This window comes from Pongo pygmaeus, chromosome 21, assembly GCF_028885625.2.
Source record: "Pongo pygmaeus isolate AG05252 chromosome 21, NHGRI_mPonPyg2-v2.0_pri, whole genome shotgun sequence".
Taxonomy (NCBI): Eukaryota; Metazoa; Chordata; class Mammalia; order Primates; family Hominidae; genus Pongo; species Pongo pygmaeus.
This window is the reverse complement of record NC_072394.2, coordinates 66558705-66680600: the sequence shown is the minus strand read 5'-3', so window position 1 is coordinate 66680600 and position 121896 is coordinate 66558705. Positions and strand designations below refer to the sequence as shown.

Sequence of the window (121896 nt, the reverse complement as noted above, 5' to 3'; positions counted from 1 at the left end):
CCACCACGCTCAGCCTCTTTGCTCCAGTCTTGGGATTTAGAAAGTGGAGGTGAAAACACAATCAAGAGGAGGGGACATTTATCCACATTTGGACCAGGCAGGAGGGAAGCAAGGTTCCAGCCACAAGGGGTGCGGGGGGCTAAGATCAGCTGCTGCTCTCCAAAACCAGGGATCTGCGGGACCAGTGAATAAGACATACGTGGGGTCTGCAGTGAAAACATTTATTTTACAACAGTAATCTTTATTTTATGTCAACATTCAGACATACAAGACGGAGATCACCATGCGGAACCAGTCTGGCCCTTAGATGTGTGTGCTCGAGCCAGGATCAGCTGGAGTCTGACAGCGCCTGCACCCCAACACGGTCGGATTCCAGGACGCCAGTGACAAAACCAGTGCATGGACAAGCAGCTTCCATGCGTGTGCATTTGATTTTTAAAAACAATACATACTTCAGTGTTAACTTCCCGCCTCACCTGGCTTGAAACATTTTCCCCATTTTCCAGGGAAACAAACTCTACCAAAAGTTGCCGCCTGCAGGACTCCGGGCCCAGCCCCTTCTGGAGGCGGTGCTGTGTGGACTCCTCTGGGGCGGACCCGGGGCCAGCACAGGGCCCCCTTCCCAGGCTGCCCTTCAGATGCAGCTTTGCCACTGACCGTATCTGCTGCTCAGAAAATCAGCTTTCATACTTCAAGGGAGGGAAGGGCTTCCAGTCACCTCCTCGATTTCACACTGGGACACACACCTGGGTCAGGTGAGCGTGACACACAGCCCCCAGGATGGGCACCCCACCCTGCAGAGCAGAGGCCAATGCCGGTGGGGGCCGTGGCAGTGCCCTGGGCACACACCCTCTGCACACAGTGGGCTCAGCGCTTCCTTCTGTGCACCCGCCAGGAAAGCCTCCTGCAGGTCCCTGCCCGACTCCCAAGAAACCAGAGGCCGTTTCAGAGCCACCTTTAATTGTACTTGTCACTTCACCATGGGACAGCAGCATGAATGATACGCCTGCTGCGTGATATATACATATACACATATGTACACACACGGACACACAGCCCACACTCACAGCATGTGACGACACGAACCGTTGCTGGTAAGGACAGTAAAAATGTAGCTTTTGCCAATTCCACAGGAGAATGATTTACAACCAAAATAACAGACACAGGCCAGTCCTGCGCCACAGGGGTTCACAGCTCTGAATACTGGGAAAGGGTGAGATCAGTCATTTCGTGTCCCCTCACGAGATGTCCCCACAGTAGGATGCACTGAGCCAGAGCTAAGGGAGGGTGGACAAGCGCTGAACTCTGCCCGCAGCACCCGGACCCTCCAGTGGCAGCCTCCACGCTGGTGCCCTTGCAGCACAAGCCTCACCCGGAACAGAACGCCTGAGAGCGGCCTCAACGGTGTGAGGCTCCAGGGCCTCTTCTGGACGGCAGCAGCCGATGTGCAGATGAAGCTTTTCCTGCTGGGCACGTGTGCATGCCAGTTCCTTTTTCTAATAGGTCCCCACTGGGTGCTGGCTGCGCTAACTGAACATAGAGAACTAGGAAAGTTCACAAACACTGAGCAGTAATATCTAAAGCAGTTTAAAAATAAAGCCAAAAGGAAGACAAAAAAATTCCACCTCACTGAGTGGAGACAAATCTACACAGCAGCAGCTGCCGTGAAAGGGCCCGCGGGGCTGCTCCTATGCCTCCTGCAGGTCGGAAGCTGTCAGTGCTGCCTGGACCCCCTCGTGAACCAGACAGGCCTCAAAGCACGACCCCAGAGGGCCCCTAGCAGCCCCCAGCAGCGGTGTCCAAAGGGACATTTTGTGCCCACAGCCACACTCGCTCACAGCATTGTCTGCAGCCCGAGAGTGAGGAGTCGGGGTCCCGTCACTGCCACCAGCAGGCAGGGGTGCTGGGGGCGTCCTGATCTGTTAGCATGTGGACAGGGAGGCGCGGAAGCTGCCCCAGGACTCACCACCTCTTTTAATTATAGGGAAACAGTCCACTCAAGAAAGAGAGAAATAAAACCCGGGAGGATCTTTTTCCTTAAATTAAGACAAAGCCTTAAAGCCAACAGGGCAGGGCGCCGAAAACAGTCAGGCAGGGGGAGGAACTCCAGGCCCCAAGTGTCTGGGCTTCCTGGGGGTCTTATAATCACAATCACCACCGTGAGAATGGCCATAGCCATGATTTATTAGGGTTTACAAATTCTGCAGGGGACTGGGTTCCACAAACCTCCAGACCTGCTCCTCTTTCCCACCCTACCCCACCTTCTGCAGGGAGCTGCATGGTTCAAAATGGTCCACTGGACTCTGTAACTGAAAAGCCACCTGGCAAGGGGCCCACTCTGATGGGTACCAAAGGGCCTTGGAGTGTTCTAGCCACAGAGCTGTGTGCAGGCCCAACAGAGGGCCTGGTGGGGCTGAGCCATGGCCCCCGATGGGCAGCTTTCTACCTTAGGTCCAAGCTTAGAACCTGGCTCTTGGCCAGTCTGGGGAAAAATAACTCACGTCCTAAGCTACATCTACAAAAATCGCAAAGGCTGAGTACAGCTGGCATCTCAGGCTGAACTTGCTGCTGCGCCGAGCGGCACGGAGGCACCCCACTGTCTCGCTGCCTCACGTTTCAGGACGCACCAAACAATGAATTTCTTATTCTTTTAGGAGAGATCTGATTTTGACAAATTATTTCTAATTTAATATCACAGTGCATCTCTCTCCTCTTGTCAAAAGTCTTCATGATCATTTTAGTGAGAAGAAACAAGAAAAGTGGGACAAACAAAGCTGCCAGGACCTGGTGCTGGCAGCCGGCCATGGTCCACATGCGGATCTGCAGTAGGGGTCAGCTGGGGGCCCTCAACCAGCACCTTGTTCCTAAGCACGTCCAGATGTGTCCTCACATCCATGTCCCTCTTGGCAGCTTCCTGGTCAACCTGAACCTACCCATCTGCACAGCCTCGGGTGGCCGCTGAGGGCAATGAGTGAGCTGGGGTCATGGGTCAGCAGGCAGGCGGGGAAAGGGGGCTTCAGGAGGCTCATCTGGTTGGTCCCAGCCAGAGCCACCACACACAGCCTCCTCCTCAGCTTTATCTCTACAGGGACCTCTGCAACTCTGCAGTGGCCACCATGGACATTCTGCAGAAACCAGGCCCACTGGAGTCTGCAGCATGGGGCCAAAGGCAGGCACAGGCACATGAGACCCGTTTCCCCTGCTCCCCTACCCAGGGCGCCACCCAGAAGGTCTAGGACACACAAGAGACTGACTTCCCATGGTCCACACATGGATTCCATAGTCTGGCTGCTGGCCTCCCACGGACCCACAATGGTCCACATGTGGATTCCGTGGCCTGGCTGCCGGCCTCCCAGGTACCCAACCCTCCTGAGCCAGAGGGTCCCTCTGTTCCAGTCAGTCCTTCCTACAGGGACCTAACGAATCTGGCTCTGCCTGAATCATCGATGACGGGGCAAAGGCGAGTGGGGCAGATGGGAGCTCTGGCAAACACAGGAGGAGGGGTCTTGGGAGAGCCCCCATCCCCAGTAGCTGGGTGCTCACACATGCACAGTCTACTCTCTGACTGTGGCTGGTCCTACCATCTGTGGTTCTAAAGGTCCAAAAAGGGCTACGGAAAGGACAGGTGGGCTGGAAGGAATGTGGAGAATGACCCCAAGATGGGAGGGGGAATCCAGCTCAGAGCCCGGGAAAAGTGCAGGAACACAGACAAATAACCCCAACACGGGCAAAGAACACACCTCCGAGAACCAGAACCGCAGCGTCCACATGACAAGACCAGGCTAGAAACACTGTGCGGAGGACACGGTGTCAACCTCGGAAGGGGCCTCCTATGCTTTCCACACCAAATTCTCCCACGGGAGAAACCCTCCCACAAGGCCCAGGAAACCACAGACCCCAAGCCAACTGTGCCCAGCACAGACACCAAGGAATGACAGTGACGCCGGTGATGCCAGGAAGACGCGGCGCCACCCCTCTTCTGGCAGGTGAGATCAGAGTCCTACTGCAGCCTCAAGGCTGGGAGCACAGAGTGTGGACCAGACCCCGAGGCCAAGACGGTAACACAGCTCTGCCAGGCAGCACCTGCCTCCGGCCCCTCGAGCACAGGTAGGAAAGGGGCAGCCCCCCTTCTCCTCGCCCACCTGACCGGCTGAAGTCACCCCTCACTGGACCGACCTGACCGACAGCCCTGAGGCAGCTCCACCGTGCGGTTAACGCGGTCGTGCCGCGGAATGTCCACAACACAGACATGGAACATAACCCCGTACATGCTATTAAAAAAGGAAAAAAAACAGAAGACCGTAGCGACACTGCTTTAAATACTGCATGCTACGCACTTCGTGGGTCAAGGGTCGACGCTGGGTGGGCGTGGAGGCAGGAGGGGCCCCGGCGAGGCCAGGGCAGGCAGGAGGCTGCCTTCCCATCTCTGTGACTACAGTTCGTGATTCTAAGGTTGGCGTGGCCAGGCGCTGGCTCCTCCTCTGACCACAGCTCCTCCCGGATTTAGTTGAACCCGTCGGTGTGGTAGCTGGGGTGGGAGTCGGCTGTGAGCTGGGTGGTCTCGGTGGCGGATGCCGGCTGTATGACGATCGGCGTGTCTGTGGCCTCTGAAAAGCAAGCACACAGGGCACTGCACGAGGGCCACAGCCTGGCGCACACCCACCAACGCTGGTCCTGTGGAGCGACTTTCGGGCACCTGGACAAACTCTCCACGGGGAGAGGCTACTTGCTGACCTCCACCCCACACGGCTTTCCTCCGTCGCCTTGGGTCACCGCCAGCCCTCGGCCCTCAGCCCCGCCCCAACTGCCTGCCGCCCTGCCCCGCCTCACAGTCCCTGGGATCTACGGCTACCGCAGGTCACGGTGGGGACAGCTCTATGCGCCTGCTTTACCTCAGGGTCCACGTTCACACCTCAACAGTCCCAGCTGCCACCACAAACACTCGCGGCACAGTGTCAGTGCCCTCCTGTTTGACAAGACAGGTTGACACCATTCAGGGCCCGTTCTGGCTCTGCCCCACACACACACACGGGCCCTGGGGCAGGCACTCACCCCTCTCGTCGGACTGCAGCTGTGCCTCCAGATCCTCGGGGGACACGTAGAACTCCGTCTCCTCGCCCTCAGGCGCCTTGGGCTTACACTTCCCGCAGCAGCAGTTGAAGCAGCAGCACAGACAGCAGCAGCAGTAGCAGCACGTGAGGAGGCCGCAGAAGACAAACAGGGCCTGGAGGGAGAAGAAGGTGGCGTTGCATGGCCTCCAAGGCCCCTGGAGAGGGAGGGGCGGGACTCCCAAATGCCCTCAGCAGAAGGCAGGGGGTGCGTTCCAGGTGGGGACACTGCCTTCCAGACAGGAAGCAGAAGGAAAGAACTGAAGACGGGAGGAGGAGAGACAGAAAAACCTGCGGCTTAAAGAAAAGCAGCCTCCAAGACGGGCGCGGTGGCCCACACCTGTCATCCCAGCACTCCAGGAGGCCGAGGTAGGCGGATCACGAGGTCAGGAGATCGAGACCATCCTGGCTAACACGGTGAAACCCCATCTCTACTAAATATACAAAAAATTAGCTGGACGTGGTGGCGGGCACCTGTAGTCCCAGCCATTCGGGAGGCTGAGGCAGGAGAATTGCGTGAACCCGGGAGGTGGAGCTTGCAGTGAGCCAAGGTCGCGCCACTGCACTCCAGCCTGGGATACAGAGCGAGACTCCGTCTCAAAAAAAACAAAGCAGCCTCCAGGCTTGGCACGATGGTTGGTGGTTCACGCCTCAATTCCTGCAGTTCTGGAGCTGAAGTGGGAGGATCACTTGAACCCAGGAGTTTGAAGTTAAAGTGAGCCAGGATCTCACCACAGCACTCCAGTCAGGGCAACAGAGGGAGACTCTGTCTAACATTAACTAAATAAAAAGTACTTTATAAGGGTTCTAATGAGGAGGCCGACTAGTCAAAGCCAAATACAGGCTTCTTACAAACAAAGGCCACGCGGTGATTCAAACCCTCTGGCCTCATATATGACATTTGGAACAAAACAAGGAAACGAAGAAATGCGGATGTAACATCGAGGCTCATTTCCTCCTGTCTCGCGAAGGACTGGGAGCCATTTACAGAAGAAAACCTGGCGGCTCCGCACGGCTCTTCCCTGGGACAATCTGGACGCTATGGCTTGTTCCAGGCAGGACACCAAGCCAGTGACAGAGCTTCGCCCATCACACAGGTGAGGAGAAAGGCTCCATATGCCCAGAAGCCTTTTCTCAGGAGTGCAGAGTTGCTGGTATCAACGCACGGGCTCTGCAATGAGGGGAACCCTGCAGGCATGGAGTGACCCGGGTGCCCGCACGGCAGGAGAGACCCAGGTGCCCGCACGGCAGGAGAGACCCGGGTGCCCGCACGGCAGGAGAGACCCGGGTGCCCGCACGGCAGGAGTGACCCGGGTGCCCGCACGGCAGGAGTGACCCGGGTGCCCGCACGGCAGGAGAGACCCGGGTGCCCGCACGGCAGGAGAGACCCGGGTGCCCGCACGGCAGGAGTGACCCGGGTGCCCGCACGGCAGGAGTGACCCGGGTGCCCGCACGGCAGGAGAGACCCGGGTGCCCGCACGGCAGGAGTGACCCGGGTGCCCGCACGGCAGGAGACACTCGGGTGCCCGCACGGCAGGAGTGACCCGGGTGCCCGCACGGCAGGAGTGACTCGGGTGCCCGCACGGCAGGAGTGACTCGGGTGCCCGCACGGCAGGAGTGACCCGGGTGCCGGCACGGCAAGAGTGACTCGGGTGCCCGCACGGCAGGAGCTCGCCCTCACCTTAGCCCACCAGCTGGACAGCACAAAGTAGGTGTTCACGTTCTCTTCCCCAAACTGCTCGGCCACGTAGAGACCCAGCGAGCCGTACTTGTCGTAGATGTTCCTTTTTGTGGCGTCCGTCAGGATGGCGTGCGCGTTGTTGATCTCCTTAAACTTGTCCGCGGCCTCCGGGTTGTCGGGGTTCTTGTCGGGGTGATATTTCAAGGCAAGCTTTCTGCAAACCAAAACCATGTCCTGGCCTCTCTACCCTGGACTTTGTTCCACCTGCACCCGCTGCCGCGTCTGTCCCACCCGCACGCACTGCCAGGTGCAGTGGAAGGCAGGTCCACCCAGGCCACCTCACTGTCCGACTCTCCAGGGTTGCAGGGGCCAGGGACAAAAGCAAGCTCCACGGTTGTTTCAGGTAAACCTCCTCACCCTGACCCAGCCTTAGAGGAGGGAGCCCCAAGGGCTGTGAGTGCCAGGGCACATCTAAGTTCAGCAGCACCAAGGCCAGCCCTGGTGTCCCAGCCGCTAACTGCACATCTGCCAAGTGAACGGTAAGCATGGCGGGGCATAATGAGGGCATTTTAAGGTGTGTTTTATGAACTACACGACGCTAGCACACGAGAGGAGGACTATCTGAATTGTCTGGATTAGTGATGGTGTCTCTTACAGGTTACTCAATGAAACTGTACCTAAGAGTGCAGTTATTCAAGTTCAATCAGAAGGCCACAACAGAGTAAGGGGTCTCTGTCATCACTGTGCTAAAACAAGGAGACCACAGGACCATGCCAACGCTCTGCGGCTCCTGTGAGGCCTCTAACAGGTTTAGACCCTGATTCCCTATGGAACTGTGGACAGTGTGTAAGTTTCTACTAAGTGCTATTTTTTGTTGGCAAGAGAACATGAATACAATAACTTTAAGCTAGAAGGAGCACATTACACATACAAAGGTGTTACGGAGCTGTGACCAGTTCAACGCTGAGTCGGCCAGGATAAAGTATGTGCAATGGTTCTTGGTAAAATGCAGACTAAACCACACAGGGCATGTGTGTCTTCCTGGGGGGATGTGGGGGCCACACTTGTCCACTTACCGATAGGACTTTTTAATATCATCTGAGGTTGCGTTCTTGTCCAACCCAAGGACGTGGTACAATGACTCCCCAGAGGTAGACAGTGAGCGCTGTCTCTGGTCTGCCATGTTAGGCTATTCTAGAAGAAAAAATGAAAAGAAAGTATCACAAAGTATAGATGAAAGTACCAAGGGCAGAGTTGGACTTTGTTCCATAAGACCGTTCAAAGCAGAAGAATCCAACCCTGCCTTGTGGAGTTTGCCACGTGCACAGACAGACGCCACGGCATGGAGAAGTGTGAGACAGCAGTCCCCAGTGCGGACATGGTTTCTACGCTGCATGCGAAGTGCCGCAATACGGCCACCCCAAGAGATCCTGAAGAATTGGAGCTGTATACTGTGGGCCGGCACGGGGGCTCACACCTGTAGTCCCAGCATTTTGGGAGGCTGAGGCGGGAGGACCACTTGAGCCCAGGAGTTTGAGGCTGCAGTGAGCTATGATCACACCACTGCACTCCAGCCCGGGAGACACAGACCCTGTTCCTCAAAAACAAATATATAAATAAAATAAATAAATTAATTAAAATAAACATGCAAATTGTAATCTTTACAGCAACCTCTGCATAAAAAATGCAAAGAGGTATAAGCTAAAAAGTTAAAAGAAAAATGAAAAAGTAACTAAACACAGGAAACAAATAGAAAATTACCTGGAAGATCTAAATCCAAACATATCAACAATTATATTCAATGTTAGTGGACAAAAAACTCCAATTAAAGGAAGGGACTGCCAGAATGGATAAAAATGCAAGACCCAACTCTAATTTTAATACTTTCTCAGAAATTGACAGAACAGACCAAAAATCAGGAAAAACATCGATGTTCTGAACAACACCATCAACCACCATGACTTGATCTTCACAGAGCACCCAACATCTAGAGAACACACAGTTTCTTTCTTTTTTTTTTGAGACAGTTTTGCTCTTGTTGCCCAGGCTGGAGTGCAATGGCGCGATCTCGGCTCACCACAACCTCCGCCTCCCCGGTTCAAGCAACGCTCCTGCCTCAGCCTCACGAGTAGCTGGGATTACAGGCGTGCACCACCACGCTCAGCTAATTTTGGTATTTTTAGTAGAGATGGGGTTTCTCCATGTTGACCAGGCTAGTCTTGAACTCCCGACCTCAGGTTGAACTCCCAACCTCAGGTGATCCACCCGCCTCAGCCTCCCACACTGCTGGGGTTATAGGCGTGAGCCACAGCGCCTGGTGAATACACATTGTTTCTAACTAATCAACCACCATGACGTGACAGTCACAGAACACCCAACATCTAGAGAACACACATTGTTTTTAACTGAATGCTGTATACTAAGACAAGCCACATGTTAGGGCTTCAAACTGGTTTCAATAAATGTAAATGGAATGAGGTCACACACAGCACAATCCCTGACTTAGCTACAAACTGGAAACCCAGGAGGAAGATACATCATAAAACCTCAAGCACTCTTGATATTCAACAACACACCTCCAGCTAACATGTAGCTCAAAGAAGAACTCACAGGGGAAATGAGAAAATGTTTTGGATTGAATAATAAATACAGTGTATGTGACGGCGAATTTCATGTCTCCTTCGCTGCATTGTGGGGTACCCAGATTAAACAAGACTTCAGAGTGTGTCTGGGAGGGTGTTTCTGGGTAACAGCAGCACCTGAGCTGGGGGCTCCATGACCAACTGGGCTGCCCTGTGCAGGTGGGTGTCGTCCCAGTCCATGGGGGTCCTGAATAGAAAGGGGTGGGAGGAGAAGTTGGCCTGGGTTTTCCTTCTCGCCTGCCAGCCTGAGCGGGGCCACGTGTCTCCTGTCCTTGGACTGTCCTATTCCACTGCTTTCCTCAATCTTCAGCAAATGGCAGAGCATGAGATTCTGTCTCCATAACTCTGTGGGCCAATTCCTCGTAACAAATCTCCTTTAGAAAGAAGACACAGATAACAGCAACGTTCCTCTGCAGAAAGCCGACTAGTACAACACGTTAATCAAGGCCTAAGGCTCCGCCTCAGGAAGCTACAAAGTAACAGGATAAACCCAACATGAATGCAAGGAAGGAAATCATAAGGAACAGAAATCAATGAAAACAAACAGATAACTTTAACAAGGACAAAGTGTTGCTTCTTTCAGCAACACGAGGAAAGACATCACTACAGACCCTAGAGGCACCAAAAGGATAAAATACGAACAAGTTCATGCCAAGAAATTAGAAAAATTTTATGAAATGGACAAATACCTTGAAAATTACAATTTACCAAGACTGACATGAAATAGAAAATCTGAATAGGCCTGCATCTGTTTAAATAAAGTTATATTTGTAATAAAAAATCCCCTGAGGGCCAGGCGCCATGGCTCACGCCTGTAATCCCAGCACTTTGGGAGGCCGAGGTGGGCAGATCACGAGGTCAGGAGATCGAGACCATCCTAACACAGTGAAACCCCATCTCTAATAAAAATACAAAAAAATTAGCCGGGCGTGGTGGCGGGCACCTGTAGTCCCAGCTACTCGGGAGGCTGAGGCAGGAGAATGACGTGAACCCAGGAGGCGGAACTTGCAGTGAGCAGTGATCGCGCCACTGCACTCCAGCCTGGGCAACAGAGCGAGACTCTGTCTCAAAAAAAAAAAAAAAAAAAAAAAAAACCCAGAGAAAATTCCAGGCCCAGATTTTTTTTTAAACCAAATATTTAGGAAATGACATCAATGTGGGATTTTTTTTAGACAGTCTCACAGTCTCGCTTTGTTGCCCAGGCTGGAGTGTGGTGACGCGATCTCGGTGATACTGGCAGGAGGCAGCTGAATGCCAGGCAGATGGGGCGGGTCCTCGGTGAAACCCACCTCCAAGCCAAAGACAGTTTAAAGCCTGACAGCTGAGCTACAAGTTAAATCCTCGGACTAGATGAAGAACTTGCCTTCCTGTTTGCCACACTTTCCTCTGATTGATCCCCATTCTTCACCTATTTTACACATACCTACCCTTTCCTAATTTTTATTTAGGTGGAGTCTCGCTCTGCTGCCCAGGCTGGAGTGCAGTGGTGTGACCTCAGCTCACTGCAATCTCTGCCTCCCGGGTTCAAGCGATTCTGCCGCCTCAGCCTCCCAAGTCACTGGGACTACAGGCACGCGAACCACGCCAATTTTTGTATTTTTAGTAGAGATGGGGTTTCACCACATTGACCATGATGGTCTTGAACTCCTGACCTTGTGATCCGTCTGCCTCAGCCTCCTAAAGTGCCGGGATTACAGGCGTGAGCCACCGCGCCCGACCTCTTATAATTGGTTTTCTACACTGTCATGCCCACTTTAACCTTTTCTGCATACTCACAAACCCATCAGCAAGCTCTGCAAGCACTCCGCATCCTGAGTCCATAAAAGGCCCCAGACCCAGCCACACAGGCGGATCTTCCTGCCTTCAGGTAGGGGAACCACCCCTGCATCCCCCTGGTCCGCTGAAAGCCGTTTCACTGCTCAATGAAGTTCTTCTCCACCCTCCTCACCCTTCATTGTCCAGTGTATCCTTGATCTTGAGTGCGGTACATGAGCTCAGGAACTGCCGAACACAGTGCAAGCTATAACACAGGTGAGTTGGGGCACGCCAGCGTGGCCAAGCAGGGCCCAGGTGGGGCATCACTGGCCAGGGGTCCCCGGCTTGCAAAGTGACTGAGAAGAAAAATCCTAAGTCATCAACTCACTGCAACCTCTGCCTCCCAGGCTCAACCCATTCCCATGCCGCAGGCACGGGACTACAGGCACACACCACTGCACCCAGCTAATTTTTGTATTTTTAAAGACAGGGTTTTGCCATGTTGCCCAGGCTGGTCACAGACTCCTGGCCTCAGTTGATCCCCCCACTCGGCCTCCCAAAGTGCTGGAATTACAGGCATGAGCCACCGTGCCCGGTTTCTTTTTGTTTTTGTTTTTAAGTTAAATAGGCATGGTGGCTCATGTCTGTGGTCCTAGTGACTCAGGAGGTTGAGATAGGAGGATGACTGAGCCCAGGAGCTCGAGGCTGCAGTGAGCCGTGATCGTGCCACTGCACTGCAGCCTGGGTGACACAGTGAGACCTTATTTCAAAAAAATAAAAAGAAATAACAAGACCTATGAAATCTGTAAGTTGAAAACCACACATTGCTAAGATATTAAAGATAAGAAAAAGATTCCTCATGTTCATGGATTAGAAGCCTCAATATAAAGAAGTCACTTCTCCCCAAACTGATCTACAGACTTGACACAAGCCTAACCCTAATCCAAGAGGATTTTTTTTTGCAGAAACTGATAAACTAATTTTTTTTAAATGTATAAGGAAATGTAGCAGACAGATTAGCCACAGGAACATTAATAAAAAGAAAAAAAGTTAGAGAATTTACCCTATTGATTTCAAGACATATACTATATATCTACAGTAATCAAGACCATTTGGTACTGAGGAAAAGACAGACACACAACAGCAGAATTGAGTTCAGACAGATTCATACTGAAAGGCACAGAAGGGGAGAAAATATTTACATTACGTACATATAAAAAACAATTCACAAGTGGAATAAAGAACTCTTACACAACTCAATTACTAAGGCAAAAAACTCCATTTTTAAAAATGGCCAGGTCATTCTGGCTGAAGACTGCAGAATGACTTGGAGGCGGTGAGAGTGTAGGAAGGGATGGACTTGGCAGATTTTCTTCTCATTCTTACCATTTCGGGATAGAATCTAAAATTACTCAACACATAAACCTGAGAAAATGTTAACTCATTCTTTCTTTTCCCCGCCTGACTTTATTGCCCGGGCTGGAGTGCAGTGGCCACATTTCGGCTCAGTGCAACCTTGGCCTCCTGGGCTCAGGTGATCCCCCCACCTCAGCCTCCTGAGTAGCTGGGACTACAGGTGTGCAATACCACGCCCAGCTATTTTTTAAAATTTTTATACAGTCAGGATCTTGTTGGTCTCAAACTCCTAGACTCAAGCAATCTGCCTGCTACAGCCTCCCAAACTGCTGGGATCACAGGTGTGAGCCACCCCACCCAACCTAATTTTTTTTTTTAGAAACAAGGTTTTTCCCTGTTGCCCAGGCTGGAGTGCAGTGGTGCGATCTTGGCTCACTGCAGCCTTGAAATCCTGGACTCAATAGAGCCTCCCTTCTCAGCATCCCAAGCAGCTAAGACTACAGGAATGTGCCACCATGCCCAGCTAACTTTAAAATTTTCTATAGAGACACGGTCTGCCTTTGTTGCCCAGGCTGGTCTCAAGTGATCCTCCTGCCTCAGCCTCCCAAAGTGCTGGGATTATAGGTGCAAGCCACTGCTCCTCACCAAAATGTGACTTATTCTTTTTTTTTCTTTTTTGAGACAGAGTCTCACTCTGTTGCCCAGGCTGGAGTGCAGTGGTGTAATCTCGGCTCACTGCAACCTCCACCTTCAAGGCTCAAGCGATTCTCCTGCCATAGCCTCCTGAGTAGCTGGGACTACAGGCGTGCGCCATCACTCCTGGCTAATTTTGTATTTTTAGTAGAGACAGGGTTTCACCATCTTGGCCAGGCTCATCTCGAATTCCTGGGTTCAAGTGATCTGCCTGCCTTGGCCTCCCAAAATGCTGGGATTATAGGTGTGAGCCACTGTGCCTGGTAAAATATACACAATGTTTTCTTTTTTTGTTTTTTTGAGATGGAGTTTCCCTCTTGTTGCCCAGGCTCGAGTGCAATGGTGCAATCTCAGCTCACCACAACCTCCGCCTCCCAGGTTCAAGTGATTCTCCTGCCTCAGCCTCCCGAGTAGCTGGGATTATAGGCATGTGCCACCCTGCCCAGCTAATTTTGTATTTTTAGTAGAGACAGGGTTTCCCCATGTTGGTCAGGCTGGTCTTGAACTCCCGACTGCAGGTGATCCGCCCATCTCAGCCTCCCAAAGGGCTGGGATTACAGGCGTGAGCCACTGCGCCTGGCCTATATACAATATAATTTATTTAATAAGATAAAAAAATAAACAATTCTATTCCTGGCAAAAACATTCTATAGAAATAAAGGTGAAATGAAGACTTTTTCAGATAAAAAGAAGCTAGAAGAACCCATCACAAAGACCTAAAATACAAGCAACGTCAAAGTTATTTGAGCCGAAGGGAAATGGTACCAGATTAAAACCTAGTTTTTTGTTTTTTGGTGTTTTTTTTTTGAGACAGAGTCTCACTCTGTCACCCAGGCTAGAGTGCAGTGGCATGATCTTGGCTCACTGCAACCTCCACCTCCTGGGTTCAAGTGACTCTCCTGCCTCAGCCTCCTGAATAGCTGGGACTACAGGCACGTACCACCACGCCTGGCTAATTTTTGTATTTTTAGTAGAGATGGGGTTTTGCCATGTTGGCTAGGCTGGTCTTGAACTCCTGACCTCAGGTGATCCACCCACCTCAGCCTCCCAAAGTGCTGAGGATAACAGGCGTGAGCCACCGTGTCCGGCTAAAACCTAGATTTTTAGAAAGGAATGAAGACCACTGGAAATGGTAAATACCTGGGTAAAAGACCATTTTTTGCTTTTTTGTTTGTTTGGAGACAGGGTCTTGCTCTGTCACCCAGGCTGGAATGCAGTGGTGTGATAAGGGATCATGGCAGCCTCAACCTCTCAGACTCAAGTGATCCTCCCAACACAGCCTCCTGAAGAGGTGGGACTACAGGCGTGAGCCACCATGCCAGCTAAGTTTTTAGAAATTTTTTGCAGAGACAGGGTCTCACTATGTTGCTCAGGCTGATCTTGAATTCCTTGGCTGAAGCGATCCTCCTGCCTTGGGTCACGGTCACCACAGTGCCGAGGTCACAGGAGCCAATCCTTTCTGATGTCTTTTGAGACAGAGTCTCACTCTGTCACCCAAACTGGATGGAGTGCAATGGTGCAATCTTGGCTCCATGCACCCTCCACCACCCAGGTTCAAGCGATTCTCCTGCCTCAGCCTGCCAAGTGGCTGGGATTACAGGCGCGCGCCACCACACCCAGCTAACTTTTTGTATTTTTAGTACAGATGGGCTTCACCATGTTGGCCAGGATAGTCTTCAACTCCTGACCTCAGGTGACCCGCCCACCTCGGCCTCTCGAAGTGCTGGGATTATAGGCGTGAGCCACCAACCTGGACTGCCTATTTCCTTGGGGTAATGAGTCCGGGAGTTTACCACCCGATGTTTGAAGTAGCACCTCACAACTTCATTCTTCCTGAACTTGGTTTAAATTTCAAGGGGGCTGGGAGTGGTGGCTCACGCCTGTAATTCCAGCACTTTGGGAGGCTGAGGTGGTTGAATCACCTGAGATCAGGAGTTCGAGACCAGCCTGACCAACATGGTGAAACCTCATCTCTACTAAAAATACAAAAATTAGCCGGGTGTGGTGGTGTGCATCTGTAATCCCAGCTAGTCAGGAGGCTGAGGCAAGAGGATGGCTTGAACCCGGCAGGAGGAGGTTGCAGTGAGCTGAAATTGTACCACTGGACGTCAGCCTGGGTGACAGAGCGAGACTCTGTCTCCAAAAAAAAAAAATTTCAAGGGGATCCCATGTCAACAGAAAGGTTATAACACAGTTAAAGGAGAGGCCTGGTGTGTGCAGCTGCAGCTACACAAGCAGCACCTGCTGCAAGTGATGAGCTGCCATCAGCGTTATTCGCAGTCTTCGTTTCTGGAGGGCTAAGTTTCAACCTTCAGTCAGAACTCTTTTTTTTTTTTTTTTTTTTTTTTTGAGACGGAGTCTCGCTCTGTCTCCCAGGCTGGAGTGCAGTGGCACTATCTCGGCTCACTGCAAGCTCTACCTCCCAGGTTCACACCATTCTTCTGCCTCAGCCTGCTGAGTAGCTGGGACTTCAGGTGCCCGCCACCACGGCCGGCTAATTTTTTGCAGTTTTAGTAGAGACGGGGTTTCACCGTGTTAGCCAGGATGGTCTCGATCACCACACCTCGTGATCCACCAGCCTTGGCCTCCCAAAGTGCTGGGATTACAGGCATGAGCCACCACGCCCGGCCCCAGTCGGAACTCTTTTAGTGACATCATTATCTTTAAAAAGCAAACAAGGTGGCCGGGCACAGTGGCTCACGCTTGTAATCCCAAAACTTTGGGAGGCCGAGGAGGGCGTATCATCTGAGGTCAGGAGTTTGAGGTCAGCCTGACCAACATGGAGAAACCCCATCTCTACTAAAAATGCAAAATTAGCCGGCCGTGGTGGCACATGCCTGTAATCCCACCTACTCGGGAGGCTGAGGTAGAAGAATCACTTGAACCCGGGAGGTGGAGGTTGCAGCGAGCTGAGACCGTGCCGTTGCACTCTAGTCTGCGCAACAAGAGCGAAACTCCGTCTCAAAACAAAACAAAACAAAACAAAAAAAAGCAACAAGGCTTTGGGAGGCTGAGGCAGGTGGACTGCTTCTTGAGGCCACGAGTTAAAGACCAGCCTGACCAACATGGAGAAACCCCGTCTCTACTAAAAATACAAAATTAACTGGGTGTGGTGGCACGCACCTGTAATCCCAGCTACTCAGGAGGCTGAGGCAGGAGAATTGCTTGAACCCTAGAGGGGAAGGTTGCAGTGAGCCGAGATCTCACCACTGCACTCCAGCCTAGGTGACAGAGTAAGACTCAGTCTCAAAAATAAATAAATAAATAAAAATTAAAAATGAAAAGCAAACAAAAAGGGTCACATTTTACAAATCCAGCGTATCCCAGTCCGTTCTGCTGGCAGCAGCTCCGGTGCCTGCACACATGCCTAAGCAGACAAGACCGCACACATGCAGGGATGCTGAGCTTCTGAAATGGCGGGGACTTGTGTCCTCCCTCCCTACGCCAGGGCAGCCACTCAATGACCTCGGCTCCTTCACAGCCCTGGCTGTAGCCTGAGGCCCCCGCATGGTGGGCAGCCCCACCAGACATTGGTGGATGAGAGTCCTGCTGACGCCAGCCCCTTCCCCCACCACACCCACCGCACTTCCCAGTCCAACGCAGGACTACTTGTTCCCGGACAGACAGAGTGCCAAGTCCCATGTCAGCCCCTGACGCACCTGCCGTCTCTTCAACACCCTACCCTGCTCCCTGCTAGCTGGAGAGCTCTCGCTCAGACCCCAGAACCCTGAACCTGCCCTTGGGAACCTCTCCTGCCATACAGCAGGGTGTGTCCTCTTCCGTGGCGCTGTCCTGGGCCCTGGGCACATGTCCACACAGCCGGGTGCGTCCTCTCCCCGGACGCACGTCGGTGCCGTCATAGATCAGCATTCATTTGTTCAACAGTTACGAAGCATCAATCACATGCCTCACTTTGTTCTCTGGGGACTCAGTGGTAACAAATAAACCAAACAGGCAAAAATCTCCGCCTGCAGCAGCTTGCAATCTAGCAGGTCCCTGCTCCTCAGAAGACTTAAAGATCTTCAGGGGTAAGAAAATAAAATAAAGTACATGTTTTCTTATTTCTGTACTTCCAGGTGCAATCTCAGTGTGTGCAGCAAACGTTTTATAAAAGAGCTGCTGCTGAACTCAAACTACTGTTGGGGAAAAACTGTGGCCAACTTTGTAAGAACAGATATGAAAACATCTTAAAAGGAAGTCTATTTTTGTTCTGTTTTAAATATTTTACTATGTATTATGTGAAATACAGAAAGAAATACATGGAACATATCCGCCTGGGTGCGGCGGCTCACGCCTGTAATCCCAGCACTTTGGGAGGCCGAGGCGGGCGGGTCACAAGGTCAGGAGATCAAGACCATCCTGGCTAACACAGTGAAACCCTGTCTCTACAAAAATACAAAAACATTAGCCGGGCATGGTGGTGGGCGCCTGTAGTCCCAGCTACTCGGGAGGCTGAGGCGGAGAATGGCGTAAACCTGAGAGGTGGAGCCTGCCGTGAGCCGAGATCGCGCCACTGCACTCCAGCCTGGGTGACAGAGCGAGACTCCGTCTCAAAAAAACAAACAAAAAAAAGAAATATATGGAACATACAAATTATGATGCATAAACACCATGATCCCATCTCTAATTTAAAAACTGGAAAATTATCAATAACTTGGAAGTTTCATTTTCCCCATATATACCTTAAATTCAATGCTATTCTCTTGCTTCTAAAAAATTACCTCATGTTTATCCCTAAACGCTATTTAGTTTTAATTTTTTGAGCTTAAAAATACGGCCTAGCACTGGATTTACTTTTCTGTAATCTGCTTTTTTTTTCCCTTTGAGACAGGGTCTTGCTATGTTGCCCAGGCTGGCCTCAAACTCCCAGGCTGAAGTGATCTCCCACCTTCAGGCTCTGAGTAGCTGGGACTATAGGCACACAGCATCGTGCCTGGCTTGATCTGCTTCTGAAACGCCTATGTTCCTAAGATTCGTCTACACTGCAGGTTGTAGCTACAATTCATTCATCTCCAGTGTGGTCACATTCTATTCTGTGAATAGACCACAACTGATCCATCCACTCTTGCACCGAAGGACATCTGGGCTGTTCTCAGCTTCTGTTATCACCAAGTTGCTCGGAACGTTCCTGAGCAGCAGGCACGGTGGGTGGCGAAGGGCCGACAGCGTGAGGCTGATGCAGCTACCGTGAGCAGCACAGACACTGGCAGCAAGAGTGGGCGACCGTCACAGCAACAAGTAACTGAGGCGTCAGAAGACAGGCAGCGCCCCCACTCCCTGGGAAATGCAAATTAAACCAGAGCGCTACTATGCACACACCTATCAAAACTGCTTAAAAAGTAGTCCCAGAACTTTGGGAGGCCAAAGTGGGCGGATGGCTTGAGGTCAGGAGTTCAAGACCAGCCTGGTCAACATGGTGAAACCCTGTCTCTGCCAAAAAATACAAAAATTACCTCGGTGTGATGGCGCATGCCTGTAGTCCCAGCTACTCAGGAGGCTGAGGCAGGAAAACCGCTTGAATCCGGGAGGCAGAGGTTGCAGTGAGCCGAGATCGCGCCACTGTACTCCAGCCTGGGCGACAGAGCGAGACCTCGTCTCAAAAAAAAAATAAGGCTGGGCCGAGCGTGGTGGCTCACGTCTGTAATCCCAGCACTTTGGGAGGCCGAGGCGGGCAGATCACGAGGTCAGGAGATCGAGACCATCCTGGCTAACACGGTGAAACCGCATCTCTACTAAAAATACAAAAAATTAGCCGGGCGTGGTGGTGCGCACCTGTAGTCCCAGCTACTCAGGAGGCTGAGGCAGGAGAATGGTGTAAACCCGGGAGGCGGAGATTGCAGTGAGCCAAGATGGCGCCACTGCACTCCAGCCTGGGGGACAGAGCGAGACTCTGTCTCAAAATAATAAATAAATAAATAAGGCTGGATGCAGAGGCTCATGCCTATAATCCCAGAACTTTGAGAGGCCAAGGTGGGCATATCATTTGAGCTCAGGAGTTTGAGACCAGCCTGGACAACACAGCGAAACCCCATCTCTACAGAAAATACAAAAGTTCTGCATTTTTTGTATTGCCCCTGCAGTCCCAGCTACTTGGGAGGCTGAGGCAAGAGAATCGCTGGAACCCAGGAGGCGGCAGTTGCAGTGAGCCGAGATCGCGCCACTGTACTCCAGCCTGGGCGACAGAGCGAGACTTCATCTCAAAAAAAAGAAAAAAGTTAATTAAATTTTTTAAAAGTAATAGAAGCCTGGTGTTGCAGGAAGTCAGGGACCCTGAACAGAGGGGACCGGCTGGAGCCGTAGCAGAGGAACATAAATTGTGAAGATTTCATGGACATTTACCAGTTCCCAAATAATACTTTCATAATTTCTTACGCCTGTCTTACTTTAATCTCTTAATCCTGTTATCTTCATAAACTGAGGATGTACATCACCTCAGGGCCACTATAATTGTGTTAACTGTACAAACTGATTGTAAAACGTGTTTGAACAATATAAAATCAGCACACCTTGAAAAAGAACAGAATAACCGCAATTTTCAGGGAACAAGGGAAGACAACCATAAGGTCTGACTGCCTGTGTGGTCGGGCAAAATAGAGCCATATTTTTCTTCTTGCAGAGAGCCTATAAACGGACGTGCAAGTAGGGAAGATATCACTAAATTCTTTTCCTAGCAAGGATTAATACTCCAGGAAAGGAATGCATTCCTGGGGGGAGGTCTACAGAAGGCCGCTCTGGGAATGTCTGTCTTATGTGGTTGAGATAAGGACTGAAATACGCCCTGGTCTCCTGCAGTACCCTCAGGTTTACTAGGATTGGGAAACCCCACCCTGGTAAATTTTTGGTCAGACTGGTTCTCTGCTCTCGAACCCTGTTTTCTGTTGTTTCACATGTTTATCAAGACAATACGTGCACCGCTGAACACAGACCCTTATCAGGAGTTCCGCTTTTGCCCTTTGCCTTGTGATCTTTGTTCTCCTTTTTGCCTTTGAAGCCTGTGATCTTGTGACCTACTCCCTGTTCTTGCACCCCTTCCCCTTTTGAAATCCTTAATAAAACTTGCTTGTTTTGTGGCTCAGGTGGGTATCACGGTCCTACCGATACATGATGTCACCCGGGAGGCCCAGCTGTAAAATTCCTCTCTTTGTACTCTTTCTCTTTATTTCTCAGCCGGCCGACACTTATGGAAAATAGAAAGAACCTATGTTGAAATATTGGGGGCAGGTTCCCCCGATAACCAGGCGTGATGGCTCATGCCCATAATCCTAGCACTTTTGGAGGCTGAGGAATGCAGATCGCTTGAGGCCAGGAGTTTGCGACCAGCCTGATCAACACGGCAAAACCCCATCTCTACTAAAAATACAAAAATTAGCCAGGCGTAATTAAGCCAGGCACGGTGGCGCATGCCTGTAATCCCAGCTACTTGGAAGGCTGCGGCAGGAAAATCGCTTGAACCCAGGAGGCAGAGGTTGCAATGAGCCAAGGTCACGCCACTGCACTCCAGCCTGGGTGACAGAGCAAGACTCTGTCTCAAAAAAAACAAAAATTAGCCGGGTGTGGCAGCGAGTGCCTATGGTCCCAGCTACTCAGGAGGCTGAGACAAGAGGATCACTTGAGCCCAGGAGGTCGAGGCTGCAGTGTGCCGAGATCGCACCATTGCCCTCCAGTCTGAGTGACAAAGCGAGACTCTGCCTCAAAATATTAATAATAATGACATGGGTTTGTATTTTATGTTCTGTGATTTCCTTTACTAGCTAGTCACTTTTGTTGTAGTTTACAAAAATATCATCAGTCTGTGACATTGGAAATTTTAAAAACTTAAATCTGGTCCTTCAGCACAAACAGTCTAGGAAGAATTCTTCTGGTGTGTATCTAAGAGTGGAACTTTTGGATGCCCAAGAACGGGCAGGCTCAGCCTGACAAGGTGTGCCAACTGCTCTCCAAGGACTGCACCAGTGGCCACTGGAGCTTAGGGCTCCCTGCCATTCCTGCAGCCTCAACAATGATTGGTATGGCCAGGCTCCTCAATGCTTGCCTGGCCTGATGAGGGTGGGCGTCTCCAGCCTGTTTCAAGGCCATTCTGTCTGCGGTGCCCAGTGGACATATCCAGGACACCGACCCTTCACTGGTTAAAAATGTTACAAGTATCTTCCAGTTCACAGTTCTTTTTTTACTTATTATGGTGTGTTTTGATGAGCACAAGCTTTTTTTTTTTTTTTTTTTACCAATTGTAGTAAAAAACATATAACATCGAATTCAGCATCTGAACCATTTAAATGCCCCAGTGCTCACTACATGCCCATTGCTGAACGACAGCCTCCTCCAAGTCACCTCTGAGGTCACGGAATATATCACAGCTTTCTGAATCTCTCAATCTGTTTTCCCCCTTTTTTGTTCAAGAAATCCTTCCTGACCCTAAGGTCCTATTCTATCTTCTGACACTTGTCACCCACAGGAATCTGCTGCATCAGGAGTTGGCCTGGGCGTGGCAGGAGATTCGGACCAGCTCCTATCTGCCTGAGGCCTGCCCAGTGCCCCAGGTCCCAGGAGCATCCATGGAGCAGCCCATCTCTCCCTGGGACCCACAGGTGCCTCTGGCTTACTGCAAACCTCCATGTGGGAGGCCTATACAGGGGCTCTCCATTTTGCTCCATTTTGAGCGTCCTTTATTTAAAAATCTCTGAAATTATCTGAGGTCATTTCCAAAACTTTTACAAAAGCTACACATTTTGGCCGGGCGTGGTGGCTCACACCTGTAATCCCAACATTTTGGGAGGCCGAGGAGGGCAGATCACCTGAGGTCAGGAGTTTGAGACCAGCCTGGGCAACACAGTGAGACCCCATCTCTGCTAAAAATACAGAAATTAGCAGGGTGTGGTGGCAGGTGCCTGTAATCCCAGCTACTCAGCAGGCTGAAGCAGAAGAATTGTTTGAACTCGGGAGGTGGAAGCTGCAGTGAGCCAAGATCATGCCACCACACTCCAGACTGGGCGACAGAGCAAGACTCCATCTCAAAAAAAAAAAAAAAAAAAAAAAAAGGCTGGGCACGGTGGCTCACGCCTGTAATCCCAGCACTTTGGGAGGCCGAGGCGGGTGGATCATGAGGTCAGGAGATCAAGACCATCCTGGGTAACATCGTGAAACCCCGTCTCTACAAAAAATATAAAAAAAAAATTAGCCAGGTATGGTGGAAGGTGCCTGTAGTCCGAGCTACTCAGGAGACTGAGGCGGGAGAATCTCGTGAACCCAGGAGGGGGAGCTTGCAGTGAGCGGAGATCGCGCCACTGCACTCCAGCCTGGGCAACAGAGCAAGACTCCGTCTCAAAAAAAAAAAAAAAAAAAAAGGTAAAAATTCTTTGGCATTTCTAACCACATCATAGATAATAGTACTTAAAATAATATTTCAACATAAGCATTCCATTATGAAGCCCAGAAGGGTTTTAACAGCAATTACAAGGTAAACCCTGTGAGTCACAGCACCTCCACGGTTCCGAACAGCAATCACGAGGTAAACCCTGTGGGTCACAGCACCTCCACGGTTCTGAGTTCTGGGCTGTAAGGACTGAAGTCTGGGTGCCGCTTTCACCAAGAGACAGAAGCAGGCGTCAGGGCTGCTCTAAGGTGCTCAGCCAACGGTGAGCGTCCCAGCTTCTCACTACTGCCTCACTCTTCTCCCCAGCCTCCTGTGGTCACCCCAAGACAGTGGCTGGGCAGGTGGGCTCAAGAGACACTGCCTGAGGGGTGGGAGGATGGAGAGTGCTCAGAGAGAGCCGTTCCAGGCCACAAAATCACACATCCTGCAATGGACGGTCTGAATACACAGATGCTAAGAAGGTGGCTGTTAGGGCCGGGCGCGGTGGCTCACGCCTGCAATCCCAGCACTTTGGGAGATCAAGGTGGGCGGATCAACCTGAGGTCAGGAGTTTGAGACCAGGTGGTCAACATGGTGAAACCCTATCTGTGCTAAAAATGCAAAATTAGCCGGGCGTGGTGGTAGGTGCCTGCAATCCCTACTGTAAGCTACTTGGGAGGCTGAGGCAGGAGAATCACTTGAACCCGGGAGGTGGAGGTTGCAGTGAGCCAAGATGGCGCCACTGCACTCCAGCTTGGGCAACAAAGAGACCCTGTCTCAAAAATAAATAAAAAATAAATAAAAATACAAAAATCAGCCAGGTATGGTAGTGCACACCTATAGTCCCAGGTACTCGGGAGACTGAGGCAGGAGAATCACTTGAACCCAGGAGGCAGAGGCTGCAGTGAGCTGAGACCGCACCACCGCACTCCAGCCTGGGCAACACAGCGAGACTCTGTCTCACCCAAAAAAAAAAAAAAAAGAAAGAAAGAAAAAAAGAAGGCTGTTAGGAACCTTGGGGCAAGGGGAACAACGCTAGAAAGGACCGATGACGTCTGAGGAGAAGGGGGAGGAGAGGGAAGGAGACAACAGGTGCTGCAGACTGCTGGGGAGTGAGACAAAGACAAGTCACCTAAGGATACAAAGGAAACACGGAGGAACTACCAAGAGCGACAGTCACCCTGGGATGGGGAAGACACAGGAGGGACTGTCAGCAAACGGGCATGACACAACACAGGCAACTGCAAAGGAGGCAAGAGCAAACACCTCTGGGAGAGATGGTGCAGACGGGGAGATGGAGCAGGGGAAGCAGTGCAGACAGGGAGATGGAGACGGGGCAGGGAACTACCTCTTTGCTCTAGATGCCCTTGGCTCATTCTATGCAAAAAAAAAAAAAATTGCTAAAAATACAAATACGAAAAATAAAATACAACTGGCATTTCTTTTATCCTGCTGGGGAATCTTAATTTAAAATCTGTGATGAACCATGTAAAAACTGACTGCCGGCTGGGCGTGGTGGCCAAACCTGTCATCCCAGCACTTTGGGAGGCCAAGGTGGCCGGATCACGAGGTCAGGAGATCAAGACCATCCTGTCCAACATGGTGAAACCCCGTCTCAACTAAAAAATACAAAAATTAGCTGGGTGTGGTGGCAGGCGCCTGTAGTCCCAGCTACTCGGGAGGCTGAGGCACAAGAATCGCTTGAACCCGGGAAGTTGCAGTGAGCTGAGATCACGCCACTGTACTCCAGCCTGCAGCCTGGGCAACAGAGCGAGACTCCGTCTCAAAAACAAACAAACAAAAACCTGACTGCCAAAGGATACTCAGACAGGTAGGTCAGGCAAGGGAAGGGCTGACAATCAGAGCATGCTAGGGACAGGGACTTGGAACACAGTTAAAAGGGTAAAAGCCCCACAGTTTGAATGTGTACTTCTGGATTTTTATTTGGAATAGATCTATTCCAAAAAAACCCGATTAACTCTGTAAATACATTTGAAGAAATTATAAGCAAGAGTCAACAAAGCAAGCTACAGAAAAAACGCTGTGTGTCACATCACAGGTGTCCCTCGCCTTTACTCTTTTTTTTTTTGGAGACCAATTCCCGCTCTGTCGCCCAGGCTGGAGTGCAGTAGTGCACTTTCAGCTCACTGCAACCTCCGCCTCCCGGGTTCAAGCAATTCTCCTGCCTCAGCTTCCCGAGTAGCTGGTATCACAGGCATCTGCCGCCATGCCCAGATAATTTTTGTATTGTTAGCAGAGATGAGGTTTTGCTATATTGGCCAGGTTGGTCTCAAACTCCTGGCCTCAAGTGATCCGCCCACCTCAGCCTCCCAAAGTGATGGGATTACAGATATATAAGCCAGTGTGCTCGGCCTTTCCTCCTAACTTAAAATGAATTTCAAATGTAAAGACTTTCTAGCCAGCCATGGCAGTTCATGCCTGTAATCCCAACACTTTGGAAGGCTGAGGTGGGGAGACTGCCTGAGCCTAGAAGTTTGATAATTCTGGGCAACATGGTGAAACCCCATCTCTATAAAAAAAAAAAAAACAAAAATTCGCCAGATGTGATGGTGCACACCTGTGGTCCCAGTTACTCAGGTGGTTGGAATGGGAGGATCACTTGAGCCCAGGAGGTCAAGGCTGCAGGGAGCCGAGATCGCGCCACTGCACTCCAGCCTGATTGACAGAGCAAGACCCTGTCTCAAAAAAAAAAAAAAAGAATTCCTAAAGTCCCTGGAAACACAGAAATCCCCAAAAGATTTCAGCTTTCCTCCTTAATTCTAAGAATAAAAAGCAACAGTGATGCTGAGCTTAACGCAACACGAGAACAGCAAGAGAAAATAAAACTGCTTCCACGACCATCACCAAGCATCCAAGTACGAGAGGAAGTGAATCTGAGCTGGAGCCATGGCGGCGGCCCGGCCGAGCCAGGGAGGAGCAGACAGGCAAGGCAACCAGCCCTTTTCACACAGTAACAAGCCCTGTGCTTGCTCACACACAGAGTGCCACAGAAAACGAACGCCTGCCCTCGTGAGTCACAAAGTTAATGTCAAGAAGCAACAAGACCAGCGGCCACACCTGAGGAAGGATCCAACTGCCTCAACCCATAGCTGCTACCCTGCCCAGAACCACGGTTTCCTGAAACTATAAAACCATTCCAAAGGTATGACTAGCTACAGAGAAACAAAACCAAACCCCACATGCTGAAGCCCTTTTAATTCACAGACTCATCTACTGCCCCAGGTCCTAACATAGCATTCAGTGAATGTTTGCTGCATTAATTTTATCGGTATTGACTTGGGTCTGGAAACCTAATAAAGATTTTTTTTCTTGTAAACTGATGCTTAGAATACACTAATTCAAAAGGAAAAGCAGATCAGAAGTTGAACAAAATAACTCTAGATATACATTTAAATACAAAGAATCGAACAGGCCGGGCGCGGTGGCTCAGGCCTGTAATCCCAGTACTTTGGGAGGCCAAGGCAGGCGGATCACGAGGTCAGGAGATCGAGACCAGCCTGGCCAACATGGTGAACCCCCGTCTCTACTAAAAATACAAAAATTAGCTGGGTGTGGTGGCAGGCGCCTGTAGTCCCAGCTACTTGGGAGGCTGAGACAGGAGAATCGCTTGAACCCGGGAGGCAGAGGTTGCACTGAGCCGAGATCATACCATTGCACTCCAGCCTGGGCGACAGAGTGAGACTCTGTCTCAATTAAAAAAACAAAAAAAATCAAACATTCTCAAAACCCTATTACTTGGAGAGCAGGTTATCCAACACTGCTCCTCCTGGGCACCGGGCACCCAAGTACCTCGGGCCTCGCCCTCCCAGTCCCAAGCGCACATCACTTTTTTTTTTTCGAGAGGGAGTCTCGCTCTGTTGCCCAGGCTGGAGTGCAGTGGCGCGATCTCCACTCACTGCAAGCTCCGCCTCCCAGGTTCACACCATTCTCCTGCCTCAGCCTCCCGAGTAGCTGGGACTACAGACACCCGCAACCATGCCCAGCTAATTTTTGTATTTTTAGCAGAGATGGGGTTTCACCATGTTAGCCAGGATAGTCTCCATCTCCTGACCTCGTGATCCGCCTGCCCCCGCCTCCCAAAGTGTGGGGACCACAGGCATGAACCACCACACCCGGCCAGCGCACATCACTTTTGATGGTGCAAACAGCAGACAAAAAGTCCAGGTGACACCAATGAGGCCACAGGTTATGACACCTGGGCAGCGACTATTCAATCAAGGTTTGAACCTCTCCATACAAAGGGGGCCTAGAACAAGCAAGCACCCCCAGGAACAGAACGAGTCTGAAGACACGAGTGATCTTCCGTTATCGCAGCGCTGCTGTTCAAATCAATCACGTCTGTACAATGCTAAAGAAGAAAGGTCCTAGAGCAGAATCGTTACTATGACCAAAAATATTCCAGAAAATCTTAACACAGTCCCAAATATGAAAGACAAGTATTCTTCATAACATTAGTAACCACGAGGGCATGCCGGTTGCTGGTCTGGTTGCTGGTGTTCTACCCTCACAACACTAAATCCACAGGATTCTGGTCTGGTGCGCGCCCCGGCCCAGGCAGGCCTCTGCTGCCCCCCGCAGGCTCTGCTGAGGATCCCCAGCCAGATGAGTCTGGACATACTTCCTATCATGGGAGAAAAGGCATAAAACCAGCAATCGATTCAGTAGAAACCTACTCTCATGGGGAAGAATCTTTTCTTTCCTTTTCTTTTTTCTTTCTTTGAGACGGAGTCTTGCTCTGTCGCCCAGGCTGGAGTGCAGGGGCGCAATCTCAGCTCACTGCAGCCTCTGCCTCCCAGGCTCGAGTGATTCTCCTGCCTCAGCCTCCAGAGTAGCTGGGACTACAGCACGTGTCACCACTCCTGGCTAATTTTTTGTTGTTGTTGTTGTTTTTGAGACAGAGTCTCGCTCTGTCGCCCAGGCTGCAGTGCAGTGGCGCGATCTCGGCTCACTGCAAGCTCCGCCTCCGGGGTTCACGCCATTCTCCTGCCTCAACCTCCCGAGTAGCTGGGACGACAGGCGCCCGGCCACCATGCCCCGCTAATTTTTTTTTTTTTTTTTTTTTTTTTTTTTGTTAGTAGAGACGGGGTTTCACTGTGTTAGCCAGGATGGTCTCGATCTCCTGACCTCGTGATCTGCCCGCCTCGGCCTCCCAATTTTTGTATTTTTAGTAAAGATGGGGCTTCACCATGTTGGCCAGGCTGGTCTCAAACTCCTGACTTCAGGTGATCCACCCACCTCGGCCTCCCAAAGTGCTGGGATGACAGGCGTGAGCCACCACGCCCGACTGATTTTTGTATTTTTATTTTTTTTTGCGGGGGGGACAGTGCGAACACAGTCCCTCCACTACCACAAATTATGCAGTCGAGTTTCCCACATTTGGGGAAATTGCAGGGGTCAGCACATCCGGAGTGCAATGGCTAAGCCTTGCCCTGGGAAAACCACCTTCACAATCACAGTATCTCCCCTGCCAGGTAAGTATGATTTTTGTATTTTTAATAGAGATGAGCGGGTTTCACCATGTTGGCCAGGCTGGTCTCGAACTCCTGACTTCAAGTGATCCGCCTGCCTCAGCCTCTCAAAGTGCTTGAATTACAGGTGTAAGCCACTGTGCCCAGCCTCTTTTCTTTAATTTTTGAGATGGGGTCTCACTCTGTCACCCAGGCTGGGGTGCAATGGTGGGACCACAGCTCCCTATAGCCTGGAAATCCTGAGCTCAAGCTCTCCTCCCAATTCAAGCAGCTGGGACCACAGGCACGTGCCCGCACTGTGCCAGACTAGAACTTTATCTGGATACAATAATCACAAAATTCAAATCCTCAACTTCACATAACACATAAATTCATAAAAATACCTATGACCACAATCCTACTTGCACTATCATATTTACTTAGCGACCTTTGTCCTGTTCGTTCCATGACCCATCAAACGGCACACCCACCCTGGCTGCGGCTCCGCCCCGCTGTCCAGTGGACTGACAGGACGCCTCCACCGAGCAGACTGCAGAGCAGAAGCCGCCCCTCTGTCCAGTGGACTGACAGGACGCCTCCACCGAGCAGACTGCAGAGCAGAAGCCGCCCCGCTGTCCAGTGGACTGACAGGACGCCTCCACCGAGCAGACTGCAGAGCAGAAGCCGCCCCGCTGTCCAGTGGACTGACAGGACGCCTCCACCGAGCAGACTGCAGAGCAGAAGCTCAAGACACAGACAGTGGATCCGCCACAGTTCATAAGATGCTACAGATGGCATCCGGATATTTCCAGCACTTCCAGTGGGAGCCCGCTCTGAAACGTAACTGATGGAAACGGCCCTGACTTTCCCACTCACCCCCTGGCCTAGGGCTGCTCTTAGAGAAATTCACCCTGGGGTGACGGCTGGCCACCACCTCCCATGCGTGGGGCTGTCCCTGGTGAAGCACACACATAGGGTTTCAGAGTGCCTCTGCAACTGTGACGAAAGTCAAATGATGCCAGTGAGTCTAGTATGCAATCAAGTATAAGGTGCACCAATTCAACCCTGACAAGCCGACCGTAAAACACGTGAAATTTCAGGGCCAGGCGCAGTGGCTCACGCCTGTCATCCCAGCACTTTGGGAGGCCAAGGTGGGGGGATCACGAGCTCAGGAGTTCGAGACTAGCCTCACCAACCTGGTGAAAACCCGACTCTACTAAAAATACAAAAATTAGCCAGGCATGATGGTGCACATGCCTGTAGTCCCAGCTACTGGGGAAGCTGAGACAGGAGAATCACTTGAAGCCGGGAGGCGGAGGATGCAGTGAGCCGAGATCACGCCACTGCACTCCAGCCTGTCGACAGAACGAGACTCCGTCTCAAAACGAACAAACAAAAAAACCCCTAAATTTCAGAGGTAGTTAAGTGGTAAAACACATGCATGCACCTCAAAATTGAGACAGTATGATCTGACAAAACTTGTGATATCTGCTGTGAGTTTTACCTACACAGCAGCTGCAGCTTAGGAAACACTCACCACGTGCCTGCCATCTACTGAACAGAGCCCTTCCTAAGAGGCCTGTGAGACAGGCCTGGTCAGGGGGTGGGAGGGTAGCTCTGGGGTCACCTGTCTGAGCTGCCATTGACAGGGACTCAGTGGCCAGGCAAGTTACTCAGCACCTCCCCATGTCAATCTCCTCTTTGTCGAATGGGCATTAAACAGTCCAGCAAGGTATGTCTGGGAGCTGGCTTGAATAAAGCGGTCAGACCCTACGCCAGGCACACAGTTAATTTTAGCTATTATAATGATGATCTGTACTTTTCGGCTAAGAAGACTGAGACTCAGGAAGGTGGAGTAACCTATTTGCAGTCACTGTGCTAAGGATCAGCAGGACTGTAACTGAAATCAAAGTCAGCTTCCCAAGCACTGTACATCGTGACTGATTCTCAGCATCCATTTCACAAAAGGCAGTAATTCTTCTCTGTCCTGATCACAAATAACTTATTTTCTTGTACATCAAGCCTTTTCTGAATAAGGTACTATATGGACCACTGTCATTTATTTTATTTTAGAAACAGAGTCTCACTGTATCACCCAGGCAGGAGTGCAGTAGCTCAATCCCAACTCACGGAAGCCTTGACCTCCTGGACTCCTGCAATCCTCCCACCTCAGCCACCGAAGTAGTTGGGACTACAGGTGTGCAACCACCACACCTGGATAATTTTTTATTTTTTGTAGAGGCAGGGTCTCCCTAAGTTGCCCCAGGCTAGGCAAACTCCTGAGCTCAAGTGATCCTCCCACCTTAGACTCCCAATGTGCTGGGATTACAGGTGTGAGCAACGGCACCCAGGCCACTGTCATATTTTTATTAATTAATTAATTTTTTTTTTTTTTGAGATGGAGTCTCAATCACTTGCCCAGGCTGGAGTGCAGTGGCGCGATCTCAGCTCGCTGCAAGCTCCGCCTCCCGGGTTCACGCCATTCTCCTGCCTCAGCCTCCCGAGTAGCTGGGACGACAGGTGCCCACCATCACACCCGGCTTTTTTTGTATTTTTAGTAGAGACGGGGTTTCATCGTGTTAGCCAGGATGGTCTCGATCTCCTGACCTCGTGATCTGCCCGTCTCGGCCTCCCAAAGTGCTGGGATTACAGGTGTGAGCCACTGCACCCGGCTATTAACTTATTTATTAAGACGGAGACTCTTTTTTTTTTTTTTTTGAGACGGAGTCTCGCTCTGCCACCCAGGCTGGAGTGCTGGAGTGCAGGGGCGCGATCTCAGCTCACTGCAAGCTCCGCCTCCCGGGTTCACGCCATTCTCCTGCCTCAGCCTCTCCAAGTAGCTGGGATTACATGCGCCCACCACCACGCCCGGCTAATTTTTTTTATTTTTAGTAGAGATGGGGTTTCACCATGGTCTCGATCTCCTGACCTCGGGATCCGCCCGCCTCGGCCTCCCAAAGTGCTGGGATTACAAGCGTGAGCCACCGCGCCCAGCCAAGACGGAGTCTTTCTATTGCCCAGGCTGGAGTGCACTGGAGCAATCTCAGCTCACTGCAACCTCCGCCTCCTGGGTTCAAGCAATTGTCCTACCTCAGCCTCCTGAGTAGCTGGAATTACAGGTGCCTGCACCACACCTGGCTAATTTTCATATTTTTAGTAGAGATGGACAGGGTTTTGCCATGTTGGCCAGGCTAGTCTCAAACTCCTGACCTCAAGTGATCCACCCGTCTTGGCCTCCCGAAGTGCTGGGATTACAGGTGTGAGCCACCGTGCCTGGCCCCATATTTTTAAATAAAAGTAAAATAAGTACATATATAGACAAAGTTTACAAAGCTTAATACATGTTTTGTTGGCTATATTTTAATTAATTCTCAACTTGAAGACACATTAATTATTGTTGCACAGAATTTTAGATATAAAACGTATTTTCCTTAATTAAAAAAAAAAATCCTGGGCCGGGCATAGTGGCTTACGTCTGTAATCCCAGCACTCTGGCAGGCTGAAGCGGATCACCTGAGGTCAGGGAGTTCAAGACCAGCCTGGCCAACATGGTGAAACTCCGTCTCTACTAAAAATATAAAAATTAGCCAGGTGAGGTGGCACGTGCCTGTAATCCCAGCTACTCGGGAGGCTGAGACAGGAGAATCGCTCGAACCCAGGAGGCGGAGGTTGCAGTGAGCCGAGATCGCGCCATTGCACTCCAGTCTGGGTGACAGAGCAAGACTTCGTCTCAAGAAAAAAAAAAAATTAGCTGGGCGCAGTGGCACACCCCTATAATCCCAGCTACTAAGGAGGCTGAGGCAGAATTGCTTGAACCCAGGAGGTGGAGGTTGCAGAGAGAGCTGAGATCACGTCATTGCACTCTAGCCTGGGCGACAGGAGCCAGACTCCGTGGAAAAAAAAAAAAAAAAAAATCTGCCATGTGTGGTCATGTGTGGTGGCTCACACCTATAATCTGAGGTGGGAGGATCACTTGAGCCCAGAGTTGAAGGCTGCAGTGACTGCACCACTGTAAACTAGCCTGGGCAAGAGTGTGAGACCCTGTCTCTTAAAACAAAAAAATCCAGCCCCAGGTGTGGTGGCTCACACCCGTAATCCCAGTACTTTGGGAGGCTGAGGCGGGTGAATCACTTGAGGTCAGGAGGTCGAGATCGGCCTGGCCAACATGGTGAAACCCCATCTCTACTAAAAATACAAAAATTAGCTGGACATGGTGGTACACACCTGTAGTTCCAGCTACTCAGGAGGCTGAGGCAGGAGAGTCACTTGAATCCAGGAAGCAGAGGTTGCACTGAGCCGAGATTGTGCCATGGCACTCCAGCCTGGACAACAAGAGAGAGACCCCATCACATACACAAAAAAAGACAAGAAAAAAAAAAAAAGGCCAGGCACGGTGGCTCACCCTATAATCCTGACACTTTGGGAGGCCGAGGCGGGCGGATCACCTGAGGTCAGGAGTTCGAGACCAGCCTGGCCAACATGGTGAAACCCCGTCTCTACTAAAAATACAAAAATTAGCCAGGCGTGGTGGCAGGCACCTGTAATCCCAGCTACTCTGGAGGCTGAGGCAGGAGAATCGCTTGAACCCGAGAGGCGGAGGTTGCAGTGAGCCAAGATCACGCCATTGCACTCCAGCCTGAGGGACAACAGCGAGACTTCGTCTCAAGAAAAAAAAAAAAAAACCCATAGTTTATTAATCTGCCTTATTGTCCTCTACCTTTTAAAAATATAAGAGAAGCCTGTTTAAGGCTTTAGGGGGAGGTAGCTGTCAGTCAGCCAGCCAGCCAGCTGTTCTGGAGTTAGTTCAGGGCAAAGACCAGTGTAGGAACAGCATTAGTACAATTTTGCCTATTCATCCTCAACTAGAGCAGGTTTACAAGGATACCTATACCATGAACACCTGCATGCATCTCAATCCGCCCACCTGGAGGTCAGACACACTAAGAGGCAGCTGGACCAGCTCCCTATTCAAGACCACTTCAGATTCTATGTGAGTTACAGTGCCCTTGTCTTAAGTATTTTCATAAATGTGAATTAAGCAGTGCTCACACCAGGGAGAAGGATGCTGTGAGTCTGTCTGTTGGTCTGTTGGTGACAATCGGTTAGGGTTACCCAACCTGGCGGGATGATGCAAGAGAAAACAGCACCAACAGAAACCACATCGTAAGAGGTAATTTTGGGGAAAAAAGAGTAATTTTGTAAATCCTGTGTTGTCACTCTAACATGTATGATGACATTATTTGTGCTTATTCTTCAATATTATACCTTTATACTCGAGAATCTAAAAATCTGTTTAAGACCCACCGTGCATGGCTGTCCTGGGGATTACGGCTAATGCATATTCGGCAACCTTGTCCCAGAACACCTGTTCAACCACGGTTTGCCTCATTTCAGAGTGTTTTGCTATTTGGACATGGGGTATTCTTTTTCATCCCCCACTGCAATCTCCGCTTGCCAGGCTCCAGGGATCCTCTCACCTCAGCCCCTCAGCCTCTCGAGTAGCTGGGACCACAGGCATGCACCAACACGCCCAGCTAACTTTTGTATTTTCTGCAGAGATGGGGTTTCCTCATGTTACCCAGGCTGGTCTCAAATTCCTGAACTCAAGAGATCTATCCGCCTCAGCCTCCCAAAGTGTTGGGATTACAGGTGTCAGCCACTGCACCTGCCCAAATTTTTGTATTTTTAGTAGAGACAGGGTTTCGCCATGTTAGCCAGGCTAGTCTCGAACTCCTGGCCTCATGTAATCTGCTTGCCCTGGCCTCCCACAGCACTGGGATTATAGGCTTAAGCCACTAAGCCTGGCCAAAAATGCTTTTAATTTTTAAAAAATTTCTATGTGAAGAGCCTTATTAAAAGTTTGAGATAGGCCGGGCGCAGTGGCTCATGCCTGTAATCCCAGCACTGTGGGAGGCCAAGGTGCACAGACCACGAGGTCAGGAGATCGAGACTATCCCGGCCAACATGGTGTAAACCCCGTCTCTACTAAAAATACAAAAATCAGCCGGGCGTAGTGGCGCAGGCCTGTAGTCCCAGCTGCTACGGAGGCTGAGGCAGGAGAATCGCTTGAACCCAGGAGGTGGAGGTTGCAGCGTGCCAAGATCGTGCCACTGCTCTCCAGTCTGGCGACAGAGACTCCAACTCAAAAAAGAGAGTTTGAGGTGAGTCAGTGAGGTGGTGCGTGCCTACAATCTCAGTTACTGAGGATTAGGGTGATTCTAATCTACTGAGACTGTAGGCATGCACCACCTTGGGAGCCTGAGGCAGGAGGATTGAGCCCAGGAAGGCCAACCCGGGCAACATGTTGAGGCCCCATCTCCACAAAAATTAAAACATTAGTCAACTGTGGTAACACATACCTAAAGTCCCAGCTACTTGGGAGGCTGAGATAGGAGGATTGCTTGGGCCTGGGAGAATGCAGTGAGCTAAGACTGCGTCACTCCTCTCTAACCTGGGTGAGAGACAGAGTGAGACCCTGTTGTAAAAAAAACAAGATGTGGCTGGGCGCGGTGGCTCACGCCTGTAATCCCAGCACTTTGGGAGGCCGAGGCAGGCGGATCACGAGGTCAGGAGATCAAGACCATCCTGGCTAACACGGTGAAATCCTGTCTCTACTAAAAATACAAAAAAAAATTAGCTGGGCGTGGCAGCGGGCGCCTGTAGTCCCAGCTACTTGGGAGGCTGAGGCAGGAGAATGGCGTGAACCCGGGAGGCGGAGGTTGCAGTGAGCCAAGATCGCACCACTGCACTCCAGCCTGGGCAACCGCACAAGACTCTGTCCCCCACCCAAAAAGAAAAGAATTATTATTTTAAAGAACACATCAAGAAAGAACTAACAAAATTTATTGCAATTGGCAAAAATTTAAAATCTCAGATTTTCACAGCAAGCCCTATTGCAGTAGCTAAAAGAACACCAATATACTGTGTTAAAATGCCCTGCAAGCAAAGGGGAAAGACAGACAGACACTACCTGAGGGCTATGAACTTGGCAAGAGATGACAGAAATTACAGTCTGTACTCTTGGACCCAGAATTCCTTCGTTACTTGTCTCAGGGAAATCTTCTTACAATAAAACACAATCCTATTTAATAAAGAAAAATCCGATGGGACTGCCCAGCAAAAATCCAAACATTTGTTCTGCTGCTAATCCCTCCCAATAACAGGAATAGCAAAATAAAAGCCAGGCAGGGCCGCACACTCCACACACTCCCTCTGCTGAGCTGCAGTCACTCCTCCTGCCAGGCACCTGCAGCCTCGTCCGAGGTAGAGGCCTCTGGCCTGGGCTCGCCTCCACTCTGAGACTGATGTGGAGCATGCGGACGTGGCCTCTAGCACCTGAATTCAGCTCCTGCTTCTTCAAGGGTCAAGAGTAAGACGGGATATTTTCGTTCTGCGGTTTCACTAGAACACACTTCCACTCTACCTGGTGAAAAAGTAGAGGCACAGGGCAGGGAGAGCTCTCCTGGAAGTCAGCCGCACTCTAGAGACAGCAAGGAGGGCAGGGCACAGCCGATGGGGCTGGGAAGTCGATTCCATCTTCCGACCTGCCAGCATCATGATTTCGTAACAGGCACAGAATGCCTCAGAACGCAGACTGAGCACAGCGGCTCACGCCTGTAAACCCAGCACCTTGGGAGGCCAAGGTGGGCTGATTACTTGAGTTCAGGAGTTTGAGACCAGCCTGGGCAACATGGTGAAACCACATCTCTACTGAAAATACAAAAATTAGCTGGGCAAGGTGGCACACTCCTGTAATTCCAGTTACTCAGGAGGCTGAGGCAGAAGAATCACTTGAATCCAGGAGGTGGAAGCTGCAGTGAGCCACGATCGTGCCACTGCACTCCAGCCTGGATGACAGAGCGAGACTCCGTCTCAAACAAAGAATCCCTGGACACAGAAATGCAGACACTACATAGCTCTGGACACTTCACCTCGTAAATGATCATTTCTGCTGGTGATACATGTTCAATGTAGAATAAACCCATGAAAAATAAGGTTCATTCATATCCATATTCAAGGAATCTTCACTAAGCACTCACAACACATCACAAAAATTTAAAAATATCACTCAGGTTTAATATGTCAAGAATAAATGACAAAGTTCTCTGCCATAGAAGTAAGTTTTTTGAAACCATTCATGTAAAATGTAGAATGATGTTGCAACAAAGTTAAATTCTGGCATATGCAGGTCTGTCCTGAGGAGGAAATTATTGATCAAGACACAACTTCCTTTTTTTTTTTTGAGACAGTGTCTTGCTCTGTCACCCAGACTGGAGTGCAGTGGTGCAATCATGGCTTGCTGCAGCCTCAACCTCCCAGGCTCAGGTGATCTTACCACCTCAGCCTCCGAGTAGCTGGGACTACAGCTGCACGTCACCATGCCCGGCTAATTGTTTCTATTTTTAGTACTGATGGGGTTTTGCCATGTTGCCCAGGCTGGTCTTCACTTCTGGACTCTAGCAATCCACCTGCCTCGGCCTCTCTAAGTGCTGGGATTACAGGCATGAGCCACTGCACCAGCCCAGAATTTTCAGAGACATGTCCCAAACCTGGTCTAAGTACTTCTTTCTTTAGAAAATGAGATGCTGGTTGGACGATCACTTGAGTCCAGGAGCTCAAGACCAACTTGGGGCCGGGCGGAGTGGCTCATGCCTGTAATCCCAGCACTTTGGGAGGCCAAAGTGGGTGGATCACCTGAGGTCAGGAGTTCAAGACCAGCCTGGCCAACATGGCAAAACCCCATCTCTACTAAAAATACAAAAATTAGCCAGGCGTCATGGCAGGCGCCTGTAATCCCAGCTATCCAGGAGGCTGAGGCAGGAGAATCACTTGAACCTAGGAGGCAGAGATTGCCATGAGTGGAAACCGTACCGTTGTACTCAAGCCTGGGCAACAGAGTGAGACTCCGTCCCCCCACCAAAAAAAAAAAAAAAGGCCGGGCGCAGTGGCTCACACCTGCAATCCCAGCACTTTGGGAGGCCAAGGTGGGCGGATCACGAGGTCAGGAGATCAAGACCATCCTGGCTAACAAGGTAAAACCCCGTCTCTACTAAAAATACAAAAAATTAGCCGGGTGTGGCGGTGAGTGCCTGTAGTCCCAGCTACTCGGGAGGCTGACACAGAAGAATCACTTGAACACGGGAGGCAGAGGTTGCAGTGAGCCAAGGTCACGTCACTGCACTCCAGCCTGTGTGACAGAACGAGACTCCGTCTCAAAAAACAAAAGAAAATGAGATGCTGTCCTAATTTCTGCAATTTCAATGTGAAATATCAATGCTTGCAAAACTCAAGTTAAAACAATTTTTATTTCTAATGACCTGTATCTATTAAATGTCTGTTATGTACCAAGAATAAAGCAGAACACACTTCCTCATTAACACACATGCACCCAAAGTTAATGCAAAGGGTGATGAGAGACAAAATCTACACTCAAGGTTGTTGGGTAATCTAATCCTTAAATCTTCTGGGTTGAACTGCCTGTGACTGATAACAGACTAGCTGCTAATCCTCTTCAGGGATGTCATTATCTGCGGGGTCCTGGCATGGCAGTCCCAGCTCCTAGATTAGGGGTAGCATTTTCATAAAACAAGACTATTACTGGTTTTCAGCCTCTTTGTCACTTCTATTTAGGAAGCAGGTGATGAGACACCTTTCATTTACTGCCTCCTTTTTTCTCCCAGCAGGACGCAGGGAAACACCACTACCCTCATTTGACAGAACGCAGAGGCTCAGAGTCACAGCAGCCCCAGTCACATGAGCCCTGGTCTTGTCCTCTTTCACGAAGGAAGGCCCAGCACAGACTCTGCTGCCACAGTGCGAAGGCCTATGGCGGGGCAGAAGGTGTGTCTGACAGAAGATGGTGTTCCCTGGACACATCTCAGGACTTTGTGGCATGAGAATGTTCTAATCAGAACATCACAATGAGTCTCATTTTAGAAGCACTACAGTTTGTTTGTTGTGAGAGGGAGTCTCGCTCTGTCGGCCAGGCTGGGGTGCAGTGGTGCTATCTCAGCTCACTGCAACCTCTGCCTCCCGGGTTCAAGCAATTCTCCTGCCTCAGCCTCCCAAGTAGCTGGGATTACAGGCGCCCGCCACCACATCCAGCTACTTTTTGTATTTTTAGTAGAGACAGGGGTTTCACCATGTTAGCCAGGATGGTCTCAATCTCTCGATCTCAAGATCTGCCTGCCTCGGCCTCCCAAAGTGCTGGGATTACTGGTGTGAGCCACCGCGCCCGGCCTAGAAGCACTCATTTTAACTGCCCACTTGGAGATAATTGGAGTGTTAAGGGTCTCTTCTCTACCTCTTGTGCAGGACTAGTCATCATGTTCCATTTCTCTACAAATGGCTTCTTCTAATCCAGCCCGAGGACCCAGGGGTCTGTTTCCTTACTGGAGAAAAACTGCTTTCATTTGCTGATAATAGTTTACCTGCGGCATGACATACTCCTAACTGGGTATCACATTCACCTTACTGCCTGATTTCAGGAGCAAACTCCACCCTGGATAAAATGCTACCTTATCATGACTCCCCACCCCGCTGCATTTTAGTCACTCATTCAACAAACACCACACTGCTAACCCCAGGCTGCATTTTAGTCACTCATTCAACAAACACCACACTGCTAACCCCAGGCTGCATTTTAGTCACTCATTCAACAAACACCACACTGCTAACCCCAGGCTGCATTTTAGTCATTCATTCAACAAACACCACACTGCTAACCCCAGGCTGCATTTTAGTCATTCATTCAACAAACACCACACTGCTAACCCCAGGCATACACGTGAGCACCTCACATCTGGGCTCTAAGGATAAAACAACCAGCACCTTGTACAGGGCTCTTCCTGGTGACGCCAAATACTTAGAAGAAACCTGGTCTAGAGAAGACTTGAGTTCAAGTTCCAGCTCTGACGATTATTAACGGGGAGACCTTGGGCAAAGGTGCTGGTCACAGAGGCAGCTGTACAACCAGGCTCAGTGGTATCCACCCTCCAAGCAAGGGGAACTGAGGAAAAATGCCTGAGAAACGTGCATCTGTTCAATCTCTGAACCACGATAACACAACCATCTTCGGGGATGCAGGAAAGCCCTGAAGCCCACTCGCTCTGAGTTAATGTAGGCATGAGGTGGAGGCTGTGGAGAGGACTCCAGAGTCTGCAAGTCACCAAGCAGCCTCTGTGGCTCTGTCACAGCACCACAGCTGAAGGGCCTCGTGCTGAGGGGATCAGCTACAGTCCCTCTCAGGCAGTTCTCCTGAATTAAGAGCCAGGGAGGTCATTCCACCTCACTCTACTTAATTACCAAATGTCACCACAGACTATAAGGACTAGCATGCAGGGTTTTTCCTAGTAATCAAAGACAAAATTTCTAAAAGCATTATTACCACGGGCAGATCTGACTTTTTATTTATATTTATTTATTTGAGACTGAGTCTTGCTCTACCACCCAGGCTGGAGTGCAGTGTGGCGTGACCTTGGCTCACTGCAACCTCCACCTCCCAGGTTCAAGGGATTCTCCTGCCTCAGCCTCCTGAGTAGCTGGGATTATGGACGCCCACCACCACAACCAGCTAATTTTTTTTTTTTTTTTTAAGATGGAGTTTTGCTCTTTTTGCCCAGGCTGGAGTGCAGTGGCGCGATCTCGGCTCACTGCAACCTCCGCCTCCTGGGTTCAAGTGATTCTCCTGCCTCAGCCTCCCAAGTAGCTGGGATTACAGGCACACGCCACCACACCCAGCTAATTTTGTATTTTTAGTAGAGATGGGGTTTCACCATGTTGGCCAGGCTAGTCTCGAACTCCTGACTCCAAGTGATCCGTCTGCCTCAGCCTCCTAAAGTGCTGAGATTACAGGCATGAGCCACTGCGCCCCAACAGATCTGACTTTTTAGAAACGTTTTAACTTCAAAATAATTATAGATTCAAAGTTGCGAAAAGATTTACAAGGGTCCCATGCACGCTTCCAAGCCACCCCTTACCTGGCTGTCTTTCCCCAGTGGGCAGGTGAGAGCTGGTGGCTCTCTGTCCTGAGGGCCAACACTCCAGGAATCCTTACCTCTACGTGCTCAGTCCTCACCCACAAGGACTTCCGGGTGACAAGGCCAGCACCACGCACAGCTGCTGCTAAGCTCCTCACGTTCATTCACTGAACAAATATTTACTGGGCCCAGATCATGTGCCAGCAACTGTTTTTTTCACAAAACATTCTCTCCATGGACCTTACTAACTCACAGTAAAATATTAAGTATGATAAATGCATTAAGCAGGACACTAGAAGGATTCAGCGCTGTGGGAAAATTAAGCGAGGAAGGGAATTGGGTGGCAAGGCAGGCAGGCAGTCGCCAGGCTAGGGGGTTAAGGAACCAAGAATTCCAGGAAGATCCAAGGACAGAGCATGTGGGTCTGTTCAGAACTAGCAAGGAGGCTGGTATGGCAGGTGCAGAATGAGTCAGGGGCCAGTCTGAGGGTGGGTGGACTCAGATGCTGCAGGCTCATTAACACCCTCGCCAGGGGTGTCCATCACAGTCCACACAGCCAGCAAACAGAGCGGGCCCCTACAGTTCTCTGCTGGGCCAGACGCCAGCTGGAGCCACCCCGAGTCCTACAGCACCGACACAAGTGAAAGGGGAACCATGAACTCAACCGAAACTTCCCAGAGCCCTTAGATTCAGGCTTCTAATTTCATCTCGTTTGACAGTTTACTCATTCCTGAAACTCAGCTGACATTTTTTAAAAAGAGAAGCAAATAAACGAACATAAAATCTCAGAAGCTTTGAGTAAACTTTTGCCTTCAGGTAACCATGACAATAGATGGAGCAATATAACTGTTTTTGTCATGAGAATAGGTTTTTCTAAACAGGCAAATAAGGGCAGAAGTGTCTAACCACCATCAAATCTTCCCAACCAAACCTAAGCCGGAAAACAAAAATAAAGCTGAAATTTTTGCTTCCTTTTCCTGTATGACACAACTGAATGAATTTGAGAAATCATGGCTTCGGCACACGAAAAAGAAAGTCTTTAATCCAGACACTTAACACCAACAAGTTAGAACCTGAACGGATGAGTTCCTAATACTCTCCTTAAGAGTTCAATATAAAGCATGGCTTCAAATGTTTTTATAAAGCGGATAAAACAGGTTTTTTCTAACAAACCAAATGCTTTTTGGAATTTACAACGTCGGAAAGATTAATTTACGATGCGTTAAAGAACAATTTTCAATTCCTCGAGCTATAAACACAACGACCCAGGGACTAAATTATCTGCCTCCCTAAAACCAGCGATGGCCCAGCTTCTCCAGTCCTCCCCCAGGAGAGGAGACCCCGGGGGGTTGGGGGCGGCCGCGGGGACCTGGGAGAGCGGAGGGTGCGTCCGGGCCCGGAGAGACCCGCGGAGAGCGCCGCCCCAGCCCCCACCGCGGTGCTCAGACCCCCGGCCCGGCCCGGCCCGGCCCGGCCCGGCCCGGTTCCCGCAGACTCCGGCGCCGACCTTCCCGCGCCCCCGCCCCGGCCCAGGCCGCGGCGTCGCAGCAGCTCGGGCCCCGAGCGGCCGCGCAGCCCCGGCCTGGGGGTCGCCGCCATTTCCGGCTCTGGAGTGCCGCCCCCGCCCCCACCCGCGCCCGCCTGCCCGGGCCTGACGCGGGGCCGACCCGCCCGCCCGGCCCGCAGCGAGCTCACCTGCCCGTCCGCCCGCCCGCCCGCCCTCCCGCCGGCTCCGCGGCTCCGCTCCCCGATCCGCGGCGCTGCTGGGCAGCGGCCGACGCACTCCTCAGCGTGGAGACCCCGAGCGGCGGCGGCGGCGGCAGAGGGCGCGGGTGCAGCACCGGCAGCGGCAGCGGCAGCGGCAGCGGAGACGAGCACGCTCACGCACGCACCCGCACCGGCGCGCGCGCTCCCGGAAGGACGTGGGCTCCGGCGGGTCGGAGCCGCGGGCGGGACAGGCTGCGCATGCGCTCAGAGAGCCGAGCGGAGGCTCCGCCCATGAAGGGGCGGAGTCCCGAGTGACAGCCCGGGCCTAGGCTCCCGGTGGAGGCTCCGCCCACGAGTGGGCGGGGACTACACGCGGGGGCGGAGCCAGCTCTCCCAGTCTTCAGGTGGCCGCAGGTGGGTCCCCGGTGGACACGCCATGTGCTGCGGGGAACCGCGCAGAAAGAGAAGCGCAGGGCTTGCTGGTCTTGCAGGTGAGTTTACTCAGCGCTTTAAGTAAGGCTGAGAAAACGTAATCATTCTCATCAAAGAATTGAACAGGGAGCTGGTGGGAGATGGCTGCGGACCGTCGCCCCCGCCCCCACCCAGAGCCACCGTCCTGGGACTGACATTTGCTCACCCCTGGAGCGCCGAGATGGGACTTCCTTCCTTCCTTCCTGTCCAACCACTGAAATGCCGTCGCCAGCGCCCTCCCACCCTCCCGGAATCATCTCCAAACAGCAGCGTGGAGAGGCAGGACGACGAACGTCCACTCCACCTCCCTCTGCCCTTGCCCATCCCGTCGGCCACCCTTCCCTGTCCCTGTAACTGCAGGCGCTCCGCCACTCACTGACGGCCTGCCTCGCGTAGGCTGTCTGGGCCACTTCCCATCCTAGAAGCTCCCAGACCTCTGCGGCCGGTGCTCCTGCCTCCTCGCTTCCACCCTTGCCCGTTTACCTGAGTTTAGTGCGGTCATCTTTTTAAAACAAACCCAGTGGCATCCAAGGCTTCCCGTGACACACTGCGTGAAACCCAAATTCTCTCTCAACACGCTCTGGCCTCATTCCTCTGCCCTCATAACTCACTGCCATAATGCCGGTCTTGAATTGCCAAGCTAGTTCTAGTCTCAAAACCTGGAAGTGTCAGAGCTTGGGAAGCCTCCTAGCAGTCATTAAGCTGCGCAACATCAAGCAGGCAGCAAGAAAACGCCTATGGAACCCAAGAAGCAGAAAGGCCAGATTCATATCTACAACTATAGATTCAAGAGAATGAAATATTTCAGGCCAGAATTGGAGGGATGAGAGAATGAAATGGGCCTGGTACCGACCTCAGATTGAAGCTGTATTCCACTTGTGCTGGGAGCTGCAAGAATGAATGAACCAGGCCTTAAGTGAGTCCCTCTGAGACCTAGTAGTTCCACTTTAAGGACATTCTTCCAAAGAAAATATTCCTAAATACAGAAAAAGGTATATGCACTGAAATATTCATGAAGGCACTATTTTTAATAGCGAGAATGGAAACCTGCCCAACTGCACAAGTGAGCACTCAAATGGAATAATATAGTTACTGAAAGTATACAACGGGACCCATGGCTCACGCCTGGAATCTCGGCACTTTGGTAGACCAAGGCAGGAGGATCACTGGAGCCCAGGAGTTTGAGACCTGCCTGGACAATATAGTGAGACCCCCATCTCTACAAAAAAAAAATTTGTTTTAATTGGCCGGGCCACAGTGGCATGCATGCCCCTGTAGTCCCAGCTACTCAGGAGGCTGGATCGGGTGGGAGGTCAAGGCTGTAGTGAGCCATGATTGTGCCACTGCATTCCTACCAGGGTGACAGAGCAAGACCCCATCTCTTATTTAAAAAGAAGAAAAAAAGAAAGATAATGTGTAGAAAGGCTACACAGGAGCAAAGAACTCCTGAAACTAAAATGAGCACGATGCATGATACGTAAAAAGTATGTTATCACACATATATCTATCCATGAACACTCCAGCCTGCTTGGAGAAAATAAGACAGGAAGGTACGCCCGGGCACAGTGGCTCACACCTGTAATCCCAGCACTTTGGGAGGCCGGGGTGGGTGGATCACCTGAGGTCAGGCGTTCAAGACCAGCCTGGCCAACATGGCAAAACCCTGTCTCTACTAAAAATACAAAAATTAGCTGGGCGTGGTGGCATGCCCCTGTAAATCCCATCTGCTCTCGAGGCTGAGGCAGGAGAATCGCTTGACCCCGGTAGGTGGAGGTTGCAGTGAGCTGAGATTGCACCACTGCACTCCAGCCTGAGCGACAGAGTGAGACCCTGTCTCAAAAAAAAAAAAAGACAGGAAGGTTGACAGTGGCTACAGACGGGAAGAGTCTGATGTTTACCTCTGATACATCAGGCCCTGTGCTAAGTGCTTTATAAGCTTAAGCCCTTCAATATGATGAGGCAGATACCACCACCCTCACTCTGAGAAGAGAGGACTGAGCCTTCGGGCATTGCTGCCCACTCCTCAGGTCCACTTATTCCACTTGCTCCGTCCTCGAAGCTCTCCAAGTGTTTCACCTCGTCAAACACGAACCAGTTACATAGGGGAATGTCTTCCCCAACAAATGGATTGCAAAGTCCTTGAGCACTGGGTCCACATCAGATTCACCCTTGTACCCCACAAAACCTAGCAGACTCTTACCACAGGGCAGTTACAGTATCTGTTCAATAAATGAAGACCACATGAACTCATTCCAAAATAAATTAGTGTAAATCTTGACTGCAGGCGGAAATAGTGCATTTCACCCTTTATTGGTACCAGCTCCCTGCTGTATTGGGGCCTATGTACCATACAATTCGAGGTCACCTAACCTTCCCTGCTCTTAAATCTGGGGTGAGCCCAGCTACCTCTGACCTCCAAAGGAAGACTGGTGCTCCCACTAAAGTAGTTTTCCAATGGGAACTCCAAAGACTAGGAATGGATACGTGCAAAGCGCCAGACCAGGGGCAGAGTGGAGGTTCCCCCTCAAGGGTCTTTTTTTTTTTTTTTTTTTTTTTTTTTGAGACAGAGTCTCGCTTTATCGCCCAGGCCGGAGTGCAATGGCGTGATCTCGGCTAACTGCAACCTCCGCCTCCCGGGTTCAAATGATTCTCCTGCCTCAGCCTCCTGAGCAGCTGGGATTACAGGCACCAACCACACCTGGCTAATTTTTGTATTTTTAGTAGAGGCAGGGTTTCACCATGTTGGCCAGGCTGGTCTCAAACTCCTGACTTCAGGTGATCTGCCTGCCTCGGCCTCCCAAAGTGCTGGGATTACAGGAGTAAGCCACCACACCCGGCCACCCCTTAAGGGTCTGTACAGATGATGCAGTGAGCACTCTGGAGCGTGTTGCTGGGAAGGAGGAGCAAAGTGCAGAACACCATATGCCTTTGTTTGACTGAGGAAGGGAAGGGAATGAGAACACATCTTCATACGTGCTTGCTTTTGCATGAAACACACTGGGAGGATGAGCAGTTAAGTCATGGCAGACGGTGGGTGGGGAGCGGAGCCTGTTTCTGAGCATGGCTTTGTATCCAGTTTTGACTTTAGAATCCTGTAAATTACCTTAAAACACCTAACAACAAAGCAGCCCTTGCACCACTGTGGGACATCCCGGAGTCACACGTGCACTTGTCTAACCCACAGAAGCAAACGTTCTGCACAGCGGCAGGTGGATCCTTCCTGTGGCAGCTGATGGGGCTGCTGCTGCAGCTGCTGTCAGAGCCAGGCCTGAGGGAGGGCCCTGCTTCATTTCACCTGTGCCATCTTGGCTGCTCTTCTGACCTGAGCCAAATAGTCCAAACTTGCCCTGTTCATTCAGCACCTGAGGGGCTTCAGGTACCCACTGTTATTCCAAATGATCCCCTCATCCCTAGATTGACGTCAAGCCTTTGAAGGCCATTGAGCCTGGAGTAACACGACCCCCTAACAGCCATCACGTGCCGGCCCAGGTAGTGGGACCCTGCCCACCCACTTCCACCCACTTCCGCCCGGCGGGCTCCCCGCACTTGTGTCTGATGCAGCCTAGCTCTTCACCTGAGGCAAGAGGGCCAGCACGCGGCTTTACCAATGCACAGCACTCTATAATACAAGTTTTGTTGGTTTTTTTTTTTTGAGACAGTCTCGCTCTTGTCACCCAGGCTGGAGTGCACTGGTGCGATCTCGGCTCACCGCAACCTCCGCCTCCTGGGTTCAAGTGATTCTCCTGCCTCAGCCTCCCCAGTAGCTGGGATTACAGGCGCCCGCCACTGCGCCTGGCTAATTTTTGTATTTTTAGTAGAGACGGGGTTTCACCATCTTGGCCAGGCTGGTCTCGAATTCCTGACCTTGTGATCCACCTGCCTCAGCCTCTCAAAGTGCTGGGATTACAGGCATGAGCCGCGACACTCGGCCTACAACTATTATTACTATTTTTTTGAGACAGGGTCTCAGTCTCGCCCAGACTGGAGTGCAGTGGCGTGATCATGGCTCACTTGCAATCTCAACCTTCTGGACTCAAGGGACCCCCCCACCACCTCAGCCTCCTGAGTAGCTGGGACTACAGGTGTGCACCACCACACTCGGCTAATTATTTCACTTTTTTGTAGAGTCAGGGCCTGGCTCCGATGCTCAAGCTGGTGTCAAACTCCCAGGCTCAAGTGATCCTCCCATCTTGGCCTTCCAAAGTCCTGAGCTTACAGACATGAGCCACCACACCCGGCCTACTGTTTTTAGTTGAGACGGAATCCCGGTATGTTGCCCAGGCTGGTCCTGAACTCTTGGACTCAGGTGATCTGCCTCGCCCTCCAGAATGCTGGGACTACAGGTGTGCCCAGCAGCAGCTCAGCGCTTGCAGGGGCAGCTGGCGAAGCCTCTGGAGCTCCTGGCCCAACCTGGAGCCTGGTGAGCTCCTCCTCAGCCTCCTGGGGCTCAGTTTCAACTCCTCTTCCCAAGACGCTGGGTCTGACCTCACAGGTTGGCCATATACCATTCTCCCCTCACAGCTGGCTCCACTTGTCCCAGCATTGAGGACCTGCCCTTTGTCTTTAGGACTGTCCCCTGCCTGCCTCTCCCAAGGGTGCGGACTCATTAGGGCAGGTACCGTGTGTCGGTTCATTTACTACTCGTCATGGTCCTGAACAACACATCACACAAGCCGAGGTGGACTTTCCCCCAAAGGAATGCTTTATTGACAAATTACCCACTGTTATAATAACTTTCAGGAAAAAATACATCAGTTAACACCCGCACAACCTGCCTTCTCACCACACCCCACAGGCCGATTTTAACCCTGGACAAAGGGCACCGAGCGCTGGGGTTCCCTGGCCCCTGCATATCTGTCGTGTGTGGAGTGCCATCCCCAAGGGTGTCTGAACTGTCTGGGGACACGGCTGTCAGAGGACACTTGCTCTACCAAACAGGACACCTTGAGCTGAGCAGCCCTTCCCCTCCTGGGAGTGGCAGAGCTGGGCACACCACAGGCAGGCCCTCAGTGTCCTGCCAATGGCCACTAAGGCACAGAGCTCCCCCTGCAGACCATGCCATCTGACATGCAGGGCCCTGGTGTGGGAGAGAGGCTGCTGGGGTGTGACCATTTAGTAACAGGAAGAGATCTTTGTAGCTCCTGAGAAAAAGGCAACAGCAATCCTGGCTGATGCCCACGCCCCACCCTCCACCTGACCTGTGGGGTGGTATCCCAAGTGCAGCAAGCAGGAGGGTTGGAGTCACTGACGAATGCGAGCCGGGCCAGGCCCATGCAAAGGCAGCACTGAGAAGGGGGGCACAGCTCTTTTAAAGGGTGCTAAAGACAGGGTTTTCCTTCTCTTGGCCCCTCCCATTCCCAGAGGCTCAAGAGCCCTTTAGGGCAGGGCAGGGGAGCCAGTGGGAGCTGCCATGGTTGAGAAGAGAAGCAGGTTTTGTACACTGGGATGGAGTGTGTGTGAAATAAAACACCCCAACTGGAAGAGGCTGCCATGCAGGCCAGGTGTAAAATTCCACACAAGGCTCACAACCATTAAGGAACCCTCATCTATATACATATAAAAATTAGAAAGAAATAAAGCATAAGGCAATGTAAGGCTTGTATTTCAGCTTGAGTCCAAAGAAATAATATTCTGTGAGGCTAAAGCTGCTTTGCCTAATTTAAACTTTTTGAAAAGTCCACTGCATTTAAAAAATAATGAATTTGCTTCCGTTAAAGCTAGATTAGCATAACAATTAGGCAGCTGCTGAGGATCAGTTTCCTTTCTGGGGGTCTCAGAAAATGGACAGTTTTCTCGTTCGGCATTTTGAGATAAAAAACTGCGTAACAGGTAGGACTTGCTGGGTGACTGCATTCCCTCTGTGAGTCAGGGAAGAAGGAGGAGGGAGAAGTCAGAAAATGCCACTTATTCTATGCTTAGAACCCTTCAATCCTTCAACATTCTGATGGGCTAACATGATTCCCAAAGGGAGCCTGGGCTTTGGCTCAATATTCTTTCAAATCCTCCGCCTTGTCCACTTCCTGCACCCCTAAGAAGGACAGCACAGTGATCTGTTTCATCTACAAACTTGAGTGTAAAACATCTGTGTACAAGCCTGTGTTCTTTAAATTCATGCGAACGCGGCAGCCACATCTCCATGTGGATGGGCAGGACTGTCCTCAAAGCCGGCTCTGCTCATCCGCCCTGGCTGGCTGCTCCGCTGAACAGAGCTGCGGGCTGTGGTGCTGAGGGTGTGTTGCGTGTGCTCTGCAGCGGGTGAAGCAACCACAGGCTTAGAAAGGTGCGGGATCCGACAGGGGCTTGTCACCACTCCCCGCTGAGGAAGGGAGGCTGTCACTGCCGTTCTCTCTGTCACCCACAACCTTAGACTACAGGAGAGAAAAGATGAAGACAGAAAACCTGAGACAGAGCACACAACACAAGGCAGATCCCAAGCCCATGCTCAATGCTCTACAAAAGCTTATGTAACACGAACACTGCTCAGCAGTGACAGGGAGCAAATCACGGACGGGCACCAGCCCGAACAGGTCTCCAGAGAACGATGCCAAATGAAGACAGTGAATGCCAAAAAGCTGCACACTGTATCGTTCCATTTACGTGACATTCTTGAAATGACACAATTATACAAAGGGAGAGTGGAATGGGGTTGCTGGGGGTAGGGCGGGAGGAAGGTCGGCATGGCCAAGAAGGCACCAGGAAGGGCAGTGGGGACCAGGAAGGGCGGTGTGGAGGCGTTCTGTGTCCTGAGTCAGTGCCAATGTCCTGGTGGGGAGGCTGCACTACAGCATTCTCCAAGATGTTGTCGCAGGAGAGAACTGTGTAAAAGGCACAAGGAACCTCCCTGCATTACTTCCTACAACTGCATGTGAGTCTACAATGACTAAATGACTAATAATAAACAAGTTGCTGTGACAGGTCACACCTTACCAAGATCATCAGACAGTCCGGGTACAATTACCTTTATGGTCCCAACTCGGTCCTCAAACGACTTGAAGGTTGCAGAGTTCCTTTAAAGAGAGAGGGAAGAGTGTTGGTGTCAAGAGGAAAGGGTTGTGCTGCTCTCCTAACTCGGGAGGGCCTCAGGGTTAGGGCCAGCCTCCAAAGGGCCCCTAACAACATCCCAAGATCTCATGGCAAAACTGTGAGACAGCCAGGTCATTTCGGAGACTCCCCAGGTCAAAAGTGAGGTCAGCCATGCCCAACAACCACAGGGACAGGTCCAGACGTCACACAAGGCAACTGGAAACCCCTTGACTGTGCAGCTGGGGAGATGTCGGCCCCCCTCTGCTGTACCCCACAGGGACACCCTGGGGTCTTGTACTGAGGTTATGAAAAGGTTATGGGGGGCTGTCGGCCCCGCTCTGCTGTATCCTACAGGGACACCCTGGGCTCTTGTACTGAGGTTATGAAAAGGTTATGGGGAGATGTCGGCCCCTCTCTGTCATACCCTACAGGGACACCCTGGGCTCTTGTACTGAGGTTATGAAAAGGTTATGGGGGGCTGTCAGCCCCTCTCTGCTGTACCCTACAGGGACACCCTGGGCTCCTGTACGGAGGTTATGAAAAGGTTATAGGGGGCTGTTGGCCCTTCTCTGCTGTACCCTACAGGGACACCCTGGGCTCCTGTACTGAGGTTATGAAAAGGTTATGGGGGGCTGTCGGCCCCTCTCTGCTGTACCCCACAGGGACACCCTGGGCTCCTGTACTGAGGTTATGAAAAGGTTATGGGGGGCTGTCGGCCCCTCTCTGCTGTACCCTACAGGGACATCCTGGGCTCTTGTACTGAGATTACTAAAAGTCTGCAGTTCTTCATGCACATCTCTCAGAGAAGCGAAGGGAAGACTAAGGACACTTCTGGGACAGCAGAGTGATAAGGAGACAAGAGGAGAAAGCAGACCAGCTCCATCCCACTCAGTCCCTCCCACACAACCAGATACCCCTCCCAGGTCCGGGGCCTCTAGAGGCCACCATGTCTGCGACACCCAGCCGGAGTCCCCACAAGGAGAACAGGGCTCTCCTGAGAATCAGGGTGGTGCCTGACAGGGACCACGGCTCTGGGTGTTTCCGTGAAGGCTGAGACCGTGAAGTGTCCTGAGTGACAGCTCACCAGGGCAAGTGGCGGGATCTGTGTGCGAGCCCCTCGAACCCCACGTGCCGGGATCTGTATGCGAGCCCCTCAAACCCCACGTGCCGGGATCTGTGTGCGAGCCCCTCGAACCCCACTCCACCCACTGCAGGCAGCCAGAGTCAGGACTTGGAAAGGACACGGCCCAATTTGACACAAGGATCTCCTCTGGAGGCTGCAGGTAAAGAGCCTGACCCCCTACCAGCTCTTCCTCGTCAGCCTAGAGGGGGTCTTTACCAGCCCTTAGCCATCAGAGGTTGCCAAGGGAATGGCGTCCTTAATTAATCCAGGGATATGGGAAGGGCAAGGTGTAACCGGCGGGAGCCGCCCCAAGCCCCACCAGAGACACCCGGCTCTGGAGCTGCAGCGAGCAGGCATACATTACCTCATGGCTGGCATACTTATTGAGTGGCGGATGGAGTAGCTGCTGCTTGGAAGCATGGCAGAAGCAAAGAAGGAAGCAAGAGTTAACACCAAGATCCACACACAACCGCAACTTGGCGGGGATGGGCAGAGCTGGGATTCCCCCACTCCCAGCAGTTGGAGCGAGCTGCCTGCCCCTCCACACAATGCCCCCGAAGGAAACTCGACCCCAGGGTCCTCCCTTGGCCTCACGGGGGGCACCCCAAGTTGCCCAGCACATAGCACTGGGCGGGGGGAGAGCACTGCCATAGGAAGCTGTGAGGAGACCAGGCCTGGGCTTTTGAAAAGTATTTGGTACAAACAGCCTTCAGATGTCCTTACTTGACTTCGGCAAGGACCTTTTGGCAAAAGAGAAACCACCAAGTCAAGTAAAAACACAAGAAATCACAGATTGTTCTGGGCCTGGCTCTAGACCTCCCGGTTCCAGCCAGAAGGGCACGTGCTGGTGGCGCCCCGGGTTGGCCTAGAGGAGCTTGCTCTGGTCCGCAGGAGGGCCCTGTGGGAGGCACACCTACGGGCTCTCAGGTAATAAGACAAAACTCCATCTGAAGGAAAACAAGGAAACAGGACAGATGTTGAACAGGAAGGTGGTGAGAGTCAGCACAGCCCTCCCACGTGAAAAGGCTCCTTTTGAGGCCTGTCACGGTGGCTCACGCCTGTAATCCCAGCACTTTGGGAGGCCGAGGCGGGTGGATCACAAGGTCAGGAGATCAAGACCATGCTGGCCAACACGGTGAAACCCCGTCTCTACTAAAAACACAAAAATTAGCTGGGCGTGGTGGCTTGTGCCTGTAATCCCAGCTACTCCGGAGCCTGAGGCAGGAGAACCGCTTGAACCAGGGAGTTGGAGGTTGCAGTCCAGCCTGGCGATAGGGCAAGACTCCATCTCAAAAAAAAAAAAAAAAAAAAAAAAGGCCGGGCGCGGTGGCTTACGCTTGTAATCCCAGCACTTTGGGAGGCTGAGGCAGGTAGATCACAACGTTAGGAGATTGAGACCACAGTGAAACCCCGTCTTTACTAAAAATACAAAAAATTAGCTGGGTGTGGCGGCGGGCGCCTATGGTCCCAGCTACCTGAAGAGGCTGAGGCAGGAGAATGGCATGAACCTGGGAGGCGGAGCTTGCAGTGAGCCGAGATCACGCCGCTGCACTCCAGCCTGAGTGACAGAGCAAGACTCCATCTCAAAAAAAAAAAAAAGAAAGGCTCCTTTTCAGGAGTAAACTCAGGCCTGGACGCCAGGCCAGTTATTCACAGACCCGGCAGCAGGCAGCCTGTGAGCCTGGGGGGAAACACGAGGAGGGGACACAGAAGGGCTGGGCGGTTCCAGGGGGCCTCTGCATCGATCCCACGCTGCTGCTTTGTTCCCTGAGATGCAGCAACTGCCTGGCTGGCACTGCTGTCCTGGAAGGGGTGATCCCACTTTCACCTACCCTCTACCAGCACAGCCGCCCATGGGCCCTGCTAGAGTCCACCCTGCCCCAATTCAGAGAAAAGTCTTCCACAGGTGTGTCCAGGCTCAGTCTTACCTAAAGGAGTGTGAAAATGGATGAGCCCTGGAAGGTGGCAGCAGGAGAGAAGAGGAAACGAAGTGTAAGCAAGGGAGGCCAGCACCCACTCACAGCCCTCCTCGAGGAGCCCCAGGGGAGGCCTCCTGCTCATGCTCAGTCAGGCCCGGCAGGGGAAGACCCTCCAGGACAGCTCCTCCAGTCCGCACACCACCAGGGAGAGCAGCCCTGTCTCCAGTCTCCTCAAGTCCTGACTCAACAGGAGGCTCTCGCAAGCTCATGACCAGCAACTGCTCAGCCTCACGGCTGTGCACAAGAGGCCCCTGGGCCCATGCCCTGTCCACGCCTGCCCCAAGGCACACCTGTTTGGAGAAGCCACAGCACCTGGAGCACAACTGGCCCCATCCAGTGCGCAAAGGTATGAAACATGCCACAGCATGACAGCTGGGCTTGGCCAGCTCCACAGAACACGAGCGGCCCGTGTTCCCCAAAGCGCGTCTGCTGAGGGAGCACACGCACTGTGGGAGGATGTGGGACACCCTTGGCACCGAGCATTTCTGCTCTGAGTTCCATCCGTGCCCACAGACGCCAACCTGGAAACCTGTGTGTCCAAGGGCAGCTGCTGCCACTCACTGCAGCCAGGCCCACTCCGACACGGAGGGAGCCACCGAAGAACTGGGAAACGCTCAACTCGCCCGAGGTCCTGAGAGGGCCGATGCCTCATCTGAGACCACGGAGTCGGATGGTGACCTGACCCTGGTGTAAACCCCCCACTCTGACCTGAATCTAGTTCCCTTCCTCCCATTCCCATCACCAGTGCCCCAGGGCACACCAAAGGCCTCACAGACCGGCGCTGCCCTGGGACAGGCCCATCATGGACACAGGCGTTGGGCAGCTGTCCGGAGGGGCTTCCGCCCAAGAGTCAGCAGGGGTCCGCTAGGGTTCATCCAGCCCTAAACTCATGATATAAACCTCCCAGAACCCAATTTTTACTTTCAGGAAGCAGTGAGCTCTCAACCTCAGTCTCTAAGTCAAGAGGTGAATGGGCTCAGACCTCAGAAACCACCTGTGACTGCTTGGGGAGATGATGGGGATACACCAAGGGGCTCCAGACGTCAGAGTTCCCACCACCACTACAAGCATAAACGGAGGAGCAAGCAGGGCAAGACACACCAGCAAACAGGACCCTCCAAGGACACCACGAACACGGCCAGCCAACTGGAGCAAGCTGGCTCCTCCCAGGTCAGCCTGAGGCTCCGCTCACCCAGCTGGCCCCACGTACCAGGGCACACGTGCAAACACGTGGCACAGTGTGGCTGGGCACACTGACAGCTGTGCCAGCGTCACTGCAACCGGAACTCTGCTCACTGCCAGCCATGCCCTGAGGCTACACGACACAGGGGACAGCTGCCAACCCCAGGACTGAGCAGAGAGCAAAAGCCTTTCTCCCCATCAGAGAAGGAGGAGCAGACAGAGAACCAAGACCGTGTCCCTGTGCTTCCAGAGAAAAACAGGCCATACAAACAAATGCCCGGATCAAAACCCCAGGACTGGCTTGTGCACGGCTATTCCAATCAGTGCCAAGGACTTCGCGTGCCCATTTCCACCACGATGCTCTGAACAAACTCAAAAGGGAGTGTGGACACTAAGAGTGGCCAAACGCCTCCTGATGGCCGGCATAATTTAGGCACAACAGACACCTGTTACTTCCTGAAGATGCTCTGTGGTGAGACCAGCATTTTCAGAAAGAAAACAGCCCTGCGAGGCTGAGCTCAGCTGAAGCTCAGGGAGTCCCTCCTGGGTCCAAAGCTCAGCAGTGGTGGGGAAGACTTGCATTTGTAGGGTGCCCCACAAGGACCCCCCAAGTCACAGCTGCTGGGGAGTGTGGAGCCTTGGGCGTGTGAGGGTGCACAGAGGAAACACACATTGCATACGGATGAGTGTGCAGCTTCTCCAGAGGTTTAAAACTTCTCGAAACAGAAGTTGCAGGGATGGGAAGGTAGATTACCTCAAAAAAACAAAAATAAAAGTGGGCACAGCCCCTGGGCATTGGCCATCCCCTCTGCTTGGCAGGGTGGGTCCCTGGGTATGTGTGGCCGTCTGTGTCGTGGCCTGTGGCTCAGTGGTCAGGGGCGCAGGACGACCCCCACGTGGCAACCACAGACGGGGAGGCAGGACACACCTAACCTACGGCAGGCAGGCAGGGAGCCAGCCCAGCAGATGTGCGTATCTCTGAATCCTGCAGGGGCCACAAGAGGGGAAGAGGGGAGGGTTGGGTGGGGTCAGCACTGTGCTCCACACACCGGTCCTCTAGGAATCCTGCACCCATCTTTGCCAGGATTGGGTCAGAGCTACAGGGAGGCACTCCCTGAGATCCAAAAGCCAGAAGACCAGTTCTGAGAATGGGAAAGGGGTCAGGGCAGGGTGGGCAGCAGCACCCAAGTTGGGGCCAGGATGCTGGTGATGGTGACAACCTATATCATCCACTCCTACAACCCCTGTGAAAGAAGGCGTGCCCGAGGCCCAGCTGGGGTGCCCAGCCAGGAGGTAGCCCAGCCAAGCATCATACCCAGGCTCAATCCCCTCATTGAGCCCCTCATTCTGGCTCAATCCCCTCATCACCGTGCTGTAGTCAGGGAGCCTAGAACAGGGAAGGAAGAGCAAACGTGCCAGCCACAAAGCGCCGGCCCCCTGCTCACTCCTTGGCCCCAGCCCTGCTTGCTGAGGGATCTCTGATGGCCAGGAGGCTTTCACCAGCCTCTGGGAGAGAAGGCTCATTCAGGGCCTCCTGGCGTCTGACTGCACTTTCTGAGACCTGGGAAACACCCTGAGGAAGTACCACGCCGAGCCCCTGTCCTGGAGATGGTGGAGGACTGCCATCCCACGCTGACCTGACTCTGACCTCCAGGTTGGAGTCGCTGCCTCTCAGTGAAGCTTCAAGGTGCAGACTCCTCCCTCACCAACCCCGAGCACCACAAGTTACCCAACAGCACTGGCAGCCAACCCTCCTTGAAGAACACAGAAATGGCAGAAAAGCAGCTAACGGGGATGGACGAACCTTCCAGGCAAGGGTCCGCACACAGACTGGTCAGGGCCATGATGGCCACGTCCCTGAGCCAGTGCATCTGAGCCCTGATCTCCAGGCAGGCTTCCTGTAGTGCCTCCAACACCTCACCTCACTCCTGGCCAGGTCTCAAGGCAGCAGAGTCAGGGTTGGGTCTCACCTCATGTCTCCAAGCTTCCTGCTGATGGCAGAGCCCACGGTGGACAGGGCAGCTGAAGTCTTCTGTCCTGCCTGTGAAAGAGTTTCCTGAGTCTTCTTGTAGCTGGAAGACACACCAGTTAAATCAACCAGACAGCATGGGTGGGTCACCACCCACAGCCAGCAAACAAAGCACCGGGAGCACGCCCGAGGAAAACTGAGGAAAGGAGCTGGGGCAAGAGGTGGGCACTCGCCATGTGTCTACAGAGGGGGTGCAGGCCCAGAGCCCCTCGGCCCCCAGAGGCCCCTGCGGCGAGGAGCCGCCTGTGCGTTGCTCGCTCACTGAGCTCTCAGCGACCCTGCCGAGTCTCGGCCGCCCAGCCCTGCAATGACACTGCTTTCTCATCTCACGATCCAATCTCACCCCCTCGCCTGATACCCACTAAGCCCACTTTCCTGTCTTCTCACAGCCCCTCTGACTACAGAGAACATGCCCCATTTGCCTGCTAGAGCGGACGGGCCCCCTGAGGTGCACGCCTGGCAGGCAGTGCCAGAGCAGAAAGGCCTCTCAGTGCCCTGACCAGCCCATGCGTGCAAGGTTCCCTTTCCTCTGCCCAAATGAGACTGTGCTGAGGGGAGAAAATGCAAGCTCAACCACGTCTGCGGGGAACAAGCATCACAGAGTGGCCATGCAGCCCGCAAGGTGCCCCTGCTCTAGACGGCGCGGCCCCGTGTGCCTTCAGAACATCGGACAGTTCCATTCCCAGGCCTCTTTTCACAGTGCAAGGGTCTGTCCCGGCCCCTAGTGAAGGCCCCGCTTCTATCCCCTCCAGTGTCCATCCCATCAAAGCAAAGCTCCAGGGCCTTGGCGTCCGCAGGACAAGCGAAGGGCAGCAGGCAGGATGCTGTGGCTGCAGGGATACTGTGGGCCCAACATGACAGTCAACACCTGAAGTCGCTGGCCCTCATCTAGCTGCCACCATAAACACAAAACACAGTAGACTCCGACATAACAAAGCCCAAAATGCGAACCCACAGCCACCTCATCACAGCTCCTCCCTCAGTGAAGCCAGGGAACTCGAGGCTGAATGGAGACGGGCTCCCAGGACCATCTCGGCGTTACCAGTGCCAACCTGGAGAGCTGGCAAACCCAGCCAAGCCCTCAGTGGCATCTGGGATGACTGGCGCCAGAGAAGGCACAGGCCCCTCCCACTCCCACTGGTGACACCAGGTCCCAACGATGAGCCTTCTGGAGCCCTTACTCACAGGCCCTCCCACCATTCCCTGCAGGAGGCCCGTGTGAGCTGAGTGCTACTACTCTCCAACCCCCAGTTGACAAGAGTGTGTGACCCACCAAGTGTGCCCTGGCAGCATATCCCAGCACAGCTCTCTCATGCCCACCCCCAGCCCAAGGCCTACCAGAGGACACACTTTCTTTTTTTTTTTTTTTTTTGAGACAAAGTCTCGCTCTGTCACTCAGGCTGGAGTGCAGTGGTGCAATCTCAGCTCACTACAACCTCCGCCTCCGGGTTCAAGAGATTCTCCTGCCTCAGCGTCCCAAGTAGCTGGGATTACAGGCACCCCCCACCACGCCCTGCTAATCTTGTCTTTTTAGTACAGATAGGGTTTCACCATGTTGGCCAGGCTGGTCTTGAACTCCTGACCTCAGATGATCCACCTGCCTCGGCCTCCCGCAGTGCTGGGATGACAGGACCGCGCCCAGCCTGCTGGGATGACAGGCGTGAGCCACTATGCCCAGCCCAGAGGATGCACTTTCCCATCCAGACACCCACCCGCCTCGGCCTCCCACAGTGCTGGGATGACAGGTGTGAGCCACGGCGCCCAGCCCACTAGGATTACAGGTATGAGCCACTGCGCCCAGCCCAGAGGATGCACTTTCCCATCCAGGCTCCATGCAGCTGGAACCATGGCTGTTTTTTAATTTTTTATTTTTTTATTAATAAAACACCAGTTATAAGTAACTAATGACCTGCTACACTTAGTTTCAAAAATACAAATTCTTTTTTTTTTTGAGATAGAGTCTTGCTCTGTAGCCCAGGCTGGAGTGCAGCAGCACCATCTTGGCTCACTGCAAGCTCTGCCTCCAGGGTTCACGCCATTCTCCTGCCTCAGCCTCCTGACTAACTGGGACTACAGGCGCCCGCCACCACATCCAGCTAATTTTTTTGTATTTTTAGTACAGACAGAGTTTCACCATGTTAGCCAGGATGGTCTCGATCTCCTGACCTCGTGATCCGCCTGCCTCAGCCTCCCAAAGTGTTGGGATTACAGGTGTGAGCCACCGTGCCCGGCCCAAAAATACAAATTCTGAAGACATCTTTCACCTTGATTTTCCCTGAAATAACAAATGCATAAAACCACGTGAACATTCTGTGGTTCGCTGAAGCAAAGTCACCCGCAGCAGAGGATTCTCCAGTCCTCACAGCACCTGCATTTGTGCCTAAAGAGCGGGGATGGGGAAGCTGCACCTGCATTTGTGCCTGAAGAGCGGGGATGGGGAAGCTGCACCTGCATTTGTGCCTGAAGAGCGGGGATGGGGAAGCTGCACCTGCATTTGTGCCTAAAGAGCGGGGATGGGGAAGCTGCACCTGCATTTGTGCCTGAAGAGCGGGGATGGGGAAGCTGCACCTGCATTTGTGCCTGAAGAGCGGGGATGGGGAAGCTGCACCTGCATTTGTGCCTGAAGAGCGGGGATGGGGAAGCTGCACCTGCATTTGTGCCTGAAGAGCGGGGATGGGGAAGCTGCACCTGCATTTGTGCCTGAAGAGCGGGGATGGGGAAGCTGCACCTGCATTTGTGCCTAAAGAGCGGGGATGGGGAAGCTGCACCTGCATTTGTGCCTAAAGAGCGGGGATGGGGAAGCTGCACCTGCATTTGTGCCTAAAGAGCGGGGATGGGGAAGCTGCACCTGCATTTGTGCCTAAAGAGCGGGGATGGGGAAGCTGCACCTGCATTTGTGCCTGAAGAGCGGGGATGGGGAAGCTGCACCTGCATTTGTGCCTGAAGAGCGGGGATGGGGAAGCTGCACCTGCATTTGTGCCTGAAGAGCGGGGATGGGGAAGCTGCACCTGCATTTGTGCCTGAAGAGCGGGGATGGGGAAGCTGCACCTGCATTTGTGCCTGAAGAGCGGGGATGGGGAAGCTGCACCTGCATTTGTGCCTGAAGAGCGGGGATGGGGAAGCTGCACCTGCATTTGTGCCTAAAGAGCGGGGATGGGGAAGCTGCACCTGCATTTGTGCCTAAAGAGCGGGGATGGGGAAGCTGCACCTGCATTTGTGCCTAAAGAGCGGGGATGGGGAAGCTGCACCTGCATTTGTGCCTAAAGAGCGGGGATGGGGAAGCTGCACCTGCATTTGTGCCTAAAGAGCGGGGATGGGGAAGCTGCACCTGCATTTGTGCCTGAAGAGCGGGGATGGGGAAGCTGCACCTGCATTTGTGCCTGAAGAGCGGGGATGGGGAAGCTGCACCTGCATTTGTGCCTGAAGAGCGGGGATGGGGAAGCTGCACCTGCATTTGTGCCTAAAGAGCGGGGATGGGGAAGCTGCACCTGCATTTGTGCCTAAAGAGCGGGGATGGGGAAGCTGCACCTGCATTTGTGCCTAAAGAGCGGGGATGGGGAAGCTGCACCTGCATTTGTGCCCTAAGAGTTGGCATGGGGAAACCAAAGTTGGAGAGAAAACAACCGCCTGTGCCCGGCCTTTGGAATGAGATGCGGGTCCTGAGCGTGACCTGTGGGTGGGTAAGTGCCACCCACACAAGGAGGAGGGCCCTGAGGGACCCTCAGTACCCAATGACCACTGACCACTGACACCAGGTGCCACTGTGGTCAGTCCCTGCAGTGCCATAAACCACACCCAAGCCCCTGGGGGCCCCACAGCCCTCAGCATTGCTTGGGTGTGGAAATGAGGGGTCACAAGGGAACCTCCTCTAGAAACAGGAACCTCCAAACTGGGATGGCCCTGGAAACAATGGGCATCACCTGCACAGCCTGAGGCCACCACCAGCGCCTCCCTGGCCTTCTCTTCCTACAGCAGGTCCCTGCCCCACAGCTGTGGCTCTGACCTCTCCCTTCCCCTTCTCGGTCCCATCCTGGGCCTCCGAGGTGGCAGCAGCAGCTGTGAGGCCCCCTTCCAAGGCTCACAGCGCTGCAGACCTGTTCTGAGAGCCTCAAACACACAGGCACACACATTCCTCAGTGGACCAGAAGGCTAGGTTGTTATTACTCCATGACAGATGGGGAAGCTGAGCCCGAGAGGAAGGGGCAGGGGTCAGAGCCAGCATCTGCACCCAATAACTAGCTTCAGCTCTCCTTGAGAGCACCGGGCCAGGCAACCCCAGCCAGCACCCATTTGGGAGCTCCTAAGACCTCCTAGGAAGAGAGCCCTGGACAGACAGCAGTTTCATCCCACTGCCAGTGAGCCGTCCCCTGGGCAGCACAGGGCATCTGGGGGACATCCTTGCACTCCCCCTCTCCTGAGTCTGTCCCTGGGGGCTGCCCCCACTCCCAGTCAGGATGGACAAGTGATCCAGGCCTGGCCAGAGCACACCACCTCCGAGGCCACAGCCATTAGTCCAGGGAGACCCATATGGGGACACACTGTTGGGCTGCAGCAGTAGGGGCAGGGACTTCTCTGCCAGGTGAGTGCTCCCACCTCCCTGTTTGGTTGATGCTACCTTGAGTCGTGCTTTCTGTCACCTGCAACCAAAACAACTCCAAGTGAACCAGCTCATAACTGCAGGATCTGTATGATACCCCTCTCAGCACTGAGGTTTTTGGTTGCCTCTGCCTATAAATAGAATGCAACAGGCAATCGTTTCACCACTCGCAGAACACAGCTGCTCTCGCATTCAGACATGACCCACTGAGAATGCGGCCGCATTGCAGCCTCATGGGGCCAGGCACTGGCGCTATCCTCCACCCACCGGCCACGTTCTCCTTCCCGTCCATCCTCCAGGGCGCCAGTGGCTGAAAGGATATACAAACATGTGGGTCAGGATGCAGGGAGCTTTTACTGCCTTCTTCTGCAAGAGCTCTGGGCAGTGGAGGCACACCTACAGCCCAACTCCTGAAGCTGCCTAGGAGAGGCACCAGCCAGGAAGAGCACGCGCCACGGCCACATCCTCAGGCCCCACCTCCCGAGCCGCATCCCTTCCGCCTGGGCCATCCCACCAGAAACCATCGCCCTTGGCCTGGGCCGTCCCACCAGAAACCATCGCCCTCGGCCTGGGCCGTCCCACCAGAAACCATCACCCTCAGCCTGGGCCGTCCCGGCAGAAACCATCGCCCTCGGCCTGGGCTGTCCCGGCAGAAACGCTTCCACACTGGAACCGTCAGTTGACAGCTCTCCCCACAGAACCCAGGGGAATGGCCTCGGCCAGGTGATGCACTGGCCATGTACTTCCATGCTGAGCCACAGGTTTCTCCAGAGGGGTCGGGACGCTGAGTATTATAATAAGCTCTCTGAAACACTATTTATTTGAAATAGGATCCCGGCAGCTTTATGTCAGTTGGTTTTACAAAACAGCACTGAAGTCTCCTAAGACTATTTCCAGACTGAGTCTGCACTGTGCGTCCGCCTGATGCCCAAACTGCAAGGATGACCGTCACTGTCCCAACCTAGGAACCAACTGCCGCCCAGCAAACTCCAAGGATGACTGTCACTGTCCCAACCTAGGAACCATCTGCCGCCCAGCAAAGTCACTGTCCAACAGCCCGAGACACAGCCCACCAGGGTCCCTAGAACACCCAGCTCAGGCCGGGCGTGGTGGCTCACGCCTGTCATTCCAGCACTTCGGGAGGCCGAGGCGGGAGGATCACGAGGTCAGGAGATCGAGACCATCCTGGCTAACACGGTGAAACCCCGTCTCTACTAAAAATACAAAAAATTAGCCGGGCGTGGTGGCGGGTGCCTGTAGTCCCAGCTACTGGGGAGGCTGAGGCAGGAGAATGGCTTGAACCCGGGAGGCGGAGCTTGCAGTGAGTGGAGATTGCGCCACTGCACTCCAGCCTGGGCGACAGAGCGAGACGTCATCTCAAAAAAAAAAAAAACACCCAGGTAAACATGGCATGAACCACCCGGGTCCCCAGAGCACCCAGATGTACAGCTGGCTGCTGTAGCCATGCCATGAACTGCCCGGGTCCCTGGAATACCCAGGGCAACATGCCATGAACCGCCCGGGGTTCCTGACACCAGCCTCCCACCGTGACACCAGACGCAAAGGCTCCACGTGCACAGAGTGCCAGCCTGGTCCCCCAGGACCTTCAAGACAAGCTCGGCAGCAACCGTTTCCTTTCAGCCCAACATGGGAGGATTTTCTGCCCATGTTCTGTGGCAACCATTACAGCGCTTCCTTCTAAATAACAGATGAAAAAATCCCACAGAGACTATTTAAAAATATTCCCCTCCTCAGTTTAAAGACATTATAATCAGATCAGAGCATAAGTAAATGAAGTGCTATTATCTAGTTTAAGGATCTCCAAATATTAGGAGGCACTCTGAGCTACACCACTGACACACACATACGAAACTATCCACACTTGATCCACACTGGCTGATGCTCTGACAATGCGGTGCCTCCCAGAACGTAAGGATTTCAAATTTCCACCAGCATATCCTACACCACGCCCTCCACTCAAGAACTACCCCTAAAGGAGGAAAAGAATTCTGAGAACCCAACAGCTGGAGCTAAGCAGAGAAAAGGGTTAGGGTTAGAACAAACAAAAATTCGCCACCAACAAAACCAGGCCAAGTGGTGTTGTCCAGCTTGTGCACTGCCGGAAGCCAAGGAGCTCTATTAGTTAGAGATATAGCCAGGACCAGTGCAGGCCTCTTACATGAGGGACGCATTATCAGGCAGAGGGGAGTTTTAAGCGTGGTCAGGTGGCTGAGTGAGTTTCTCTCAGCTACTATTCCCTGTTCCACAAAAGTTTAAAGGATAGTTTACCTGAGAGAAGAAAAGTTATAGTAAGAAAAATAGCCAGCAAATACCAAAACAAGCTTTGCGCCAAGTGTGCACAGCCCCCTTCCCCGACTGAGTGTCAGGAGGCGGAGAGGAGGAAGGAGGAGGTGCTGACGATACAGGCACTCACAGGTCTGACTGGGTCACTTTCTCATTCCACTCTCCAAGTTTCTCAGAAGTTTTCACATAGCTAAAAACAGAAAGTCTACAGTGAATTATTTAGAAGAACAATTTTAACTCAGGCATCAAACTGCAGGTGAAGTTCCAGGGAAGACAGAGAAGGACCAGCTGGCAGGAACATCAACTCCACAGACGGCCCAAAAATGGGGTCCACTGCCTCAACCAGGCCCCAGGCCACCAGGTGAGCTGTGGGTATGACGGAACTGATGTTCCCTTTTCTGTCACCCGGCAGTAGCCCCTGGTCTCTCGCTAGGAGATTCTCGGGCAACAGCACTGCTGTGGGGGACTGGAAGGGCACAGCCCACAGCTCCAAAACACCCTTGGGATTCAAAACTTACGACGTCCTAGGACAAAAACATGGGCCTCTCATATGTGAGATTTATGAAATGTGACCTGTTCTGTCTTTCTGTAGGAACATGGCTTCTGGGAAACATTCCACACCCGCCCCAACCTTGAAGGGTATGTTTCAGAGAAGTGACGTGGACAGGGCCAAGTGAGAAAGCAGCACTCCCCAGATTCAAAGCTGAGCGACATCTGGGACAGGTGTCCCAGGGTTATAGGACCACGTCGTCATGTAGGACCACGTCGTCATTGGGGAGGGTCAGAGTCCCTAGGGTTGTGGGACCATATGGTCCTATATATATATATATATGTGTGTTTTGTTTTTTTTTTTTTTTTTGAGGCAGAGTCTTGCTCTGTCACCCAGGCTGGAGGGCAATGGCATCATTTTGGCTCACTGCAACTTCCACCTCCCGGGTTCAAGAGATTCTCCTGCCTCACCCTCCCCAGTAGCCAAGATCACAGGTGCGCACCACCACACCCAGCTAAATTTTTGTATTTTTTAGTAGAGACAGGGTTTCTCCATGTTGGTCAGGCTAGTCTTGAACTCCTAACCTCAAGTGATCCACCCGCCTCAGCCTCCCAAAGTGCTGGGATTATAGGCATGAGCCACCATGCCCGGCCCACATGGCCATATCTGGGTCAGAGGCTGTGACCATGCCACACCCACAACAAGGACCACAGAAAAACCATTCTTGCTAAGGACCTGATCAGTGCTCTCTCAAGTCTGCACCCTGAAACACAGTCTTCCTATCATTTTCCACCGGGACAACTAGCCAGTGTGTCTGCCTTTTTAGAACACATATATAAGCCGGGTGTGGTGGCTCACACGTGTAATCCCAAGCATTTTAGGAGGCCAAAACAAGAGGACTGCTTGAGCCCAGAAACTTGAGACCAGCCTAGGTAACAAAGCAAGACCCTGTCTCTATAAAACGTGAAAAAATTAACCAGGTGTGGTGGTGCACGCCTGTCATCCCAGCTACGAGGGGGGTTGAGTTGGGAGGATTGCTTGAACCCAGGAGGTTGAGGTTGCAGTGAATCACGATTGCGCCACTGCACTCCAGCCTGGGTGACAGAGCAAAATCATCTCAAAAAAGAAGAATAATAATAAAAAAAGGCCAGCGCGGTGGCTCATGCCTTTATTCCCAGCACTTTGGGAGGCTGAGGCGGGTGGATCATAAGGTCAGGAGTTCAAGACCAGCCTGGCCAACATGGTGAAACCCCATTTCTACTAAAAATACAAAAAAAAAAAAAAAAAAAAAATCAGCCGGGCGCGGTGGGAGGCACCTGTAATCCCAGCTACTTGGGAGGCTGAGGCAGGAGAATCGCTTGAACTCGGGGGGCAGAGGTTGCAGTGAGCCAAGATCACGCCACTGCACTCCAGCCTGGGCGACAGAGTGAGACTCTGTCTCAAAAATAAATAAATAAATAAATAAAGTACACAAAAACTTAAAAATAAATAAAACACATGTAGACACCAAGCTTTTTGAACAAACAAGGCACAGTCCCTGGGCCAAGGGCTCAGAGCCTCTCTCTGGCTCCTTCCAAACGGGCCACTCAACTCCATGGCTGCAACTCGTCCCTGTGCACGATGACACCCCCCGGCATGCCAGGGGCACGTGTGGTGCACGTTCTCTTCAGCCCCCAGGGGTGCGCCTGGGGCAGGTACCTACGCGTTAGAGACCTGCACATCATGCCAGCTCCTGGACAGGTTCTGTTTCAGCCCCCCCAGGGTGGAGAGGCCCAGCCTCCTCTTGAGCTCTCCACAGTGCCTCTCCTTGGCTGCCAGGACCTGGCGCAGAGTGACAATTTCCTCTTCCACCTGCAAAGCATGCAGTTGACATGATGAGCCATCACTACTGCAGGAAGTGACTAACATCCTCATGCACAGTGCCATGAGTTACACAAGAACTTTCCGCTTACCGAAGCATTAACTCGTCCTAGGAATAATAGCATCTACAGCAGATATCTGGTTTTTGGGTGTTGGTTTTTTTTTTTTTTTGAGATGGAGTTTCGCTCGTCGCCCAGGCTGGAGTGTAATGGCACGACCTCGGCTCACCACAACCTCTGCCTTCCAGATTCAAGTGATTCTCCTGCCTCAGCCTCCCAAGTAGCTGGGATTACAGGCATGTGCCACCATGCCCGGCTAATTTGTATTTTTAGTAGAGATGGGGTTTCACCATGTTGGTCAGGCTGGTCTCAAACTCCCAACCTCAGGTGATCCTCCCACCTCAGCCTCCCAAAGTGCTGGGATTACAGGCGTTAGCCACTGCGCCCAGCCAGCAGACATCTGTTTTTATCTGGTACTAGGAACTTGACTCCAGAGAACTGTCCCACGCCCCACAACTAAACAGTTCTGGGAGAGCTACCAATCACCATGTCCATTTGTGGTCATGAGGAATGGCCCAGGATGACCATGCCAGGCTTGTCCGAGCTCTTTACTGGGACTGGGCATGGTATTAAAAAGGTGAAGACCGGCCGGGCGCAGTGGCTCATGCCTGTAATCCCAGCACTTTGGGAGGCCAAGGCAGGCGGATCACGAGGTCAGGAGATCAAGACCATCCTGGCTAACAGTTAACACAGTGAAACTTTGTCTCTACTAAAAAATACAAAAAATTAGCCAGGCATGGTGGCAGGCACCTGTAGTCCCAGCTACTCAGGAGGCTGAGGCAGAAGAATGGTGTGAATCCAGGAGGCGGAGCTTGTAGTGAGCTGAGATTGTGCCATTACACTCCAGCCTGGGTGACACAGCAAGACACCATCTCAAAAAAAAAAAAAAAAAAAAAAAAAAAAAAAAAAAAAAAAAAAAAAAAAAAAAGGTGAAGACCCTGGCCGGGCACAGTGGCTCACACCTGTAATCCCAGCACTTTGTGAGGCCAAGGCAGGTGGATTATCTGAGGTCAGGAGTTTGAGACCAGCCTGGCCAACATGACAAAACCCCGTCTCTACTAAAAATACAAAAATTAGCCAGGTATGGTGGTGCACGCCTGTACCCCAGCTACTCGGGAGGCTGAGGCAGGAAAATTGTTTGAACCCAGGAGACAGAGGTTGCAGTGAGCCGAGATCATGCCACTGCACTCCAGCCTAGGTGACAGACCGAGACTGTCTCAAAAACAAACAAACAAAAAACAGTGAGGATCCTTTTCCCTCAGGGCTCTCGGTCTGGGCTTGGACAATAGAAGCTGGAACTGTTGGCAGCCGGGCACCGTCTGCACTCATAGAATTCCATATGCAGAGAGGAGGAAGCAGATGGACAGTGACACAGGTGACAGAAAAAAACGCCCTTAAGAAAACACTTGTGTTCCTGAGGTCAGTTCCAAACCTTGGCAAGAGTCAGTTACACGGACCAAAATGTAAATTATCTTTTGTGCTTAAGGTAGTTAGAACTGAGTAACTGAAAGATTCCTGATCATGAAGACTTGAACTTTCTCAGGTCTTAAAAAAAAAAAGAACATGACCTCTGAAAGGGCATCATTCAAAGATTTACCACTGTAGAATGAGTTCTCAGTATCTTCGGCTCATATATGACTAGCTTCTCTTTAAAAATCCTCTTTCTTGGCCGGGCACGAAGGCTCACGCCTGTAATCCCAGCACTTTGGGAGGCTGAGGCGGGCAGATCACCTGAGGTCAGGAGTTCGAGACCAGCCTAACAAATATGATGAAACGCCATCTCTACCAAAAATACAAAAATTAGCCAGGCGTGGTGGCATGCGCCTGTAACCCCAGGTACTCGGGAGGCTGAGACGAGAATCGCTTGAACCTGGGAGGCAGAGGCTGCAGTGAGCCAAGATCGCACCATTCCACTCCAGCCTGGGCAACAAGAGCAAAACGTCTCAAAAAAAAAAAAAACTTTCTTGCGTGTAATCCTAGCACTATGGGAGGCTGAGGCAGGCAGATTACCTGAGGTCTGGAGTTCGAGACCAACCTGGCCAACATGGTGAAACTCCATCTCTACTAAAAATACAAAAATTAGCCAGGCATGGTGCTGTGTGCCTGTAATCCCGGCTACTCGGGAGGCTGAGGCAAGAGAATCACTTCAACTCAGGAGTTTGAGGCTGCAGCGAGCCGAGATCACACCACGGCACTCCAGCCTGGGTGACAAGAGTGAGACTCCATCCTTAAAAAAAAAAAAATTATCTTTCTTGGCTGGGCACAGTGGCTCGCATTTGTAATCCTAGCACTTTGGGAGGCTGAGCTGGGAGGAACTATTGAGACTGGGAGTTTGGGACCAGCCTGGCCAACATGGTGAAACTCTTGTCTCTATTAAAAATACAAAAATCAGCCAGGTGTGGTGGCAGGCGTCTGTAATCCCACCTACTTGGGAGGCTGAGGCATGAAAATCACTTGAACCAGGGAGGCAGAGGCTCCAGTGAGCTGAGATCACGCCACTGCACTCCAGCCTGGGCGACAAAGCAAGACTCTGTCTCAAGAAAAACAACAAAAAAAAGCAATACAGAACTTCACCTTGTAGGGGCCGGGCACAGTGGCTCACACCTGTAATCCCAACACTTTGGGAGGCCAAGGTGGGTGGATCACAAGATCAGGAGTTTGAGACCAGCCTGGCCACCATGGTGAAACTCTGTCTCTACTAAAAATACAAAAATTAGATGGGCATGGAGACACGTGCCTGTAATCCCAGATATTCAGGAGGCTGAGGCAGGAGAATCGCTTGAACCTGGGAGGCGGAGATTGCAGTGAGCCAAGATCACACCATTGCACTCCAGCCTGGGCGACAAGGCGAGACTCTGTCTCCAAAAAAAAAAAAAAAAAACCATCTCGACTAAAAATACAAAAAAATTAGCCGGGCGTGGTGGTGGGCGCCTGTAGTCCCAGCTACTCAGGAGGCTGAGGCAGGAGAATAGTGTGAACCCGGGTATTGGAGGTTGCAGTGAGCCGAGATTGCGCCACTGCACTCCAGCCTAGGCAACAGAGACTCCGACTCAAAAAAAAAAAAGAACTTCACCTTATTGTAATTCAACTCTGAAAAAAACCTTGTGGATTTAGTTTCTAAACTCACATATTCTGAAGTTAAATGGAAAGCAAAGAGTCCTTGGACTTCCTGCTACTCTCCTTTAATCTTCTAGGCTAGAAATAGCTGTGTGATGTCCTCAGGATCTGAAACCTGGTCCTCAGGCTCAGCGGCACAACCAACCTTACTCAGACCTAGGCCTGGACCCAGATTCCGGAATTAAACTACATCACAAGGTGAAAAGAAAACTCTTGGCAGTTGGTTTGACTAAAAATTATGGTTGGAGGCTTTTGTTCTTAATTCCTAAATTACTCTTAAGGGACTCTCACTTAAAGAAGATCACATAAATACTTTTTAGAAAAGAAGTTGTTTTGTTTTTGAGACAGGGTCTCGCCCTGTCACCCAGGCTGCTGTGCAGGATGTAATCACAGCTCACTGAAGCCTTGACCTCCTGGCCTCAAGCAATCCTCTCACCTCAGCCTCCTGAGTAGCTGGGACTACAGGCACATGCCACCACACCTGGCTAATTTTAGGGGGTAGAGACAAGGTCTCACTGTGTTGCCCAGGCTGCTCTCAAACTCCTGGGCTCAAGTGATCTTCCCACCTTACCACCCTGTCCTCCCAAAGCACTGGAATTACAGGCATGAGCCACTGCATCCAGCCAAAATAAATATTTTTAAAAGAAAACTTAAGATACAGGACAGAGAGATTCATGGGGTCTTAAAAATGATTATCAAGTGTTAATTCCAACACAGACACTCCCAGGAGATGGCTGCTCAGAGGTGGTTCATGTGTGAACACTCCTCAGGGAGCACTTAGGAAGGGCCAGGCACAGACGTATGGGAAAGGAGTCATGCCGTCTCCACTGCCAGGTGGCTCTGAGTCCAGTGCATGGAGCTGGGCACATACAAAGAGAACCCCGTTATCAGTGGGAACACAGAGCAGGGTAGGTGACCACCCAGGGCAATTCCTCCCGAGCGTGGCCAGTACCCTGGCCTCTCACTAATCCAAGAGGGCCTTAACTCCAATTCACCCCAGGACAGACAGCCAAGCCACAGCACCTTGGTAAGCTCAGCCCTGAGCTCCTCCTCCTCAGCCTCTGTCAGACCCTCAACAGCAGGAGTCCGGGCAGCCACACCTGTGTCGACAGGAACATCCGTCATGGAGTCAGACAGCAGACCTTTGTTAGGAGAATTCAGGTTGATATCTGCCAGAGACAAAATGAGGCCACAAAGTGTCAAATAAGTTACTTCCAAGTAAATACGGTAGAGGTCTCTAGCAGGACAAAAGCAAAGGTGGGAGTGGGTGAGACCCTGGAGACTAACACCTCTTCTCTGAAAGGTCTGTGAGGACGGCATGGGCAGTAGACGAGGGCAGCCACACCTCAGGCCACCTAAGATGAAAAGCCAATGCCACTTGTGCTGCTTCAGGGCACAAGAAATGCCGGCCCAAGGCAGCCAAACCCGAATTCTGGCTTCCCAGTGAGAATACTATCTTCAGAGGCAGGAAACCCTTGCTACAAAGAAAGCAGCTCAATCTAACAGACCTTCCACCTTTTTTGTGTGTGTGTGATGGAGTCTCACTCTGTCGCCCAGGCTGGAGTGCAATGGTGCGATCTCAGCTCACTGCAACCTCCGTCTCCCGGGTTCAAGTGATTCTCCTGCCTCAGTCTTCGAGTAGCTGGGATTACAGGCGCGCACCACCACGCCGGCTGATTCTTGTATCTTCAGTAGAGATGGGGTTTCGTCATGTTGGCCAGGCTGGTCTCCAATTCCCGACCTCGGGTGATCCGCCCGCCTTGGCCCCCCAAAGTGTTGGGACTACAGGTGTGAGCCACCGTACCCTGACAAATTTCCACTTTTTTTAAAAAAAGGAACTTAATATGGTTAATATGCACAATAAGCATCACTTTCCTCTCAACACATCTGATAGGCCACATGCTAAAATTACACACTAGGAACACATGCTGCTCATTCAGCTCCTTCAGGGAGTCGGCAAAACAAAATTCCCTTCATTTACCTCCCGATTCTCATCCCACTGCCAGAAGGCCGCCAGCAGGCAGAGAGGTGCAGAGCGGTGTGCTGCCGCCACACACCTCAACTACACCCAGATCACATTCAAATTCCTGCAGCCACTGTTTTAAATTCATGCCAAATGCATCTTCCTGACTACACACACTAAAAGTCTACAAGATTTCACATAAGGAAAAATAGTCTATTTCGATTTTCTCCAAATCCAAGCACATGACTATTGTAACACTTTCCCTGCTGATCAGAACATTCTGAAAAGAAACAGGCTTACTGCCGGGCGCAGTGGCTCACGCCTGTAATCCCAGCACTTTGGGAGGCCGAGGCAGGTGGATCACATGAGGTCAGGAGTTCGAGACCAGCCTGACCAAAATGGTGAAACCCCATCTCTACTAAAAATACAAAATTAGTTAGCGTGGTGGCACGCGCCTGTAGTCCCAGCTACTTGGGAGGCTGAGGCAGGAGAATCACTTGAACCCGGGAGATTACAGGCATTGAGCCACCATGCCCAGCCAAAAAAAATTGTTTTTAAAAAAAAAAGAAAAGAAAAACTGATCGGGCGGGGTGGCTCATGCCTGTAATCCCAGCACTTTGGGAGGCTGAGGCGGGCGGATCACCTGAGGTCAGGAGTTCAAGACCAGCCTAGCCAATATGGTGAAACCCCGTCTCTACTCTTTTTTTTTCTTTAAGACTGTCTCAAAAAAAAAAAAAAGAAAAGAAAAAAAGAAAAAAAACTATGCCTTTTAAAAGACAACACAAAGAAACCAGATTAAATGCACTTAACAAACATATTCTTCTTAAAAGCTGGTTGCATCTCACTCCCTTCAAATGTCCCACAGGACTGGAGACGTGCACTTCCTTGGCACTCGACAAATGCTTACTAAACGAAGCGTACCCACTTTTTTATCCACTGATTCTCTTTTTTTTTTTTTTAGACGAGTCTTACTCTGTCGCCCAGGCTGGAGTGCAGTGGCACAATCTCCGCTCACTGCAACCTCCACCTCCTGGGTTCAATCGATTCTCCTGCCTCAGCCTCCCAAGTAGCTGGGACTACAGGAGCGCACCACCATGCCCGGCTAATTTTTTTTTTAGTAGAGACGGGGTTTTGGCACGTTGGTCAGGCTGGTCTCAAACTCCTAACCTCAAGTGATCCACCGGCCTCGGCCTCCCAGCATGTTAGAACTACAGGCGTAAGCCACCGAGCCCAGCCTTTCTCTTCTATTTAAAAAAAGATAAATGAGGCTGGGCACAATGGCTCACACCTGTAATCCCAGCACTTTTGGAGGCTGAGGCGGGCAGATCACCTGAGGTCGGAAGTTCGAGACCAGCCTGACCAACATGGAGAAACCCCCATCTCTACTAAAAATACAAAATTAGCCAGGCATGGTGGCGCCCGCCTGTAATCCCAGCTACTCGGGAGGCTGAGGCAGGAGAATCGCTTGAACCCAGAAGGCAGAGGTTGCGGTAAGCCATGATCGCGCCATTGCACTGCAGTGTGGGCAACAAGAGCGAAAATCCGTCTCAAAAAAAAAAAAAGTAGAAAGACCAATTAACCTGGCATGGTGTCCCGGTAGTCTTATAGTCCCAGCTACCTGGGAGGTTGATGCAGGAAGATCGCTTGAGCCCAGGAGTTGAAGATTGCACTGAGCTATGATTGCACCACTGCACTCCAGCCTGGGAGACAGAGAGAGACGCTGTCCCTAAAAAAAAAATTAAATTTAAAAAAAAAAAAAAAAAAGGCCAGGCGCGGTGGCTCACTCCTGTAATCCCAGCACTTTGGGAGGCCGAGGTAAGCAGATCACAAGGTCAGGAGATCAAGACCATCCTGTCTAACAGTGAAACCCTGCCTCTACTAAAGATACAAAAAATTAGCCGGGCATGATGGCGGGCACCTGTAGTCCCAGCTAGTTGGGAGGCTGAGGCAGGAGAATGGCGTGAACCCGGGAGGCGGAGCTTGCAGTGAGCCGAGATCTAGCCACTGCACTCCAGCCTGGGCGACAGAGTGAGACTCCATCTCAAAAAAATGAAAACAAACAAACAAAAAACACCCTCCAGAATAATGCAGCACCTAGGAATTATAACGCTTACTATGTGGCCGGGCACAGTGGCTCACACCTGTAATCCCACCACTTTGGGAGGCTGAGGCGGGCAGATCATAAGGTCAAGAGATCGAGACCATCCTGGGCAACATGGTGAAACCCTGTCTCTACTAAAAATACAAAAATTAGCTGGGTGTGGTGGTGCGTGCCTGTAGTCCCAGCTACTCAGGAGGCTGAGGCAGAAGAATCGCTTGAACCCGGGAGGTCGAGGTTGCAATGAGCTGAGATCGCGCCACTGCACTCCAGCCTGGCGTCAGAGCAAGACTCCGTCTCAAAAAAATAAAGAAAGAAAGAAATTTAGCATCCCTCTCTAGAGCCCCATAATGGAAGGCAGACTTTTATCATCTTCTCAAGATTTTAATCTCCTGGGCTCGCTCCACGCCCCTCAGTGGCCATCTCATACTGCTCTGGGGCGACTGTTCTGGAAACAGGCCTGGTATGCTGGGTGTGCCCCTGACTCACTCCACCCCCTCTCCATGAGGCAACCCCTAAGCAGGCTGAGCTCCGAGCAGAGTTGCTGCCCAAGGGGAGCTCTGCTGAACGCGAAGCCCTTCTCTGCTCGGGTGCCGGCCTCAACACCTCGGACTGGGTCCAGGGCCAGAGAGCGTGAACCCGAGGGCCCCGCGCAGGGACCGGGGGGTGGCAGAGCAAGCAAGAGCAGGGCGCGGGGTGGGCGGCATAAGCGAGACCTGCTTGGAGGGAGAGAACCCAAACTACGGGAGCAACGGCGGGCGCCAGGGAACCACACCTCGGAGCGGTCCCAGGGGAGACCGGGAGGGCGGCTGGAGAGAGCCCAGGAAGCGGTCTGGGCCGCGGGCAAAAGACACACACCACGACCATCAAAAGCTTCGAGGTCAGTGGCCCGGGTGCTGAAGAGGGGCCGCGGAGTGGGTGAACAGAGACCGAGAGGACAGAAAGTCGCAGACGCGACCCCGGGAGACGGAGAACACCGGGCGGCCTGGGCCCATCTGCGGCGGAGGCGCTGGGCCCGGCAGGTACCTTGGCCGGCGGAGTCCATGTTCAGGCGGCGTCCGGGCCGCTGTCGCGGGCGCTATGGGAGCCGAGCGGGCGGCGCCGGGAGTAGCTCGCCGCGTACACACTAGCCAGCGGAACTGCCTCGGCTCCGCGGCGTTACGTAATTCGCGATGCGACGGCTACTTCCCCCCGGGCACGTGCTCCGCCTTCTTCCCGCCCCCACCAGTGATGTCCAATGAGAGCGTCGTTTGGCCCGTCCTGGTTTACCCGACTCAACCTGATAGGCCGAAACTGCGGGCGCAGCAGGAAAGGGAGGCGTGGTTCGGCGGGAATCCATTCCAAGTTGACTCCACCAGCGAGAATCACAGGTAGAACGGTCAGAGTAGCGGGAGGGCGGGGAAGGTGGGAAGTGGGAGGACCGTCCAACATGGCGCTGTGGAAAGCCAGCGCAGGGCCCCCAGGGGATCTTCCGGGGCGGATGCAGCTGCCTAGGAGTGCTGGGGCTCGCGCGCCTCGGCGGCTCAAACTCAGACCCCTTGAGATCCTTTCCAGCCCGACCCCTTACTTTAGGGGTCAGCCTCCCCCCGTAAGTCCTGTATTTATATTCTTTTTTTAGTTGGTCCTTTTTTTTTTTGAGACGGAGTTTCACTCTTGTTGCCCAGGCTGGAGTGCGGTGGCGCGATCTCAACTCACTCCAGTCTCTGCCCTCAGGTTTCAAGCGATTCTCCGGCCTCAGCCTCCCGAGTAGCTGGGATTACAGGCGCGCGCCAACACGTCCGGCTAATTTTCGTATTTTTAGTAGAGACGGGGGTTTCGCCACGTTGGCCAGGCTGGTCTCGAACTCCTGACCTTAGGTGATCCACCCGCCTCGGCCTCCTAAAGTGCTGGGATTACAGGCGTGAGCCACCGCCCCTCACGCCTGGCTAGTTTGTCCTTTTCATGGGGACTTTTTATTGTATGCGGGTTACTCTGAAAAAGATCGCGATTCGCCGCCTCGCCTCGGGCGTGGACCCTGCGGCTCGGGCCTGCGCGTGTGCACCCCAAGGTTGTCTCACTTCCTGTTCAGGGCGACCAGCGCTGCGCCCTCCCCACTCCACAGATGAGGAAGCTGAGGTTAAAGTCACTTGCCCCAGGTCACTCCGCAAGTTGAAGCGCAACCAGGATACTCTGGAACAGGATGCCTGACTTCAGAGGAGAGACGCGTAACCACCAGGCAACTGGCCTCACGAAAACAAGTCCCACAACTTCCCTTCTTTGGCTCCTACTTGCTCCCGGAAGAAAGGCCTTAAACGGTATTCAAGCCCTTTAGGATCTGATGTCCTAGGACTCCACTCTGGGCTTCCATCCTGGGGTGGTACTGGTCCCTAGGCATGGAAGCTCCTCCCACTGCCCCTTCCTTCACTCGGCCACCTCCTCCCACAGGTGTCTTCCTGGTACTCTTGCACAGGCCCGAGTCCCTTACCACCACTGCCTTATCCTGCTCTGGTGCTCTCAGTAGTGTTTTCTCCATTTGCTGCCTTTCATTCTTTCCAGAGATTCTTGCTCAACCCAACCAGGCCAGCCCAGGGACTAGGGACATGTAGGGACAATAGTCCCTGCTTTAGGCAGTTCAGGGCAGACCACAGAGATGTGACATTACAGACCATTGTGAGCAGAGGCCTTGTCTCATACTGTGTTGCATCCCTAAGCCAGGAACAAAGTCCAGCCCAGGCCCGGCTCCAGGGGACACGCAGTAGTGTCCTCTGGCCTGTGCAAGTGTATCTGTAGCCTCACATGCCACCATGTGAGTCTGCAATCTGTCTGTGAAGCCAGGAGTTTGGAGGTGGGAGGGAGCCCTACAGAATAATAGCCAGTGTGAACTCCTGGGAATGCCCAGCCACTAAGACCTGCCCACAGCCCTGCCATGCCAATGTCCTCCTTTTCACGGGAGCAGCTTGCACAGACTTTCAGCGCACAGCTGGCATCGTGTTCCCAGGAGCCATCCTGTAACCCAGGCCAGGTGAAGGGCTCCTCTCTGGGACCCCACAGCCCCGTTCCCATCATCCTTTTGTGGTAATCGAGGCACCCATCACACAGTATTGCCATAAACCGGGTCAGGTTAACCTTTCATTCCCTTAGGAGCTGGGTGGGGGCAGCCAAAAGTATTTCTAGGAGGAAGAGAGAAAGGAGGGGACGGAGTAAGGAAGAATGGGAGGATGGTCAGAACGCCCCTGTGAAGGAAGAAGAGCACCAAGTCCCCGTGTTCTGCCTACCCTCCCCCAGACAGCAGATCAGGAGTACCCCGCGCCCCCCCCACGCCGTCGGCGCCGGCCCCCCGCAGTGGTTGGGGGTATGGGGAGGTGAACCAAGAAGGCCAGGAAGGTGTTCAAGTGCGTGATCCCCCACTGGGGCGTATAGGTTACAGCCCCCAGGGCAGCTGAAACTCCTCAGGCTTCAGAGGGCTGAAGTGAGTCGCCTCCACGTTCTTGAGGTGCTTCCGAGCCAGGAACAGTGCGAGCCGCCGGCGCCGCCGTGAGCTCAGGCCCTGGCCCACCAGCCATGGGAAGGCGGGTCCGTGTGGCCCCAGGGCCTCCTCGCCCTCCAGCTCCTCTTCGCAGCGTGCACGGTAGGAGCGCAGCAACGCCAGACACCAGTCTTCGTCCACGCGGTAGCGTGCATAGAAGGCGGCCTCCTGCGCCAAGCTGCCAGCGCGCAGCCAGCGGGTGACGACGGCGCGGCCCTCTCGCGCCATCACGACGGGGTAGCGGTGCTCCAGCAGGCGCAGCAGCAGCTCATTGCCCCGGTTGCCCTCCACGTCGCCGGGTGACAGGGGGCGCAGGCGGCCCGAGGTGCTGACCACGTCGTCCTGCATGCGTCGGAGCAGCAGCACCGGCCCCGGGTAGCAGCACAGCTGCTCGGCCACGTTGAGGTTGAAGTGCTCGCGCACGGTGCGCACCACCAGCCCCTTCCAACTGTGGGGCATGACCTTCAGCGCCAGCGGCACGAGGTCGTCGAAGGTGGCGTCCAGCACCAGTGCACCCAGCTCCGGGTAGGTCATGGTGGCCCAGGTGGCCGTGAAGCCGCCAACAGACCAGCCGTAGACCACCAGGTGCGCGGGCGAGAAGTGCAGGCGGTGCAGTGCGTACTTGACCACCACGTCCATGGCGTTGGCGTCGTGCTGAGGGAAGGGCACGCCAGTGCTGCCGCCGAAGCCGGGGTGGTTCCAGCCCAGCACGGAGTAGCCGGCCTCGAGTGGTGCAGACACACAGCCCATCTCATAGAAGCCCGCGTTGCCTTCGCAGCAGATGACGAGGCGCAGCCCGTGCCCGTGGCTGCCCGGGTGCTGGCGGCGGTCCATGAACATGGTGTCGATCTCGTTGCCGTCACAGGCCACCAGCTTGGCGCGCCGGCCGTGGTAGCGCTCCACGAGGCGCTCTTGGCCCTGCTGCAGCAGCGGCAGCAGCGCGCGCGTCATCAGGGACACGGAGCCGGGGTACACGAGCCAGCGGCCCAGCGAGTGGGCCAGCGTGTAGCTAGCGAGCTGGCCGGGCAGCTCGCGGAGCTGCTGCAAGAGGCACTGCGCCTGGCTGCGCGCCCCACGTGGAGGCCGCCCCAGCGCATCCCCGCCCAGCGCCTCTTCCCGCAGCAGCCACACGCCCGCCGCAGCTGCCGCGCAGGTCAACGCCCGGTGGCTGCTGCTCCCGCCCACGGCGCGCACGTCATCCCAGCGGAAGGCCACGGGCCAGCCACGGAATGTGTAGGTGTAGCTGGCGGTCAGGTAGATCTTGAACACGTGCACCAGCGCCTTCACGAAGCAGATGACGCACATGAGCGGTGGCCCCAACGCCCAGCCGCTAGGCCGGGATCGCTGCGAGAGGCACAGGGCAGTCTTAGGGGATACCGGCTCCCGGACAGGCCCTGATGGCCTTTGTGACCTGGCCTTCCAGGGCCGAGGGAAGGCTGCATCCTGTTGCTAGGTGATGGGTGCACAAAGCGTTCCCAGAGATGATGAACCCAAGGTTCTGCCCGTCACCCGTGTTCGCCAAGACCCCACCAGCCAAACGCTCCCAGGCCCAGCTTTCCCACCCATGATTTGAGCAGCTACTGTCTCCCTCTTTCTTCCTTATGTATTTATTAAATTGAGATGGGGTCTCGCAATGCTGCCCAGGCTGATCTTGAACTCCTGGGCTCAAGCGATCCTCCCACCTCCACCTCCCACAGTGTTGGGATTACAGGTGTGAGTCCCTGTACCCCGCCTCCCTCTTCCTTAAATTTAAGATGGACAACCCCACAGGCCAAAAAGGGACAGCAAGGCCTCCTCCGCCTGTACCAGGCTTGCTGTGGGTCCTGCCCCCATCCCGTCAGGGTCTGCTGGTTTCAACCTCATCTCCCCAGGACTGCTGGGGTCAGAGACAGGGCTGCCGCTGCACCAAAAAGGCAGTATTTGCTCTCGGCCCGGCCCCTCCCCTCCACACCTTCCTTCTTCTGTGCTAACCAGAAACAAGCCCTCACCTTTTCTGGATCCTCTTTTCACTGGCTGCCAGCAACAGCAGCGATCTTCTCGGGCGGATCCTGCCTGGCTGGGGTTCCTCTTTCTCACTCCCGGGTTGAGCCCCCACTCCCAGGCTGCACCTCCCTCTTTTCTGGAGAGGTATGGTGGGTTCCCCTTTTTCTCCTGCCCTGGAAAGGGCCAGCCCACCTGAGGGCAGGGTCGGAGGCCGCCCGCCAGGGGGAGCCCCAGGGAAAGGGGCAGCTCCGGGAACTCAACAGCTCCCCAGACCAGAAACAGAGATGCTGCAATCAGGGAGTTTGGCAAATCCAGCCAGCGCCTCTGAGCCCAGGTGTCAGGCTTGCCTGAGACCCCAGCCTTCTGGGGAAAGGGTAGTTTCAAGCTGAAGCACCCCCTCTCTGCTCTCCTGCTCAGTGTCTGGGTTAGAGGCACTACCTGACCCAAACAGGCCCCACCCCTAGTTGGGGAGTCAGCTGCTGCCTTTAGGGGTTGGGGGACAGAAGACAGGGACCAATTAACAAAGGGAGCAATTTGGGGGGCTGACTATTACCCCCATTCTAGGTTGCCAGATAAAATACAGAATAATATGCCAGTTAAATTGGAATTACAAATAAACAAATACTTTTTGGGTATAAGTATGTTCCAACTACTGCTTGAGACATTTTAAAATTGTTTATCTGAAATTCAAATTTAACTGGATATCCTGGTTTTTTTGGTGGTTGTTTGTTTGTTTGTTTGTTTTTGAGACAGAGTCTCACTCTTGTCACCCAGGCTAGAGTGCAATGGTGCAATCTCAGCTCACTGCAACCTCTGCCTCTCGGGTGTTCAAGCAATTCTCCTGCCTCAGCCTCCCAAGTAGCTGGGATTACAGGCGCCCACCACCGTGCCCGGCTGGCTAACTTTTTGTACTTTTAGTAGAGACGGGGTTTCACCATGTTGGTCAGGCTGACCTCTAACTCCTGACCTCAGGCGGATCACCCGCCTTGGCCTCCCAAAGTGCTGGGATTACAGGCATGAGCCACCGCGCCCGGTCTAGATATACCCTGTTTTTAAATTTGTTTTTGTTTTGCTAAATCTGGCAGTCCTACCCCCAGGCACACACACAGTTGAGATCCAGATTTTCCTGGTTATCCAGCTTTGATCTCAGATTGGCTACTGTGCTCATTGGTCAAGGCCTGAGGACAAAGAGGGTGTCTCAGGGTCCACTGGTGCATTTGTCACACCATCCTTTCCACTGGATCCTGGGCAGCAACAGGAGCCCTGCCCCAGGAGAAAACCCACAGTGTACTGCCTGTGGGGCCAAGGGATGGGTAAGGCTTCCCCTGGGGATTGGTGGTTCTGCTCCTGCTCAAGTGTCCACCCCGACCCTGTGGGGAAAGGAGCCTGGTGTGGATAGGGGTGGGGGTGGAAACTTCTGCAGAGGGTGGGAGATGATTCCTTTCCCAGGAGCCTCTTTCATAAACTCAGCGGCTGCTTACTCTAGGCAGGTTGGGGCTGTGGGCCCAAAGGCTCCCGGCCCATTTTGTGTGAGACCACAGGAGTGAACCCAGCAACAGAGCCGAGGATCTGACATGGGGTGGTGCCTGCCGCCTCAGTTCAGATCCTGGCAGCGGCAGGAGTCCTGGAGGACTGTCCACGCAGGATGTTGGATGCGCTAAACTTTATTTTGATTCCCCTGAGCAGATCCTGCTTGGAGGAGTCTCGTCCTCCTGGGGGCAGTCTCCCAGCTTGATCTGCTCTGGGACTGATTTGGAAATGGAGGCTTTTCTTTAGCCAGGCCCACCTGCCCTTAGCTTCCCCCACAACAACCCACCCACACACACACACAGAGCAGGAAGTTCTTGAGAGGAGGAGGGGAGAGCCTGGGACCGGATTCTGAGGGGCAGAGGTCAGCGGGCTGGAGCCACTGGCCCCCAGGGGTTCCATGCCTCATCCTGTGTCTGGCCCAGCCCCTGACCCCACCAGCCCACGGGAGTCCAAGTGCCCCAGAACCCCCAGCTCTGTTGAGACAGGAAAGCATGTGACAGGAAGGGAGCTGTCCCCTCTCCAGAAGAGCCCCCAGACTGGACCAGCTGCAGCAGCCATGACCTCTTGTGCCTCCACTGCCATCAGCTCAGGGAAGTGTCCACAAGGTGGAGGGGGGTGCTGTGTCCCTGCTGATCTGTTTGTGGAGGCAATCCCTGCCTGCACCGTGGTGCCCTCCAGGCCGACATCTGAGCGTGCACCCCAACCCCACAGGGCCTGCCAGTCTCTGAGCCCTCCACGCCTTGGTTCCCACCCTCCTGCACTGGGGCAGGGCTCTCCCCCTGGCCAGTTCTGCTAACCCTCCTGCACTGAACCCTCCCTGGAGGCCCTTGATTTATGCCAGTGGAGCCTGCAGAGCCAACCTTGGAGAAGGAAGGAGAGGAGAGAGAGAAAACCAGTCCCAGAGCCCGGAGGGGCAGGAACCAGGATCAGAGCCCCTGGCAGAGGGCATCCATCAGGGAGTGAGCCGACCCCAGCAGCCCTGGACTCAGCAGTGCCCAGGCCTTGGCAAAACTGAAGCTACCCTGGTGGGTGCGGGAGCTGAGTCTGCACAAACGCCTCTGCTCAGGAAATGGGGTGCAGGGAAGGTGGGGGTGGCTTGGAGCCCAAGGACAGGAGGGGATGCTTCCTGGAGGATGCAGGGTCAGGAGAAGGGGCGGAAATGGCCAAGACAGCTGCTGAACATCTGGAGTCACAGAGAATTAATTGCTCAGAGCCCTCAAGGACGGTGGGGTTGGTGGGGGAGTGGTGTACACTGGAGTCTTCTCCGTCCTGGCTCCCTGCAGGGCCTGTGCTCTGGGCCTCTCTCCTGCCCAGGATGAAGGACACCAGTGAGCAGCCCTCCCCAGAGTACCCCCCAACACCCATCCAAGTACACACCCTTGGGGGCCATGCTGTGTATGTGTGGAGGGCTCACCGTCCTCCCTGCCTACAAGCACTGCCACTGGAGCCTCCGGCACCCCCACGCTGGCATTTGGCTCCTCCCTAGGCCTATTCCCCGTCTCCTGTGGGAATGAGCCAGGGTCTCTCCAGAATCCTTGACACAGTGCCCTGCACTGTCAGGGGAGGGAGTGGGGACAGCTCCCCACATCAAGGTAAAGTCTGGGTTGGGGTCAAGAGTCCTGCAGGAGCCAGGCATGGTGGGTCGAGCCTACCGTTCTAACCAGTTGGGTGGCTGAATCAGGAGGATTGCTTGAGGCCAGGAGTTCAAGGCTGCAGTGAGCTATGATCGCACTGCTGCACTAAAAAAAAAAAAAAAAAGTCCTGCTGGCCTGTGTGATGTAGGCTGAATTCTTCTGGGGCGGTCTGCACCATTTCTTCAGACTCCAGTGCAGAAATGGTAGATCGTCCCCTGGGCCCCATACACACACTTTGAAGGGTATGTTCAAGGCCCAGGCTCACCCCGGCTTGGAAGACCCTAGAGCAGGGTCCTTTCTCTCACTGCAATAGCCAGTTTTTTATATAAGTGCTCATTTTTGTTATTCGAAATGTAACATTCTCATCATATGCAGTGACACAGGGATGTAAGGCGATTAACTGTTCTTTCCACACTCCTCCTAGATATCCAGAGTTGCTAGTCGGGACCGTGTCTTTCTCACCCTCCATTAGCCTACAAACATATACGTACATAGAGTCTTATCTAGGGGTCTTCTGTCACTTGCTTGTACAGAAACAGACCTGGTGTTCATGTCAGTCTGCAGCAGGCTTGCTCTTCTCTGAGGTGCGTCCTGAGCACCGCTGCAGTCTCACAGCACAGGCCTGCAAATGCCCCCCGGAGTTCCTGCCCTGGCACCACTGTGTCCACTTCTGCCGCTGGACACACGGGCTCCAGATCTCTCCCCACTGCAGACACGGGGCATCGCGCACTTTTGTTCAAGGACCGTGGCTTCTAGGGACTTTTCTATTTTTCCTTTTTTTTTTTTTTTTTTTTTTGAGATGGAGTCTCGCTCTGTCGCCCAGGCTCCAGTGCAGTGGCATGATCTCGGCTCACTGCAAGCTCCGTCTCCTGGGTTCATGCCATTCTCCTGCCTCAGCCTCCCGAGAAGCTGGGACTACAGGCGCCCGCCACCACGCCCGGCTGATTTTTTGTATTTTTAGTACAGATGGGGTTTTACCGTGTTAGCCAGGATGGTCTCGAGCTCCTGACCTCGTGGTCTGCCCACCTTGGCCTCCCAAAGTGCTGGGATGACAGATGTGAGCCACCGCGCCCAGCCCCAAGGGGGTATTCTTAAAGCCAAGAGCTTTGCCCCAGTTGCTTTTCCACAGGTTGTGGTTGTGTCGCCTGTGAGTCTTTGAGGGAGCTTCTCTGCAGGCTCTTCTGCCACGCTGGCGGCTCCGTGCCTTTCTCTGTATTTTTATTGGTCCCTCTGTGTTGTATATTCAGCAAATACCGATCCCGGCCTCTGACCAGGCCGGCACCAGCAGCCATTCCGCCCCATGAGGCGATCCGCTCCGGCTTTTCACGCGTTGCCCCTCGGAGACCCTCACCTGGGGGGCGCGTGGTGACCGGATGGAAACCACAGCCTGGATCTCGGACAGTCAGCCCTGGGTGTGGGGGAGGAGGGGAGATGACGCTGGGCCTGGATTGGGGGATGGATGGAAAGGGTGGGGGTCCCTTGGCTCTTGGCCTAAGAGCCGGTTTGGTGCTTCCTGGCCCCTGCATTTGGCCTCTCCAGCCTGCGTCCCAGGTGGACCAGGGGCCCAGCCCAGAGGGCCTAGGATGTGTTTCCCCACAGGAGTCTCTTGTGGGGATTCCGACTCCACCAGGGGCGCCAAGTCCATGGGAGGCCACAGAAGTTGCCCCTTTTTCCTGGTTTCCCCAAGTCGTGGAACCATCGAAAATCCCTCATGGCGAGGGCGACGGCCCGTGTGCCTCTGCGCCTTCTCCCCTCCCTGCCTCCACCGCACCTACAGCTCGGGTGGTGGGTGGTGGGTGGTGGGGACGGGCCTCGAGCAGGCACAGGAGGCCAGCGGAGTGGTCAGAAGGACTGGAGACCCAGCCCTCCCTCCCTGCGCCCAAAGACCGAGGGAGGAGCGCCCAGCTTGTGTCAGCAGGGGTGGGGTGGTCGCTGGCAGCCTAGTCAAGGTCCTGGTGGGGACCCCGGCGAGCTGGATGCGCAGCCCACCCCCAGCCCTTCCTTCCTGGGGTGCGTGGCTCCCAGCTGCCGGGTGGGTGGGCCGAAAGCCGGCATCCGCTAGGGCTTTCAGCTGTGAGCTCAGGCACCGGGGCTCCTTCAAGGCCCTAGATCTGGGGGAGCCTCCGGCCCTGCAGCCGGGCTGGGCGACGGTCCCTGGACGCCTGAGAGTGGAGGAGGAGGGGAGGGGAGGGGAGAGCCAGTCTGGGGCGGGATGGACAGACCTCGGACATGCAGGGTCGCCATGAACCCAGGTTCTGGCTGGCAGGAGAGGGGGAAGCTTCATCCGGGGTCGCCACTGCCCTGTGGCCACAGCTGGGGGGGAAGCTTCGTCCGGGGTCCCCACTGCCCTGCGGCCACAGCTCGGGGGGAAGGGCACAGTTCTTGGGCCGCGCCTCCCCACACTTCCCGAGCTCGCTCTGAGCGGATCTAGGTTGCAGCCCTGGCGGCTCCTTCTAAATCACTTGTGCAGATTAAAAACGGCAACTGTCCCAGAGCTGACCCCAGGGGACCCTGAAAGCTGCCCCCCGCCCCCCAGGCACTCTCTGTTCTCAGCGTCTGCCGGACTCTGGGGCAGCTGCTTCTAGGTCCCTGCCCCCAATACCTCCGCCCAGGCCGTCCCTGGGGAGCTGGCGTCAGGTCAAGCCCACCACAGCCCGGAGGCCTGGACAGGGAGCCCCTTCTTCTTTATGGCCCCTCCCCTCCAGCCCCACTTCCAGTTGGAAAGTGGGGAGGAAGGAAGAGAGGAAAGGAGTAAGAGAGGCTGTCCTGAGGGGTCCTGCAGGGGTGCCCCCACCATGGTTCCGTGGCTTCTCTAACTGGGACTGACTCCATGGCCAGGCCGCCGAAACCCACGGGCACCGAGCAGATACACAGGTACCCCTAAAGGTGGCCCCTGCCTCAAGACAGGATCCGGGGGCCAGGAAGGTACCTGGGCCTTTGCCCTGAGCCAACCCAGGAAGGCAGTGGGACGGGGAGCATAGGAGCAGAGGAGGGGCTCTGCCGGGACCTCCATTACCGCCTTGTGTCTCCCGTCCCAGCCCTGGGATCCGTGCTAATCACGGGGGCTGCCCACCCCTGCTGCTTTGAAGCTGCCCTGAGGGGAGGGGGGGCCAGCTGCCAGGGGTGCGTGTGCCCGCCCAGCCCCTCCATCTGCGTGGGAGCCTGGATTGACCACAGGGCGGCCAGCAGCCTTTGAAGTGCTGGGGTGCGGCCACAGGAAGTGGGCGGCAGCCCACCCAGGCCCTAATCCCCAGGGTAAGCGCCTGGTCCACCAACTGGGCTGGGAGCCCAGCCTGCAGCGTCCCCTCTGCACCCCAGGTGTGCCTGGGCTGGGGACTGCAGCCTCTCCCCCAACCCCTAGACCCAACCCCAGCCCCAGTTTAGCCCCAGCTCCTTCAGGGCGGTAGTGGGGCCAGGAACTGGGCCCTCTCCCTCAGCTAAAAATAGCAGGCCTCAGGCTTTGCGGAAAGCCCCTGGGGCGGAGGAGGAAGGAGCAGGCCAGGAGCTGGGGCTGCAAGGAGGGAGGCCTTGCAGGAAGTGCCCGGGTGCCCTGGACGCCCCAGCAAAGGCTCCTGGTCAGCCGCTCAGCCCCCGGAAAGTCCCAGGCTGTGCTGGCCTGAGTGGAGGGTGAGGGTGGCTGACCTGAGAGGAGGCCGGGACCAGGAGGGTGAGGGTGGCTGACCTGAGTGGAGGGTGAGGGTGGCTGACCTGAGAGGAGGCTGGGACCAGGAGGGTGAGGGTGGCTGACCTGAGAGGAGGCTGGGACCAGGAGGGTGAGGGTGGCTGACCTGAGAGGAGGCTGGGACCAGGAGGGTGAGGGTGGCTGGAACCCCTCACATTCCAGGTGGGCTTCCCCTTCCACCAGCTGATGTCCTTCTGGGCCTGGGTGGTCTCCTGCCATGGACACTAGGAGGGCAGCATGAAGGCAGTTCTCCCTGCCTCAGTCATTCTCTGCATCTGGTAATGACCTGATGTCCCCACCCTCCCCACCTTCCCCCTTTACCATCCTTAACAGGAATCATTCATTCAGCAGACCTGTGTCACGGGCCTGCTGGGCTGGGCAAAGCACTGGCCGGTCCCATCCTTGCCCTCAGGGTACTTGCCCTGAGCAAGTAGGGGTTTAACCCAAAGAGGGGTTTTATTTTATTTTTATTATTTATTTATTTATTTGAGACGGAATCTCGCTCTGTCGCCCAGACTGGCATGCAGTGGCGCGATCTCAGCTCACTGCAAGCTCCGCCTCCCGGGTTCAAGCCATTCTCCTGCCTCAGCCTCCCAAGTAGCTGGGACTACAGGTGCCCGCCACCACACCCGGGTAATTTTTGTATTTTTAGTAGAGACGGGGTTTCACCATGTTGGCCAGGCTGGTCTCAAACTCCTGACCTCAGGTGATCCACCCGCCTCGGCCTCCAAAAGTGCTGGGATTACAGGCATGAGCCACTGAGCCTGGCCTATTTTATGTTTTAATGTTGTTTATTTATTTATTTTGAGACAGAGTTTGTTCTGTTGCCCAGGCTGGAGTGCAGTGGCACGACCTCTGCTCACTGCAACCTCTGCCTCCCGGGTTCAAGCAATCCTCCTGCCTCAGCCTCCCGAGTAGCTGAGATTACAGACTCGCGCCACCAACTCCTGACCTCAGGTGATTCTCCCACCTCAGCCTCCCAAAGTGTTGGGATTACAGCCATGAGCCAACATGCCTGGCCTAATTTTTGTATTTTTGGTAGAGACGGGGTTTCACCATGTTGGCCATGGTTGCCCAGGCTGGTCTCAAACTCCTGGCCTCAGGTGATCCACCCACCTTGGCCTCCCAAAGTGCTGGGATTACAAGTGTGAGCCACCACACCCGGCCTAATTTTTGTATTTTTAGTAGAGACGGGGTTTCACCATGTTGGCCAGGCTGGTCTCGAACTCCTGACCTCACGTGATCTGCCCACCTCGGCCTCCCAAATTGCTGGGATTATAGGCGTGAGCCACTGCGCCCAGCCAAGAAGGGTTTTGCAGGAAGCAAACACCAGCAGCTGCCATCCTGGAGGGGAGGTGGATCAGGAGCTGAGACCAGAGAGATGGGTAGGAATTCACCCTATGAATTAGGCTGTGGAGTTGGGGCTGACCCTGGGAGAGGACCTGGTGCTGAAGGAATAAGAACAGAGACCAGAGTGGCTGGGACCTTAGGGACCAGGAGGAATGAGGCTAGGGATGGGGAGTGGGGAGATGGGTAGGGCTTCGCAAACTGGTGCAAGGAGTTGGAAAGGAAGCCAATTTTTTTTTTTTTTTTTGAGACGGAGTCTCACTCTGTCACCAGGCTGGAGTGCAGGGGCACCATCTCGGCTCACTGCAACCTCCCTCTCCCTCATTTAAGTGCTTCTCCTGCCTCAGCCTCCTGAGTAGCTGGGACTACAGGCGTGTGCCACCATGCCCGGGTAATTTTTGTTTTTGTTTTTGTTTTTTTTTGAGACGGAGTCTCGCCCTGTTACCCAGGCTGGAGTGCAGTGGCGCGATCTCGGCTCACTGCAACCTCCTCCTCCCAGGTTCAAGCGATTCTCCTGCCTCAGCCTGCCCAGTAGCTAGGATTACAGGCACACGCCACCACACCCGGCTAATTTTTATATCTTTAGTAGAGACGGGGTTTCAGCATGTTGGTCAGGCTGGTCTTGAACTCCTGACCTTGTGATCCATCCACCTCGGCCTTCCAAAGTTCTGAGATTACAGGCGTGAGCTACCATGCCTGGCCTAATTTTTGTATTTTTAGTAGAGATGGGGTTTCACCATGTTGGCCAGGCTGGTCTCAATCTCTTGACCTCGTGATCCCCCCACCTCTGCCTCCCAAAGTGCTGGGATTACAGGCATGAGCCACCGCGCCCCACTGAAAGGAAGCCACTTCTAAGAAGCTCCTGAAAATTTCTCAGCTAAACATTTCTCGGCTCCTGTCTGCATGTCAGCGAGGTAATGGGTGGTAAATGCTGGTGGGAAGGCTGGAAGGCAGGGAACAGCTTAACATACAAACCATCCAGAGACTAAGTCCGGAGGGGACTGAGTGGATAGACGTCTCCGTTTGCCAGGTGTGGACTCCCCAGGAGCGGGGTGCAGCAGAGCGTCCAGACATGGGTTTTGGGTGGCCCCCATCTTCCTGGCTTGATTTTCCCCACAATGGGCAGTGGTTTAGGTGCTGGCAAGGCTGAAGTTCTCAGAAGGGTGCCACAAAAGGAGGGACATTTGAAGACTTCCCACATTTTCGAGAGAATGACTAAGAGTGGACCACAAAATCTGAACTGGATAAGAAGGAAGCCAAAGAAAGGGGAAGGCCGCCTGTTTTGGAGAAAGGAGGGTTGTCCTGGAGTGAAGCACTTGGTGAGGTGTGACAGCCGGGGAGGGGGACAGTTGCACCATAGAGGGGGAAACTGGAAGTAGTCATTTCAGAGTGCGTGGGTTTTGGTGACAGCTGGCTCCGAGGTCTGAGTGAGCGTGGGTGCCTGAAGTAGGGGGCAGTGGAGGAGCCACATGACATCTCCCCAGGTGAGTTTAGTTTCAAGGAGGGATGAAGGAGGCGTCTCCAGCCTGTGTGAGGTCTTCCCCATTACGATCACCCAACCACAGCTGCATCACTGCTGACAGCCGCGGTCGCTGCCACCTCATTTACCGCAGTCACTGTCAGCATCTTCGGGGGTGCCTCCAGCCCATCATCACTTCCCCATTAGCATCACCAGGACCCACCGTCCTGGCACCGCTGCCATCCACCCGTTCACCCAGTGGGTGAATGTCTATTCAGAAGATCCTCCGGGCGAGCAGTCGTGTTGAGCTCTGGTCACTGCAGCAAGCAGCACAGGCAAGGTCCTTGCTCTTAGGGATGCAGTCATGGGGTGACCAAAACATATAAAGAGATTCAGGCCGGGCGCGGTGGCTCACACCTGTAATCCCAGCACTTCGGGAGGCCGAGGTGGGTGGATCACGAGGTCAGGAGTTTGAGACCAGCCTGGCCAATATGGTGAAACCCCGTCTCTACTAAAAATACAAAAAAATTAGCCGGGCGTGGTGACGAGCACCTGTAATCCCAGCTACTTGGGGGGCTGAGGCAGGAGAATTGCTTGAACCCGGGAAGAGGAGGTTGCAGTGAGCCGAGATCACGCCACTGCAGTCCAGCCTGGGTGACAGAGAGAGACTGTGTCTCAAAGAAAAAAAAAAAAAGAGATTCAGAAAAGGAGACGTAGCGTGACTCAGCGTCCGGCTCCCAGGTATTTACCCAAAAGAGATGAAACACGTCTGCATGAAGACTCACCTCAAACCTTTGTAGCAGCAGCATTCGCAAAGCTGAGAAAACCAAGTATCCATCAGCTGGCGAGTGGATAAGCGAACCATGGCTCATCCCTATGGTGGGAAGACAAGGCCGCTGTTACAGGGTGTCGCTCATCCCTACGGTGGGAAGACAAGGCCGCCGCTACAGGATGAATCCCAAAAGCAAGATGCTAAGTGAGAGAAGCCACACACAAAAGACCACGTGCTTAGGGCCTCCTTTACGTGAAATCCTAGCAAAGGCCACACTATCCTTGCAGAAAGCAGATGCGTGGTTGGTTGGCAGGGCAGGGAACCTTGGGGCAGTGGAGGTGGTTTCCTGCTTTCTCTTTGTCCAGGCTCTTCAAGTAGGATGCTTAAAATTGGTAAATATCGTTGTATGTAAAATTATGCTTCAATAAAACTCAATTTTTATTTATTTATTTTATTATTATTATTTTTTGAGACAGAGTCTCGCTCTGTCGCCCAGGCTGGAGTGCAGTGGCGGGATCTCGGCTCACTGCAAGCTCTGCCTCCCGGGTTCACGCCATTCTCCTGCCTCAGCCTCCTGAGTAGCTGGGACTACAGGCGCCTGCCACCGCGCCCAGCTAATTTTTTGTGTTTTTAGTAGAGATGGGTTTTCACCGTGTTAGCCAGGATGGTCTTGATCTCCTGACCTTGTGATCCGCCCGCCTCAGCCTCCCAAAGTACTGGGATTACAGGCATGAGCCACTGCGCCCGGCAAAACTCAATTTTTAAAAACATGTAAAGATTTTGAGTGGAACCACAAAAAACACAAAGGGAGAGGTGGTGGAGGAAGGAGACGGCGTCCCTGGCAGAGGTGTCATCTGGAACGCCTCACTTCGGGGCAAGCATTCCTGTTGTTTGGACACCGGGAGCAGAAATCCTGGGTCATATGATGACGGTGCTTACGATCCCCTCTGGTAATTTTAACTCCTAGGGAAACAGAGGCAAATTGACAATCAAGGTCTGTGTTGAGGTCATTCTTTTTTTTTTTTTTGAGACAGAGCCTTGCTCTGCCACCCAGGCTGGAGTGCAGTGCCGCGATCTCAGCTCACTGCAACCTCTGCCTCCCGGGTTCAAGCGATTCTCGTGCCTCAGCCTCCTGAGTAGCTGGGATTACAGGCACGCGCCACCACACCCGGCTATTTTTTTTTTTGTATTTATAGTTGAGACGGGGGTTTCACCATGCTGGGCAGGCTGGTCTCGAACTCCTGACCTAAGGTGATCCACCCACCTCGGCCTCCCAAAGCGCGGGGATTAAGGTGTGAGCCACCACACCCGGCCTTTGGTCGTTCATTTTAAAGGCTACTTTTAGACGAGGAGCATCATTTGCTGCTCAGGTGATTGGGACAGACTCTGGCAGAAGCGCTCACAGATGACCAGCCAGCGGGCGTGTTAGGCATGAGGCTGCAGCCAGGAGATCATGGGGGAGCAGGAGTGGAACCCTCCAGGCTCCCGGACCGGCAGGGTCTCCTGGGTCCTGGCTGAACCGGTGAGGTGAGCGCAGGAGGTCTTTCTCCTTCTAGTGCCTTCAGGCCCCTCCAGGGTCCCTCATCTCCCGGGGCAGTGAGCAGAGGTCGGGTTCTACTGCTGCTCAGCCCCCAGGAGCTGGGGTCCCCATGGCGGTCACCCCATCGACTGTCCCTGGGCTTCCTGTCCTGGGCCCAGGAGGGCCAGGGCCAGCCTGAGGCCTCTCCTGCAGGTGGCGACCCCAAGATTTGCAGAGCTGAGGACAAACCCAGGCCTGCCGGCGCCTCCCACACATGTGGGGCCCCTAGGGATGGACCACCCTGGGGGCGGGGGTGGCCATTCCACTCCGGCCATGACGGGCCTCATCCGCCAACACCTCCAGCCCCCACTGGAGGTGACCCGGACTGTCCATGGACACTGCTGGCCGAGGGTGGAACTGGTGAGCCCCAGGCCCCAGTGACCCTTTCCCCTGTGGCCTTGCCCGGGGCTGGGAACCTCCGGACTGGGCGTCCTGTGTCCTGCCGAGAGGATGTCCTGTCCCCTCCCCCGCCCTCTGCATTCCTCTAGGAGCTGCCCTGGGCCTCCTGGGGTGGAGGTGGGGTGTGAGGTGGACGGGTTGGAACTGGAAGCTGGCCGCTGCCCCTCACCCTGGCACCTGAGCCCCAATTCTCCCAGCCCCCAGCTCCCTCCTCTTGCTGGATCCGGAGGCAGCGGCCCCAGCCAGCACCTGGGTTTTTTTTCCAGGACTGACTCCAATTTCCTCAGCGGGGGTCAGGGGGCAGTTGCTCCACGGAACAAAGGCTGGGGGAGGAGAGGGGAAGTGGGGAGCAGGGAAAGGAAGGGGCCAGGGGCTGGGCTGAGCACATTCTGAGGTCAGCTCTCTGCTGCCTCCCCTGCAGCCGTCCTCTCCTGGGGCTTCCTGCCCTGCGAGTGTGGGGGCGAGGGGAGGCCACAAGCCCGCCCTTCGCAAGGCCGCCCTTTGGTGGGAAGGGTGTGGAGACCCCTGGAGCTTGTCCGTCCACTCAGTGGGATTCAGGGACATTGGGCTTGTGCTGGGGGAAGGGCCAGAGCAGCAGAGTGGGCAGCTCTGCCCCCAAGCTTCCCCCACCTCGGCCCCCCACAAGCCCCACAGCTGGTGGTCTCTGGGCATCTGTGCCTGTGTGTGTCCATGAAGGGGTGGGGCTCGCCTTCAGGGCGTTTGAGTCTCCAGGCATCTGGTGAGGTCTGCCCACAGCATCCACACACATCTGTCCTTGTGTCCTGAGGGTCCTTGAGTCTCACACACTCCTCAGCTGTCCCTAGGCAGACTGTGTGTGTCTGTGTCTGTGTGTGTGTGTACGTGTGTGTGTCTCTGTGTCTGTGTGTGTCAGTGTGTGTGTGTCAGTGTGTGTCAGTGTCTGTGTGTGTCTGTCAGTGTGTCTGTGTGTGCGTGCGTGTGTCTGTGTGTCAGTGTGTGTGTGTGTGTGTGTGTGTGTGTGTCGCTGCATCTGTGTGTGTCAGTGTCTGTGTGGGCATGAGGCTGCAGCCAGATCTGTTAGTGTCTGTGTGTGTGTCAGTGTCTGTGTGTGTGTGTGTCTCTGTGTGTGTGTCAGTGTCTGTGTGTGTCTCTGTGTGTCTCTGCGTGTGTGTGTCTGTGTCAGTGTTTGTGTGTGTGTGTGTCTCTGTGTGTGTGTGACAGAGTAAGCCTGGGTGTACCCCTAGGTGTGTGTTTTTGAGTTTGTGTCTCAGGCTTGTGTCTCAATCTTGGAGAATCTGTGTGGCCTCTGAATGTGACTATATTTGCAGGGTGGAATGAATGATGTTTCTCCTCTAAGGTCAAGAATGACCAGCACCCCCAACCCACCCAGCTAGAAAGCCCGAACCCAGGGAGGGGTGGGGGCAGGACGGCAGCTGCAGCTCCTCCCTCCTCCCCACTCCCAGCAGGCCCAGGTCCACCTTCAGCTCTGGCTGCTCAGCCAAGTTAAAAATAGCCCGGGGCCTCTGGAAGTGAAGGGGTGGGATGGAGGGAGGAGAGCAGGAGGCATCCTGGCAGTCCAGCCGAGGGCGGGTTCCCCAGGTCCTGAGCCAGTGCTCCCTGGCCCGCCGGCCCGGCTCCAGCAGGGTGAGCCCCCACATCCGCAGCCCCACCTGCGCGGCTGTGGGACACCCCCACCCCACATGGCTCCTCCAGGCTCTTCCAAGAAAGGCAGAGCGGGCCCTGGGGCGTCAGCCTGGCTGCCCTGCTCTGAGCCCAGCCCCACCCGCACCTCCCTCAGGGGCTGCTCTCTCCTGCCGCCTCCTCTGGGTTCCCTCCACCGAGGGTCGGGGCCATGACCTGGCAGCCTCTCCCTGGCTTTCAGCCCAGTCCGCCCTGCGACTTCCCTGGAGGGAGCAAGGTCCTCTTAGGGGCCCAGACGGGACAGGGAAGGAGGAAGGCAGGGGCCTCAGGGAATGCTCCTCCCTCTGGAGGGGTCAGGGGAGGGTTTCTGCTTGTGTGTGTAACTTTTTTTTTTTTTGAGATGAGTCTCACTCTGTCGCCCAGGCTGGAGTGCAGTGGCACAATCTCAGCTCACTGCAACCTCCACCTTCTGGGTTCAAGCAATTCTCCTGCCTCAGCCTCCCAAGTAGCTGGGATTATAGATGTGCGCCACCACGCCTGGCTAATTTTTGTATTTTTAGTAGAGACAGAGTTTCACCATGTTGGTAAGGCTGGTCTTGAACTCCTGACCTTGTGATCCACCCACCTCGGCCTCCCAAAGTGCTGGGATTACAGGCGTGAGCCACTGCGCCGGGCCTGTGTGTGAAACTTTTTTTTTTTTTTGAGACGGAGTCTCGCTCTGTTGCCCAGGCTGGAGTGCAGTGATGTGATCTCGGCTCACTGCAAGCTCCGCCTCCCAGGTTCATGCCATTCTCCTGCCTCAGCCTCCCGAGTAGCTGAGACTGCAGGTGCCACCACCACGCTTGGCTAATTTTTTTGTATTTTGGTAGAGACAGGGTTTCATTGTGTTCGCCAGGATGGTCTCGATCTCCTGACCTCGTGATTCGCCTGCCTCAGCCTCCCAAAGTGCTGGGATTACAGGCGTGAGCCACCACACCTGGCCTGTGTGTGAAACTTTTTTTTTGAGACGGAGTCTCGCTCTGTTGCCCAGGATGGAGTGCAGTGATGTGATCTCGGCTCACTGCAAGCTCCGCCTCCTGGGTTCACACCATTCTCCTGCCTCAGCCTCCCTAGTAGCTGGGACTACAGGCGCCCGCCACCACGCCCGGCTAATGTTTTTGTATTTTAGTAGAGACATGGTTTCACCATGTTCACCAGGATGGTTTTGGTCTCCTGACCTGGAGAACCGCCCACCTCGGCCTCCCAAAGTGCTGGGATTACAGGCGTGAGCCACTGCGCCTGGCTTGTGTGTGAAACTTTTTATTGAAGTTTCACATACAGGCAGAAAAGCATCACAGAAGTATCACATACATGCAGAAAAGCATACTCATCCTAAGTATGTGGCTTCCTGAATTTCCATAGACTGAATGCCTCTTGTCACCAGCACCTGGATCAAGAAAACAGGCCATTGCCAAACCCAGGTAGCCCCTAAGGCACTGCTGGCCAATGCCCCAGAGGCCACCATTCATGGACCCCGTCCACCTGCACTGGTCCTGCCCGTTCCTGAACCTAATCGGTGCTGGGCACCAGCTCTGTCTGCGCTTCTGGCCTCTGCTTCCCGTTGTCTGACGCAGGGGCCGTGGTGGAAGCCAGGTGGTGCCTGGTGTTGAAGGTGGCTCCTCCTGGCTACAGTCACTGTCCCCTGGATGACAGGCCACACCCAGCATTGATGGGCATTTGGGTTTTCCAGGTTGCGGCTATTGTGAAAAGGGTGGCTTGGAACATTCTTGCTTGTTTTTTGGTGAACCGAAGTATAGATTCCCACCGGACATATCCCTAGGAGTGGAACTGCCCGTGAACTGGCCGCAAATTCCTCTGAGCCTCGGCTGGGGGAGCCAGGCACACTATCCTGGAGGATGCTGGCATCTGCTGTGATTTCAGGGAGTTCACACCCCACCCCGGGCCTGAGCCCTGGACCCACACGCTACTGGGTCCAGCCTTTGCAGTCTGCTTGTCTCTGGTAGGGCAGGGCCTTAGACTGGGGTCCCCCAGGAGGGATGGGCAGTGCATGTGTGCCCTCCACCAGGCTGGGCACACCCAGAGGAGGCGCCCATCCCGGAGGCCCACACCCACCCTTCCTTCCTCAGGAAAACCTGTGGTCTGATAAGGCCTCCAGTCTCTGGTTTTCAAAACCACCCCGGCACCAGGACCCCCCAAGGGAGGAGGGGCCAGAGCCTGCCCAGCCTGTGGCCGTGGGGGCTACGGAACCCAGCTCCTGGTGGTGTCCACCAGCCCCTGAGCATCAGGGCCTCCCGCAAGGCTCCAAAAGAAGGGAGCTCTGAGCAACCTGGGTCTGGGGGCTATGAGGCATGGGTGGCCAACTCAGGTGGAATGGCCACTCCTTCCTGCAGCCCCACCCCTGGGCGGGGCACCCCCTCACCCAGGCCTTGGCCAAGTCCCCAGTCCCCCTCCAGTCCCTCATCCTAGGTTTTCCCTTTGATGCTCCCTGATTCTGTACTGTGACGGTCCCTCAGGGGCAGGGGGCCCAGATGAGAAGCCCTCCCGATTTTTGCTCACCACCCATGTATCTGCCCAGCTCCCAGGACCAGGCAAGCCCCTTTCCTCCAACCCAGCCATCTTGCAGGGTCCTTTAGCCCCCAGGGTTCCCAGAAGCAGCCAGGGATAAACCTGAGCCCAAATCCCAACAGAAAGGAAGTACCCACAGGGCATCCAAGAAGTGGGAGCGCAGCCCACAGCCAGGGAGCGGCCCTCGGCGCCCGCCCCACCGTCCACCTTGCAGTTGCCGACCCACTTAGGGTAACGACGCCCACGAGAAAGGCAGTGTTTCTGCGGCTTCGCTCCATGAGGTGGGTTCCCTGGTGCAGCCTGGTGCTCAGAGCAGCGGGAGACTTGCCCCGCCCCACAGCAGGTGGTAACTCCAGTTCTAGCCAGGATAGCTCCAGAGCCCTCAGGACTCAGGGGCACACACAAGCCACACAGGTGGGGCTGCAGATGTGGGGCTCACCATGCTGGAGCCAGGCTGGTTGGCACTGGCATGGGACCTTGGGAGTCAGCCCTCGGCTGGGCGGCCAGGATGCCTCCTGCTCTCTTCCCTCCATCCCACCCCTTCCACTTCCAGAGGCCCCAGCCTATTTTTAAGGGGAAGGGGAAGGATAGAGAGAAAGTGCAGGCAGGGCTGGGGGCTGGGCCTGTGGGATCCTAAGGCAGGAGGGGAGGGCTATGTCATGATGGCCTGGAGCTGGGGCTGGAGGTGAGTCTTCCAGGATGCTGGGAATCACCAGGTGGGCAGGAGGGGTGTTCCAGGCTGAGGGAAGGGCAGGTGCAAAGCCCAGAGTGGGGAAGGAGCTGGGCAGCAGTATGGGTGGTGCAGCCAGACTGGTGGGAGAGGCCAAGGCTGCGGCCGAGCGGGCCATGAACAGCGGCTCAGCCGGCCACCTCTCTCGACAGAAGTGGGGTGTGCAGGCCTGGCATTCACGTTTCATGAGGCGTGCACAGGTACAGATCAGAGGTGGAGCCAAGGCCATCCGAGCAGGTGGGTGGGCAGCAAGGAGAGAGAGGTAGTGTTCTGCTTTTTTTTGTTGTTATTTGGAGACAGGGTCTTGCTCTGTCGCCCAGGCTGGAGTGCAATGGCGCAATCTCAGCTCACTGCAACCTCAACCACCTGGGCTCAAGTGATCCTCCCACCTCAGCCTCCCAAGAAGCTGGGACCACAGGCATGTGCCACCACACCCAGCTAATTTTTATATTTTTTGTAAAGACTGGGTCTCACCATCTTGCCCAGGTTTGTCTCGAACTCCTGTGCTCAACCTCCCAAAGTGCTGGGATTACAGGCGTTTGTTCTATTTTCATTTCAGATGTTTTCTTCTCCCATCAGACTGTGCTAATCCGGAAGGGACCCCAGAGTCCGAGCTGTGTGGGACATCTGGGGAGGGAATATCACCTGCTTGGGGGTGGAGGCTTTAGCCAGAACTGTGCAGGAGAAGAATGGGCTAGTCTTACCTGACTGGGGCTGCAGGTCACTTTGTTCCATTTTGATGGAGACCCAGAAGCCCAGAGCACAGATTCTCCTGTCCCAAACCCCAGCCAAGGTAGGGAGAGAGCCCTGGGTCAAGCTATAATTTGGACTGGTTGCTACGTCTCCATCCTCCAGAAGCAGCTTGCGGAAGCCCCACTTGGGGCCTAGGTGTCCTAAGGATGGGGCTCTGCCCTGGCCCCTGCACAAGGGACCTCTGAAATCCCAAACAGGGAAGAGGAAGCAGTGCTCTGAGGTCCCCTCACCACTGCATGGCCTCCCCGACCCCAGCCCCTGTGCACTCCGGTCCCCTCACCGCTGCACAGTCTCCCCGACCCCAGCCCCTGTGCACCCCGGGGGTCACGGCTCTGCTCCCTCTGGCTTCCTCCAGGGGCTTCCCCAGCCTCCTCCCCCCAGGACACACCTGCAGGCCTGGCCTCTCTCCTCCAGCCTGGGTACCATGTCCACACCCCTCTGCTTCCTGTACCATGAACCATCTGCCGCCACCCACACTGGCTGTGAAGAGATGTTGGCCCTCCTTTGACTTCTCTACCATCTCCTACTTCCGCACAACCCCAGGACACATCGGACCTACGTCCTAAAAATTTATCTGACTAATCATTATTAGATCAAGTCTGTCTCTCGTTCTAAAGTCCTAATAGCAGCCGGGCGCGGTGGCTCACACCTGTAATCCCAGTACTTTGGGAGGCGGAGGCAGGCAGGTCACCTGAGGTCAGAGGTTCAAGACCAGCTTGGCCAACATGGTGAAACCCTGTCTCTACCAAAAATACAAAAATTAGCCAGGCGTGGTGATGTGTGCCTGTAATCCCAGCTACTCAGGAGGCTGAGGCATGAGAATCACTTGAACCCAGGAGGTAGAGGTTACAGTGAGCTGAGGTCACGTCACTGCACTCCAGCCTGGGCAACAGAATGAGATTTTGTCTCAAAAAATAGGCCGGGCACGGTGGCTCACGCTTGTAATCCCAGCACTTTGGGAGGCCAGGGAGGGCGGATCACGGGGTCAGGAAATCGAGACCATCCTGGCTAACATGGTGAAACCCCGTCTCTACCAAAAATACAAAAAATTAGCCGGGCATGGTGGCGGGCGCCTGTAGTCCCAGCTACCCGGGAGGCTGAGGCAGGAGAATGGCATGAACCCGGGAGGTGGAGCTTGCAGTGAGTCGAGATCGTGCCACTGCACTCCAGCCTGGACGACAGAGCGAGACTCCGTCTCAAAAAAAACAAATAAATAAATAAAATAAAATAAAATAAATAAGGGGCTGGGTGCACTGGCTCCCGCCTGTAATCCCAGCACTTTGGGAGGCCAAGGCGGGAAGATCATGAAGTCAAGAGATCGAGACAATCCTGGCCAACATGGTGAAACCCCGTCTCTACTAAAAATACAAAAATCAGCTGGGTGTGGTGGCGGGCGCCTGTAGTCACAGATACTCGGGAGGCTGAGGCAGGAGAATCGCTTGAACCCGGGAGGTGGAGGTTGCAATGAGCAGAGATCGCGCCACTGCACTCCAGCCTGGGCAACAGAGCGAGACTCCGTCTCAAAAAATAAAATAAATAAATAAATAAATAAATAAATAAATAAATAAATACCCTGGGCGCGGCGGCTCACACCTGTAATCCCAGCACTTTGGGAGGCCAAGACGGGCGGATCACCTGAGGTCAGGAGTTTAAGACCAGCCTGGCCAACATGGTGAAACCTCATCTCTACTAAAAATACAAAAAAATTTAGCTGCGTATGGTGACGGGCGCCTGTAATCCCAGCTAGTTGGGAGGGTGAGGCAGGAGAATCTCTCGAACCTGGGAGGCGGAGGTTGCAGTGAGCTGAGATCGTGCCATTGGCCTGGGCAGTAAGAGTGAAACTCCGTCTCAAAAAAAAAAATTAAATAAATAAATAAGTAAATATAGTCCTAATAGCATCTTCAGCCCAAGGAAAAGCCCAGAAGCCCTGGCTTGGCAGCAAGTTGTTGGAAACTGGCTCATTCTCATGGTCCCAGCAAGGCCTCTGAGCCTCATCTGTACTCCTCGTGCACATGCTCAGGGCTTGGCTCAACCCTGTCCAGCTCAGGCTGGGCACTCCCCATCCCCCTGCATCTCCATGGCCACCGCCCCATGGAAGCTTCCCAGAGCCCCACCTCCCTCCAGAGGGGCACCTTGCCTTCGATCCTGAGACTTGGCTCACGGCTCACCCTTGGTAGGGCGGGCCCCTGAAGGGCAGGACCATTTTTTGCCCAATGTCCAGAACTGGATGTGGCTGGCAGATGACATCGGAAAGTGCAATGCAGTGGGCATGACACACTCACAGACATGGTTAGCCACCAGCAAGCAAGCACACAGACCCACCACACATGGGTGCACACAGGCAGACACAGTCACCATCCACAGACACACATGAGCAAGCATACGCCGGCAGGAGCACAGACGTGGCTGAGATGCAGGCAGAGGCATGGGACCCGGAATGAGACCCAATCCCGGACACCTGAAGGCGGAAAGATGGGTTTTACTCAGATCGCAGTGTGGGGGGAGACTGCAGTATTTTTTTTTTTTTTTGAGACGGAGTCTTGCTCTTTCCCCCAGGCTGCAGTGCAGTTGCAATCTTGGCTCACTGCGAGCTCTGCCTCCCAGGTTCAAGCAATTCTCCTGCCTCAGCTGGGATTACAGGCACCCACCACCACGCCTGGCTAATTTTTGTATTTTTTTAGTGGAGACGGGGTTTCACCATGTTGGCCAGGCTGGTCTCAAACTCCTGACCTCATGATCCGCCTGCCTCGGCCTCCCAAAGTGCTGGGATTACAAGCGTGAGCCACCGCACCAGGCCAACCCAGGTTTTTAAAGGGAGGACAGAAAAGGAACAAAAAAGGGGTATGGGGAAGTAACGAAGGGGTAACCCAAGAGGCGCTGGGGAAATGGAAAATCACAGAAGGGCTGAGTGGAAAATAGGGAAAGTGCTTTAGCTGTGGAAAGTTTGCATTGGGATAGTTTGCACTTTGTATTTTGGCAGCATTTTGTTATCTTGAGCAAAGACGCAACACAGAGCTGGAATCACCTTTAGGGATGAGGCTCCTGCAGGCCAACACCAGGCTGAGCTTTGTCAAAGTCTCTTAGGACAGTGTTCTGGTAGGTCTCCTCCGCAGTGTGAGGGTTCACAGTTCGTAACACACAGGTGCATGTGAACACTGGGACCAGCCGTCCTTGCACACGGGGCGCATCCTGACTCAGCTTAGAGGTTCTGTGGTCCCTGTGGCCTGTGTGTGCTTCCAAGCTGGGCAGAGCCAGGAGCACCCTGAACCCCCGAGTTCTAAAACCAAAAATGAACATCTTGCCTGAGACAGGCCTGGAGAGGTTGATTAACTCCCAATGCCAGGGCCCAAAAAAGGTGGTTTTCTTTGATTGTTTGGTTTTGTATTTTTTTCCTTTTTAAAAAATAAACTTTATTTTGAAATAATTTTAGATTTCAGAAAATGGGCGACATTGCAGGAGGGGTGCGGTGGGTCACGCCTGTCATGCCAGCACTGTGGGAGGCCGAGGTGGCTCCCGCCCGTCACCCCAGCACTGTGGGAGGCCAAGGTGGGTGGATCCCTTGAGGTCAGGAGTTTGAGACCAACCTGGCCAACATGGTGAAACCCTGTGTCTACTAAAAATAAAAAAATTGGCCGAGCACAGCGGCTCACGCCTGTAATCCCAGCACTTTGGGAGGCCAAGGCGGGTGGATCACGAGGTCAAGAGTTCAGGACCAGCACGGCCAAGATGGTGAAACCTCGTCTCTACTAAAAATACAAAAATTAGCTGGGTGTGGTGGCGGGCGCCTGTAATCCCAGCTACTCAGGAGGCTGAGGCAGGAGAATCGCTTGAACCTGGGAGGCGGAGCTTGCAGTGAATCGAGATCGTGTCACTGCACTCCAGCCTGGGTGACAGACCGAAACTCCATCAAAATAAATAAATAAATAAATAAATAAATAAATAAATAAATAAAATTCACTGGGCGTGGTGGCAGGCACCTGTAATCCCAGCTACTCGGGTGGCTGAGGCAGGAGAATCGCTTGAACCCGGGAGGTGGAGGTTGCAGTGAATCAAGATCGCGCCACTGCACTCCAGCCTGGCCAGCAGAATGTGTGACACCGCAAAGCACAGAGTCCTATGCACCCATCACGAAGCCTCTGTCTTCCCTGACGTCACCATCCTGTGTTGCTGGGTTGCCTTAGGAAGCCCACGCTGGGGTCCGTTTATCTCCCCCGCAGAACGGACTTTATTTGAAGTCTACCAGTCCTGCCATCGATGGCCTTCTTCGGCTCCAGGGCCCCATCGGGTGCCACAATGTTTAGAGCTGTCCCGTCTCCTCAGGCTGTCCTGACAGTTTCTCAGATTTCCTTGTTCTTGGTGACTTTGAGGATCACTGACAAGGTGTTTTTGTAGAAAGTCCCTCGGTTTGTGTCCAGGCACGGTGGCTCATGCCTGTAATCCCAGCACTTTGGGAGGCCGAGGTGGGCAGATCACTTGAGGTCAGGAGTTCAAAACCAGCCTGGCCAACATGGTCTTGTTACTAAAAATCCGTTTCTACTAAAAATACAAAAAATAGCCAGGTGTGGTGGCAGGTGCCTGTAATCCCAGCTACTTGGGAGGCTGAGGTAGGAGAATCGCTTGAACCTGGGAGGTGGAGGTTGCAGTGAGCCGAGATCTTGCCACTGCACTCCAGCCTGGGCGACAGAGCGAGACTCCGTCTCAAAAACAAAAACAACCACAACAAAAGAAAGCCCCTCAGTTTGGGTTTGTCTGATGTACTTTCTCAGGAGTAGACTGAGGTTTTGAGTTTGGGAAGGATTTCACAGAGGTGAGGTGCTCTTCGCCTCACCTCTTATCAGAGCTGTGGGGCATCCGCGCGATCCCCTGGCGATGCTCACCTGGTCACCTGGCCAAAGTGGTGCCTGCGAGTCGCCTCCTCGGCCGAGTTCCTCTTTGCCTGTCTTGACTCCGCTCTTTGGAAAGGAGTCCCTAGACCCAGTCCTCACTCATGGTGTGTGCATAGGGGTAATCTCTGCTCTTGGAACCTACAGGTATTACTGGGAATTGTTTTGTAGGGGAGGTTGATGTCTTTCTTGCATTTAATTGTTCTTCTTTTTTATATCAGCACCCGCTCCAGCTTGGGGTCATAAGCCAGCACTGCATGGTTCTGCTGTTCTCCTCCCTGGCCCTCCTGCCCCGTCATCCCCGCCGTGGCCAGGAGCTCAGCTTGCCTTTTCCTGCTCTGCCCCAGCACCAGCCATGTCCCCAAGGGGCCCATTCCCAGTTCCTTTTTATCTCAGAAGAGCTCGTTTATGAATTTGCTGACCTGTCACCGACTCCCCACTCCTGCAATACAAGGGTTTTTGTCTGGCTCTCCAGACCTAGCACGTCCTGGCATGCGGTAGGTGCCATGATCCGTGAGTGCTGCTCTACCAGTGAGTGATGAGTGAGTGAGGCTGAGGCAACAGGCTGGCCTTGTGCAGGGCTGGGGCCTCTCCATATCCACCCAGGGAACCCCAGCAGCCCCGCTATGGTGGGAGGGGAGGGGCCACAGCCACCTCCCTTCTCTCTCCTTCCCAGGCCCCAGCACCGGAGGTGGGACCAGGTGACCCTGGAGAGTCCTTCCCCTCCCTGTTCCCCAAGTAGGGAGATTCCTGGCGCACCATAGGTGCTCAGCAAACCTTCCTCCAGGGCCAGCCCGACTGACAGGCTGACGTGGCCCCCGTGCCTGCTCCACTATGTCCCATCCTGGAAGGCGGACTGCCCAGTGGCAGCTCCTGGAGGGAGCCAGGTGTCCATTTCACCTGCCATGGCTATCTGCAGAGCCATCATCCGCCTCTGCAATGCGAGCCCTCAGAGGCCGGGGGCCCCTGGGGAGCAGCTGTGTCCCTTCAGCCGGGACTGAGGCCCCGGCCCCCATCACCTCCTGGTGCTGACCGGCTGGTCCAGAGCCTGGGATGGAATTACAGCCCCAGGTCTGACCTGCAAGGGCAGCCGTGCCTCCCCTAGGCCTGGTGAGCCAACTTGCAGGCACCTGCTGTGTTTGAGGGATACGGTCTAGCGGGCTGGGGGATATGGAGGGGAGGTCCCATGTTGGAGGTGGGGATCAGGGACCACTGGGATGAATGCAGAAAGAAAGCACCAACGAGGGAAGGGGCAGCAAGGCCAGGGCTGGGACTGAGGCCACGCGTTGGAACCTAAAGGGACTCAGGCCGGCCCCAGGGGCCAGGTGGTGAAGCAGGAGGGAGTCCAGGCTGGCCTGGGACAGCTGAGGCCTGGGAGCTGGTTCCACCCTGAGCTGTGCAAGGCTGGTGGGGAGGGGCCAGTTCCCCCCAACATGGCTGGGAGGACCCTCCCAGGGTTTGTGGTCAGGCCAAGCTATTCACGGACCCTCTGAGGGAAGGTCCAGCTCTGCCCTGCAGCTCCCAGGGCCTGCTCGAGCTGGGCTCTGGCTGCCTTCCCACCCCTGTGCTGGGCCTGGCATGGCCCCTGGCACTGAGGATGGGCTACCCTGCCTTCTCCCCTTCCCCTGCTCTGCCCGTGCTCTCCCTGCCCCTGCCCTGCCCGCGCCCTCCCTGCCCCTGCCCTGCCCGCGCCCTCCCTGCCCCTGCCCTGCCCGCGCTCTCCCTGCCCCTGCCCTGCCCGCGCTCTCCCTGCCCCTTGTCTTCTGTCTGCTGGGGCCTCAGGTCTCAGACCTTCAGTGCCTCCCCCGCCCCATCCCATCCCATTAGGCACACAGCAGGTGTGGCCTGGCCTCTGTCCCGAGGGAAGGTCTGGAATGCAGATCCCTGGTGTGGTGGCCTGGAGTGGTGGTGGGAGCCAGGGCTCAGGAAGGGAGGGGGCTGGCAGTTGGCAGCAGCATTTTGGAAGGACGATTGGGGGTGAGCAGGCACTTGGAATGGAGACTGGTTGACAGTTGGCTGTGGCAGCTGGAGCGGCAGTTGGGGCTTGGCAGGGGCGCAGGCCCGGAGGACAGTTGGGGTGGGGCAGCCGTGAGGTTGGCAGGTAGCCCCTGGCCCCAGAGCAGCTCTGGAGGGTGGTCTTAGGGAGGTCTGGGTGGGAGGGCAGGGCCAGCTGGCACTGGACCTGGCCAAGCCAAGCCCGAGGGGAGGCCCAACTCGATCCAGCCTCGACAAGGCCACCTCCCCCAGCCCATGGGTGGGGCTCTGCTGCAGCCCACGGCCGGCCTCCGGTCCACCCGCAGGACCCAGGATGACGTGCGGTGGGCGGCTCCCTGGACAGCCCCAGCATCCTCAGGCCAGTGGCGGGCTTCTCTCCCCACCCTACCCTCTGCCTCTCCCTCTGTCTGGGCTCCCAGCAGAGGCCTGGAGAGGGCAGGGACAGGTTCTGGGCAGTTCCCTGGGAGGGGGCAGGACTCCCAGGGCTGTTGCCATGGGGACGACTGAGCAACACCACTGGCTGGTGAATAAACAGGCAGGTTCCCTGACCAGTGACTGAGACAAAGACAACCATAGAAATCCCAGCTGGGGGTGGACAAGGAAATGCCTCCTTGGGAGAAGAGGGGGTGGCGGTAAAGGCCCTGGCGAGGTTGGGGAGCTGCTGGGGGGGGGACACAGACAGGAAGGGGTATCTTGTTCCTTGGGAATTTTCTTTCCCAAAGCTCCTCCCAGGCCATCCTTCCTGAGGATGAGGCAGGTCCCTACTCTCTTGGTGGTGTCAGAGCACCTGGAATGGGGCTGGGTCCCCTCCCAGATCCCCGGTCCCTAGAAGCTACACAGTGAGGGTGGAGGGCAGGTGGCCAGCTGGCAGGCTAAGTGGTGCAGGGAGTCTGTGAGTGCAGGTCTGCAGAGAGGCCATAAGCGCGAGGCTGTGCCAGGACCCTCCAGGGGCCCTGCCGGCCAGATGGCTCTCCATTTGTGTCTCTGGTTGAGTTTCCAGGGGTTTGTGGGGGGCACGTCCCTCAGCAGCTACATCCGTGAGGCTGCCCAGCCTCTGCACCTTGCCCTGAGCCCCCCGTCCTCCGGAACTCCTGGCCTGCTGCCGCTCATCCCTCATAGGCCTCAGGGTCTCTTGGACAGGCTCCCAACGTGCTCACCCCGATGGCTGGGGGTGACTCTCAGGAGTGAGCACGTAATGCAGCGTGACAAGTGTGCCCTACAGAGACCTGACCTTTTGTTCACCTGTCTTATTCACCCACTTGGCGAGGTCAGGGACCATGTCCAGTTCATCATGTCCCCCTCAGGGACCCCACCCTCTGGACCCTCCCAGACACCCATGTGCTGGCCTCCCAGCCCTGATCCCAACGCTGCTGAGGCCACACTTCACATCCTCTGTTCCCAGAGCTGCCTCCCAGCGGGCTGTCAGGCAGCAGATCCCTCCATGCGTCTGGGGCCCCCAGGCCTGGTGTGCGTCACCTGCACAAGTGTCTCCCGGGGCCATAGGAAGAGGGGGCACTGCGGCCCAGCCTGGCATCCCCGTCTCATGTCTAGTCCCAGCAGCAGCTCAGCAGATGCTGGGCTCCAACAAACCTGAGGTTCCTGGGTCACGGGGCCAGCATGCCCGTCGGAGCAGACACATCCACGTGGCTGCTCCACCCTCCTCCTCCTCCCAGTTCGGCTGAGAGGCTGCAGCTGCTGCTGCTGGTTTTTGTTTGTTTGTTTTTCTTTTAAATAGTAATGGGGTTTATTAGCTCTCGGAATAACGGTCTGCAGGACTTAATCAGGGCGCTGTCTCTGAGACTGGTCTTGGTTCTTCCTTTTTGACATACTGTCTTCATCTCCAGGCTGCTTGACCTTCTGTTGGTTCTTGGAGCAGAAAAGTCAGGAGTCTGTGTCCCCAGTCACTGGCAGTGTTGCCGAGGGGGAAGGGGGGAGGAGTGGGGCTCCCAGGTGAGAGAGGGCCCAGAGCCTCATCCGCCCGGTTCATTCTAGAACTCAGCACATTTCTTTTTTTTCTTTTTTGAGACAGAGTCTCGCTCTCTCGCCGAGGCTGGAGTGCAGTGGCACGAACTTGGCTCACTGCAAGCTCCACCTCCCGGGTTCACGCCATTCTCCTGCCTCAGACTCCCGAGTAGCTGGGACTACAGGCGCCCACCACCACACCCCGCTAATTTTTTGTATTTTTAGTAGAGACGGGGTTTCACCGTGTTAGCCAGGATGGTTTCAATCTCCTGACCTCGTGATCCGCCCGCCTCGGCCTCCCAAAGTGCTGGGATTACAGGCGTGAGCCACAGCGCCCGGCGCTCAGCAAGTTTCTATCAAGACAGGCAGCCCTAACCTGGCAGGCCTGGGTCGTGGTGAGATCAAGGCTTGGTTCTTATGGGCAGGCCTCCTAAGCGATGACTGAGTGCCACTGTGTGTTCCGCCAGGCAGCTACTGCTGCTCTCCATCCCTGCATGGACAATGGACATGGCAAACCATCAACACTGCTCTCCTTGGAGGCTGTCTAGGGAGGTCCAGACATCTTGGGAGAGACTGGGGTTCTCTTTTGCGCAGGAGAGCGTGGGCAGGCTCTGCGGAAGGCCCTTGGGGCAAGCATCGGGGCTCTGGTCCTCCTTGCTTTGGCTGGGTGGGCCCGAGCTCTCCTGTCTCCTCAGGCCTTCTTTCCTCCGTGGGGTATAACTGGGCTCTGGGTGGGCAGGTGGGGGTTCCTGCAGGCAGTGCTCTCTGTTCCCTCCAAGGGGGATGCACGTGACCCGCCAGACCCTCCTGGAAGCCACCTCTTCTCAGGGTGGTTGTGCTCAGCCCCCACCTCCCGAAGGTCGGTGACGCTGGGCCTGCAGTTTCAGACCAGAGCAAGCAGTGCCACTGAGAGGGTGCCGCGCGAGGTAGGCCGGGGACGGGGCTTCCTGGGCCGCAGTGCCATCCCGGCGACCTTGGCGACGGGATGGGAAGGGGGTGTCCGCACAGCCACTTCCAGGCGCCCGCGACAGCAGTAAGGGAGTGTCTCAGGCGTTGATCCCGGCAGCCAGACCTCGCTCGCCTTTGCTCACTCATGGAGAGCCCTCAGCCGCCTCCCACTGCCGCTCCTGAATGCGCCTCACACATCCTGATTTGAAAGCACCCATAGGGCCGCCGCCTCCCACCTCCCGAAGAATCCACCGCGCTGGGCCCGCAGGGAGACAGGCTGGACGGCCCGGGCGCCTCCCCATTGGTTGGCCGGGCCGGGCTCGACTCCCTCGCGCGGCTGCCGGCCACAGGCTCACCTCCCTTCCCGCCGCCGCGCCCGGGGAGAGGAAGCGAGGTGGCCTTTACCCCCGCGCAGGCCGGCAAGGAATGTGGGGCCGCGCTTCCCACTCCACCCGCCCGAGGGCTGAGGACGGCGGAGGCGAGAAACGACGCGCAGAGTCTGGGCGCCGAGTGGTGGAGACGCGTCCCGGGCCGTTCGGATCGGGGCTGCACACGGGGCTGGGGCTAGGCCCGGGCCGCTGGTTCCCGCCCCTTCCCGGAGCCGTTCGTCCCTCGCAGACGACACGACGGGAGGGACCCACGCGCGGCCGCCGGTGCCCCTAGTCAGCCAAAAGCGAGCCCCACTGGCGGGCACCCCCACGAGGCCCGCGCCCGAGGTGCGCCGATCTCCGGGTGCGCCGAGGCCCCCGAGGGTGGGCGCGCGCGGTGCCCAGGCCCTTCCGGACCCCGCGCCCCGGGCGGCCTTCCTTGGGGGCGCCTTTTCCGCACCGCCAGCGGCCAGCGTTGATGCCCGGCCGGGCTGGGGGAGTCGCCAAGTTTGCGAGACGCGCGCAGCGCAACGGCGCGTCGGGCGCGGGGACGGCCCGTGACCTGGGCACCCGCGCGCCCCCGAGGAATCTGCGCGTGGGCAGCGCCCGGTGCGCGGCCCGGGAAGGGACCGGGTGCCCTCGTCGGGGTCGCCGCTCCCGTGGGGTGGTTTCCAGGCTGCTCCTCGCTCGCGGGGCAAGGGCGCAGCCGGGGCCAGGGGGATCCCCGCGCCGCGCCGCCCCAGCCCCCCGCCAGCCCAGGGGAGGGGGCTTCCCACAATGCCCAGCGAGCTCCAGCCCGCACTTCCGCTGTCCGGCCGCCCGCGGTGGGAAAAACGGACCCCCGGCGCGGCCCCCTGCGACCCCGCGGCGCGGCGCCCGGGGCCCAGCGAGGGGCGGGGCCGGCGGCCGGGCCGGCGTGGGCGGGGCCCGGGGCGGTGGCCGCGGCCAGGGCGCAGCGCGGGCCAATCAGCGGCGGCCGGGCGCGCGCCGGGGGGCGGGGTCAGGGTCCGCGGGCGGGGCGCGCGCGCGCGCGGGCGGCGGGGGCCGCGGGGTTGGAGCGGGCGCGGGGGCGCGCGCCGGCCTGACGGACCGACGGACGGACGGACGGACCGAACAGCCCCGGCGACCGCGCAGCTCGGACCCGCCCGAACGCAGCGCCCGCCCGGCGGCGGTGGCGATCACCGGCGCCGGCCCGGCGGCCGCGGCGCCCGCCCTCGCCCGCGCCCCATGGGGTCACAGGTAAGCGGCGCCGGCTCATTGTCCGCGCGGCCGGGCGGGCGCATCGCGGCGGGGGCCGGGCCGGGAGCCGGGAGCCGGGAGCCGGGGCTGCTGCGAGCCCGGGCGCGCCCCCGCCGCCGGCCGCCCCGCCACGCCCCGCCCCGCGGGGGCGCCCTCCCGGGGGCCATCGGAGCTCCCGGCTGCGGCGCGGGCTCCGGGGGCGGCGGCGGAGACCCCGGCCCGGTCCCCACGGGTGCCCCCCAGGCCGGCGGCGCGGGGCGGGGCGCGCGGGGGCGGCGCGGGTTCCCCGCGGGGCTGCGCGCGGAGGCGGCTGGGCTGCCCCGGCCCCTCGGCCCCCGGCACCTCCTGCCGCCGCCGCTCTCCCTCCCCGGCACCTCCGAGAGGGGAATTTTCCAGCTGGTAATTTCTGCTGCGTCAACGCCTGGCCCCGAGGCAGCCCGGGGGCGTCCTGGCGCCCCCCGCCCGCGCCCCCCGCCGGCACAGCCCAGCCGCACCCGGAGCCGCCCGCGCCGAGTTTGCCAAGAGTCGGAACTGCGGGAGGTGGGCGCGGGCGGGTCCCGGCGCCCTGGGGCCGGGGGGTCATTGTCTCCCCGGACGCCGGGCGCCGGGCGCCGGCCTGGTCTCCATCTTAATCACCGGCCGAACCGGGGCGCAGGGGCCTCGGGGCGGGGCGGCGAGGGGCGCGGAGGGCTCGGGGCGCGCGGGGCGGACGGGGCGCGCGGAGGAAGCGGGGTCCGCTGCGAGCCGCGTCTTTGTTTCTCTGTAAATAGACATGTCAGTTTCGCGGGGGAGCGCGAGCCGGTGTCTGACAACTCAATCCCGAAGGCAAACGGGGAATTCTCTGCGCCAGAGGGAGGGCTCCGGCTAGTTGGGGTTCCCCTGGCCCCGCTGACAGATTCACTGTTTATAGGTTTAACGAAGCACACACAATAGGGCTGGACCGAGGAGCCAGGGTACAGCCAGATGGGGCGAAGAACGGATATTTTCTGACAGCGAAGAAATATAAACAAAAGAAAGTTTGACTGAGATTCGCAGCGAATTTTCTCTCGCTTTCTGGGCTGCAATCTCAACGATGCATTTGGAGTGGATTACGGTGGCAAGATTGTGATCAGCATTGTTTAAAGAAATGCTAATTAGAAACGTGTTTAGCGCACGGCCTGGGCGCAGACACCTGTGTGCCGAGAACTCACGGGCATTTTAATTGTATCGATTGTAGAATCTTTCATATTGGCTCTATTATCAGAGCTAACTTCCCGTTTGGGTAACAGACTGGATACATCTCAGCTGCTGGCACTCACGCTGCCTCTGCAAGGCACTATTTCACTCTACAAGAGTGGAAAATAGTTTGTTCATCAAAAGGAAATGTATAGAAGGGGTTTTTCACATGAATAATGAAGCAAGCGACAGTATTTGTCAGAGTAGAACCTTTCTGCTCGGTGTGTTTTACGTGTTTCCAACGGACACCTTTGGGCACCTCAGCCTGGTTACTACTGCAGAAAGGACTGAGGAGTGAGGGGAGTACTTGGGCACAAGTTACTGCAAATTTAGGTGGGAGCTTACACACTGTGCCCCCTAAAAAGCTAGACATCTTCTCCGTAACTGAAGGAAGAGGGCTCGGGAGTTACTGTCGGATTTCTCCTTGGGGGGTGGAATGCACTCACTTTGCGGTGTTTAGAAATCCAAAATTCCGCCTTGTCTTCAGGCCAGCCTGGGGACAAGCATTTAATTAAGCCTCTGACAACATTATCCTGAACGTGGGAGTTTTCTTTTGCTTAGATGAGGTGATTTCTGTTCGGGTTTAGCTGTTTTGTGTGAGGATGAGTCGTTCTGTGCTCAGACCTGAGTTCCACTCCTGTTTCGGATGTTAGGGTTGGGTGGACTGTTACCTAAGGGCCCCCAGGTCAGTTCCACCAGGGCCAGGCTGACCCAGTGCCCTGCGCCCTCCGTCCCTCCCCAGCCCCTGGTGGCCACAGAGGTCAGGAGGTAAACGCTGTGAACGGTGAAACTGCTCCAGGGATTTAGAGGAAATGCCGTGGAGGGTACACAGTTATTGTCAGACGATGTATTATTTACAAACACTGAATTAAATTTTAGCAGAGTGAACTTTCCAACACTGCCCTGACGTGGGGTTTTTAAATTAAGGGAAATTGGGCCACTCTGTCCCTGTGGCCTGTGTTTCTGGGACAGCTGTGCAGCTCCAGTGCTCTGTTCTCCATCAGAGGTCTTAGCCCGGCCTCTCAGAGCCCAGGAGACCCACTTCGTGCACGGTGCCTAGACGGCGCCACAGCCCGAGAACTGGAGCTGGTTCCTCCCATTGCGGTGACTGGTGCCCAGGCACCCGCTCCACTGCTGAGTAAAAGTGAGAGGAAAGGTCTAGAAGTCCTTGCCCCTTCCCATCCCCACACCCAGTGTCACGGCGTCTGCCATGGGAAGTTCCCTGTCCTGGGGACTTCATGTTCTTGCCCAAGTACCGTTCTTGTAAAAATTCAGGCTGCTGCTTCTCCCTGGACTTTGCATGTTTTACCTGGAAGTCTCATGAGTGACCTTGAGTGATGGTTGATACTTGCCTCTACTGGTTTTTCTAGCAGATTAAAAAAAAAAAAAAACCCTTTGAATCTGTCCCCTCCCCTGGGGGAAGAATTCATCTTGTTGCTGCTAAGTTTGCTTGAATGGCCTGACTCCTAAGAATAAATGTTTGATTCAAAATCTCTATTAAGGCCACAGACTTATTCAGGGCTTTGAGAGGCGGCCGCCTTATCCTGATTTTGGTCCTCCTGCCGTCCGCCGCGGCTCTGGCGTAGCTGTGAACTTGTGCAGAGTGCTGGGTCCTGATTGTGGTCCTCCTGCCGTCTGCCGCGGCTCGGGCGTAGCTGTGAACTTGTGCAGAGTGCTGGGGTCTTAGGCTGTGGGGTCCATGGGAGGGATTTTCCTGCTTTTCTGTTATCACTTAGACACTTTGAGTGCCTCACATATACAGACCCAGGCTTGGTGTTCTGGTTTGCTGGTGACGACAAAGGGCCCCAATGGTGGTGTTTATAGATGGAAAAGAAAAAGGATGTTTTTTAACAACCTAAAAGTGGTTCTGAGGCTGGGCGTGGTGGCTCACACCTGTAATCCCAGTGCTTTGGGAGGCTGAGGCGGGAGGGCCGCTTGAGGCCAGGAGTTTGAAGCTGCAATGAACTATGATTGTGCCACTGGACTCCAGCTTGGGCAACAGAGCGAGGCCTTGTCTCTAAAACAATAAAATTAAGTAATAAATAAACAAATAAAACATTGTCCTGTTAAAGCATAAAAACCAGTGAAATTTGACCTAAGTATGATTTATGCAAAGTTTTCTGTTGAATAGTTCTGTTGCATAGTTGAGTATCAGCAGTGCCGTTTTACTCTAATTTACAATTTAAAATTATTAAATGCTTCTAAACATCATTATCTGGATTAAAAATTTGCTACCATAGCTATTTTAGAATAGAAAGTTGAGAAACATTAGTGTATTTTTCAAAAGCATTTGCAGATCTTTTGTGTTTTGACAGATGTGCTTTTGCGTCTTACTGGAGAGACACTCAAGGATTCCTAGTCATGACAGTTCTTTGGTGGTACTGAGGGCCTGCCATGGACCAGACTTTGGGCCAGGTTGGTGACGAAGTTCCCATGGAGGTGGGTTGGGGGCACACAGAAACCACTGATGTGACCCAGTGTGGTGGCAGAGGCTGGTGAGAAACGGTCCAAGGCTGGGAGGAGGGTGCCTGGACTTCTGTGTAGACTGCTGTAAGGAGTGGCACTGGAGCCCAAAGGTGACTCGAGGGAAGGAGGTCCACTTGGAAATCCACCCGCACGGTTCCAGACCTGGCAGTCGTCCAGTCCTGGTGGAGCGAGTCATATTCCAACCCCTGCTTCTCGGAGAGTGGATTGCTGGCCAGAGGGCAGGGCCACCGTACGTAGGAGGCAGCTTTTGGGAGCTGGTCAGCTGTGGGGGTAGGCATGAGGAGCGGTTGAGTTTCACGTTGTACCTTCTGAAGACTTGGTTCAGCACACATAATGCCTTCCCAAGGACACTTGCTGTCTTTTTGGAAAAGTCATCCGTGAAGCATTTCTTTTTTTGAGAGGGAGTCTCGCTCTGTCGCCCAGGCTGGAGTGCAGCGGCGTGATCTCGGCTCACTGCAAGCTCCGCCTCCCGGGTTCACCCCATTCTCCTGCCTCAGCCTCCCGAGTAGCTGGGACTACAGGCGTCTGCCAACATGCCCGGCTAATTTTTTGTTTTTGTTTTTTTTTTAGTAGAGATGGGGTTTCACCGTGTTAGCCAGGATGGTCTTGATCTCCTGACCTCATGATTCACCCGCCTCGGCCTCCCAAAGTGCTGGGATTACAGGCGTGAGCGACCGCGCCCAGCCGAAGCATTTCTTGTCTGGCCCTGTCGTTGTCGGCCCAGGTGTCACCCCCGGGCTCCTCTTGGTTTCTCTTTGAGCATCTCTGACTTACTAGCGCCTCAGTCCTTCTCAGTTTCCCCCAAAATGGAAAAGAGCCACATATGTGTGTGAACAATCAGTTTCTAAAAATGTCTTCATTTATCTGAAAGTCGGGCAGCATTGCTGCTTGCATGGGACACACAGATACTTTTTTGTTTGTAAGACATTTTTGTTTACAAAAATTCATCACATCATCTCTTCCTTCCAACCACTCTGAAGAAAACGAAGCCTCTTGCACAGAAGGCCTTCCCATTCGCTGGCATATCGCTGCACACGAGACCTGCGCAGGTGGTCCTCTGTGCCCGTTTGCTGGCATATCGCTGCACACGAGGCCTGTGTCAGTGCTCCTTTGTGCCCGTTTGCTGGCATATTGCTGCACACGAGGCCTGCGTCGGTGCTTCTCTGTGGAGATGTGGAGAGGGGCACCGCTGTGCCTTGGGCTACATGCAGAGGGCTTAGGAACTCCTGGTGTTGACAGCTGCCTTTGTGAGAAGTGGACACACCTGGACCGTGTGGCCCACGTTACTCTGGGCAAGTCTTCTTGTTAGTGTGGGTCACCTGCCGGATGGACAGAGGCTTTGCTTATCCGCTGGGGCATGGGGAACAAAACTATGGCTCTTAACTGGGCAGAAGAATGAGAAGTCGGCCCAAGCTAAGCATTACCTGTCACAGTGTTGATTCGCCACTTTCCCAACTGACTTCCCTGAAAGAATCCCACAAAAAGTCAGAGATTAGAAGCTTCTGAGTTACGAAGAAACTCGAAGGCCTGGTTGTTGCTTTCTGGGCTGTGGAGGGGCACATCCAGACACACAGGCTTTCTAGAAACACACTCAATAATCCACTCATTGGCCATAGCCAGCCGCTTTGCAGAGGCTGAGAAGAGGAGCAAGGCCGTTCTGGTTGGAGGAACAGCAGTGCAGGGATAGAACCAGAAAACGGAGTTGTTGACACAAAGTGCCCAGGGCTGTTTGTGCAGTGTGGGGACAGCTGGCCCTGGGAAGGGGGAGGGAGGGCTTGATGGTAGTGAGATGGTAGGCTGGAAGGAGGGCTTCTTTTTTTTGAGACGGAGTCTTGTTCTGTCCCCCAGACTGGAGTGCAGTGACGAGGTCTCGGCTCATTACAACCTCCGCCTCCCGGGTTCAAGCGAATCTCCTGCCTCGGCCTCCCTAGAAGTTGGGATTATGGGCATCCGCCACCACACCCGGCTAATTTTTGTATTTTTAGTAGAGTCGGGGTTTCATCATGTTGGCCAGGCTGGTCTTGAACTCCTGACCTCAAGTGATCCGCCTGCCTCGGCCTCCCAAAGTGCTGGGATTACAGGCATGAGCTACCGCACCCAGCCAGGAAGGGTTTGATGATGGTGAGATGGGGGTGCAGTGATGGGAAGATGGGGGAGGGAGGGTCTGATGACGGTGAGATGGGGGTGCAGTGATGGAAGATGGGGGCGGGAGGGTCTGATGACGGTGAGATGGGGTGCAGTGATGGGAAGATGGGGGAGGGAGGGTCTGATGACGGTGAGATGGGGGTGCAGTGATGGGAAGATGGGGGAGGGAGGGTCTGATGACGGTGAGATGGGGGTGCAGTGATGGGAAGATGGGGGAGGGAGGGTCTGATGAAGGTGAGATGGGGGTGCAGTGATGGGAAGATGGGGGTGGGAGGGTCTGATGACGGTGAGATGGGGGTGCAGTGATGGGAAGATGGGGGAGGGAGGGTCTGATGACGGTGAGATGGGGGTGCAGTGATGGAAGATGGGGGAGGGAGGGTCTGATGACGGTGAGATGGGGGTGCAGTGATGGAAGATGGGGGAGGGAGGGTCTGATGACGGTGAGATGGGGGTGCAGTGAGGGGAAGATGGGGGAGGGAGGGTCTGATGACGGTGAGATGGGGGTGCAGTGATGGGAGGATGGGGGCGGGAGGGTCTGATGACGGTGAGATGGGGGTGCAGTGATGGGAGGATGGGGGAGGGAGGGTCTGATGACGGTGAGATGGGGGTGCAGTGATGGGAGGATGGGGGAGGGAGGGTCTGATGACGGTGAGATGGGGGTGCAGTGATGGGAAGATGGGGGAGGGAGGGTCTGATGACAGTGAGATGGGGGTGCAGTGATGGAAACATCACTTCTCGGAGCACCCAGAAGAATGGGGATGGGGGGAGACGGTAAGTGTTTCTTGGCCACATGAAATTTTGGGTGGGATTAGAACCGCTGAGTTGTCCTGCAGACCCTGAGCTTTCAGGAAAAAGGGCGTGGTTCAGGGCTTATGTGGCAACCGCCAAGTGAGTTTTTCTGATATTTGCTAAATTAGCTTTCAAGACAACATGGTCTGTAGTCTTTCTTGTCTCGGTGTGGCCCTATTCGAATAAAATGGGTGTTCTCTTTCCATGCCATTTAAATTATTGAATCTGGTGAATGGCAGTATCCTTTTATTTGGCAAGTTCAAAGCCAGCTTAGGTATTTTCAAAAGAAGTAGAGATTATTCAGCTCCTTTAGGGGTGGAGAACAAACTGGCTGAAGAAGGCATTGTTTGTCCAGGTCCAGCCCCGTTTCTTCCTCCTCTGATGTCAGTGTGGAATCTGCAGACCCACAATACTCGGGATTTCCCATGCTTCAGGGAGACCGGCTCAGTCAGTTGCAGGTCAGAGGCGCTCAACCTCTAAGGTGGCCCTGATGCTTAGGTGGGATGTGTCTGCTTGTTACCCATTCGAGGAAACAGAGGACTTTGGCCAGCGATCCTGCCCTGAGCCTCTGGTCTCTAAAGAAGCCTTGATTCGCCCACAGCTTCCTCTCTGCACTCAAAATCTCCACTTCTCAAGTGTAATCTGGTCGTTTACGTTAGTCCCGTGGGGAGCCCATTCCACGGTTTACATCTCCTTTTACAAACAGAAAACGGAGCAGTCCCAAAGAACACACACACGCACACACACACACGCGCACACACACGCACACGCACGCACACACACACGCACACACGCGCGCACACACACACACGGTTCCTAGAGGACAAAGGTCAGGACAGGAATCAGGACAGAGGAAAAGGAATTGGAAGACACCACAATGAGAAAACTTGCTCTGGGAAGTGTGTGGTCAGGGATGCAGTGTGACAGTGGATATTGTCCTTTTTTCTGGTCTGAATTATTTAATTTTTTTTTTGAGAAGGGGGCCTCGCTCTGTTGCCCAGGCTGGAGTACAGTGGCACAGTCATGGCTCACTGCGGCCTCAACCTGGGCTTAGGCGATCCTGCCACCTCTGCCTCCTGAGTACCTGGGACTACAAGCACGCACCACCACACCCAGCCAATTTTTTAATTTTATTTTTGTTTTATTTTTATTTTATTTTATTTATTTATTATTATTATTTTTTGAGACAGGGTCTCACTCTGTCGCTCAGGCTGGAATGCAGTGGCGTGATCTCAGCTCACTGCAACCTCTGCTTCCTGGGCTCAAGTGATTCTTGTGCCTCAGTCTCCCAAGTAGGATTATAGGCGTGTGCCACCACACCCTGCTAATTTTTGTATTTTTTTTTAGTAGAGACCAGGTTTTGCTATGTTGCCCATGCTGGTCTTGAACTCCTGAACGCGAGTGCACCCCCATCTGCCCACCTTGAATCCCCAAAGTACCGGATGACAGTGAGCCACTGTGCCTGGCCTTTTGTTCCCATTTTTATTTTTATTTTATTTATTTATTTTTTGAGATGGAGTCTCACTCTGTCTCTCAGGCTGGAGTGCAGTGGTGCAGTCTTGGCTCACTGCAACCTCCACCTCTCGGTTTCAAGCGGTTCTGCTGCCTCAGACTCCTGAGTAACTGGGATCACAGGTGCGCGCCACCATGCCCAGCTAATTTTTTTTTTTTAAGTTTTAGTAGAGACTGGGTTTGTCCATGTTGCTTGCACTGGTCTTGAATAGTAGAGATGGGTTTGTCCATGTTGCCCAAGCTGGTCTCGAACTCCTGAGCTTAAGTGATCCACCCGCCTCAGCTTTCCAAAGTGCTGGGATGACAGGTGTGTGCCACCGCTCCCGACTTTTGGTTTCCATTTTTAAAACATGTTTTGTACAGACAGGGTCTGGCTGTGTTGCCCAGGCTGGTCTCAAATTCCTGGGCTCAAGCATTCATCCTGCCTCAGCCTCCCAAAGTGCTGGGACGACAGGTGTGAGCCATAGTGCCTGGCCTGTGGTCTGGAATTCCGAGACTCATCGTAGGCTCCACTCTCTCATGTTTTCGTGCTTGCCGGGTTGGCCGTGTCCCGTGCTCGCTGTGTGGTCGGTGCTGTTCCCGTTTCTCCTAACAGCAGCCGTTCACTGATGGTGCGTCTTCCTGTGGACATGTCTTTAAACCCAAGCGTGGGAGAGTGAGGAAGCTGTCAGTCTGGTGTAGGACTGAGCCCAGCCTTGGCCAATCATGGAACCCATTGTACTGAAATGGAATAGGCCTCCTGTGCTCCTCTGTTGGGGCCTAGAGCCCCTCAGTCCCAGGGCTGGGTTTTGCATGCATGTCAGCTCTAGGGAGAGCACCCCAGGCTTTTCTCATTGGGGGCCCGTGTCACATACAAAAGTGCCCGTCTCCCCCATGGGTGTGCTGGTGGGTGAATTCAGGGCGCTTGAACTCAGGAAGGCTGGACGTGTGTCCCGTCGTTTATTCTTGTTCTCCAAGGCACCTCCGGTTTCCGAGGCTGTGAGTGCAGCTTTGCTGGCTGGTGCTGCAAGTGTGTTTAGGATTTTCTGCCTTTTTCGGGAGTGTATCGGTTCTGCTTGATCAGGGCTGTGTTCATGTTTCTAAAATGTTAATGGTAAGAGCTCACTATTGAGTAAAAGCACAGATGGTAATTTTTCCTGCAGAAAGCTTCTTAGATAGAGGAAGTTAAAGGTGTAAGTTCTCGCAGTGTGCTGAGTGACTGGCTGGGTTTTCCTGGTGAGTAAGTGCTTGGGGCGGGCTGCGGGACAGCCTTGTGCTCTGAGAATTGTTAGTGATATCACAAAGGTTTTTATTTCTGAAGGGAAACTAAGGGAGTCAGGATATTTAAAACCGCCTCGGTGCTTCCTAAACAGTGGCTGTTGTTTTTGTCCAAAGTGAATGAAACATTTCAGGTTAATGTCACTCTGTACTTTAAGTACTTCTGTTTAGCATCACATTATTAAAAGTGAGCCTGGACCAGACATGGTGGCTCACACCTGTAATCCCAGCACTTTGGGAGGTCGAGGTGGGCAGATCACCTGAAGTCAGGAGTTTGAGACTAGCCTGGCCGACATGGTGAAACCTCATTTATACTAAAAATATACACACACAAAAAATTAGCTGTGCATGGTGGCACACACCTGTAATCCCAGCTACTTGGGAGGCTGAGGCAGGAGAATCACTTGAACCCGGGAGGTGGAGGTTCCAGTGAGCTGAGAGCGTGGCGTTGCACTCCAGCCTGGGCAACAAGAGGGAAACTCCGTCTCAGGAAAAAAAAAAAAAAAAAAAGCGTGCCTGCTTGTAGTCCCAGCTGCTCAGGAGGCTGAGGCAGGAGGATCGTTTGAGCCCAGGAGTTTAAGGCCACCCTGGGCAACACAGCAAGACCCTCTCTAAAATAAAAAATAATAATAGTAATAATAATGGCCAGGCACAGTGGCTCAGGCCTGTAATCCCAGCACTTTGGAGGCTGAGGTGGGTGGATCCTGAGGTTAGGAGTTTGGCCTGGCCAACATAGTGAAGCCCTGTCTCTATTTAAAAAAAAAAAAAAAAAAAAAAAGGCCAGGCGCAGTGGCTCACACCTGTAATACTTTGGGAGGCTGAGGCGGGCGGATCATGAGGTCAAGAGATTGAGACCATCCTGGCCAACATGGTGAAACCCCGTCTCTACTAAAAGTACAAAAATTAGCTGGGCGTGATGGCGCATGCCTGTACTCCCAGCTACTCGGGAGGCTGAGGCAGGAGAATCTCTTGAACCTGGGAGGCGGATGTTGTGGTGAGCTGAGATCACACCATTGCACTCTAGCCTGGGCAACAAGAGCGAAACTCCATCTAAAAAAAAAAAAAATTAGCCATGCATGGGGGCGGACACCTGCAGTCCCAGCTATTCGGGAGGCTGAGGCAGGAGAATCGCTTGAACCTGGGAAGCAGAGATTGCAGTGAGTTTAGCCGTGCATGGGGGCAGACACCTGTAGTCCCAGCTCTTCGGGAGGCTGAGGCAGGAGAATCTCTTGAACCCGGGAAGCAGAGATTGCAGTGAGTTTAGCCATGAATGGGGGCAGACACCTGCAGTCCCAGCTATTCGGGAGGCTGAGGCAGGAGAATCGCTTGAACGTGGGAAGCAGAGATTGCAGTGAGTTTAGCCATGAATGGGGGCAGACACCTGTAGTCCCAGCTCATCGGGAGGCTGAAGCAGGAGAATCGCTTGAACCTGGGAAGCAGAGATTGCAGTGAGTTTAGCCGTGCATGGGGGCAGACAGCTGTAGTCCCAGCTCATCGGGAGGCTGAAGCAGGAGAATCGCTTGAACCTGGGAAGCAGAGAGTGCAGTGAGCTGAGATCGTGCCATGGCACTCCCGCCTGGGCAACAGTGTGAGGCTCCATCTAAAAAATAATAAATAGGCTGGGCGCGGTGGCTCACGCCTGTAATCCCAGCACTTTGGAAGGCCCAGGTGGGCGGATCACCTGAGGTCGGGAGTTCGAGATCAGCCTGACCAACATGGAGAAACCCCGTCTCTACCAAAAATACAAAATTAGCCAGGCATGGTGGCGCATGCCTGTAGTCCAGCTACTTGGGAGGCTGAGGCAGGAGAATTGCTTGAACTGGGGAGGTGGAGGTTGTATGAGCCGAGATTGCACCACTGCACTCCAGCTTGGGCAACAAGAGCAAAACTGTCTCAAAAAAAAAATATATAATATACTTCTTAAAAAGCGTGCCTGTTTACATTGGCCGGGCGCGGTGTCTCACGCCTCTAATCCCAGCACTTTGGGAGGCTGAGGCAGGCAGATCACCAGGTCAGGAGATCGAGACCATCCTGGCTAATACAGTGAAACTCCATCTCTACTAAAAATACAAAAAAACAAAATTAGCTGGGTGTGGTGGCGGGCGCCTGTAGTCCCAGCTACTCAGGAGGCTGAGGTGGGAGGCAGAGCTTGCAGTGAGCCGAGATTGTGCCACTGCACTCCAGCCTGGGCAACAGAGCGAGACTTCACTTCAAACAAACAAAAAAAAAGTGTGCCTGTTGACTGTTTTTATGACTTTTGCTTTCTTTTCTTGGTTATACGTTGCTAACTTCATACACTGGGAGTTTGCATGTTTTTGCCTGAGGAAATGGTTATGTTTCGCTGCCTACGGTAATATATGGAAATACATCTATAGTATTTCGTTGCTTTTATTTTAGTTTGTATGTAGACTTGTTCTGTACTTCAGAGTGTTTTGAAAAACGTTTCGGAAATCATTAGCAGACACCCTCTGCTGGACGGTGAAATGCGTGTCCCATGACTGACAAAGCGGCTGTCAGTGCTCCGAGCGTCCCAGTTGCTTTTCTTACTTGTTGGCGGAGTGAGGCAGGGAGTTACGAGGTGGCACTCACTCTGATATCCCATCTAGTTAAAGCCATTTTCATGGCTGCTCACTGGATTTCACTAGACGTTGCAGTAACATTCAGGGAGGCCGAGAAGTGGTCTTTTTAATCTGTTTGCCTCTGGTCTGGCCCCTGGGGCACTATTGCTGTTTTTGCTTTCTTCAGTGTGGAAATTGCCAGAGACCTTGGGAGAAGGGAGGGTAGGAGGTCCCATCGTCTGTGGGACCCTGTGTCTGTGTAAAGCCATGTCGAGTGCCCATGGCAGAGCCCTCACAGGAAGCAGAGTTGTGATCACAGACGCCTCCGGGTGAGCCTGAGACGCAGGGTCAGGAAGGGTCGGAGTGAGACACACCTGCACCCTGGCGAGGGCTGGCTCGTCTTCTTCGGGATGCGCTCCTGGAGGGAGCAAAGCCGGCAGACAGCATCCATTAGTGTCCCGGGTGCTCTCTCTGTTCGCTTAATATCATTGATAACAACCTCATTTTGTACTTCACCTGATTTTTGCCTTGTCTTAAGAAGGAAGTGCATCAAGGAAGTCATGAGTTGGTGCCTCAGTGATGCTCTGCTCTTCCCTTCTATTCTCTTCTATTCTCTTCTCTTTTCTCAGAGATAGTCTCGCTCTGTCACCCAGGTTGGAGTGCAGTGGCGCAATCTCGGCTCACTGCAACCTCCATTTCCTGGGTTCAAGCGATTCTCCTGCCTCAGCCTCCTGAGTAGGTGGGATTACAGGCGCACACCACCACGCCTGGCTAATTTTTGTATTCCGTAGTAGAGACGGGGTTTCACCCTGTTGGTCAGGCTGGTCTTGAACTCCTGACCTCGTGATCCACCCGCCTTGGCCTCCCAAAGTGCTGGGATTACAGGCTTGAGCCACTGCGCCTGACCTTCTTTTTTTTGAGCTGGAGTTTCGTTCTTTCACCCAGGCTGGAGTGCAGTGGCGCGATCTCGGCTCACTGCAACCTCTGCCTTCCAGTTTCAAGCGATTCTCCTGCCTCAGCCTCCCCAGTAGCTGGGATTACAGGTGTCTGCCACCATGCCCGGCTAATTTTTGCATTTTTTTTTTTAATAGAGATGGGGTTTCACCATGTTGGCCAGGCTGGTCTCAAACTCCTGACCTTGTGATCTGCCTGCCTTGGCCTCCTAAAGTGCTGGGATGACGGGCATGAGCCACCGCGACTGGCCAGTGATGCTTTTCTTGACACACTGACGTGAACACATAACTATCAGGAGAGATGGAGAGTGCCCAGGTGTTGGCTGGAGCTGTGGCCACTGTTGCTGTAGAACACGCCCTGGGGGTCTGCACTGGCCTGGCCCACCCTCCCTCTGCAGAGCTGACTGTGGGGCGGCACTGCGCTGCTCTCCTCTTCACGAAGACCCAAGGTTGGCCCTCCTCATGCAGCCCAGCTGGAGGGGACCGTGACTTGGATGCAGGGGCTGCGCCGAGGGCTTCTGGGCTTTGCATCTGGTTTCCGGGTGGCTTTGCCACGTGCTTTCCAGCAGGACCGTGGTCAAGGCATGCCTCACCTGGCAGGGGCAGCGTGGATGGTGCCAGTGGCTCTCACCCCAGCGCCCTTGTCCAGCTCTACAAAGGGCCCCTTGCAGTGCACCTCAAAACTACAGACTCAAAAGGCAGGGGCCCTGGCAGATGGGACCATGTGAATCCTGGGCGAAGACTCCCAGTGCCATCACTCAGAGCGTGGTGCTGTGCAGTCTCTGTAGGTGAGCTTGCTGTTTGGGCAAGTTCCTGGGGCTGCGTTACATGGGCCCATGGCCTGAGTGGCTGAAACCGGTAGAGCCTTATTCTGTCACAGGGCTGGAGGCTGACACCCAGCATCGGGGTGGACGGGGCCACTTTTCTCCCAAGGCTCCAGGGGAGGGTCCTCCTGCCTCTTCAGCTGCAGGCGTTGACCACAGTCCCTGGTGCCTGTCGGCTTGTAGACACCTCGCTCCAGCCTCTGCCTCTGTCTTCACACTGTCTCCCCTGCGGGTGTCCAGGTTTCCTCTTCTTTCTTCTTCTTCCTTTTTTTTTTTTTGAGACAGAGTCTCACTCTGCCGCCCAGGCTGGAGTGTAGTGGCACCATCTCAGCTCACTGCAGCCTCCAACTCCCAGGTTTAAGCGATTCTCCTGCCTCAGCCTTCCAAGTAGCTGGGATTACAGGCATGTGCCACCACGCTTGACTAATTTTTTGTATTTTTGGTAGGTACAGGGTTTCACCATGTTGCCCAGGCTGGTCTCAAACTCCTGACCTCAGGTGATCTGCCCACCTCGGCCTCCTGAAGAGCTGGGATTATAAGCCTGAGCCACTGCACCCAGCCTCTTTTTCTATTTTTTTTTTTTCTTGAGACAGGATCTCACTCTGTGGGCCAGGCTGGAGTACAGTGGCACAAGCACAGCTCACTGTAGCCTCCTTCTCCCAGACTCAAGGATCCTTTTGCCTCAGCCTCCCAAGTAGCTGGGACTACAAGCATGCACCATCATACCTGGCTAATTTTTTTACTTTTTGTAGAGACAGGGTCTCCCTATGTGGCCCATGCTGGGCTCAAGCGATCCTCCTGCCTCTGCCTCCCCAAGAGCTGGGATTACAGGCATGAGCCACCACATCTGACCCTTTCCTTTTCTTTTTTCTTTTTTCTTTTTTTTTTTTGAGACCGAGTTTCACTCTTGTTGCCCAGGCTGGAGTGCAGTGGCGCAATGTTGGCTCAACGCAACCTCCGCCTCCTGGGTTCAAGCGATTCTCCTGCCTCAGCCTTCCTGAGTAGCTGGGATTACAGGCATGCACCACCATGCCCGGCTAGTTTTGTATTTTTAATAGAGACGGGGTTTCTCCATGTTGGTCAGGCTGGTCTCAAACTCCTGACCTCAGATGATCTGCCCGCCTCGGCCTTCCACAGTGCTGGGATTACGAGCGTGAGCCACCGCGCCAGG

General features: G+C 54.3%; 4 protein-coding genes, 1 non-coding gene and 1 pseudogene across 11 annotated transcripts in view; 1 reads left to right on the top strand and 5 right to left on the bottom strand.

The window, feature by feature from the left end:
- Window positions 1-207: 207 nt before the first annotated feature.
- Window positions 208-74512, bottom strand: DNAJC5 (DnaJ heat shock protein family (Hsp40) member C5). 3 transcript variants are annotated; one of them, XR_008496055.2, is made up of 6 exons: window positions 41726-41915; window positions 7866-7983; window positions 6790-7003; window positions 5053-5224; window positions 4893-4966; window positions 4472-4607 (listed from the first exon to the last, which is right to left on the bottom strand). XR_008496055.2 is itself a non-coding variant. In XM_054466704.1 (5 exons), the coding sequence occupies exons 2-5, from the start codon at window positions 7970-7972 to the stop codon at window positions 4504-4506; spliced, it is 597 nt and encodes a 198-aa protein (XP_054322679.1). In that variant the 5' UTR covers window positions 7973-7983; window positions 74497-74512; the 3' UTR covers window positions 208-4503. The 3 variants fall into 3 exon arrangements, 2 of the variants coding, with proteins under 2 accessions (XP_054322679.1, XP_054322678.1); XM_054466704.1 differs by lacking the exons at window positions 4893-4966; window positions 41726-41915 and adding an exon at window positions 74497-74512 and having other exon boundaries at window positions 208-4607; XM_054466703.2 differs by lacking the exon at window positions 4893-4966 and having other exon boundaries at window positions 208-4607; window positions 41726-41980.
- Window positions 27920-28084, bottom strand: LOC129022202 (U1 spliceosomal RNA). Its single transcript, XR_008496288.1, has one exon. It is a non-coding gene; the product is annotated as a U1 spliceosomal RNA (small nuclear RNA).
- Window positions 46888-74643, bottom strand: TPD52L2 (TPD52 like 2). Of its 4 annotated transcripts, XM_054466699.2 has the most exons (9): window positions 73059-73214; window positions 68995-69140; window positions 64638-64786; window positions 62576-62635; window positions 55486-55587; window positions 52283-52309; window positions 50719-50760; window positions 49167-49215; window positions 46888-48576 (listed from the first exon to the last, which is right to left on the bottom strand). In XM_054466699.2, exons 1-9 carry the CDS (start codon window positions 73075-73077, stop codon window positions 48481-48483), a joined length of 690 nt encoding a protein of 229 aa, XP_054322674.1. In that variant the 5' UTR covers window positions 73078-73214; the 3' UTR covers window positions 46888-48480. The 4 variants fall into 4 exon arrangements, with proteins under 4 accessions (XP_054322674.1, XP_054322675.1, XP_054322676.1 ...); XM_054466700.2 differs by lacking the exon at window positions 62576-62635; XM_054466701.1 differs by lacking the exons at window positions 50719-50760; window positions 52283-52309 and having other exon boundaries at window positions 73059-74643.
- LOC129021398 (protein GVQW1-like) lies at window positions 61187-62569 on the bottom strand (annotated as a pseudogene).
- Window positions 74521-80814, bottom strand: ABHD16B (abhydrolase domain containing 16B). The gene has a single exon (XM_054466697.2). It carries the CDS (start codon window positions 76840-76842, stop codon window positions 75433-75435), a length of 1410 nt encoding a protein of 469 aa, XP_054322672.1. The 5' UTR covers window positions 76843-80814; the 3' UTR covers window positions 74521-75432.
- Window positions 80815-106075: 25261 nt separating this feature from the next.
- ZBTB46 (zinc finger and BTB domain containing 46) overlaps window positions 106076-121896 on the top strand; it is a 92379-nt gene continuing 76558 nt past the window's right edge. Inside the window, exon 1 of one of the 2 annotated variants that reach the window (XM_054467294.2) lies at window positions 106076-106094. The gene's annotated coding sequence lies outside the window, so the exon portion shown is untranslated. Of the gene's footprint in view, window positions 106095-106808; window positions 106986-121896 lie in introns of those variants that run through there. The other variant, XM_054467292.2, reaches the window with a different exon arrangement.

Excerpts from the sequence above, each read along its gene's own strand:
- DNAJC5 (XM_054466704.1), bottom strand. The coding sequence starts at position 7,972 with ATGGCAGACCAGAGACAGCGCTCACTGTCTACCTCTGGGGAGTCATTG. Across the intron at positions 5,225-6,789 it reads TGTCCAGCTGGTGGGCTAAG|GCCCTGTTTGTCTTCTGCGG; the intron begins GTGAGGGCGAGC and ends TTCTCCCTCCAG. Across the intron at positions 4,608-5,052 it reads GCTGCAGTCCGACGAGAGGG|AGGCCACAGACACGCCGATC; the intron begins GTGAGTGCCTGC and ends CTTGCTTTTCAG.
- TPD52L2 (XM_054466699.2), bottom strand. Across the intron at positions 52,310-55,485 it reads AGGAAGCTTGGAGACATGAG|GGCTCATCCATTTTCACACT; the intron begins GTGAGACCCAAC and ends GCCACCTTCCAG. Across the intron at positions 50,761-52,282 it reads CCATTTTCACACTCCTTTAG|CAGCTACTCCATCCGCCACT; the intron begins GTAAGACTGAGC and ends GCTTCCAAGCAG.
- ABHD16B (XM_054466697.2), bottom strand. The coding sequence starts at position 76,842 with ATGTGCGTCATCTGCTTCGTGAAGGCGCTGGTGCACGTGTTCAAGATC.